The sequence below is a fragment of the Lygodium microphyllum genome, chromosome 9 (genome assembly GCF_053477565.2).
Source record: "Lygodium microphyllum isolate KBCC chromosome 9, Lygodium_microphyllum_v1.1.10, whole genome shotgun sequence".
NCBI classification, from domain to species: Eukaryota; Viridiplantae; Streptophyta; class Polypodiopsida; order Schizaeales; family Lygodiaceae; genus Lygodium; species Lygodium microphyllum.
In genome coordinates this window covers 98,484,201-98,628,379 of record NC_141143.1, presented here as the reverse complement: position 1 = coordinate 98,628,379, position 144,179 = coordinate 98,484,201, and the positions used below count along the sequence as shown (strand labels likewise).

At 40.3% G+C, this 144,179-nt stretch overlaps 2 protein-coding genes across 12 annotated transcripts; both read left to right on the top strand.

Moving 5' to 3' along the window:
* Positions 1-7,765: 7,765 nt before the first annotated feature.
* Positions 7,766-12,692, top strand: LOC148031346 (DEAD-box ATP-dependent RNA helicase 14-like). Of its 2 annotated transcripts, none has more exons than XM_087684873.1 (8): positions 7,766-7,929; positions 8,055-8,914; positions 9,113-9,352; positions 9,458-9,526; positions 10,235-10,504; positions 10,588-10,938; positions 11,017-11,294; positions 11,373-12,692. In XM_087684873.1, exons 2-8 carry the CDS (start codon positions 8,192-8,194, stop codon positions 12,337-12,339), a joined length of 2,898 nt encoding a protein of 965 aa, XP_087540999.1. In that variant the 5' UTR covers positions 7,766-7,929; positions 8,055-8,191; the 3' UTR covers positions 12,340-12,692. The 2 variants fall into 2 exon arrangements, with proteins under 2 accessions (XP_087540999.1, XP_087540998.1); XM_087684872.1 differs by having other exon boundaries at positions 8,052-8,914.
* Positions 12,693-64,001: 51,309 nt separating this feature from the next.
* Positions 64,002-122,902, top strand: LOC148031345 (Nucleotidyltransferase family protein). Of its 10 annotated transcripts, none has more exons than XR_015691876.1 (6): positions 64,002-66,156; positions 66,251-66,625; positions 66,734-66,988; positions 79,796-79,859; positions 80,458-80,701; positions 121,566-121,702. XR_015691876.1 is itself a non-coding variant. In XM_087684869.1 (6 exons), exons 1-6 carry the CDS (start codon positions 64,237-64,239, stop codon positions 110,096-110,098), a joined length of 2,703 nt encoding a protein of 900 aa, XP_087540995.1. In that variant the 5' UTR covers positions 64,002-64,236; the 3' UTR covers positions 110,099-110,113. The 10 variants fall into 10 exon arrangements, 5 of the variants coding, with proteins under 5 accessions (XP_087540995.1, XP_087540996.1, XP_087540997.1 ...); XR_015691877.1 differs by having other exon boundaries at positions 80,458-80,697; positions 121,566-121,697; XM_087684869.1 differs by lacking the exon at positions 121,566-121,702 and adding an exon at positions 110,090-110,113 and having other exon boundaries at positions 80,458-80,537.
* Positions 122,903-144,179: the final 21,277 nt, after the last annotated feature.

The window sequence follows — 144,179 nt, the reverse complement described above, 5'->3', positions numbered from 1 at the left end:
AAAAGTGATAGTCAAGTACAATGCTTTATAGAAGTTTGGTTGTTTCAAACTCCTCACTATGCATATGGGATTTAGTAGAGCTCTTCCTAGAGCATACATCATTTGTCTATTTCTCAACAATTGGCTCCTCATTTGCATGCGTATGGACATTGATGATCTGGATCTATTCAGGTGTGTAGTATTTGTGTAGGATTTGCTTGTTGTACTTGTGAATATCTTCCTTATGTGTGCATACGATTGTTGTTTTTTGGTCAACGAAATCTAGGATGTCATTCTCGTCAATCATGCACTGACATAAGCATTCATGTATCTCTCGCTTTGTTGGGCAACGATGCTTGATCACTTGTAGAAATTGTAGGAATGGCAGGTTGCATGCGTACCGAACTAAGGTTTGAAGAGTGTGTTGCTTTCCATGTGCCCAGTACGATGAGGATGCGAGGAGACATTGTTCACAGAACTCGGCTTGATGGTTGTAGATAGGCAGTCAATATGCAAGATTGCCAAATAGTATCATGAGCTTCTTTTGCTGAATGGATTGAGCAGTGATCCTTGGCAAAGGCATACTATTTGGTGCATTATTATATCAAATGTTGTCCTTGTTAACATAGACATCTCATTGATGATGATTGCATCAACTTCTCTTATTGCAATGTAGCATTTGTCTGTCTCTTGCAATTGTACTAGATATTGCTATGCATGTACTGGTATCTTGAGCTAGTAGTGGACTGTGGTGGATAGGTTGCATAGTCTAGTTACAGCTACTCATGTGCTTGTTGTCAATAGTACGGTCTTATTCTTGGCAATGAGGTTGTAATTGTAGTAATGTATGAGGAGGCTTTTTCCATTACTTGGTGTGCCACTTACGATGTGTAGACTGTACGTCGCATCGATGAGGTGGTTGTAGACAACTTGTTGTTCTGATGCTAGAGTACTATTAGGAATTGTTTGGAACTCTTTCGTGAGCTATAACATCTTTATCCTTATTGATATGACTCTACTTTTGCAGTCAAAAGCTGCTGGAGGTACTATGAATGCCACTTGGTTGTCTTTGATGAAAGGGATCTTTTGAATGATCATGTTCGTCAAATGGTGGGTTTGGTTCGAGACGAGCACGTTTCTTTGCATATAGTCCATGATGAACATTTTGAGGTCTTCCTCATTGGCCACGGGACCACAGAGTTGGCACTCGATATAGTACGATTGTACCGAGTTCTCGGCGCTTATTAGTTTAGTCTCTAACCTGAAAGTTATTGTTGCAATAATGTGTTGAAGAAGAAACCTTCAGTGTGGTATCCTGGATGAAAATTAGGGAAATGTTCTAGTCTCGTATGCTCATCCACTGTATTGCCATAAGTGTCGTGGAGAGTGGGTTCGTGATTAGATGCAATGGTGATTTGGTGATGCTATAGTTTTTGTGATAGTGATAGAATGTTAAATGGTCCAAGCTGGATGGTCGGGCATAATAAAGCTCTACAGGGTGCATGATGATATTCCCTATCCTTGTCAGCTTCTGCTGTTGTATTTGTGTAGGGGAGCTATCGATGTACTCAATAGACTCGCTTCGTGTGACTATCGGGATCTATAAGCAATTCAATGCCGCTTCAGTGTGGGTGAAATTGGCTTGCACAATATTGTGGCAGAAATTAATTTATGCTTGTTTGAGTCCAAGTCCTATAATCCTAGTCTATTGGCATCTTCTATCTGGATATTAATATTTCTGATCGGCTTTGCCTTTATTACGTACTTGAGCAAGTAGTAAGAGATGGAAGAGTTTGTTACTCATTGAATATTCATGTGAGCTCCCAATAGGAGCAGTGGCGTTGGGTAATAAGGCAAAACATTTTGGTGCTCATTTCCAGGACGGTAATAGATGTGTCGTTGAGTTTCATGGTCTATTGTTGGTTCCAGATCATTGCGTGAGGCATATGGAAAATTGTACTTACATTTATCGTGGCCATTACTTTGGCTTATGTAGTAGGCATGACGGCCCCTTATGAATTTGCTTTGCCATGATGAGGGCTCTTATTTCTTATGAAATTGCATCGATCATCATTGGATGGAATGTAAGCACATATCTCATTTGTCATATCTGCAACGTTTGCCTCGTGTAACCATAGGATTACATGTGCATGTAAGGAGCCCCTTTGTTGGATCTCGTATCTAATAACATGGTGTTGGACTCACCCAACGCAAGCAGGTTTGCCAAGGATGTATTGGTTGAAGAAAAGATGGAACATGGTGTGGAAGAGGATGGATGGCACACTCAACGGGACAATCTTTCCATGCGAATTTAGGATTGAACTCCTTTGTGATGGATTCCAACTTGTTGGCCCACCTTGTACTGGTGACCTCATCTTTGCAATGAACGTAAGGAAGAAATGAGGCATGCCCCATGTGTTGACCATTGTGATAAGGTCCTTCAAGTTATGCCAATGCCAAGATCGGGATCCTAGTATTGAGGCAGCAACATTGTACTGAAGGATGTGCTTGACAACTTTCTCATTGGAATTATGCCTGTTTGCGCGCTTGTAGTTGTCGATGTCCCTTTTTGTAGGCAAGTCGTGCCTGTGTTGTTCGCAATCAAGATAGCCTCTTTTAGCTGGTATAGAATTGGGATGTAAGGCTTGTGTAAGGCGTACACAAAGAACAAGGTTGATGCTCACACTTGATGTATTCACTAAGATAGATGTTGCCATCACAGGTGCCATGGCCAAGTGGGAATATGAACATAAACACTGCATTTTCCAATGTGATATCTAAGCAAGGTGAGCTTCTTGCAAGCAAGCCATCCGTGTCTTGAATGTTGTCGTTCTTTCAACGAGACGGTTATTATTCCGTGATACGATACATGCAAACTCATGTTGATCGTCTCTTTGGAATGTCTGTCATCAACTTGGCTCAACTACATTGTCGAGCAACTTGTAACATGTTACATTCTTGTGTTCTGCTCGGAGCATTGAGTCGAATGTAGAGCTTTCACGATGGAGCTCTATAATCCTTTCGATAGATTGCTTGTCGAGGATGCAAAGCCCTATCCTTGGATGTGGATGTTCTGTTATAGCCATGTACTTCTGGATCACTAGATTATGTAGCATGTTGAAAGCAAACACATCCGCAATATTGAATGTAGCAAGGTCAATTCTAGTAGATGGCTACGAAAGCGATCCATCATCCCAAGAGACTAGATTGACAATCCAATGTTCCATTCACAATCGCTCTTGTCGTTTTTCAAACCAAGATGAACGTATCAATGATGCTCAATAGTTGAAGTTATAAAGGCTTTGCATTGAGAATTCGTTTTGTGTAGTCTGGTAAGCATGACACCACATATTTGTTTCTCTCTTTCTTCGCAGTACATGATCGACATTTTGTTATCATCATGTTGACTTTGTGTTGTTGGCATGCAAGGATGAGAATACTGCTTGACAAAGCCGTTGTTAATTGTATTTCTTTTGTAGATGGATCATTCTTTTGCAAGTTGACAGTATGATGTTATACCATAGGTGTGCACATTGTTAGTCTTCCAATGATGCTTTCACATTTTGTTGCCCAAGATGATTCAAATTTTTATATGTCATACCAAGTTACAACAAATGGTTTTAATGATGTTTTTCTAAAAGCCATAGTTTTCATTTTTCTAGAAGTTCGAGGATGCCTTGTGACTTTGTTTCTTCATAGCGTCCATTAATGTTGATGAGAACAATATGTTTTTATCATGAAACCGCACTACACTTGTTCTTAAAAAAATAAGATAGTTTATCCCTTTGACGTGTAAGGATAATTTTTTTTTCTTCGTAATAGTAATTCTAATAAACAAATGAAATCAATAAACAATAACAATACTTCAAAAACTTAAAACAACTAAATAAAATGAGTAAATGTGCTATATAACATGCTGAAGAGTTGGCACAAATCTCTTCATAATTAAATAATTATGGGAGAAGGTGCCATCCCCCCTGTCCATTCAAAATATCCGATTTGTTGAAGTTTTACATTTTCATTTTTTTAAAAGTACGTTTGAAAGGTCATTACACTTTTGTTTTAGCCATACGTTCAAAAGATCAATTTCTTTCATTTTCGTTTCACCACTATTTAACTATTGACTAACATAGGTCTATCTACTAATAGTGCAACTATTAATTATGTGTTAACTATTATAAATACTATTGATATTACAAAAGTGTAACTATTAACTACTACAAATACTACTTATTCTAGCTAATTAAGTACTACTAATAATACTAATAAGTGTAATTAACATAAGTCTAATTACTAATACTGCAATTATTAATTAACTATTAACTACTACTAATTCTACACAAGTCTAACCAATTAACTAGTACTAATATTACACAAGTTTAAATAATTAACTAATAATAGTACAATCTCTTTGTTTGTCTCTCTCGGGTCTTGTCGTACAAACTAAAACTTTTATTTTCTTTGCCTATAATGCAACCCTTTAGCCACTTGCTAGTTGCAAAGCCCTCCACTAGCTTTGCCTTTCTTTGCCTCAACTTGTCCTTTTACAAGTCCTACACTTTAACTTAGCTTGCCCAAGTCAATGGCCCGCCACTCTGCCTTTGCTTACTCAAGTCTTAAATTCATCCAACTTTGCCTAGCGGTGGTGCTAAACCTAGCGGTGGATTCAATGTAGTGATGATCAAGTCTAGCTATGGCGGGTCTATCGTGGCATGCTAGCTATTAAAGGCAATGCTAAGGGTGTGGTTTGCTATGACTCATCTTGGCCAAGTCATCAGTCACAATCACTAATTGTGATTCCTTATGATCAATTAATTGCTTGTGATTCCTTAGGGTTGCTATTTCATCATCACTTACATACTATAGCTTATGAACTAACTATTGCGTATGAAATAATGTAAATGTGTAGCATGATTGATTCAAACTAATTGACAAACCTTGGCACTTACTTTGTCTAACATGTTTATAACATGATTGTGTATCATGATTGACACAAACTAATCGACGAACCTTGGCACTTACTTTGACTAACATGATCGAGACAAATTAACTCATGGTCCACAATCTGCAAATATCAATGAGATGACATACATCATTCGCATGAGCTATGAAGAATTCGTATTAAGCAGGCTGACAAGATGGATGCAACACAATCGGGACTAATATAGTCACTAACTATAATAATCTAATCTAATCCGTAAAACAAATGGTTAAAATCAGATGACTAAATCTAGTCTAATTGTTTAAATTGGTCATTTAAATTGAGACAAAACTAATTTTTCGAAGGAAGGATGAAGACTAATTGATTGACACAAACTAATTGACGAACCTTGGCACTTACTTTGACTAACACAATTGAGACTAATTTTTTGAAGGAATAACGAAGACTAGCTGATTGACACAAACTGATTGATGAACCTCGGCACTTACTTTGCCTAGCATGTTTGAGACAAATTTACTCATGATCCACAATCTACAAAAGATCAATGAGGCAATGTACATGATTTGCATGAGCTATGAAGAATTTGTATCAAGCAGGCTGACAAGATGGATGCAACACAACCATGACTAATATATTTACTAACTATAATAATCTAATCTAATCGTTAAAACTAATGGTTTAAAATAAGATGACTAAATCTAGTCTAATTGTTTAAATTAGTCATTTAAAGTGAGATAAAACTAATTTTTCGAAAGAAGGACGAAGACTAACTAATCATGTTGACTAATTATAATAAACAAGTCATTAAAAATAAATTTTATGACTAATCATTGAAAGAATGAAGAATGATGAAGACGAAGGACAAGATCGTTCAAACTAATCCTTAAAAGAACGAAGGCCGAAGATTCGAAACTAACCTTTCAAACTGGAAACACGATGAATGAGAAAGTGACGTACACGTCTCTGCACACTTGTTTATGACCTTGCTCTCTCCTCGCACATAAGACACAATTTTCGCAATGAAGGGAATGGCCCATAGTACTTAACTCTCCTCCCTTCATATAGACTTAATCTTTCTCAATGTTCAAAGCTTTTCATAAGCTTTTAAGGAGTTCAAAGCTTTTCATTAAGCTTTTGAGGCTTTTCTCGTTTACAAACTTGAAAAGTGTTAAAGCTTTTTTGGAGCTGAAACTGACAAGTCATTTTTCATTAAGAGTCCTCCCTACTATGCCTTATTAATCCACGGTGCTGCTACTCGCCGTTTTTCTTACTTGAAACAATTCAAGAACAAAAAGCTTAAGAAGCTTTTTATTTTATTTGCCTGGGTAGCCCGATTGTTCGTCTAACTCTCAACTTAGCCATCTCTATCTGCTCTCACTCGAGTCGTGTTGCCCTGATGTTTCTCTTCCACAGTTAGACCATCCGTCTAAGAAGCTTCTTATTTTCTTTGCACGAGCAATTTGATTGTTCGTCTAACTCTCAACTTTGCCATCTCTTCTACTCTCACTACTATCCGCGACACATCAAATTCATGGATAGCATGTGCTGCCCCAGCATTTTTCTTCCACTTGAGTCATCCACATGACACTGTCAAACCAATCGTCGTTTTTCGCTAGTCTGTCTACTCTCACTACTATCCACGGCACATCAAATTCATGACAACACATGTTGCCCCGACCCTTCTCTTCAACTTGAGTTGTCGAAACATTCAGACCAATTGTTGTTTTTCACTAGTTGTTATTTTTCATCGTTGCATCTAAGCTTTAAAAATCTTGCCTAAAAGTATCATAACACCATCACGAATCTCGTTGGTGGAAATCACAACACCGTTGCGGATCTTGCCAATGGAAAAGTAACTGCTTATTTTGGATGCTTTATTGATGTGGGTTCGTAGCACCGTTGTGGGTGCTATATTTATTTATTTATCAAGTTTAACAAAAAAAGATAAAAAATAACGTATAGTTGCATATGTAAAAAAAAGAAAAAAAATAAAAGAGAGAATGAAGAGAGAGAGAAGAAGGAAAAAAAAGGGAAAGAGAGAGAGAGAGAGAGAGAGAGAGAGAGAGAGAGAGAGAGAGAGAGAGAGAGAGAGAGAGAGAGAGAGAATAAGAAGAAGAAAAAAAAAGAAAGAGGAAAAGAGAGAGATGGGAAAAAAGATGAAAGAGAAAAGTGTTTTTAAAATTTAAACAGTTTTTGAGAGAGAAGGGGAGAAGAGAGAGAAGAAGTAAAAGAAGAGAGAATATGAACATAAAGAGAGAATTATATATAGGAAAAATATAAAATTTACATACTTTAAGAGAGATTGAGGGGGAGAAAAGAAGAGAGAGAGAGAGAGAGGAAACATGAAGAGAAAATTATAGAGAAAATATAAAATTTAAGAGAGAGAGAGAGAGAGAGAGAGAGAAGGAAAAGAGAGGAAAGAGGGTGAGAAAGAGAGAGAACAAGAGAGGAGAGAAAATGAACTAAAATAGAAGACAGAGAGAGAAAGAGAAAAAGAGAGAAAAAATTAAACATAGGAAATTGGGGGAAAGAGAGAGAGGAGAAAAAAATTAGAAATAAAGAAAAATAATAGGAGAAAAAAAAAGGAAAAATGGATTGTCAAACGAATTTGCAGCAACTTCGCTTGCCGCTTTCCCGAAGCGACCTAGCTAGTATATTTTGCCCTTCTTGATAATATAATTTCAAATCGAAAAAAAAAAAAAAACAATTCCCTTGTCATGAGCATCGAGATCTTAGCCTTTCACGAACACTACGAAGGGTTAGCCTAAAAGAACCAGAGTTAAAGCTGTGACCACAGAAGAGTCTTCTGAGAGGCTACGTATTTTATCTGCCACTTTCTTACAAATTCCGTCTTTCTTTTTGGTTCTCCTGCTCTCGGCAGCGGGAGTTTCTTCGTTCTGGCCTGGTTCACCCTGCGTCGAAACCCTAGCCCCGCCCAGGGTCCCATCTCCTGCGCGCGCCATTGCTATCGCCATTGCCATCCCTCCGCTCTTGCAGCTTTCCTCCAGGTGACGTCCTGTTTCCCTCCGTCGTCGTTTTTCTTTCCTACATATTAATATAAACATGTCGGTCGCCTTTCCGCCAGTCATCAGGCCAATCTGACGCTTGGATCTGTCCTCTCTTCTTGCAGCAGGATATCCCCTTGTATTCCTTGTTCCCGCCACAGATTGTTTAATTTGCCGCCGCTGGCAGATTTCGGCCCTGCAGAAAACGTAGGTTTTGTCACAAAATTTATTATTTGCCCTGCAGAAAATCGAGGTTTTGTGAACGATGGTTGGCGCAGCAGTGAATTCCGGCCCTCGCTTTGCGCCTCACGATCCCACACTTCCCGCCCCATGGAGAGCATTGGTTGACACCAGCACAGGGTACATTTATTATTGGAACACTGAAACTAATGTGACACAGTATGAGAAGCCTCTCCCACCTCAGGTCCCTCCTCTACCAGCAGGCCCTCCTCCTGGGGCCCCTGTTTCGGCCACCCCGAAACAATCAGTCCAAGCGGCACAGATGCCTAGCGTGAATGTCTCAGGGGGGCAAGATGCTCAGGGTGGAAGGCCCATGGAACAACATAATGTTGTCAATGGCAGCGCTCCTACCAGTCAAGTTGTCAGCACCCATGGTGGGGCTAACAGTAGTTATCAAATTAGTAATCCCAGCATGCCTGGGAGTTCTAATGTGCACAGCAACACAGCTGGTAATCTACCCGAGAACATGTATGCCAACAGTAATAGCAATCCTTCTGGGCATTCTGGCATGCATATTCAAAATAGCAGTCAGAGACTTTCCTCTGGGATGTCTGGTGGACCTCACATGAGTTCAAGTGATCCCTATGGAGGGAGTGGCCGGCATATACATAGTTCTGTAGGAGCAGTAAGAGGAGCACCAGCTAGTAGTGTGCACGGTCCAGCAGCCAGAAGCTCACACGCTGCTCCGGCTGGGAATATGCAACCTCAGCCAAAGTTAGCTACGCTCCCTGTGTCTCAAAGGCAACAGGTAGTCCCCTTTATATTTTTTTTGTGAACTTCGAATAAGTTGGGGTTTATGGCTTCTGTTTTGGTCTGTTGGGGTTTATTTGTCTTCAGTTATAGCCTTTTTTGCGTCTGCTACCCACTTCACAGTTTTAGGTATGGCAGCATTGTTTTGGTTTTGATGCTTTCACTTGAGACTAATGATGCTCCATTGTATTTGCAGGGTATGGGAGGAGTGCACATGGCCGTGCAATCCAGACAAATGGGGCATGCTAACACTTCAGGTCATGTGCCATCATCTTCTCATGGAACAGGGACTACACCTTCATATAAACGAAATGTAGGTGATTATGGTAATAATGATCAGGATCCTCATAAGAGGCCTCGAGTGCAGGGGTTCTCTGAGCCACCACCGACATTGGATGTCCATTCATATTTGAGGCAACATGAAATCACTGTTGTGGTACTGGCTTCGTATATTTTTCCTATAGAATTTATCATTTCTTCGCTTGAAAATTTCAAGATAGGTTTTTAATCATGTAATTGCCTTCCATTGCTACTTCTCTAGGGCGATAATGTGCCTCCACCATACATGACATTTGATGCAGCCAATTTTCCACCAGAGATTGCAAGAGAGGTATGATATCAATGTAATGTGCATGTTATTCTCATATTTTCTTGGAAGTATGGGGTGTTGGATTGTGTGACCATTAGTTCTCCTTTACATAGCTGCTGCTGGGTCTAATACCCCTTTCACAATCTTCTTTTCTTTGATTGTATGGATTGGGTGAATTACATAAATATTAGAGTCATTGCTTTGCATCACATTTAATGGATGTTCAAACTTACACACAGATTATATTTTGGAACTTGTCGCAGGTGCGATATTTGCTCCGGACAGGAGCTTATGTCGTACGCTGTGCTGGCACACAACAGAACTGTAGCACACTGCTGTCGTTCTGTGGGGGCTGCATCTAAGTGGCCTGTCCGCCCGAGACAGCGTTGTCCGAAAATGGCAATCCAGTTACATCATTGTGAGCTGGGGGCTGCCATTGACTTGGTCACCTTGGCGTCTTTGGGCCTATCAGGCCCATTTTCGGCTTCATGCTACAGCCAGCAGGCAACCATGTACCACCCTACCTCTTTGGGGATGATTCATGGGTTTGCTTTGTTTGGCCTTGCAAGGCTTTTGAATTTGAGATATAGGTTCAACTGTCGTAGAGCTCTACTTTGCCAGAACTTAAGATTAGGCTGCTTTCAATCTTATAATTTTGCAAAAAGGGTTCCAGGGTTCTAAATCTGGATTTGTGGTCAAGTTACTGAGTCACTCTTTTTCTTTTTGTAGCTTCATGCTGCTGGTTTTTCAGCACCTACACCGATTCAAGCTCAATCTTGGCCTGTTGCCCTTCAAAGTCGAGATATTGTGGCAATTGCCAAAACTGGTTCTGGAAAGACATTGGGATATCTACTTCCTGCCTTTTTACATTTAGGTAGGACTCGAGCTCAACCTCACATGGGGCCTGCAGTTCTTGTACTAGCACCCACACGAGAACTTGCTACTCAAATACAAGACGAAGCCATCAAGTTTGGCAGGTCTTCTAGGATATCTTGCACTGTAAGATCTCTTAACCAAATTGCTAGTTTATGAATTAATTCTTTGGCCATTTTCTAACTGCTTTTGTTTGTTCTGTTTAACAGTGTGTTTATGGAGGAGCCCCAAAAGGTCAACAGTTACGAGAACTTGAACGTGGAGCTGACATTGTCATTGCCACACCAGGACGCCTGAATGATTTTTTAGAAATGAAGCGAGTGAGCCTGCGGCAGGTTTCATATCTTGTTCTTGATGAAGCTGATCGTATGCTTGACATGGGTTTTGAGCCACAAATTCGCAAAATTGTGAAAGAAATTCCTCCTCGACGACAGACTTTGATGTATACTGCTACTTGGCCCAAGGAAGTCAGAAAAATTGCTGCTGATCTTTTAGTTAATGCTGTGCAAGTGAACATTGGAAATACGGACCAATTGGCTGCTAACAAAGCTATCACTCAGGTGAGTTTGTATGTGCTCTTCTTCATTATTTTCTAGCTCTAGTCTTTTTCTTTTATTGACTGTGAAGCCATTGTACAGCACGTGGAGTTTGTACCTTCTTATGAAAAGCAGCGTAGGCTGGAACAAATCCTTCGGAGTCAAGAACCAGGGTCGAAAATAATAATATTCTGTTCTACAAAGAAGATGTGCGATCAGCTTGCTCGTAGCTTGGGACGGGCCTTTGGGGCTGCTGCAATTCATGGGGACAAGTCACAGTCTGAGAGGGATCATGTCCTTGCACAGTTCAAGGCTGGAAGGTCTCCTGTGTTAGTGGCAACAGATGTTGCTGCTCGGGGTCTTGATATCAAAGATATAAGGTATGTCTATATTCTTCATTCTCTTTGCCAAACTGTTTTTACTCGTATTGTCAGCTGATGAACCATATGTTATTGTAGGGTGGTTATTAACTTTGACTTTCCAACTGGAGTGGAGGATTATGTTCACCGGATTGGTCGTACTGGAAGGGCTGGAGCAACTGGCGTGGCTTTCACTTTCTTTTCAGACCAGGATTCGAAATATGCCAAGGAGCTCATAGGGGTACTGGAAGGTGCAAACCAGAAAGTCCCATCAGAGCTGCGTGATTTAGCAGCCAAGTCATTTCATCCAAAGGGACGTGGCAACCGGTGGGATGCTAGTGGCATGGGTGGTAGAGATTCTGGTTTTGGAGGTGGACGTGGACGTGGGGATGGGCGTAGTGATGGTTTTGGTAGGGGTAATTGGAGTTCTCATGGCAGTCAGTTTGACAGGCGTGATAGGAATTTTGATAGGTTTAATGATAGAGAGAGGATTCCAGATAGGGCTGGAGGACGAGACAGGTATTCTGATGATAAAATTCGAGGTTGGGATGGATCAAAGAAATATTCATCAAAAGATAGGGGCCGCAGCTACAGTCGTAGTTACAGTCGCAGCCCTGCAAGGAGCAGAGGAAGAACTCCAAGCCGTAGCTTGAGCCGCAGTAGAAGTCGCAGCTATGATAGATATAGTGATGATCATTACAGACGGTCACCTCACAAAGGAAGAGGATCCTTCAGGAGTCGTTCTCCATATGGAAGCAGGTCTCCGAGGTCACCACATAGAAGTTCACCTTCTGCACGAGGGAAGGCTGCTGTGTCTAGTCATGTGGTTTCTTCACGTGTTGATACCAAGTTTTCAGGGCCGCTGAGGGAGCACCATAATTCAGATTCTAATAATGATCACAAGTCTGTGTCAGCAGGTAACCTCCATCCCTCTGAGCAATTGATTGCTCCTGGAACTACGGATGCAGCTGAAGACGTAAATCAACCTTTTGATCGAGAAGATGGTTTGTTACCTGAGCAAGAAAAGCATGGTGGTGCTCAAGGTGAGAAAATCCCAGTTGCATAAAGAGGGCTCCAGGTTAGGTGAATGGAGGTAGTTATCGAAACTCAAGTTGTCTCAATCAGCCTGTGCAAACTCAAGTATTGCTTAGAACTTGTTGTATGACGGGCTGTTGCGAGTATGCACGTGGAGTATCATGCTCTTGTTTATTGGCGTTGATATTTTGAGATGCTTCTCAGCCTTGTAGACGTCATTGCATACTCCTCTCATCTTATTATTCTTTCTGTATTTTGCTCAGCGTGGATGAATGCTCTATTCAGCTGAAGCAACACAAGATTTTACTACCTTGATTAATGGTCAAGGAAACAGATTTGATCCTGTGGATGTGATTAGCATTGCTATCTTCCAGCTTTTAAACATTATCTTCCAGTCTTAAACATATAAGGGATAGGATATTTTTGTTTGCTGTATAGGCTGTTAGTTAATCAGCGAATGTTGGCCAAGAATTTTGGTGTCAAATGTTGGCAAAAGTTAATTCTTAGCTGTTGTATGTGGAGGTGATAGTACTTCTTTGGCTTGAGGCAATAGCAGTTCTTTTGGGCTTTTGATGTAATACGTTTTAAGTTATGCTTATTAAAGGTTTGATTTGATAAGAATAGGGCGCCCTTAGTTTGTGGGCATACAAGGTTTTCTTAAGTGTGCAAAGTCAACAACCCTTGTAGTGATTGAATGCCATAAGATCCTGGTATACCTGAGTAATTGTCCTCTCTGCACTTATCAGTGCACTTACTGAAATATGTTGGTCAACTCTCTGAAGAAGGAATACTTTTTACCTCCCTCCCAAAATTTGTTGAAGTCCTGCCTCTCACAGCATATTTGATAAGAAAAAAGGCATGTTATTCTAGCTTTTGATTTTATCTACTTAAAAATTAGAGTTTGTTAAAGAGCTTACAATGAACATTTGTGTGTTTCTCAAGCACTTATAAGGAAACCGTATCGGCCCAGGGTATCGCTATTGCACAATATACTATTATTATTTTTGCAAACACCAAATGTAGGCCTCATGAGCATCTCTCTTTTGAACATCATTCACTCAACTAACAAACATGTGCAGGTACTGAGTACTCACAATGAAAGTGTTTAGTTTTTGTCGTTGATTGCCCCTCAGGCCTATGAAGGACTTAGTCTTGGACTTTATTTGATGATGTAATTATCCTACGTATAATGGCTGCGCATTATTAAAACAAAAGTTCTGGATATTTGTTGGAATTACTAGTGTCCACATTTGAGACTAAAATCTACATTTGTGACTCAAATTTGAATATGAAAACTTATCAGGGTCCAAATCCTTTCATGTTTCTCTAGGATGATTGACAAAGATCTTGTATTGATCAAGGCTTTGAGCTTTATTGGAATGTTTCTCCCTGCAAAGTAGGAAAACAATGGCTATTTAATCGTACCACATTACCTCATCAAATTGCTTTGCTCTTTCTTTAACACGATCTCCCACATGAGCATTGCTGAAATAGAATATTGGGTATGATTGTGGGCAATATGAGGCACACAATCTTTTCGTGCATGTGGATTTAGCCTCTTTTACGACTATCTTTATTGTATAGCATGTGTAGAGATTCTGAATGCATTCTTTAAGCTTGCAAGGGGATGGAATAAGGAAAATGATTGGCAATCGTCAACGCTCACACGAGCATAAATGAAAAAGAATATTGGGATCTAATTATGATACAATAGATGTGGAGTCTTGTTTGCTTGTGGCCTTGGCTTTGTCTACTTTGAGTGATTTGGGTGAAGTGAGGACATCTTAGCATTAGTGCTTGCTTGGGAAACAAGCCCTCAAAACAAAGCTCAAGACTAGTATCTAACTTTGTGGAGCAATAGGTAAATTGAATTGCATGCGCCTCACGTGTCTCTTTCTTTTCTTATGAAATCTCTTGCATTGAGTGAAGTAAGCTAATGTTGTGAATTCCTCCAAGCCTTGTTTGTTTCTCCTTATCACATCTCTTGCACTTGTTCTCTTGGTATTACCTTTTTCTCAACAAAAAATGTGCTTATGCTCGTGCTCATCATGCCAAAACATGCATGTGCTTTTACTTGGTCTACAAAAAACGTAACAAAGTTGTGGGTCAATTAAGTAATGCTCTAGACTTTAAAAGTGTTATTGTTGACACTTGATGAATTTGATTTTAACAAGAACTAATGATTTATTAACTTCATTGTTGTTGGATTTGATAACGTGTGTGATGCTTTGTATGGTTTTCTATAAGATAATAAGCATTTCCTTGGATGCATGGTTCTAGAGTCTACATGAGTGTCACAATCATATTTGGGTAGGTTAGGTTAAACACATCGATAGATGGACGTGGTACCCCTTGAGGGAGGAGGAGATGATTGAGCAATGATTTACATTTCATTACGTTAGTGGTTTAGATATGCTTTGGTCTGTTACAATAGCAAACAGATGATGTAGCAGTCTTAGAAAGGAGCACCACTTAGTTGTTGCCATCCATTCTCAAAAGATGGGGCAGTGTCTTAGAAAAAAGATAATAAAAAAAGCTCAACTTGAGCATAAAAATATATTGGTACTCTTCAATAAGAGTTATTTCAAGTTTGAAGCTAATAGAAAAAAGTACAAGAAGGCCCAAGTAAAATAAGCCCAAGTAATAAGAGTCATTTCAAGTTTGAAGCTAATAGAAAGAAGTATGAGAAGGCCTAAGTAAAACAAGCCTTGTAGGCATGTGATAGTCACCCTAAGGAAGAGCAAGTTAAGGACAAAAATCAATTTAGACAAGATTATGAGGGGCTTTAGATATATGTTGAGTTACATGTTTTCTTGATTACTTTGCAACCTCTTGCAATGACTAGGGAGGGTACAATTACCCACAATTTCGAAACAAAGCTTGCAAGATTAAGCTTTGCATGAAGAGTAAAAGTTTAGTTTACCATACCAACTTATGTTTTATAAACTTCCTCAAATGATCCCTAAAGAGTAAAAGTTTTTTGGACAACATCATAATTACAACCATTGTATTTTATAAGGTTTACATGTCAATCAAACACATGGATAGACACATGGTAGAGAAGGCAACATATCATTTCTAAATAGAGGAAAAAATCTAGAGATGATATGTGAAGTATATATGTTGTTATAAGACATGCTACTTCTTTACTTGCTTCATTGTAATTCATGATTTTCTCAATGATCACAGTCTACTAGATGTTCCATTGATTTGCTTTACATGGTGGGAAGGTTGACATGGGATGTGTAAGGAGGACATTCTATAGCATGATCATGGCATGGATTTTGCAAATCTCGTTTGAAACTAGACTAATAGCCTCTTGTATGTGGTGACTAGTGCAATGAGTGTGGACAATGAGATAGAGAAGTACAAGAATGATAGGACTTATATTGTATTGAGCGGATATATATATGTAAATACAAGTAGCATTGAGGAAGGGTAATTGGATAGTTTTGGTCCTAGTGGATACTCATATAAATATCTCAACTAATACCTAGGAATACCTTACCTCATATAAATATCTCAACTAATACCTAGGAATACCTTACCTAATATGTGCTTGTGTTCACAAGTATATTGCTTTGGATGGTGGGAAGGTTGGTGTAGGGTGTGTAAATAGGACTTTAGAGCATGGTTGGGTCATTATAGTAATCATGGCATGGATTTGTCAAATCCCATTTGCAACTAAGCCTCTTGTAGGTGGTGAATAGGACAATGAGACTGGAGAATGAGATAGAGAAGTACATGAAAGATAAGATTAGAGTATACTTCATAGAAAGGATACTCAAGTATATCCACATGTAGCATCGAAGAAGGATAGGTGAATAGTTGTGGTCCTAGTGGATGCTCATATAAACACACCTAGAAATACCTCACCTAACATATGCTTGTGTTCACATGTATAATGCTTTGATTCTAGGTACAATATATCACAACATTTTGTTTTATTAGATTTTCTATTGATTTGCTTTGGATGGTGGGAAGGTTGATATAGGGTAAGTAAAGAGGGCATTTTGAAGGATGGTAGAGTTCTTATAGTAATCATGGCATGAATTTGTCAAATCTATGATTTGAAAGCAGACTAAGAGCCTCCTAGATGTGGTGGATAAGTGGATAATGCAATCAGAGTGGACAATGAGATGAGAAGTACAAGAATGATAAAGGCAAGAGTATATTGTATAGCAAGAACGAGCACGCACGCACACGCACAGGTAGCATTGAAGAAGGGTATGTGGATAGTTGTGGTCCTAGTGGATGCTCACCCAAATATCTTAACTAAGATGTAGGAATATCTCGTGTAACATATGCTCATGTTTACACATACAACGCTTTGATCCTAGATACAATGTGTCACTAACACCCCTAGGCACTCCCTGTTTCATTGTATTTTGTGGATAGTTTCTTAGAAATTTATAACATTCTATTGGAACACATCTTGTCTTTTAACCTTTGAGGTTCTATGCATAATTCACACACACACACACACACACACACACACACACACACACACGCACACGCACACGCACACGCACACGCACACGCACCCGGACCCACACGCACACGCACACGCACGAGCATGCACACACACAAAGATAGGAAACAGGTTATGTTGAGATATATCCATACATTCCCCTCTCTAGAAAAAGAGAGTATATATTTTGTTTTGCAATACAATCATTTTCTACTAATGACTTTTGTGATAAGTAGACTGATAGTACATCAAAGGTTTTTGGAGAAGAGACCCTCAATTCATCGATTAAAGTTGATGTAGAGCACATGGTCATTTTCCAAAGGTTTTTGGAGAAGAGAGCCTCGATTCATCGATTAAAGTTGATGTAGAACACATGGTCATTTTCCAAAGGTAGATCTTTCTATTTTGTTTAGATGATGCATCCTTGATGACGTTTTTGATTAATAATATATACTATGACCCTTAAGAGTAATATATGTAAAGGAGAGATTGGATGATGGGAGAATCTTGACAAGGATTAGTGAATCAATGAGAAATATTGTTATTAATTGTTGTTAGGCAACATGTGGGTAAACAAAGGATTTTAGGTGATCAAGGACGGAAGCTCTTGCGGTAAAGGAATCCACAAGTGATGAATCCAATGTAAAATAGTGCATCAAGATAAGGACTCAAGAGTTTAGTATAATGCTACAACAATGGTGTGTGATGTTTGAGAATCAAAAGGGAGAGTATAATCAAGTAGGAGTCTCATACATTTGTAGAGTGAATGGGGTTGAGGCACTTGTGACAACTTTGAGGCATGAATGGATTTGAAAGTGATGAGAGAGATGCATGAAATATGGTTCCTTGAGGTAAGATAGGATCATGCAGCTAGTTGAGTTAAGAGATAATGGTGACCAACATGATAATAGGAAGGAGAGAAAAATTTCATTTCATCACCATCTTCTAGGACACAATTTCAATCTTTGGAGGAGCTACTTTTCACATCCGTATGAATCTCCTCCTCCATGTTTAAAACCTTGAGTTGGGGGACCACTTCTTCCAAAACACCTCAGCTTTTTGAATAATACGAACATATGACCACCTCGTTTATATGCCATTTTGAGTTATAGTTTTTTGTAGAAATTTGTAGCCCCTTTTTAAAAGAAAATAAAACTTTGTGTGCTCATGTGCCATATCATGTAAGGGTTATTGCCTTTTGCATGGGTTACTTTTGACATGTGGATGACAAGTACATGCCTTCAAAAAGCACATGTGATTTTAGAGCCACTGATCCCATCACATTGGGGATCTCTCATTGTGTGAAGTAGTGAAGAGGAGCATCACTCGAGTTTAGGAGCTAAAAGACTTGGTGATATTATGAACAAAGATTAGTTTCAATCCTTGGGAACAAATCTTCCTTGCTAGCCATGGGTTCTCCTTGAGCGACTTGAAAGGGGGATCATATGCCTATTTGAAGGTTTAGATAGATTGAAGCAAAGGGTATATCTCCTCTTCTATGCTTGAGGATGCTTGTCCAAAAGATTTCTAATGCTTGTGCCAACATAGGTTCTAGAATCTTGATTTCTCGATTGGATCGTAGGATGCCATACCATTTCAAGCCTTACAACAAGGTTCCTTTCTTCATCTTCACCTTAGAAAGCCACTCTTTTATTAGTAGAGTCCAATGTTGCTAGCCTCAATTCTTTGAAAGCAAGTAAATATAAGGCTTTATGATCTATATTTTAGCCTTTCGATGCCTATACCTCCTTCCATTTTTTGTGCTATAACCATACGCTAGGAAAATGGGCACTAGCCCCTTTTTAGCTTCCAAATTTTGCAAAAGGAGACCTAATTCCTTCTCAATTTTGTGCCACATTGTAGTACTAAAGATGGAGACAACTGACATGTACACTAGGATTGACATCAAAATTGTTTTCATTGTCAACAATTAGCTTGAAAAGCTTAAATGGTAATTCTTCCATTTCTTGATTCATCCAATCAACCAACCATTTCATCATGGTTCATATGCCGAAGGAACAACCCAAGTATTATGCTTAATTCAATTTAAGACCAACTGCTTTAGTGAATCCTATTTTTCACTCTAGCTCAAGTAACATAATTTAGTTTTGTGCCAGATGATCATTGATCCAGAAAAATCAAGAAATTGCTTGTACACTTCCAGTAGCTTGTTCATTGATTTCTTGTTTTCATGTTAGAGTTATAATCAATGAAGAAAAATGCTACAGACCTACTCTCTTGTGATAGGGGAAGTCCTTTGATTGTCCTTTGTTTCACATTTACATCCAAATTCTTGAGAAGGGGTTGAAACCTACTCTCCTGCAATAGGGGAAGCCCTTTGATTGTCCCTTCTTTCACCTTTCTATCCAAATTCTTGAGAAGGGGTTAAAACCTACCCTCTTGTGATAAGGGAAGTCATTTGATTGTCCCTTGTTTCACCTTTCTATCCAAATTCTTGAGAAGGGGTTCAATGATAATTGCAAATAATAGGGGGACTAGGGACTCAAAAGCATCCTTGTTGCACTAACCTATCCAAAAGAAAAGGGGAGGAAGTTACTCCACTCAAGTAAACCATACATGAAGCATTTAAGGATAGGATTCGTACCATGCCAATTAAATCATTTCCAAAGCCGATAGCCTTAATAACCATTACCATCAATTTCTAGTAATTCTACCGTAAGCCTCTCCATATTAATGAGAGGACAAAGTTGTTTCTCATAATAAGAACATGTTCTATGGAGAAGGTGAGATTGAGCATTGTAATCAACATGGTCCCATAAGAATATGATCCATGGGAAAGATGAGATTCTCTTTCCATACACAAATCCATGCTACAATGGGTGAGCTACTCTATTGGGCAAGAACTTTATTCTGAATATCATTGCTTTAGCCATTAGCTTCTTGTAGGCCATATTCAACATTATTAATGACTTCCACTGTGACAAATTTCTTATATCCATTGACTTGAGAATTAACTTGATTAGTCTTGTGTCGAATCTCTTTCATAACAACCAAGGCACAAACCTTAGGATACTTGGCAATAAGGCTACAAAGGCTTTGTTGGCACTATTGGCTTTGCTAAAGAATCAACCATTTGCTTGAAAGAAAAACTTCTCGGGAGGTAACCCATCTTGATACTATCATCACCTAAGCATGCTTAATTGCAATGTAATTACCATTGTAAGCCCTATTATTGATCCATACCATTAAAAAAGATTCCAAAATATAGTTTTGGAGGAGATAAAGAGCTTTTTCAACACCCCCATCTACAAAGTAGCATACAATGCCTTTAGAGTTCTTCCACATTGCCTCTAAAGATCTATGAATTGTTTCATTGTGAAGACATCTTGGGTAAGTAGCAATCTCTAGGGACTACGGATACATCTAGATGAACTATTAGCTTTTTGTTGAGATAGAGACCCTAGGGTAGATCTTGGAAATACCAAGGTTATGATATTCAACACCTCAATTGCTTTGGTGATGAGATTCAAATATTATTTTACTTTGATGAAGAGCCATTGGAGTTTGTTAGACAGTATATATACTTGGGAGTTGCTTTCAAAGGGGGCCACAATTTTCTTAGAGAGAGATATCAAATACTCGACTATTGTGAGCATGGTCTTTGATACACTCATTACACCCACACTCCTCTAGGCCCAAGCATATATCATACGAGGAGACAACCATGAATAGATAATGCTAGACTAGAGAGGGGGTTTTATGACAAATGGAATCATATGGAGTGTCCCTAATCATGATGACATCATGTATGTATGAGACAAGAGCCAATCCCACATGAGATCGTTAGAATGAAGATGGGAACAACACCTATGGTGGTTGAGGCCCTACTCTAGGGGGTGTCTTATTTTACATAGATTATGAGACCTCTCTAAAATTAGATACTTGTGGCTAGCATTGGCTTTGTCTAGACAATTAGTAGTGGAGGGTGATGGACATTGTTGGTATGCTCAAATGGGTACATGGATGAGTTTGCATGGTCTACAAATTGACAAATTACCATGGTATGATTATAGTCTAGACACCCCTACACTCAAGCTTAGCTAGTAAGAACCAAGTAATCAAAGTAGATATACTCAAACTAGATATAGAGAGGACTTGGACTAGACCCCTTTCCCCACAGAAACACAAGGATGTCACACTACCAATGTCATTTTCTTTAGCTCTCTAAGGATGGTTTCATTACTGGATTGAGATATATGGGTCAGATACAGTTATTGGGCAGATTTTTACCTCAATACATCATCTAAGGATTGAGACAAGTAGATGGGAAGATATGGAGATAGAGGATTGCATGTGTCTACTTTTTGATAGAGAGACAGAGAAGGAGAAGCATTACATCTATTGGTGTACAACATAATATGATATTCGAATACCTTTAGAGAGGGTTTAGCCTTTTATGACAAGCGATGCAATTTGAGGATCAAAGGTGTTTGGGATCCTTGCTCTTGGAGCTTTAGAGGTGTAAAGCTATATTTTGTGGGATAGGAGCCATCGATAGCCAGGTCTACCCAAATAGAGGATTGCTCCTGTATTTAGGGGGTATCTCCTTGGATAGAGCATTGGCACTGAGTCACCCTTGTCCACTTGGGAGAAGACTAGACACCCTTATCATAGACAGATTAGAGCTATCATTGAGCACCATAGAAGACAAATGTCAAAGCAAATCAATAATATATAACTACATTTCCACCTAAGGGACATATTTGGTTAAGAGAAAGATATTTTCTATTATCCTCTCTTCTATTTTTTTAGCAGTATCATTTACATTTATATCATAGATGTATTTTTATAATTTATATCACCTAACATCTACTCTCATAAGCATGTGCTTTATATTTTCTAGTGTGCGTCTGTGCATATGCTGCCATATACTTACTACACGCATCGTCACTACACACGTGCATAATAGGTGGTGGGGGTCCATCATTGTCACTTTATTCTTTATTCATTCAGTGACTATTGAATAGGGAAGACTGGTCACACATTGTGATTGTTAGAGTTTCCACATATGCTCTCTCTCTCTCCATTCACCATAGCTCTTGCTTCTGCTTGTATGTGGGCTCTACCTTTCAACTAGTACTAGAGTGAGAATTTGGGGAGCTTCTTCATACTTTCCTTCAACCCAGATTCAAAGTTTCAGCTCAAGCTTTCACGGTAGCCATGGTTTCATTTCTATCGCAGCATAACATGGTTTTTGAGATTGGAAAAATGACTTGGCATTGGATATTATTGGCATTGAGGATGTACAACTCCACTTACCCTCAGGTAGCTCTTTTAGTTTGTATAATGTACGTCATGTATCGGCTTTGACCAAAAGCCTTCTATCTACTGCACAGTTGGATAATGCATGTTGTTGTGTATCTTTTGGTGATTTCACATGGAAGATTACCCATGGGAATCTTGTCTTTGCTTGAGGTGCTAAGGGTGGTAGCCTTTATCCTTTATTGTTACCATACAATCAGTTTGACAATGTGCAGTTGATGTTCTAATGGCCCATGATCATGATGTTGGAAAGGATGTACATACCCCATAGCCCGTCTACTAGAGATAGACATCAACTTGATCCCTTTTCTCTTCCATGGCCTATGTTATGGTGACAAATTCTAGTGAGCCCCTTACTTATGAGAAGGCCATGTGCAAAGGTGATAGTTACTCTTGAGAGAGGGCCATGCACTTTGAGTTTGATTCACTACAAAAAACCATATATGGAAATTGGTTCCTTTGCCCAGTGGAAAATATGCATTGCCATACAAGTGAGTGTACACGTTGAAGAGTATCCATGGTCACCCTAAGCTAGCATACAAGGCTAGATTGGTTTGCTAAGGGTATTAAGTAAGAGCATGGTGTTGACTTTGATGAAGACTTTTCTTCTGTAGTCAAGATGACTACCCTATGATTGGTTTTGGCCTTGGTAGCATAGTTAAATCTAGACCTTTATTAGATGGATGTAAAGTAAATTTTTTGCATGGGGACTTGTAGTAGGATATCTATATACAACAAGTTACGGGCTTTATGGAGAAGGGCATGGAATATTTAGTATGCAAGTTGAGAAAGAACCTTTATGGCCTAAAAAAACACCTAGGGAATGGAACCATAAGTTTGATACTTTCATGTATTTGTAGGGGTATACCCGCAATGATATGGAAATGTGTCTTTACACGAAGAAGGCTCACGATGACATCCTTATTATCTTGGTTATTTATATTGATGACATGTTGATTGCCAGGAGAGCTCATGATGAGTAGGATGCTTTGAAGTCTCAAATCAATAAGAGCTTTGAGACGAAGGATACGGGGCAAGCCTCATATATTATTGGTATGCACATCATGCTTGATCACTCTAAGGGGCTCCTTTACTTGTCATAATAGGTATACATACAAAAGGTGCTTGAGTGATTCCATATATAGGGTGTTATGACTATTGGCTATCCTTTACCTTCCCATATGAAGGATAGTTAGGTTGATTGTCCCTAGTCACTCACAAGTGGAAGGTTGAGATGGCTAAGATCCCCTTATGCATCCATAGTGGGACTAGTTTGATGTATGCCATGATAGCCACTCGCTTGACATAGATTTGCAATGGGAGTTGTAGCATGCTATATGGCTACACCTCATTGGTGCCATTGGGACACTATGAAGGGAAATCTGTATAATGTAGGTGGTGAAAACCCATCATTATCACTTTATTCTTTATTCTTTCAATGACTATTAAATAAGGGAAGGCTAGTCACACATTGTGATATTGGAATCTCCACCATAGCTCTTGCTTCCGCTTGTGTGCTTCCACTCGGGCTCTATCTTTCATCTAGATAAGAGATAGACTTCATTGAATATACTGATACATTATCATAGGCCACATTTTATTGTAGACATTAATATAATCCCTCTCTCTCTCTCTCAAGCATCACAACATGTCTTCACTGTCGCATACATGGAATGATGAGCCTGCATATGAGCATGAGGATGTAATTATGAATGATATAGATGATTTAGGCACGCACGAACTAGTTGACATGAGGAAACTTGGGTTTCTAGTGACTCGTGTGAAAACTTTTGTGACTTTTAATAAAAGTATCGTAAAGATCTTGAATCTTTTAAAGTAGCTTTTATGATAATAAGCTTTGTGTTGGGGGTAAAGATGCCTATGCCTAGGTGCTCATGTATTACTACAATGACAGTATCTGCACACCTGTACACTGCAGGTTGTAGGCGCCTATCACTATCACTTCATTCTTTATTCTTTCAATGACATTTGAATAAAGGGAAGGTGGGTCACACATTGTGATTGTTGGAGTTCCCACATCCTCTCTCTCTCTCTCTCTCTCTCTCTCTCTCCACCATAGCTCTTGCTTTTGCTCATGTGTTTCCACTCCAGGCTCACTCCCTTTAACTAGTATTAGAGCCAACCATTCGAGGAGTTTCTTCATCATTTGCTTCAGCTCAGATTCAAAGCTTCAACTCAAGGTTTCATGGTAGGCATTGTTCCTTTCTCTTGAGGTATGCATTGAGTCTTTCCTTCTTCTGGCTTGTTCTAGCTTGCTCCCTACTTGTTGAGGAGCTTCCCAAGGTTTAGTTGAGCCTTCTTGAGTACTTATTGAGCTGAGGAATATCCATTTTATCCATTTTGAGTGGATACAGAGCATGCTGTAGAAGTCATGGACATCTACGGCAACTTGATAGCATTGTCATATTTTGGCCATAAATTTTGCATACGATATTGGATTTAGACACTCTATAGCTAGAAGCGAAGAGCGTGATGAGAATTACAAATTTGGATAATCATAGAGTTGATTCTATGTAATGTTTTGTTCTTTGTCTCACACAAAACATAAAAGTTCTGGTTTGAACATCAAACAATAAATTCCATTATGCATGTTTAATGCTACGAGGATGCTATTTTGGTGCTCGGATGGTATGGTTATCATTTTGGGCTGATTTGAGTATACATTTAGCTCAATTTTCTCAAAGATTTCATTGTTGTAATAACACGACTAAATGTCATTTATTTGGAAAAAGCATATGTCTCTTGTCACTTGATGCTTCTAAGGCTTGGTATTGATGCCAAAATGTTCGCTTAATACTTAGGATGCTTGACATATGTCTTAGAATGATTTTTGGGCTTCAATTGAGCTCACATTCAATCAATTTTGATTGCCATATCCTTGCTATTCATAGTGGACAACAAGCAATTTTCTGATAAAGATTATGGTCATTATGCTTTGAAGCTACTCGAGTACCAAATATTGGATGTACCGACACTTTGGTTGTCATGTATACCTATGGATATATTTATGACATGCTCCTAAGCTAAGATTGGAGCTTAGATGCTTTGACATTGGTTGTCATTCTTGTCCTTGGATGCTACAGTTAGAGTCTTGCAGATTACTTGGGCTCAATGCTTTTGGATGTATGCTCTATGGATCTTGGATACTCAGATGTCATTCACATGATGTTTTGAGCCTTGCTTGCTCATTTGGCATTTCACTTTTGCTTCAGTGGGAGCTACTCAGCTTTATGTACTGAGCCACATTGGCAATTGGATGTATTGTAGAGAATTTGGTTTATGTAGTTGAGCTTAAGCTTATTATGCCTCTCTTGATATTTATTAGATGTTGTTACCCTATCATGCACTGATTTTATCTCTTGGCTCAAACCTGGTACTTATGTTTTTTAGGGTGTTGTTAATGGTATTTATATGCTTCTGGGTTATGTATTGAACTTTTGCTTAGTGGGTTATGCATGTGGCAATTCTCTTCATTTTTCTTGAGACCTATCTTGTGCATGACATTTATGCCTATTGCATGTATGGTTTCAGACACATTGCAATTGTGATAGTCTTTAGTGCTGGGTTGTTCTTGGATTCTTCCTTCTTAGTTGCTTACAATTGGTTGCTGGCATATTGTTGCAGTTTATAACAGCTGATGTCTAGCTGCGTTTTAGTTTAGAAAGTATGTTCACTCTTCATGATGAATGTCATGTACCAGCTCTCACGTAGAGCATTATCTCTACTGGTACCTTATATGATGCAGGTTATGTTGTCTCTTTTGGTGATTCCTCATGTAAGATTTCCCATGGGAATCTTGTTATTGCACATGGTGCTAAGTCTAGTACCCTCTATCCTTTGCTTGTATCTAGGTCAGTTGACCATATCTTGGCTATGGCTACAGTTCCACATGTATCTCTTTGGCATTGTCTCCTTGGGCACATGTCTTTGAAAGGAATGAAAATGATTACTAGTTTGCAGTATCTTCCGCCCCTAGACTATAAATGTTTTGAGTCTTGTAATCATTGTTTATATGGCAGACAAACATACAGCATGCATAAGAAGTTTGGCATGAAACACATAGGTGAGCCTTTGGCTCTTGTTCATTCGAATGTATGTGGTCCCATGTGCTGTCAGTTGTGCTAGGTGGTGTGAAGTACTTTGTCACATTCATTGGTGATTGCTCACATAAGGTCTGGGCCTTTCCTATTAATTATAAATTGGATGTCTTGTCTACCTTTTAGCATTGGCTTGCTCTTGTTGAGAACCAAAGTCTGGATATAGGCTGAAATACCTAAGGTCAGATAATGGAGGTGAGTATGTCTCAAAAGCTTTTGAGAAGTTTTAGGATGAGCGGGGTATTAAGCATCAGTCGATCACCCCCCACACCCCTCCCCAAAATAGTATTGCCAAACGCATGAACATGATAATTTAGCAGCATTCCACAATATGCTTAGCAAGGTAGGCTTACCACATCACTTTTGGGCTAAGGTAGTTACTACTGCCGTACACTTGATTAATGGTCCCCTTGCATTGCTATTGATTGCCAAGTTACAGTAGTGGAGGTCTGGATCGGGAAACCTCCATCATTGCTCATTTGCATGTTTTTGGTTGTGAGGCATTCCTAAGTGTTCTAGCCAACTTGTATCACAATCCATCTTGAGTACTCCATCAATAAGCAACTTTGCATTTTATTAAGTTTGTGAAAAATGAGAGTGAAGCAACATCGAGATGTGCACAAGAGGGAGAGAAGAGCTCAAAAGTACAAGAACAAGTCTTGCTTATTAAGTTGCTCATGAAAGTACAACTTGGGTCACTCTCACTCACCAATTGATGTAGACCCATGGGTTGTTTAAATAGCCCCAACTGGCTAGGGTTAGGGTTTCCCCTTCCCCTCAGGACCATTCACACTTAGCTACCCTTATCCCCTATAGCATAAGGAGAGTTCACATGCTTACACTCTCAACACCCCCCCAATGCAAAGTGGCATTGGATAAAGCATGACAGGATGGCCCCCCCTTAATCCATTGAGATGTCTTTATGAATCAGACTACAAAAGATGGTTATAGGTAGAGATTTTACAAGACTCAAAAGAGTTGATCTTCAGTTGATTGGGAAGCAAAGTTAGCCTCCAATAATTCCTTAGGTGGTTCTAGAACACTGGGACACTTATTGGTAATATGCCTAATCTTTTTGCATTTATTGCATTTCATTTTTTCTAGGTACTTCTAGCAATTATTACAATATGCCATTTTTTAATGACAGAAAGAGCACTTTGTAGAAACTGTATGGACTAACACTTGCTCATGGGAAGTATATGCTGAAGTGCCCTCCTTATGGTTCCTCTTCTCTTCATCTAGGCATGATTGGATGGTACCTTCCAAGATGGGATTTGGGACTGGTGCTTATATGAAAGCTAGTTGGGCCATAAGCCCCTTCATATGGGAGATAAATTTTCCAAGATTCTCCCCTGCATTATATTTTAGGCTGAAAATTTCAATTTTAAGAAAAGTATGTGAAATTTTTCCATGGACACCATAGATTTTTTCCAACTCATCCCATTTGGCCTTGGCAGTAGAGTGCTGATCTACATGGTGTATTAAGGATTCATCAAGGTGGAGCATGATAATAGCTTGAGCTCATTGATCATCTTCCACATCATTTAGGCTAGAAGGATTAATAGGTTAGCTTCTCCCAACCTTGTGGTTTAGCGAATGAATATTTGGTTGAGCAAGGTCGATTAATAACTTCGACACTTGGTGAAGAGCCTGAGGAGATTTCAATTACATCCATGTTCATGTTTCATCATAAGGCAGCATCCATAATGTCACTAAATGCCTTTTCAATGCTTAGAAGCACTCACCTCAAGATTAAGACCACTTGAGATGTTTAGGTATTTACCTTGTCAAGCTTAGTGAGATACTTGATTGATTACCGGTGTTGAGAATTAGCTTCTAAGTGAGCTTATGATGTCCCCCGAGTGATGGAGTTGTTCATAGATCAGAAACACACTTCATAGCACATGCTTTAGTGATTAGAATCATTGTTAATGATTCCCAGATTGAAAAGAGTGAGAGTAGGAAAGCTTGAAACTTCTTGGCCATAGCTGCCAGGAAACCCACAGTTAGGGTTTTGGTCACATTCATCAGTAGGAGTGGAATGAGATCAAACCCTCTTAGAGAGAGATGGCCCACTAGGGGGGGCTAAGAAAGCCCTATCGTAGCTAGAGTGATTGCACCACTTGTTGATTGCACCAGGCTCAAAAACGTCACACTGTTCGGACTACGCCATTTTTTGAGAACTTAGCAATGCTTCCCTCTTTGTCACCCAATGTTCACTTTTGATGTGCCATCCTGGAGCACCCTAAGCTAGGCGTGAAGTCTCTAGAAGAAATCAGGAGGTAATATTTCCTCCTTTGCCCACACAAGCTCCTCCAAGGTCAGGGGGTCAAGCTGTGGCTATGGAGGTCAAGAGATAAGATGAAGAAGATGAAGGCTCATGTGCACTTAGTGATGGATGATGCTAAAAGAAGCTAAAGAGATCAAAAATGACTCTGGTACCATGTGGAAAATTAGAGTGAAGCAACATTGAGATGTGCACAAGAGGGAGAGAAGAGCTCAAAAGTACAAGAATAAGTCTTGCTTATTAAGTTGCTCATGAAAGTACAACTTGGGTCATTCTCACTCATCAATTGATGTAGACCCATGGGCTATTTAGATAGCCCTAGCTAGCTAGGGTTAGGGTTTTCCCTTTCCCTCAAGACCATTCACACTTAGCTACCCTTATCCCCTCCAGCATAAGGAGAGTTCACATGCTTACACTCTTGACAAGGTTTAGGGTTGACAATGATATATTAAATTGTGTGCCCATTAGCATCATAGTTGATTGTTTTGAGTCCTATAGTTTAGGCTTCTTCTCATGATTCACAATTAGTTTATGCACATTCACTATCTTCTACATCAGAAAACTCATCATCCATCATTGTCTCTTCTTCTAACTCAGTGTTCTTTTCGAGAAGGGCCTAGCTATAGAGGAGGTTTAGATCATGTACTTTGGTCCACTTTCATCGTTCACTTCTAATAGCTCTTTGAGTGGTTTAGGTTTGCATTAGGATTTTCATGTTGTCCTTTTTTTCAAAAAGATTAGGATCTTAATTAGCTCTAACTTATTTTCAAACACATGATAGATCATGCTAGGAGTTGTTTTAGCACATCTCACCATCATACATATTCAAATTGATAGTAGGTATTGGTCTATGGAATTCATTGTTTTTCTTTGCTCTTTGATATGATTAATTGTGGTAGCCACTCATTTATAATCATCCTTATCATCTAGGAAAGGCAAGTCAATGGTAGCAAGGATATGCATACAATCTCACTCGTCGTCAGGACAAGGGATATATTTCATGAGTGAGCCATAGTTTGATGTGGTCTTAGTGTCACCTTTAGCAAGGTAGAGATGACATTGGGATTGACAATTAAAGTCTTCCAAGTAACCATCTCAATCCTAACATTTATATGCAATTTTTAGAGAAAAAGCTATTATCCTAATCCTTCTCATCTAGTGTCAACCAAGTAGGATTTTGTAGGTGACTCCCTTCACAACAATAAATTTTATTCAGAATCTAATGCTTGCAAGTACCATCTTAGCTAAAGGAATACACAAATGTGTTTCCAAAGAGATGGCATAACTTCCTCCACCAAGAGAAGTTGATCATGAGATTAAACTAACACTAGGAGGAGATGCTCCAATACAAAGCGACCCTATCATATGTCTATTCCAGAAGCCATTGAGTTGAAAAAAAACTCAAGAAACTCTTGGATCAAGGATATATCAGGCCAAGTAATTCACCTTAGGAAGCCTCGATGCTATTCCAAAAGAAGAAGGATGGGACCCTTTGTCTTTACAATGACTACCATGGACTAAACCATGTGACAATCAAGAACAAGTATCTAATGCCAAGGATAGACAAACTACTTGACCATCTTTGAGGTGCAAAGATACTCTCAAAAATTGACTTAAGATCAAATTATTACTAGATAAGGATCAAAGAAGTAGACATTCCAAAAACTTCCTTTAACACAAGGTATGGTCATTACAAATTCATCATGATGTCTTTTGGATTAACCAATGTACCTTCAACCTATAGGCCAATCCTTCAATATGCCAAAAGGTTGGACCTTTGTTGTGTTGGACAACATGCTGTGAAATTGCGTAGTCTCTATAGGTGGATTGCACCAAGCTTGCAAAACTGCATTACTAAGGACAATAATCCCTACTCTTGTGACCACAATCCCTTTTCTAGTGGAATTCCCTGATGCAATGACAAGAAAGACTACATGCATCTCTATTTCTACCTAGAAGGCATTTACTTGCATGTTCCTAATTGTGGAGTTTAGGGTTAGATTATGTATGTGTGTGTCAACATGATGGTCTTGTGGGATTGGTATATTCGATTGCATGGGTCCTTTGATCCACTTCTTAGTGCAACCTAGAGTGAAGGGCTCTATTTTAATAATTGTCCTAATGGTAGGAAAACTGATGTTGAGGTCAAAGTAGCTAGCAAGATAGCACTTGGTTCTCCTACATGTATCCATTGATATTCAATTTCCAATGGTCTTACGATGATTGATGTTTAGCCATATCTCCACTTGCCTATAGAGGAGATGCATTGGGCATGTGGTTTTCCTCTAGCCCCATGTAGGTAGGAGAAGTAGGTGGAGTCACTGTCAACAAGTTATGCAACTCCTCTTCCACTATGGGTTTAGCATCTTGGAGATACGTGAGCCTCATTCACCAAACTTCTCACATTATTAATTATATCCTATTGTTACTCGAGATTGGGATATTCTCAAACCTTGGCACTCCCCTTCTCATTCGTTTTTGGAGTATACATTTTTACTTATGCATCACGAACTTTTTTTTCTTTTGTTAACATTGTGGTGCTATGATTATTAAGCATTAAATTTTCTTTGGTTCTCTTCTTTCTTTTTGTCTAGTTCTTTTTGCCTATGGATGAGGCATCCAAGTTACTAGGTCCAGGCATTGAAATATCAACATGCTTTTCTTGGGCCATGATCATTAGATGTAAAGGGATAGGAATGGCATCGTTATCAAGTGTTATGGCATTGAAGAGTTCAAGTGGTACTAATGGTATATCACTAGCTAGTGGAGGGTTTTCACTTAGAGCAATCAATATATAGGTATGTGATGCCACATTCCAAACATCTTAAATCAGTCGTGACTTTATTTACTTGCTTTTTTTTTTGGCCTTCTAGAAACTCATTATGTTCCCAAAGCCATGACTAGAACCGGTTAGAAATCCATCACAACAAAGTATCCCTCTTTGTCATAAGTGATATAAGGATTCACGTACAATTCTTCTTTGAGTGGTTCTTCCATGAAGTATATGGGATCATCACTTGGTGGATGGGTGACTATGGGCCCATGTGCTCTAGATATTCCTATTGCATTGATATCTACTTGAGGACATATAGGCCATTGTTTGTTGGGCACTGATAGAGCGAGCAGAGCTCCTCATCCATAATTGAACTATCTATTCATGGGATAGCATGGTTATGGGTAACACTGAGGATATAACAAGCTTCTTGATAATCGACAATGTACAGCCTCATGGCCCACTCTTCCCTAACTTGTACATGTGTGTGGTTGTGAATCTAGCCATTTGGATGGAAGACGGTTTGCCACCATAGTGGATAGAACGTGTGGTCTTATGGGTCATTGTAGTGCATCCTAAATTCTTGCAAGCTCTAACTTAAGCCCTACCATTTATTGCATTGTCAAACTATAGTGCTGAAGAAAAGAGTTGTTATGAATACTAAAGTATATGTTTCATAGGATGATGAAGAGTCTAGCTATTACTACTACATGTATTATAACCATTATGCCATTCTTTTCACCATATCGATACTTTTTCCCTTGTCCTAGATGCCTATGATAGGTTGTTCATTGCAGATTATAGCTCTCTCACTATGGATGGTAAAGTTACCAGTGGGCTAAATAGCTTTAATATTTCTCTCCTATAACAAATATTCCACATGGATTGCTTTTGTAAAGACCCTAACTAGCCTGTCTCTTTGCAAAATTGAATTGCTAGCTAGCTCTTTATAGATTTCCTTGTTCTTAATCCATTAAACACAATGAAGATTTTCTTTTGACTGGGTCATTTAGCTATTGGAATCCTTTGTAGAGACTCCAAATGTGGGGAATGTAATCAGGGATCTCCTCTTTGTCCTTTGGACCGATATTCATTAGTTTGACAATTAGATTATCCATGTATCCCACTTTTGAGAATTTATTAATAAAGAGGTCCTTCAGTGTATCAAAATCATTACACTCATTGGCATTGTCAAGACCAATAAACCAAGTGTACACCTTTTCCCTTAAGTGTAGGTAGAAGGCTTGTGCATGTTTGGGCCACATCCTAGAGGTTGTTAGTCTCATAGACTTACTCAAATTTCTCTACAAAGCTAAAAAGATAATCTTTTGTCTTACATTTCTTAACTTGTTTTGTGAATTAGAATTTTGTTTGGTTTTTGGTGTTAGGAAAAATTCCTAATCTAGCTAGGATTGAGGTAACTAATGCCATGCTACTCGCTCATTGGTTGAATTGTCTAGCAATCACTTAGTCTAGAATTTGGCTGTGCAATGTGATCAACTTTGAGTACTCTTTCTATGTCTATATTTGCTCCTCATCTACTATGCCTAATGAATGCCAAAATGAATTGAACTTGGTTAAGTTCCACCTCTTTGCTCTATCTATCAACCCTTTGTGCTTATGTAAACCTAGCAACTTACTATAGTAGGTCTTGTCCTCCCAACCTTCTCTCTTCTTCCAATTTAGTTATTATTTCATACAGTGGTTTCTCTACATGCATAAATTGTACTTTTTGCTTGTATAGCACTAGAGATAGCTAGATTTCAACAAGAAATTTTCTAGGATCAATCTCTAGGTCATTAGCATTCGAGTTTGAGGGGCTAACATGGTCACTTTATCTTCTTTTGTGACTCAGGCTTCAATGATGCTAATGAGATCAAGTAGGATGACATGTGCCCCTATTGAAGACACACTGTTCCTTGCTTCTAAGATTAAAGAGGGAAGAAGAAGAACAAAACCTAAGAGCATAGGTTTTCCCTTGAATGCCTACATATTTCCACTTAGAAAAGAGTTTCAAGATATTCTGTAGAGTTTCTTTCTTTCACAAAATTTACTTTATGGCTCCAACATTCTTTATCGGTGTGTTGAAATTTGTTGCAATTCTTGCACTTGGGATTTCCTTTATAATCCTAAAAGATCCTTTGCTATATAGAGTGCAAAGATTATAGGGTTCGATGTAGTCTCTTGGGCCTTCTCTTTGATTTTATTCTCTTGCTCATACAACAACTTCCACTAAGTTGAGTTTTCTATTTGGCACATTCCTTATGGTTGCTACCACTTGCTCATAACCTTTATTAGGTTTATCCACACTATTGAATAGCATGGCAATGACTTCATCCTCTTCAATATCTTTACCAATGGAAGCATAGATATAATCTTCCATGGATTTATCTTCAATTAAACATCACATAGTCTTAATAGTTAGTAGAAAAAGAGAAAAATAACTCATATAAACCATTATATGAATGGAATTAATCACATAAATGTCATATTATGGCTTTCTCACAATATCTCTTATATACAACATATTAGCCTATGAAATGACTATCTTTCACTCAATGTCTCTTTCTCATATACTCTCAATCATTGATATATGAGAATAAAATAGAATGGATATCCAAAATCCTCTCTTGATCATGGAGATAGTCTCCAAAGGGTATGGGTGATTCAGAGAGTCACCAAAGGCACTACAATGTCGCTTTCGAGCTCATCACTAACACTGCCACTCCAAGTCTTCATATAAGTCTTCAACTGCTACTTCTTTTTTCAAACAAGCTAGTTTGAGCTTGTATTCTTCTCTTTCCAAAGTGAGAAAAATTTTCCAAGCTTGAGATGCATCCAATAGAACATATACATAAGCATATAGATAATTTATTGAGACATATAGAAGCTCAACAAAACACCACAAAAGGTTAACAGAGAATAAAAAACTACTTAGATTCAACCAAAACCATTCCAATTCATCTAAAAAACCTTTTATCAATCATGCTCAAACTCAATCTTTCACATTCTCAACCTTTCAATAGAACCAAAAACAAACCCAAACAAACATAATTAAAACATATAAGAGCCAATTAAACCATCAACAAAACCTATCAACACATCTCGAAACTCAACCAAAAGTCATCATAAACTAATAAAACAAACTTATTCAACCATAATAAGAAATGTCTAAAACACTTCTCAAACCAACCAAATCCAATAAATCATGCACCAAAATAGCCATTCAACGTAAAAAAAGCAAAAAATACACTCTTTTCAAATCTCAACATTTCCTTGAGGGCTTCTACTAGAAGTAATGCATGGTGCTCTGTCCCTTCCTAGAGGTATTAACCCCCAAGGCTCCTAGGGTAGACACGATTGAATAGCTGGGTTATGGATTATGGTTTAGCAAAGCAGAGTCTATACAATCCATCCAACTTTTAATTGCTTACCATATGGTAGTAGGGCTTCCTTTCATCAAGGATTCGAGTGGAATTGAGATGTTGGTGGATGCAAGGGCTAAGATTACATTGGGATCTATTCTTGATAAGTTAAATTAGCATTATTCTATATTGTTGAAAAATTTTGTCTCTCGCTCATGCATTTATTAGCCAATATAGAGTTTTGTCTCTCGCTCATGCATTTAGTCGTGGAGTTTCCACGATTTCGGGGTTGAGTAGGCAAAGAGTTATGTGAAGATTCAGGATCAAGATATTCTCCCACCTTTGATGTAGCTGCCTTCTTTCTTTGAGATGTTGTCATTTTAGCACTAGACACAAGAGCTATGCCTTGTTGGATGGTCAATTCTTCACTTTTTAACTTGAGTTCTATGGTGCTTTGTCCCTTCATAGAGGTATTAATCCCCAAGGCTCCTAGGGTAGACATGGTTGAATAGTTGGGTTATGGATTATGGTTTGTGAAGCAAAGTCTATACGATCCATCCAAACTTTGATTGCTTACCATATCGTAGCAGGGCTTCCTTTCATCAAGATTTTGAGTGGAATTGAGACATTGGTGGATGCATGGGTTGAGATTACATTGGGATCTATTCTTGATAAGTGAAATTAGTATTATTCTATATTTTTGAAAAGTTTTATCTCTCTCGGTCATGCATTTACTAGCCAATATAGAGTTTTGTCTCTCGCTCTTGCATTTAGTAGTGGAGTTCCCAAGGTTTTGGGGTTGAGTAGGCAAAGAGTTATGTGAAGAGTTAAAGAAGGTGGGAAGACTAATGGTCTCCAAAATGGCCTCAAATGATGGTACCTCTTTTTTCCCTACTTCAATTGTGGCCAATTCCTACTTAGGGTCAAGATATTCTCCCACCTTTGTTGTAGTTGTCTTCTTTGTTTGAGATGTTGTCATTTTAGCACTAGACACAAGAGCTATGCCTTGTTGGATGGTCAATCCTTCACTTTTTAACTTGAGTTCTATATGCTTTCACCTCTTCTTCATGTTCTTCTTGTCTATCAATCAACCCATTTACCATGGTCAATGGTTATTTTTATTTTTTACTTTGCAGTCAAGTGATAACCTTGACTGGAATGGGAAGGACATCTTTGTCCTTGATCATTTCAATAGCAAAGAGACTCAATGGCACCAAGGGTATGATTACCTTGTTACTACTAGCTTTCCATCTTCGGAAATCCTAATACATGTATATGATTCCACATTTAGAGCAACATTGGTCTGCTTTGTTTTCTTTAGGTTGTTCTTACCTCTATGGGTGTAGCATGAGGACATGTGTCCTGGTTGTTCATAATTCCATCAAGCTATTGTTTCCTTAGTTTAGATCATTCCTCATCCTAATATCATAATAAGCACGAGCCTCATCCATCAGGATAGGGTGAACCTCTTCATTTTTTGGTTCCTTAATTGCCTTTTATCTTTGCTCCAAGCAAGTTGGTAGGGCTAGAGGCTGCAACTATCTTGGATACTTGAAACCTTAGTTATATTGGGGATAGCCAAAGTTGGGGTTAGGTCCTATAAGTCTTTGTGGAGCTCTATAGTAGGTGGCTTCATGCCCAAGACATCCATAATTAGTGCATGTTCATGCTAGACTTGAGCACTCTAAGGGAAGGTAGTCTCCACTATAATTAATGCACTATATATTATGACAATAAGATTAGGATAGCTTCACATTTTCTATCATTTTTGAGAGCTCTTACTTATATTTTTCACATCAGCCATAAGGTCTTGGGTCATTCATTTCGACCTAGTTGTAACTTAACTAAGGGTATTGATATTATCTATGACTCTCTTATGTCTACTTCTCTCTCAATACACATGATCGATACGAATTGCCTCATGAAGCACATCATTGAAGGTGGAGTAGTTGAGAGCTAAGTTACCTGCCATAGTTTTGTAAATCATTTCATAGAAAATTCCCTTAAGTAATGCTTTGGTCACATCCTTAGTAGTGGGTCTATGAGCCCAATTAATATGTGTTTAAAGAGTTCCATTCCCATTAAGAGTTTTTGAGCTATGTGTATGCCTACTTGTAGCATATCAATGCAGGTAAGCAAGTGTCATTGTACTAGATCTAATAGCAAATCTTGTGAGGATCCTATGGCTCTAGCATTCAACAATATTCTTTGAATGTTACCCATTTTTGCTCATATGGTTGTGCATTGTTGTCTTGTGTCATTGTTGATGTCAAGCAACTAGTTTAGAGTTCCTTGCCTTTGGAGTTCCATAAGTTTCTATCCCATATCTTTGAGGGTCATGGTCAAAATATCAAAGTGAGCAGTTGTTGTTTTTGGTGGTGACCTAGAAGTCATTTGAGGCTCTACCCAATATTTTAGCTCTCTCCATTGTACTTAGTATGATCCCCATGGTCTCTCAATTGACTAGTTGAATCACATGGTTCATCAAATCAAGGATAGAGATTTTTTCTATACCAAGAGAGAGGCTAGGACTAGGATCTTGATTGGTTATGGGAGTTGGGAGATTGCATCCACTTCACAAGCACATGCACCCATGTTGTGGTTGCAAGACCTAGGATTCCTACCATTGGTGCAATCTTCTAAGTTTGTGATATTCTACTATCCTACCCATTTCATCACTTTGTTGAACATGTTTTGACTATTCAGAAAGCAACAACTTCTTATTTGAGATGGTGTACTATGTGCAAACATGATTTTCAAATAATATGTGCTAGTGCTCTTAACTCACAGTGCTACTTGATTAATTCATTCCTAAAAATTCAATCTATCTACAATCACAAAGAAAATACAACACACAAGAAATAAATAAATTTCCTCTCAAGTTGCTCATCCTAGGCTAATTTGTGTGATGCTTCGAAGTGTAAGCTCATATTCCATTGCTCGACATAGAGAGCATATGCCTAGTTACTTGATTCTATTAATCTCAAAATGGAACCAAAATATCATCACTTTCACAAGCCACACATGCTGTACTTAACAGAACTCTTGTCGTATCAAGCACTTCAAGCAACATGACTATGACTAATCTATCACATAATCATCGCAAGCTCTCCAAACAAATGTAGTGAACTCACTAATTTACTTTATTGTTGTGGTATCTTTGCAAAATGGGTGGTCGATGGCTCCATGATCCAAGCAATGCACCTTAAGAAAGCTCCACATGTATAACTTTAATTATACCATGCAACCTCCGCATATAGAAGATGAAGATGAAGAAAAGGCAAGAACTTCTCTTGCACCAATCCTTCACTCTACCTCACACCCCCCCCTCTCTTTCAATATCTCCCTCTCCCTCACAACCAAGATATGTGTAAGAAGTAAGAAGAATGCTCACAAGATTTTATACCACAAGAATGAGCTTATCCAGTCACTTTCTAGCTTTTATACATGGCCTTGGTTTTCTTGGGTACCCTCCCATTGCACTAGCTTAGATCGATCTTCTCTTATGTTGCATACACTCTTTTATTGTTTACAATTTTTTAAAAAAGTAGGCCAATATCTATTGTGCTCATGCCTCATTCAATTTTTAGAATTTTCTCAAGAGTGAGAAAATTCTCTTTTATGAAACAATTTCAAGCTAATTTTCTTGTCCAAAAATTAAATGTGCTAGATAGTCACTCTAATTTCTACTTCTGTTGTCCTTCAAAAGTCTTAACTCTTTGTCATTCTTTTGTGTGCTTTCTTTGTCATGCCTCCCTCATGCCTTCCTAGAAGGTGTTAATAGTGGAATAGTCTCTAGGGTTAGGTAGTGGCTAGGCACTTGAGCCAAGATTCAATATTGGCACTAGCACAAAGAGTATTTCTTGATGAGATGCAATCATACACACGTTGTTTTCTTGAATGCCCTTCTAGCTCACATGCTTATGAGCTTCTTGATATTCCCCTTCCACGATGAATGACAATTCTTTGTGGACAGTACATGCATCCAATCTGTTTGTCCTCAAGGCATGGTATGCACACCAATTTAAAGGTTGTTGGGTAGAAGAATTTGTGTCTGTGTAATATGCACTTGAGATAATGTCCAAGTCCATCAAAGTAGTTTTTAAGCATTCCATATTGATTCTCATTCCTTAGGCTCATGGAATACGTGTAGAATGACATGAAAAGAGAGTTGTGGATAGTTATTGTGTGTAAACATGCGTGCACTAGATAGTGTACATATGCTCAACAAATTAAGTGGTTTTGTGCAATATTCTACATGCAATTATATCCTAAAGATTTCCTAGGTTGATCTAAGGTGGGATGTATTAGGTGTGTGAATCTAGGTGTAATATGCTATTGTGCGGTGCATGGTGCACCATGAACCAATTCGTGTGCACTATGTACTATGCACTGAGGTGACAGATTAGTGCACGAGGATGTAATGTGTGTGGATGGGTGTCAGAATGTGGGTGTGCACTAGGTAGGTTGGATATGAGGTGTTTATGCACTCATGTGCAGGTGTTTAGTATGCATCATGTCCCATGCAATGTGCACTATGTAGTGATTCATATACTAGAGCACTATGATTGCGGATATCCTAAGGGTCGTGTATATAGAACTATACAGTATAATTGAATAAATGTAGCTACTATATAGATGGGAGCTTGTGCACCGTGCATCATATGCCATGTGTTATGCAATGTGCACATATGCACTACATAGTATGTGGGGTGCTACAAGCTTCAATGTGAGGTTTGGTGTACAATGTGTATACTAGGTGAGGGTGATGGGTGTGATTGGGAGTGCCTAATGGGAGTTTGCACTATCCATTTGTGTAAAATGTGCATCATGTGTCGTGCATTATGCATTAGTCCATATACTAGTGCACTATGTAGTGTGCTAGTGGGAGACTAAGGTGGGATAATAGTGGACGTAAGTTAATCAAGGGTAATGCTCCATAGTAGGTGCAAAAAATTACTATAGTGGGTTACCTACATTTGTAAGGGCATGCGGTAGTGCAGTCAAGGTGCCTGTTCTTCCTTCCTTCATTCCCCTTCACTCCCCCTTGTGAACAAGATGAGCGCATTGATCAAGTGAGAGAGAAAAAAGAGACAATTGCTACATATTTAAGCACATGTTTGTTTTCCGTGTACTAGGGTGTTGTGTGCTCGCATGCATACATGTGCATTTGTGCACTATGCATCATGCATCATGTACTATGCACTAAGCGGGGGATCATAAACAAGGATTCTATATAAGAAACTAATGTCCTAATAGGCTAGATAATGGGTGCACTCTATCCTGGATAATCTAAGTGCATGTAGGTAGGTGCATTAATGGTTGCTTGTGTATGGGTGCACTACTATATGTGTGCACTAATGTATGTGCATTGTTCATTGTGCACCAAGCAGTGATGGGTTGTGAGGATATTGTGCACTAAGGAGGTGCACACCATGGCAAATTTGGTGCACAGGGTGTGTGCATTGGGATGGAATCCTTACTAATGTAGGATTTTAGGATGAGATACAATACACTATGGGATGCCTTGTTCTCTTGTTCTCCCACTTATCCAACCCTCCCTTGTGAATAGGGTAGATGCCATGCAAGAGAAAAGGAAAAGAGGAGACATGCTATGAGTACATAGGGGTACATGTGTAGGGTCGTGCATATATGTGAATTTGTACTTAGGTGAATCTATACAACGCAAGACAAGACTTAATATGCTTAATGAGTTTGGTATATCCAAGTGTAGGGTTGCGCATATACATGAGTATGTGCTGAAGTAAATCAATGCAATGCAAGACAAGACTTAGTGTGCTTAGTAAGTTTGATGCTATGTTTGAGTGTGGGGTGCCACACACGTGTACTATACACCAGTGCACTAGTTTGGATATTGTCCAAGAGACATAATGAGAACATAAATTTTATATTATGCTAAGTGCAGGTGTTACGTATAATTGTGTGTAGGGATGTAGTATAGGTGCGCACCATGCACTGCGCATGTGTGCATATGCATTGTACTCTATGCATGAATGTGGTGCACATGGTTGAACACTTATATACATTGCTTTCCTTTCTACTTCTTCCTCTCATGTCCCCCCTTGTGAATAGTACAGTGTCAAGTGATCAAAGAGAAGAGAAAAGAAGATCTCCTATACACTTATATGTGTCTACGTGTGTGCGCACTAGTGGTGTGCATTGTGCATTGAGCACAAAAGTGGATTCATAGAAAACCAATGAATTTAATGCACCATCCTCATTCCAATAGCCTTAATCATTTTAGCTAGGAATTTAAATTAATGTGATAGCTAATCACGAATGTGGCTTACTACCTATCTCCCATTAAATCTTCTCTCTCCACCCCTCCTTGTAAACATGTGAGGCAGCCTCCCCCCACTCTCTTTCTCTTCAATGCATAGTTAAACCCTCTATCATATGTAGATGCAACAAATTCAAATTAAATTCTCTTTCTTACCCGTTATCCAACATATGATTGAATCTTCTTCTCTATCTCCACTTGTGGTGGCTCCACTCCTCCTAGTGGCTCCACTCCTTCTCTTTGTAGCCTTCTGCCTTTCTCACAAACATTCCTCCTCTATGAAGTGGTGCTATGGGGATGGTATATGTGACACACAAGATGTCAAAGAGGAGGGGAAATAAAAGTGCATAGATGGCTACATAGAAGATTTTGGGGTAGCAAAGGAGATGGAAAGCCAAAGTGCTCCATTTGTAGTCTATTGGTCTATTTTGAGCTTGTAGTTGGGTGTATCTTGTTGTTTTGGTGTGTAGATATGACTTTTATCATTATAACTTCTTCATCAACTTAAGAGAATGCATTGTTCAATATCAAACAATTTGATGGAATAAACTTTTCATACTAGAAATAGAAAATATACAATGCATTGGTCGAAAAGAAGTAGGTGGAGCCAATGAAATATAGTGGAATTAAGCTTGAGAACATGGGTGTAGATATATGGGAGGAACTGGATTTATTGGCACATTCCACTGCTATGGCGAGCCAATATCTAAAAGTGACGTCCAAACTAGAACAATTCTATTCTATATAAAACAAAGAATTGTAAAGTAGAATTAATACAAGTGAGAGAGACTAGGACAATTGATGAGGAGCCCTAAGAGAGGAGGGATGGTGTGTTGATGATGCTGAAGGATGAGGGAATAGGCTTGGAATGGCAATGTTGAAAGACCATGCTTTGACAAGTAGTTTTGAAGAGAGATGGAGCGATGGTTGGCTAATGCTTGATGGATGATGATTGTTATCGGCCACCAATGTTGACAGGTCTAGTATACATGCTTATGCTCTCTCTATGGGGTGTGTCTACCTTACTTGTGGAGTGCTTGGTGTGTGTACATGTGCAACTAGATATTGGGTCGAATTCCAAGTAAACTTGGAATATTATCCCACACTTGAAGACATAGTCCGTGCAAAGTTATAGTGTTGTGTTGATCTTAGGGTAGCAGGTTGTCTAAGCATACTCGCGATGTCCCATCTGCCCTTAATGTGCCTTGAGATTGTGATGTGAGGGAGTGGGCTAAGGGGTCACCCTACATGCCATCAATCTATAATGTGCTTCTCTATTTCTTTTTCTTTTCTTTTATTTTCTCTTTTTTTAAATGTAATATTTGGACTAAATACAAATGACTACATGAAAGAAGATAGATCACTCAAGAAGTGGCCTAAGTGTTCTTGAAGGCATCCTTTGCTAAGAAGATATTCCTTGACCAATTCATGTAGTTGCAATGGGGACTCTGGCCCAAGAAGGGTGTCTAAATGGAAAATCTATTGTACACCATGTCTTCCAACAATTATATATAGAATATGAGTAGTAATGTAGCTCAAAGGTGAAGTTAGACCATTGCTACCCGATCGATTCCTGCATTTATGTTGAAGAATATGGTAGGAACTTGTTGTCATGTGGCTACATGTTTACTAGAGGAAAACCGTAAGAAAGACCATTTACAAGGAATTTGACTATATACATATGGGATAATATTTGTCATAACTTCATGAAGTATGTGATATGGACACATGACAATAAGTCTTTATAAGGTTTTCTAGGAATAGAAATGGTCTCTAGAATACTCTAAGTATCAATTATTAAGTTCTAATGACTTAATGAGAACTTTGGGTGGATCTAAACATGTGCAATGGATTATCTTTAGTGGTACAAGTTGCCCAAGACTAAAAATATCAAAAAGTAAAAGTAGGACTACTAACAAATTTGCATGTGAATGACTTCCAGGTCAATGTGTCCTCAATTTTGGCAACAAAACCAAAATTTCATACCCTACGAGCTTGACATTGGGAGCATTTAACGCATCCTTATTATTGATTCAAGAATCTCAATCTACAATGTACATAGCTATCTCTTACCTTGCCTACTCATGCCACGTAGATCTACGATCAAATGCAATGAGAGAATGCCCTTACCTATACTTATCATCTTGTAGTCATTGTATTAGCAAGCCATGTCCTTGATCCATACACATGATTCCTCGCCCTTGATTTTGCTTTCATTGTTGCCACGAATGAGAGGAGATACCAACAATTAGCTCAAGGAGACAAAGACAATATCAAGGTTTCACGATCCACGTCCCTCACTCTCTCAACTCACACACTCTTGCTCTCATTTGCATTCACCAAAGAGATGGATGGAGAAGAAGGGGAAAGGATACAAGAAACTTCTCATAACCATGTCCCTCACCATGCATGCATGCACACACGCACACACACACACACACACACACTCTCTCTCTCTCTCTCTCTCTCACTCAATCTCTCTCTCTCTCTCTCTCTCTCTCTCTCTCTCTCTCTCTCTCTCTCTCTCTCTCTCTCTCTCTCTCTCTCTCTCTCTACAAGATCAATAATGCTTATTTTTTGATATTTCTATGTCTGTAGGTGGGCAAGCAAGGCAACAATAGAATCAATAAGGGAAATAGGGGTTGGATGGCATGGAGATAACAAGTAGAAGTAAGGAGGCATGCAAGCAATAGGTGAAGTTAGCAAGCAAGTAGCAAAGGAGGCAAGACAAAAGAAGTACCACATGGCTACGGAGAGGCGGGGTTGAGCAACAAAAGAGGCAAGGCTTGGCGAGGGTAATGCCACTGGGCAGCATTGGGACAACACAAGAGGAAGCAAAAAGCATGCAACATGGATGATGATGATGTTGTTGAGAGAGAGAGAGAGACCAAAGAAAAGAAAAGAAGCAAGGAGACAGAGGAAAAAGATGAGAGAGAAAATGGAAGAAAAAAGAGGGAGAGAAAATTTAAAAAGAGAGAAAAATAAAAGAAAGAGAGAGGAGTAAAAAGAAGAGAGGAGAAAATAGAAAATAGAGGAGAGAGAAGACATGGGAAGATACGAGAGAAGTGAAGTGGCCTAGTGAACACTAGTCTAAGTCTAATTAGATTATCTAAGCAAAGGAGGAAAATTGTAAAACCATTTTTTCTTGATTTATTGAGCCAAGTTCACCAACTATCTAAACAACTTATTTCAACTCATTAATAGTGACCACTTCAAGTGGACCACTTCGCGTTTAAATGAAAAGAATAAAAAGTTAGACAAGCTAGAATTGTAATGTGCATAGAGAAACTTTTAAAAATAAACATGTTGAATATTGCTCACATCCTCGTTTGAAGCATAATGATAATCTCATTATGGTGGCAACATTCATAAATATCATTTGAATTTTGGTAATGTTGCTTGTTGTGAAGGCTTTCACATTCATCAATTGGATTAGGTTGGATGTGCATAATCGAATCCTCTTTTTTTTGAAATACTTTCCATGATTAGTCCTTTCATTGCTTTCATATGAAGTCTTTAGTACCCATCACTTGTTCAAAATTTGAAAGGTGAGAAGGATCGAAGCTTGCACGCGAGCTATGGCGGGAGAGCAAGAGCAAGAAAGAGAGAGACAAGAAATGGGAACTCCAACAGTCACAATGTGTGACCGGGCCTTCCTTTATTCAAACTGTCACTAAAAGAATAAAGAATAAAGTGACGTGACGGGCGCCCGCCACCTGCAGTGTGCAGTGGCGGGTACTGTCAGTGTAGTAATACACGGGGCGGCACGGCGGAGGCGCCTTTACCCCCAACAACCTCCCACTTAAAGGCGAATCTGCCCTAGTGAGAGAGAAAAGAAAAAGAAAAGACAGTACAAATGTACATAGGTGAGGAAAGGTGACATCTCATCCAACGCCCATCAACCTCCTGAGGAAGGCAAAGCGCTCAGTAGTGAGGCTCTTCGTGAGCAAATCTGCAGGATTCTCGTCAGTGGAGATCTTGACAAGGTCAACAGACATGTCCTCCACAACACCACGTATGAAGTGATACCTCACCTCAATGTGTTTCGTCTTCGCATGGAAGACCGGATTCTTAGCCAACTGAATGGCACTCATAGAATCCGAATGCAGTGTAGGGGTAGCATCAATCCCAAGGTCAGCAACTAGACGGCCTAACCATATGGCCTCCTTGCAAGCCTCAGTGGCTGCAACATACTCGGCCTCAGTGGTAGACAAAGCCGTACACTTCTGAACCCTGGACATCCAAGAGATAGCCCCTCCAGCATAGGTGAATACATAGCCAGAAGTGGACTTCCTACTATCTGCATGTCCTGCATAATCGGAGTCAGTGTACCCCACGACCCCTGTATCCTGGCTGCCATAGCAAATACACATATCTGCTGTGCCCTTCAGGTACCTCATGATACCCTTCACGGCATCCCAATGTCTGCTGCCAGGTGTAGCCATATAGCGTGCCACAACACCAACTGCATGTGCAATATCTGGACGAGTGGCTATCATGGCATACATCAAACTGCCCACGGGTGATGCATAAGGGATCTTAGCCATCTCGGCCCTCTGCTCATCTGTTTGCGGACAATCGGCCTGTGATACCTTCACATAAGAAGGTAATGGACAGCCAATAGGCTTTACGTCCAGCATGCGGAAGCGCTCAAGGACTTTATGAATGTACTCCCGCTGTGAGAGATACAAAAGTCCCTGATGCCTATCGCGCTTAATGCGCATCCCAAGTATATGTAAGGCATGTCCCAAATCCTTCATCTCAAAGCTCTTCTTTAGCTGAGATTTAAGAGCATCTAGCTCATCATGAGCTTTCCCTACTATCAGCATATCATCAACATAGAGTACCAAGATAAGCAAACTGCCATCACGGGCTTTCTTCGTGTAAAGACACGGATCCATAGCACTCCTGCTGTAGCCCTGTGACTGCATAAAGGCATCAAACTTATGATACCATTCCCTAGGTGCCTGCTTCAAGCCATACAAGCTCTTCTTCAACTTGCACACTAGGTGCTCCCTGCCAGGTTCTGCAAAGCCCTTAGGCTGATCCATATAGATCTCATCATGCAAGTCCCCATGTAGAAAAGCCGTCTTGACATCCATCTGATATAGATCTAAGTCAAGTTGTGCAACCAAAGCCAAGACTAAGCGCAGGGTGGTCATCTTAACCACAGGAGAGAAGACCTCATCAAAGTCCACACCATGTTCCTGCTTAAAACCCTTTGCTACCAATCTAGCCTTGTATGCCGGCTTGGGGTGTCCAGGGGTACTTTTCAGCTTGTACACCCACTTGCATGGCAAAGCCTTCTTGCCCTTAGGCAAGGCAACCAAATCCCAAGTCTCATTCTTATGCAGGGAGTCTATCTCAGACTGCATAGCCCTCTCCCAGGAGTGACTGTCACCCCTGCGCATAGCCTCATCATAAGTGAAAGGCTCTCCTGCATCTGTAACCAAAACATAATGCATAGAGGGCTGAAATCTGTCAGGTGGACGTCTATCTCTAGCAGACCGTCTCACCGCACGCTCTGCTGCCTGTCTAACTACCTGTCCAACATCCTGGCCCTGTGGAGGAACTGCTGCAGGCTGTACTACTGGCTGTGCTGGAGCTTTAGGCTCCTCCTGAAAGATCACTCTGCGGATCTCAACCACCTTCTCAGGCTGCCTGTGCATCTTGTCTTCATGGAAGACGACATCATGGCTGCGTACTATTTTCCGCGCCTGCGGATCCCATAGGCGATAGCCCATCTCTCCTAACTCACCATAGCCAAGGAATATGCATTTAATGCCCTTTGGATCCAATTTACTCCTCTTGTCCTTGGGCACATGGCAGAATGCCTCACATCCAAAGACACGGAGATGCGCATAAGAGGGTGGCTTACCAGCCCAAACTTCCTCTGCAACCTGGAAATCCAATCCACTGGAAGGCGATCGGTTTATGACATGCACTGACGTACTAACTGCCTCAGCCCAAAAACTCGGGGGTAGGCCTGCATGGCTAAGCATAGAGCGCACACGCTCCTGAATAGTCCTATTCATGCGCTCAGCCAAACCATTCTGGGGTGGGGTGTAAGGGGCGGTCAACTGACGCTTAATACCCCTGTCATCACAAAACTGCTCAAAAGCATGCGAGACATATTCTCCCCCATTATCTGTCCTAAGGCATTTCAGCCTATACCCAGTCTGGTTCTCAACAAGAGCAAGCCATCTCTGAAAAACTGCCAAGACATCGGACTTCTGCTTTATGGGATAAGCCCACACTTTCCTAGAAAAATCATCAATGAAGGTAACGAAGTACTTCGCGCCACCCATAGACATGCAAGGCATAGGCCCACAAACATCGGAATGCACCAATGCCAAGGGCTCACTCATGCGTGGCCTACCCGATTTCTTATGCGTAGACCTATTCTGCTTACCATAAAGACAATGATCACACGAGTCAAAACATGCATAATCCAAAGGCGGAAGATACTGCAAACCAGATAACATTTTCATTCCTTTCAAAGACATATGCCCCAAACGGGCATGCCAAAGTGATACATGTGGGATAGAGCCCACTGCCAAAACATGGTCTACAGAAGACCCAGATACAACAAGAGGATAGAGGCTGCCAGCCTTGGCGCCTCTAGCAAGCACAAGTCTGCCTTTGGTAATCTTCCAGGTAGAATCCCCAAAACAGACATGAAATCCTGCATCATCCAACTGTCCTGCAGACATAAGACTACGCGTAAGCGCAGGTACATGACGTACATCCCTGAGCAAAAAGGAACTGCCAGTGGAAAACTGCAACTGAATATCTCCACAGCCCACAATATCAAGAGACCTGTGATCTCCAAGTTTGACTGATCCAGATACAGTACGGTAAGAGTGAAACCACTCACGGTAAGGCGTCACATGGAAGGACGCACCTGAATCCAATAACCAGCACTGTGCATACATACTAGGTGTCTCAGTCAAGTGTGAAGCATCAGAAGAACTAGCTGCAAGTATAAACTCATCACCACCATCGGACTCTTCAGTCTGCGTGACATTAATTTCCTCAATCTTGACGTTGGACTTCGCAGGTACTATGCTGCGATCAGAGGACTTCTCCTGCACTTTATCTTTCCCCTTATCCTTGCGCTTCTCATTGCGCAACTCATGACACTGTGGTCTAATATGGCCCTTTTTCCCACAATGATGACAAGTGACATTTGCATTGCGTCCACGCGACTTACTACGCGACTTGCCACCACGAGATTTAGACCGACCCTTCTGCGAGTCACGGCCTCGGCCATTACCACGGTCATACCTGTCATTCCTGCCTCTAACTGTCAAAGCATGACTACCACGAGAGGCATCCAAGTTTTTGCGATTCACCTCTTCCTGAAGAAGAGCACTCTCAACATCTGCCAATTTTAGAGTAGCACTAGAGGCACAAAGAGCAGTGCGGAATACATCCCATGACTCATTCAGAGTTCCAAGCAAGAAAAGAGGAGTTACTTCCTCTCCAAAGGTGATATCCTGCGAAGTCAGGTTCTTCAGTATAGCATGGAACTGGCTCAAGTGAGCAGACATAGTCGCATTATCCTTCATGCGCAGATCCATAAGCTGCTTCAACCAGTACATCTGACTCGCCGGACTTTTCTTATCATAAAGATTCTTGATCTTATTCCATAGATCCCATGCACTCTGTGCTTCCTCAAATACATTATAATGTACCTGTTCAGTGAGAGACAATACAATCGTGGACTTGCATAGCTCATCAAGTTCAAGCCAGTCGTCAATGTCCATAGTTTCAGGCTGCTCCCCACTCAACCGAAGTGGCTTAATCTGAGATTTCTGCACCAAAACCTGCCATATTTGACTCTTCCAGTAAGAGTAGTTGGTACCATCCAACTTTGTAATGTTAAAGATGGCACTATCATGCGAAGATGAAGCCATTATGCAGGCTGGAAATGCCCAAACAGTCCAAAACTGCTTGTTGTTTTACTACAGAAACTGCCCAAAAATGACCAAAACGGGGTCCAAAGGGTGAGCAAAGTGTGCCAAAAGTTGCTGCCCACTTAGTACTAGGTGCGGTACACCAAATCAGGATATTTCAGCATGAAAAGTACACCTCAGTCCACCAATAACTGCTTGCTGTAATAAATTGCAGGTATGCAGTCTAGAGAGCAAACTGTCCCAAAATAGGATCCAATGTCAAGCAAACAATGCTAGGTCCAAAGCCGGCATGAAACGGACATAAGCAAGGCCAATGACAGTGAAAAGAACATGAGCTCAACACCAAGCATGTCAAAATAACATCTGCCAGTGAAAGGCACACCCCCAGACACTCTAGGCAAAGTGTTCCTGTAACTGCCAAAACCTGACACAAATAGGTATCTGCTCAAAGAGAAAGATCCAAATATGAGACTCAGCTCATAAGCATCCTGTGAACCAAGAGTACATCAATGCATATCCATAAAGATCGGAGTATGATCCCAAAGTCTCAATGTGTATGTAGCTGCTCAAGACATAAACTGCTTCAAATACATGTAAGTGCTCCAATAGCATGCAACTGTCAAAGGTCAAGAAAGCATGTAAAATGCTCCCACTAGCACAAAAGGCGTACAAAGCGAGCTCAGAAGCTCAAACAACCCAAGAGAAAGCACCAGTGATAAGTGACCCTATCAATGCATCAAGCGCATCCGAGAGAGCATGACATACATGAAGCACCGGTCGTATTAACCATGAAGCAATACATAAGCCCAAATAAGCTCTCGGTCAACTCAATGACATCCAAATAGCAACCAAGATCAGTGATCAAGTAAGCCGGGAATGCTCAAATACATCCAAATCCAAGCTCCAAATGTCGGTATGGCATACACGAACCAAATAGCATATGTCACGAACCAAAGCATGTAATGCAAAAGCCTAACTGTCAAGCAGAGACATGAGGCATAGGCAGTCCACGAGCATGCCGAGTCGGTCCAAATGCCAGTGAAGACGGAGCTAATGCGAAGCTCAAAAGCATCCCATAATCTCATACATATGCTCCAAGTCGTCCCCAAATGTCAGAGATATCATGCCAAAGCTCAAAGCATACATCCGGTATCGGTAGGTAAGTGCCAAAGCATGTAAAGTACCTTCAGCCCACTGTTATTCCAGCATGTATTTACTGTTCTAAACAGTAGATTTCAGCCCCAAATTCAAGCCAAAATCATGGTCAAACCAAATGCATACATCCCCAATACATCCGGGTAGGAAGTAGACCGCATACGGGCATCAAACAAGGTAACCGGAGTAGAGTATAAGCATTAAATGCCAATGCCAAGTGTGGCTGCCCTGTTTCCAGCACTGTATAACAGTAAATAACAGTCCCAAATCAGCCAATATTTCAAGCCAAAATCATGGCATAATCATGTGCATACATTCCCAAGGCACTAGGCATCATGTAGACCGCATACGGGCATCAAATAGCACAACCGGAATGGAGTATAAGCAACAAACGCTAATGCCAATGGTGCTGCCCTGTTTTCAGCCTGTTATGACAGTTTATGACATTCCCAAATCTGAAGAAATCAGCCCCGAAAGATCAAGACCAATACCCAAAGCTTGAATGACATCAAACATGAAGTCTATAGCCCTCTTGATCAAGGTAGAGAGCAAGAAGCAATGGCCAAGTGTGGAGCTGAAGTAGATGAGTGCTCACAGCCTGGAAAAAATGATGCAATCTGCCCTGTTGGTGCTGAACTTGCTGTTGCTCCACATGGGCTGAAAAGGGGGTAATGGGGGGCTCAATGATGGCCCAAGGTAGGCACATACCAAGCCATGAAGGCCCAATGCAAAGGGGAGGGAAGATATGAGCTATGGAGCTCAAGAAGAGTGGCTGCCCTTTGTTCCTGCCCTGTTTCAATCTGAGAATACACTCAAATGCCTGCAAATGCTGAAGCAATACCTCAAGCGCAAGGCCCTGATGAAGCTCAAGAAGGCCAGGATGGAGCTCGGGAAGCCGGGGAGAGTCGGGAGCTCAAGAGGTCGGCTATGGCTGCCGAGATGGAGACCCAATGCGTGAAGCGAGTCGATGAGAAGGTCGGGAAGCACCGAGTCGAGCTCGAGCAAGAGAATGCCAAGCTCTGATACCAGTTGAAAGGTGAGAAGGATCGAAGCTTGCACGCGAGCTATGGCGGGAGAGGAAGAGCAAGAAAGAGAGAGACAAGAAATGGGAACTCCAACAGTCACAATGTGTGACCGGGCCTTCCTTTATTCAAACTGTCACTAAAAGAATAAAGAATAAAGTGACGTGACGGGCGCCCGCCACCTGCAGTGTGCAGTGGCGGGTACTGTCAGTGTAGTAATACACGGGGCGGCACGGCGGAGGCGCCTTTACCCCCAACAAAATTTTGATACCTTTGTCCCTTTGATTGTTAGTCCACTGTTTTCATGTGGGATTTTGAATTACACTTCCTTAGCTCTACAAGTTTTTGTGAAAACTAATAGGAGCATCAATGTAAAGGGGTCTCACATGCATGGAAATATCCTCCAAATTTTAAATATCTATCACTCTATAAAGTGATCTCGTGTGTGAACTATTGCTAATGCAATCTCCTTTGTAAGTATGAACAACCATTATGGGATATTGTAAAAGTGGATGCCCTCAAGTGTGACACATTTTAGGACAACTAGGATTGATCTTTGTGAGGCGGCATGTGTGATGGTGACACATGTATACACCTTGCAGAGGAAGTCTTGCTTGTATATAAGGAGAGATGCATATTTGATCGAATATAAGGCTTATCAAGATGTATCCCTTTAGCTTGCTACTCTCAATAGATTAGGTGTATTATGCTCAAATTTGGCATATTTATTTCTTAACATCTTTTCTTATCAATAACCACCCCTTTTCCCAATCCCAATTACACCAACAATCAATATTAGAGCCTACCACTCTTAGTCCCTCTTTGCTCCCTAGCATCTACTCATTAACTCTTCTTGCTTGGCTTTAACAATTTCTCAATTTGAGATTAGGGATTCTTCATTGTCAACAGCCTCCAAATTTGTAGGAATGGCATGTTAGAGGCCTAGTGATGGAAGCAACACAAAATTTGAAAGACAAGGTGTAACATGTGATGAAGGTTGTCAAGGACAAGGATGTTTTGTTCAAAGAGGACATTGAGAGAGAGGCCCCAAAGATTAGCCTCGAGGTTAATGAGCAAGCTAGCAACATCAAGAATGTAGCTAATTAGGAGTTGAGAGCCAAAAGGGAAAGGCTAAGAATGCTAGTGGTGAAGCTAGCCATTTTGGCTATAACTTGAAAGGTAAGGCAAAGGGGAATATATGCCTTTTACCCATGGGAAGGCACAACAAATTAGAGAGGAGGCTGAAAGCTTTACCATACATGTGGCGTCAATTGCCAAGGGCAACCTAGAGGATGCTAATGGCCATGGACAATCAAGGACTCATGAGGCCTCCCGATTTACCAAGAGCAACCTTGATGACACTCTCCACCAAGCTGAGGTTCTCACGGTTGAGTTTGCCAACCTCTCTTCCTCAACTATTGCCTAGAAAAGCATGGTGTTAAATCCAAAGAGAAAAAGGCCCATAATTTTTGGAAAATAAATTATGTATGATTTAGTTAGATTGAGAGCCAAACTCCCTCATGTGCATGTTGTGTCTAATCTAGTAGCACCATATAGTTGCAACTTGTATCAATTAATTTTTTTGGGATCAAGACTAAGGTCTAGATGTGTGAAACAAGAGGTATGTTAAAAAGAGATGAAAACTAATGAAACAAGCTATTCATGTATTGGGAAACTTTACCTTCTTGCTTCTTCCTATTTGTGATTTCTCTTCTAGGAAAGACCACCCCCAAAATACAAACAAAATAGGTTTATGTATAATTGTTCCAATTATAGGATACATTTTGTAGCATGTGAATTATCTACTCAATCCTCACTTCTTAGCACAATGAATGAGTTACTAGTATATGGCTATTGCAAATCACATTTATACAAATATATGTTACAATTAGAGTTTCTTAATCATTCCAATGCCACAAGCCATCAAGTAGTTTGTCTAAACTGTGAGTATTGAATAACCAACCCTTTTTTAGTGTCAAAGCACTACTAGTGTTACATATATGCAAGGGTGAGATTGCTTTCAAATAAGGACATCATGAGATGATTGTACAAAATCTTATATATAAGGTTCCATCCACTTAAAACCAATGGTATTCATTTTGCTTCCTTCAAGTTAATCTTAAGAAAGGCTTGTGTATATACAATTTGTTGTTGGCTTTTTAGATGCTTGGAGTTTTATATATATATATATATATATATAAACAAGGGCTATAATCTAGCACATTCAAATTTGTCAAATTAGAATAGAAACATGTAGAAGACATGCTTGAAACAAAAGATGGATATAATTGACCCCATAATAGATTACAATTAAGTAGCAAGTACTTGGTGACCATCAAGCAACCCTTGTAGTCATATGAGAATGATGCAATACATAATGCAATGATACAAACTCCATCTCAATAAAGTATTTGAACTACAATAATGGAAGCATCTAGTACATAAACAAAAATAGTCTCCATTAAAATTTGCATACTAGTAAAAGCATATGCAATAATTGCTATCAATAATCATGTGTCTAGAATAAAGGCAATCCAAAAATAAATCATACTAAACAATCCAACATTGTTCTCAAATTTACAGGTAAAAGACACCAAATCCTCAAAGTCTTGTAAATTCAATGAATAAACAAGTGGTGAATACGATACATCACGTTCCCCTAAGAATTGGTAATGTGAATTCCCATTTTAAAGTTCAATAGGTTGTATTCATAATGACGGTCCAAGATGTATTGGAACCGCAAACCATGGCTTAATCTTCATACACAACAAATTGATAAGAAAGAAAGAAAGCATGAACATCATAAAAAGCAAGAGAGAGCACACAATACTAATATTGGGTACAATCTCCCCATGCATTGAGAGGGCTCTGTCAATATGCGTATTTAATGATCTGATTATTATTATGCCCAAAAATAGCCATGTTTACTGAAATACTGCAAGATTTTTGCTTGCTTTTTTGCACTACATTTCTTAAGCCTTTTCACAATAAATAATACAACTCTATGTCTAAATAATTATTCAATGCTAATGGCATTATGTGTTACAATGAATAATCAACAAGCAATGTAGGCGATGCTATAAAAATAAAAACCCATCCATCAACATGTATTTTACAAATAAATAAATTCGATGACATCCATAAATAAATGCGAATAATTGGGGTAGGGATTGGTCCCAAAATCTCCATCCTATCCCAATATTATGATTTTCTCTTTTTCGTCTCATGTGTTGAATAATCTACCTCTTGTGGATATGAATAATACACCTCTTATGGACGTATGCCTCTTAGGCTTAATGTGGACATGTGCCTCTTAAGCTAAATGCCTCTCACGATCATACACCTCTCAAGCTCAACACCTCTTATATAAATATGGCTCTTAGGCTAAATAAATGCCTACTCACAAAATATGCCTCGCACACTCAACACCTCTCATGAACATATGCATCTATGCCTCTCAAGATCAACACCTCTTATGAACATATGCCTCTTAGGCTAAATAAATGCCGCCTAGCAACATACCCTAAGGTGGGTATAACAATTGTCCTCAATTGCCCGTGACCTGATGTGTAGAAAACAAAGTAGGATAAGTGCTCAACATGTGGGTTGTCATCCATTAGAATTCCTCAATAAGGTGGTTCATGCATTTACTAAAGATCTAAAATAAGTATTACCAACCCTAATGCGCTTGGTCAATATATATAATGGTTAAGTTCCAAAATCTCAATGTCCTCTTCTAATAAAGGGTTGGTCATAAATATGGTGCATATATAAAGTGCCTCTAAATGATCAAAGAAGACTAATGTGTAAAGTTATGCATAACATATAGGTTGATAAAAGTTTAAGTTTAAAAAGACTACTAGCACAAGGAAACTCTGTGCTAGTCTCTAGCAACGCAGGAACAGCGAGTAGATTGGAAAATCATTAAAGAATTGTCTTTGCACACCACATGGCTGATTTTTAATCATAAAATGGTTTCACATAATGTTCATACACTTTTGCATTTTACATGCCACATGGTACAAAACTTGGATGCATAGCACTTGATTGACTAAATATATGACAAGCGTGGAGTGTGTGAGGATTCCTAGGCTCTAGGATAGACGAGCGGTTCCTCAGGGTGAGTCTAGTGAGGAAATATCAACTCCTAGATCGTTCAATATACAAAAGAGTGGAGCTTGCACATTTTTTCTTTATGTTGGAGCAACATATCAAGGGGGCAATCCCCGTGATGTAGGAGAGCTACAATGGAGCCGCAATGCCTCCCTTTGTATGTGATACATGGTATATTATACCAATGTGTATGGGATCTCCCACTGAGGAGTATGGGAAGACAAACGTTCGACTATGTCCCATTACAAATGCAAGATCAATATTAGACCAATCATGTCTTGAACTCAAACTAGAATAGATAAATGGTTTTGCATAATGAAATCATCTAGTGTGGAGGATTCCAATGAGACTTCAAGTTATGAATTTGGGAAAATGTAGGTGTAGATTGACATAAGGTAAATATTATCTAAAGAAATTACTACATAGAGATGGTAAAATAAAATCAAAAGACATGAAAGAAATAGTATTTATTTAAATACGAAATATATTGTAAATACTAGTACATTTTGCATTATAAACTCTAATATGCACACTTTACTAAATATTTGTATGATCAAAGCATATGTAGGTCAAACATGAATCTTATTATTTTTTTACCAACAAAAAGCTTTATTTGGAATTTTTAGGTTCTCTATTCATGCAAAATTCCTTAGAATTTCTATACTAGAATTTATACTTCATGGTTATAGGACATTGTTGCATATTAATGAGTTATTTTTTCTAAATCAAAGTTTAACTTGTAGCATATCTTAACTTAATTTCATATGATCGTTGCACCAATCACCAAAGCTTGAATACCACTATTGGAACCTCAAACCATAGCTTAATCTTCATACATGAAATTCACAAGAAACCAAGAAAGTATGAACATGAAAAAAAGAAAGAGAGAGTGCATGTCACCAACTATGGGTACAATCCTTGCCCTTGAATTAAGAGGGCTCTCCTCAATGTATGTATTTAATGATTTTATTATTTTGCCCAAAAATAACTTTGCTTACACAAATAGTGCAAGTTTTTTGCTTGCTTATTCACACTAAGGTTCTTGACCCTTTTCACAATAAATAATATAGTTCTATGCCTAAATGCTTTAGTTAAATCAATTCATAGTGTCTATATGCTCTTGGGCTATTTAGGTGAGTTTAGAAGGCTCAAATCTAGAGCTCTAAATCCAGGTATTGGGCTTATTTTTTGTCTCGATCTATGGTGCATTTTCCAAGAGCTGCTAAGAAGTGGCGGTTTATGAATCTTGGTTGATTAGGGACTAGTCTGTTAGTTTATGCCAAAGAGCACCAAGATTGATCGATTATTTATCAGTAAACACCATCAAATCAAGATCTAAAAACAAGAATGAGCCAAAAGGGCTAGATGGCAGGCTGAAATAATTAGGAGCACCAAAACAAATACTCAAACCTGACTAGTAAATGTCCCCCAACCAATAGGTACACCTCATTTGGGCATTTGCCTCTCTCATGGGTTGAATAAAAACACCACTCATGGGCTAAACAAATATGTCTCTCATGGTTGGAATAAATACACCTCTCATGGGCTAATAAATACACCTCTTATGGGCACGAACAATACACCTCTCACAAAGCATATGCCTTGTAGGCTGATGACTCTCATGGGCATACATCTCTCCTCTCCATTAAATAGAGGCAAGATTCACTTATGCATTGAAAATTCCTTGAAATGTTTTGTGATCTCAAATCCCTGTAAGAAGTGGTACTATTTTATGGATTTTGTGGTGAATTTAGGGGTGGTGCCTTACTCTACAGTAACAATACTCATATTGATTTGAAATCAAAGTGCCCTACATCTCGACATCAATAATACATCAATGTTTTGCCCATGTAAACTCCTTAATAGTTGGATTCTTATCATATCATACTCCTTGCTTCCTATATATGGATCGAAGAGATCATCGTGTCAACTTTTAGAGCATTTTTTGGGGACTACTCCTTGGTTAGCCCTTCACACCTATCTAGCTTCCTTATTGTAGATGTTGATGTCATGCTTGTAAGTTAGGTATAGATTTCTATTGTAGATGTTGAAAACAAAGAAAACCATTAAACTCCAAAGACATCACCTCTTACATCATGATTACTATAGAGGCCAATAAAGTATAAATAAATCACCCCCAAATTGTAGATGTGGATGTCATGCTTGTAAGTTGGGTATACATTTCTATTGCAGATGTTGAAAACAAACAAAACCATTAAACTCCAAAGACATCACCTCTTACATCACGATTACTATAGAGGCCAATAAAGTATAAATAAATCGCCCCCAATTTGTGTGCCAAATAAGAGCAGAAAATCAAATATGGAGGACCTGTACTTGTAAAAAAGAAGGATGCCTAAATCAAGCATGTTTTTGTAGTATAAGTGACCAACAAAGCCAAGTAGAACATATCTTGTGATCTCCAAATAGGTTAGCTTGTCAATGAGCTACCCGATGAAGCCAAATAGAGCTATGATTACAAACTTGTGAATTATTTTTTAAATTTAAAATGTTTGAGAGTTGTGAGCACTTTGCTCGGCTTTTATATGATTGGCAACTATGAATGTAGGTTGAAGTGATCCACCAATAAGGAAAAAATAGCACTTAAATATTTGCCATTAGAAAACTCTCAGACTATAATGGCTATCCAAATACCTCATTGGTTTCTTGTAGATTAATTTGTTGAGACTCATGAGTGGAAGCACAACATATGGACAACACCATGTTCAGCACTTGTTGTTGTAGCATACTCCCATATCCTCCTCCTCCAAGCTTGAACATACTCTATACAAGTGTGAGAAAACAATACATAGATGGGCTCCCCATTCAATTGCAATCTCATGTAGATCCAAGCCCACTAAAATTTGAATTAATCTAGTTTTGTAGGCATTCATCCACCCATCACTAGCATTAATTGTCTAGGCACCCACGATTCCCTTCAACTTGCTCATGTTTGGACTAAATATTCATCCAATGTACTAATCAGCCACTTATACAAGCAATCCTATATTGCATACCATTGTGCTCATGATGCATAGACGCATAAATGTTACTTTTATGACATTAGAATCACCAGTAATAGTGCATCCATAAAAATCCTCTACTTTTGAAAGTTATGTTGTTTTGATAATAAAGGACCCCCTTTCATATTGATTCTTTACATGATGATATGATAAAGAGAGTAACCTGTGACATTCTAAACCCAGTATAGGTTATATAATATTGGATGCCATCGTCCTTGGGAACACTTCGTGGATTGTGTGAATTGAAAAGAATACATATGTCTATCAAGTATGCTTGTCCATGTGTATTACTAAATAGTGAAATAGGAGAAGGAATGAAAAATTTAGCCAAGACTACTATTCTAGGACATTGCCTAGGACACGATTGATGTGTAAGACGGGGGCAACATATGCTCATAGAATAGCAATCGACTAGCATGAGAGCCAAGTGTAGCAGTGATTTGTAAATGTGTTGAGAGTTGAATATTTCCTTTTAGTAACCTTTGTATTAAACATTCACGAATAAGGTGTGATCACATTCCATGTCAAACCTTCCACACATATAAGGGCCTCTTGGTTTCTTTTATATTGAGTTAAACTTCCACTTTCCTAAGAGAGATGGGAAATTGGATAATGGAAATAAATTTTCTCCATTAAAATAAAATGGATTTTAGTAACTAGAGATAACTTGAAATTTTGGACAACAATTTTGAATGCTAATTATGATGCATTTTCACTTTAACATTGAATATTTACTTTGGACTCTAGATTATGTTGAATGAGGCATGTCATAGTTCACAAGTAATAGGATGTCAAGTTCCTATATCTTAAACCAAGCCCAATGGAAAGTTGATAATTGAGCATGTGAGAGCTCAAACAATAATCTAACACAAATTAAAATCAATGGGTGAAGAATCAATTCTAGGGGAAGTTAATCAAGGCAAACATAAGATAAAACAAACCAAGCGTAATGGTAAGTTGGAAACCTAAGCAAGGTAGATATTAATTAATAATCCACATCAAATCAATACTCCATGTCAAAACAATGTCAAAATGGATGCAAAACATGAAGTGTTTCTTGTTATTGCCACAAGAACCCTTGGTAGTATGCCCCTATCCTTGGGTAGTTCCAGGTCTCCCTTGAGCACATGCAAAACATCTAAGGTGGGCATACTAATTAAAGCATTTATGACTATATGCTTTATAAGGTGTCATATTCGCTCAAAGCTTCAAGGTTAGTTGTTTGACACTCATGTCTGGTCCAAGAAAATGTGTCTAAGTTACCATTGGCATTGCCATATGCACTACTTATCATGCCAACCATTGGTTGTTGCCATATGCAATCCTTACCACACTCACTATCATTGATAAGATGCACAATGTTTTCATGCAATAAAGAGTAGCAATTGTTGCTCATATAAAATTTGACAAAGCTAAAAGTTTCGTCTAACGTGTATTGAACAAATTTATTTGAAATACCACCTTGATATGGTTTGTAAGGCCATGCTCTCTTAGTTTGTACCATCACCATTCATAGAAACACTATTACCATGTTGGTTTGTTAAAATAGCTACAACATTTGACACACATCGGTCTTAAATTGCATTTTATGGCCCAAACGTTACTTTTAGTATTGCCTTGGCAAAAAAGTTGCGTACAACATTCCAAACACATTAGCCTTGAAAGTGTGAAATATGGCTGATCTAGTTTTAGAGAACCTATGGATAGTTACAATATCTAGTTAAAAAAGGAATGAAGGAAGTAGAACTTTTGTCCATAGTTTGCATGCCATATCTTTTACAAAATAACTTCTTATTCTTTAGTAATTTTCAAAATGCCATTTACATAGTAGTTCAATTGTCATTTGAGAGCTAGTCCACAAGTATAGATGGCTACAAGAGTGGTGAATTTCAAGTGAGCAACATAATGAAGAGGTTTTAATAGCATCCATTGATTCAATTGCAAACTCGTATACAAAAAATAAAGGTTGGATCAAAAGTTGAGTGAAAGTAATGGTCACACCATTTGTTGAACTTTACAATGGTTGTTAAAATCACATTGTCATCCACAACTTCACAAACTTAAAGTTCATTCAAATCACATGTTGTTGGTTGGCTCACGCATGTAGCATGCTTGAGATTACATATATACTCAAGTTGATAAAGCGTAGGGTTTTGTTTAAACTTCATGTACTTGCATAACTATCCACATATATCCAAAACTACAACTCATGTTGCTTCACGAGCTTGGAATAATCCATTCGTGCCTTACAATATGCATGGCCCCATGATCAATGAGGCAAAACTTATTTTCATGCATCCATGTCATCTTGGGACACATGACTCATTACACATATCCTTCTTGCCCTATTGCCAGTCCTCATACCTAAACATGCACCCTCGGCTCTCCATTATATCTGATATGTCTTTGTTTTATGGAGTCACTTGTAATATAATACATGGCATGCCTCCATTAATGTGGGTCACTCATGTTGGTTGATGTTAACCCATGTTAGATATTGTAGGATAGTGTTGGTGCATGCACCATTCCATGCCAATTGTGAACCTTACGCAAGTAACCTTTTTGAGGAATAATGACAAGGTGGTAAGTTGAGACTTGTCCATGCGATAACTACAAGCCACTCTTTATCAACAATTGCCATGCCATTAATTTGACTTCTTGAGCTTGAAGTAGGCCTCAAAACAACATGTTCTCTAAGCTAGTGCAATTGCCCTATGTTAGATTCATTATTGCACTATAGCTCCACATTGTTGATGCCATCAACGCCATGATTTTAAGATATCATGGGAGATAGTAGTGAGGTCCCATCATTGCAATGTGTAAGAGCATTGCATTGTGAATAAGAGATGGAATATGAGAAGTAGCTAGGCACAACATGGTAATTAATAACTAATGTGCATATCTATGACAATGGCTCATTTGATGAAATCAATAGTTTGAAGAAAATGAAGAGAGGCTTCAACCGGTTGAAACATGCGTATTTTTGTTCCAGTTGCACCACAAATCATGATTGTTTTATGTAGAATGAGACAAACCAATAAGGTGCTCAACTTTTCTTCATTCCTCTTTTACAATCACGTGTTCAATAACTCAAGCAAGTATTAAGTAACACATAGACAAAGAGCTTCCATGATAGTGTGGTTTTTTTGAATATCCTTGTCTCATAATAGAATAAATTGTGAAAAACACACATATCTTAGATTCAATAAAAACAAAAAATTTGCTCCAGGATGACCTTTTGAAAAGGGCATTTTTTAGAATGCAAAGAAAAGTAATTGCGTTCTAAGCCTTATAAGGATGTTTAAGATAGGGTTATTGTGAACAAACAAGCCTCGTAAAGGCTTTTGACTTGAGACAAGGCCATTGTCAACATGATGGAGGTGATTAAAGATGATTGAATGTTAATGGTTGCAAAGAGAATGCTTTGGTTAGATTAGAGCAATAAGCTCTTTAAGGCCATTGACAAACATGCCAAGGTGATTAACTAGATTAGACATTAAAGATTTCAAAGAGTATGTATTAGGTTAGATCAAATCAATAAGCTCTTTAAGGCTATTTTGAACATGCTAGAGGTGATTAAATAGGATTTAACATTAATGGCTCTGAAGGCTTGTATTACATTATACTAACCATTAGGCCAATAAAGTGATTAATCGTAATAAGTTTAAAAACATTAAGATATTAAGTGGCATGATGATTCTTTGTTGACCAAAACAATATTAAGATGAGATTAGAGCAATAAGCTCATTAAGGCTATTGTTGAACATGCTAGTGGTAGAGGAGCCTACCTTTCGTGGTGAGGAGGGATTTAGTGATGGGTCCTCTGGTAGAGACACATGCAATAGGCCAATTCTCGTTTCTACTTGCCATGAGTTGACTTAGCCCAACATATTCTACTTGGTTTAGGCAAACTCATTGCCTTCCATGATCTAGCCTCGGGATGGAGCCAAATGTCATGCTAGTGCCACAGACCCTTCTAGTCAAGGGCTTGGCAAAGCTTAAGGCAATTCTTTGCCAGGGCCTTGTTGTTACCATAAGCAAAGGGTGATAGCTACATACACTAGTTCAAGGAGGAATCCCCACATCTCTGTGTGTTCTTGTTCCATTTCATTGATTTAATAGAGTTTTCTCAAGATTTAAGGATAGAGATGACTTTGAGAGTCTCCCTCATCTTGAACTCCGTGTATGCCATGAGGACGTCTTCCCACTTGCCCTTGACCTGTACAACTCCTTGCATCCAATGGGTCATGAGGTGAACCCAAGGGAGGTCATATAGCCATGAGTTTAAAGAGGGTCTTGGTTGCCTTGGTAGACATGGTCTTCAGCCCTAGACTATTGTTTGCTCGGGGCTCACAAAGATCACAAGCATTAGAATGCTAGTTCGTGGTATTGGCATAGCCCCACACAAAATCCATGGCTAGCCTTTCCAATGATCCCCAACATATCTTAGAGAACAAGCAAGTTGTAGCGACAAAGCTTACTACTTGGATTAATTATCGCATTGAGAAGGGTAATTCTACCACTTAGATCCCTCAGTTGGCCTCCATTTTGTCTTTAAGCCATTCAAACTTCTGCCTTTCAATGAGGGGAATCCCCATGGGGAAATCAAGGTATCTATAACATTTAGTCTTGAGCCTTTGAGATTGTGAGGGAAAGCATATCTGTCTTGCACACACTAATCTTGGCACTGGAGGCATCGACGATATAGAATTATATAGGCAAAGTGTCTTCTTGCACATACCTCCTAAGTAAAAGCTTACCATTGATGTTGCATACAAAATTTGAGTCCAAAAATAATGTTAAGATATAGGAAGCATGGAAGGCTACCTTCCTTAGAGACCATTGTCCCACATTAGGAGGGTATGGAGAAATACCCCATCTAACAAGCTTAACACTTTGCTTTGGAAAATCTGCACCAAGAAGTTGGGCGCAAAATTTTGGTTTGGGTATGTTTACCAAGGTTTCACCTTGTTGCCCTATGTTCTGCTATTCAAATGGTATGAAAGAGGGTCAGATATTGGGTGTAGAAAGCATGCCTCAACTCCAACATTAGAATGAAAAACAACTCTCTTTGATGACAGGGGCAAACTTGATGAGGAGTCTCTCAAACTTTGGAATATTCTTAGGGCAGTTTCCATTCATCCCATTTGGAATATTAGAAATAAAGTAGGAATGGGCAAGGAAGTGAGAGTCAAGCATGACTCCCTCTATCCAACTATTGTAAGGGATGCGTTAGCTTTAGAAGAATTAAGAAAAAAGCACATATCTTCAATGTTGGTTTCAAACTATTGAAGAGGGCTAGTGTATGAATTTGTTTTTGGGGTGTTAGCTAAAAGTTTTTGGACTTGCCGATGGCACCTTTAAGGTGCATTGCAAATACCTCTCTAAGAGCAAAATCAGATTATTGCACATTAGAAAAAAACATGCTAGATTTGATAAATTGGATTAAACATTAATGGTTCCAAAGAAGATGTTCTAGGTTAGATGAGAGGAATTAAGGCCATTCTGAACATGCTAGAGTTGATGATTAAACACGACTAAGCATTAATGGCTCCAAAGAGTATGTAGTAGATTAGATGAATCATTACATTAATCAAAGGAACCAAGTTTCGAAAACATCAGCACCATTTTGAACATGCTAAAGGTTTTTATTTATAAGGCGGTTATATTATTTATATGGTGAAAGTAGATATACTGCTGTAAACAGGATTAAGCATCAAAGGCTCCAAAGAGCATGCATTAGATCAGATTAATCATTAATCATTACATTAATCAAAGTGACCAACTTTCAAAAACAGTAAGACGTTAAGGGGGGTGATGATTCCTTTGTTGACCAAAACAGTATTAAGGCTATCTAACCATTGATGAATCTTAAGAGGGCTGTTTCATGATTGTCGTCTGCTGTAGTTTTATTCCCCGAATATTAATTTCCGGCAGGGGCTTCTTTTAATCACAGCCTCTTGCGCCTGCTGGCTATGGCGTCCGATCCTGTCCGTGCCCCCTCCTGCTCCTCTTCCTTTGCCCCCTCCTCTCGTCCCTCACAAGCTCCTAGAAAGTCTGCCTTATCTCCTCACCGCTAGCCCTAAAATCCCTGATGCATGGCTTCGCATAATTTTCAGCCCCCTGCTGACGCCCCTCCTGGTGCCCCACGCAGGGGCGAGTTCCTTCTTCAATTGATTCAGCAAGGATCCAATCCTGACAACCGTAGCGGTGGCGGTAGTAGCGGCAGCGCTAGCGATGACCGAACCGGTGGCTGGAGCAGCGGCAGCGCCCACAGCAGTGGGAGCTTCAGCAGAGGCTCCTCCTTGGACGCAGGCGCGAGCTTTGGGAGCATCAGCAGCGTCGACCCTGCCGATGCAGCCCTCCCGTTCCTCGACCCTGCGGTTGCAGCCTTGGGACCCAGCCACCCCCTTTCCGCCAATCCTATGGAGGCCATGCGAAACCATCACCAGCAGCATCATCAGTATCGTGCCGAGTGGTCATTGCCCCTGTCCCCTACGTTTGGCCCAGCATTCAACCCCTCCGTGCGACATCATGATGCTCCCGTGGTCGATCGTGGTTTGCCTTCCCCCTTGGATCCTTTGTTCTGTCCAGCAGGTAATCAACCCTTCAGAGGTATCAATGATACCGTTCCACACCCGTATACACAGTTTCGTTGCCCTGTGTACGGGGATCACACTCTGTATAGTCGCCCACCACCACCTCCCAGTTATACGCATCCTGGATTCATGGGACAGGATATGCCATGGTCATTACAGGCTCAGGGGATAGCACCGGCTGATAATCCTTTCACTGAGAAGGAGAGAATGTCCGTGCAGAATGCCATGCAGCTTCCGAGTTTAAGATCCGTTAGAACGCAGTCTCTTGAGCAGTCTAAGAAGAATGGCTTGAATGTATCGTCAGCAAATGTATCACACCATGAAAAGTTTCATTTAGGAGGGGAAGAATTTTTGAATTCTAGTATAAGCCTTCCCTCTAAGGGGAGCGTTGTGAAGCATGGCCCAATTGGACCTCTAAAGCGAAGAGAGGAGGCTGTCTCTTGGAATCTTGCTGGAGATGTCTGGAATACTCCAAATCAGGGATTTCCGTTTTATCATCCAAATGCTACTGAGGTGTGTAGTATTTTTGGTGAACCATCGGACACAATCAAAAGCTATACTGTACAAGTTTTGGATGAGACAGGTGTGAAGCAGTTTCACAATGAGGCTCTAAAAGTAGGTGACTGGAAGGGCTGGACCAATACAACAAATAGGAACAAAGTGGAGACTCTTGGTAAACAGGAAGAGCACCTTGGTGTCAGCATTTTGAATGCAACCATAAACATGGTCAAGACTGAAGAACAGGCAAATGCCAGCATCACTCAACTCAGGTCAAGCTCAGAGCTATCAAATGGTCCAGTCATAGTTAACAGCCCAAGGAGCGCTGCAGATAAGACCACCTTGGAACATATTGCAGGTGCAGATGAAGAAAAGGATGCCAAACATGGTCTGAATGAACCTGTAAGTGAATTGGATCTTGGCCTTTCTGAACGCACAAGGAAGGTCAAAGTTTCCAACCCTGATATTGCCACACCGGGCAGGTCTCAGGAGGTTCAGAAATCTCGAGATGATATCAAGAAACGAAGAGGACAAGCTCAAGAATGGCGGCTGAAACAGCCAAGTTCTGTAAATGTGTCACAAAAGCAAAGCATAGATATGATTGTGCCAAATGATCTTGGGAACAAAAGTAGTTTGAAGATGCCTCTCCAAGAAGATCATTCTAGTCTTCCATCTGGTACTAGGCTAGATTCTGCACCAAGTTCTGCCATTGAAGAATCAAAACAAGCTTTGCAAATACTGCCATCAGCTGAGAATGCCGAGATGACAAAAGTGGAGCCTGCTCTTAATTCCTTGAAGGAGGATGGATCTAGTGGACTTGATGATGAAACAATTCTGGGCTGTGTTGGGTTCTTGGAACTCGATGATGATAAAGAAAAAGAGGAGCAAAATAGCGCTGTAAATCGAGTCAGGGTTTCTCAGGTAAGAGTATGAGTGTGTACACAGGGTACAAATATGTTGTCAAAGGCAACCCTGGCTTGATGGCGTGCTTATGTTGTTGATTTGTTATCTGTAGGACGTGAAAACTGATATTACACTGGGACGTGGCCTTAGAGTCATTCGATCAATTAGGCAATATAGAAGGGAACTTTCACACCGTAATGATATGGAAAAATTCACCAGCGAGTTGCTCTCTATCTTTAAGACATTGATACCTTGCAAAGATGAGGAAATGAGAAGAAAGCAACTTCTTTCTTCTCTGGATGAACTTGTGTCTGGAATCTGGCCTGATGCTCGACTTTACTTGTTTGGGTCATGTGCCAATGCCTTTGGAGTGCGCAATAGTGACATCGATATTTGCCTTTCAATTAGCAGTGAAATTTCAAGCAAATCAGATCTGGTGCTCAGGCTAGCAAATGCTTTACGAACCAACAAAATGCAGAATGTCCAGGTATTGCTTTGGATGCTCCTCAATGAATTCCTCTAAAATTACGTGAACTTGAGCAAAGTTTGTGCTGACTGTTAGAAATCAGGCCTTATTTGCATTTTGATAATGCAGGCATTAACTCATGCAAGGGTCCCCATCGTAAAATTTTCAGATCCGACAACTGGTATATCATGTGATGTCTGCATCAACAACATGCTTGCTGTTGTGAATACAAAGCTTTTACATGATTACGCTCAGATTGATGCCCGATTGCGGCAACTAGCTTTTATGGTGAAGCATTGGGCCAAATGTCGTCAAGTGAATGAAACATATCGTGGAACTCTCTCCAGCTATGCGTACGGTGGTTTATATTTTGAAATGCCTATTGTTAGTGCATAATTATTTTCCCTTATACAGATTATTGAAACCAGTCTTTGAAACCCAATGAGTAATTTCCTTCCCTTTTTGGATCAAAGAAATGGGTGTTGAGTTGTTTATAGGCTTGAACTTACGTTTGCTATTAGATGACGTGTGCAAACCTCCATTACCCTGAACTGCTACCAGAGTGTCACTTATGGGAATGGGTCCTAGCTCTTACTCAGGTGCTAGTGTCATATGCATGAACTGAGTCGATATCACTGTTATGTGTAAGTGCACAACCCATACCAGTAACTAAACAGTAAACCTTAGTTTGAGGAATGTCTCACACTGCTATAGGCATAAGATCGAGGTTAGTAAGTTTGTCCTTTTAACTGACCTTGTGTTGATAAGGACTGAGCAGAATGAAGCAAAAACGTTTCATTTACTTGCAGCTTAGTCTTAAAACATACACACAATGGCCTTTGAATGGACCTCTTATCAAGGGTAAATGAAAAGACTGAGCAGAAAGTGGAACAAAAACATGGAGTACATTTGGAATCTTTCATTTATTTGCAAATTAGGATTGGACACATCAGATCTGTCATCGAGTTTGTTTAAGAACTTTATATAACCTTGTGCTATCTCTTTCGTCCCATTGAACACTGATGATGTGACACAGTTTCCTACATTTTAGGGGTCTTGTTGTATTTTTCAGGCATTTGTTGTCTATATTAGGTCTGATGAGTATTCATTTCACTGCCTGATTAGCATTTATGGGCGTCAGATCAGAAAGCCTTCTTTTATGCATTTACACTTTCAGTTGGGGCTCTCTAACCTCACTGTGCTCGGATTCTCAGTTCCCCCAGTCTTGTATTTGGATCAACTCACTCTGTCTTTGCCTTGTTGTTTGTGCATGACAAGACAATGACGTGGCAGGTGGGCATGCAGCCAGCTGACTGCCCCATTTGGACTGGTTGGATAGGTTTGAGATTGTAGTCTGTGACTGGAGGCTTCAAAGGTTCAGGGCATTGGATTGCCGTAGGCTGGGGGCCTGTGGGGCGGTAAACTTAGTGTGCTAGCAGGTGTATTCCAAGGATACAGTGTGGAGCATGCAGGATTGCATACAGTTTATGCAGTGAAGGTTCACTGTTGGCTGCTGTTATTCTTGTAGACATTATGAGAGCTGTTATAATTTATTAATTGGTGGATCATCTCTGCCTTTGGATTTTCTTGTCTATTTTGAGTATCATGAAATGCTAGCTGTTCTTGTTTTGGGATCGAGGAACTCAGATTTATGTTTTGGGTGACTCAACAATGTGGCTGGAATGATAGGTTTCCTGCCCACTGGAGTTGAGTCCAAATTAATACAAAACTTATCGAGGACGGGGCAATATGTTAAAGAAAACCAAGGTGGGTGATTATAAATCTAACAAGAGGTGCCATTACCAAGTGTTACATCCTTGCATGTCTTCGATGGGTTGTTGTAGCATTGGCCATAGGATCACTTGCTACAAACAAGTCCCAAGGTTAGGGCAGTTAGGGAGACATTAGTCAATATATCATAAGACTGTGGCTTGCCAAGATGACATCAACGTGGTTCAACTCATCAGCCAAATGTTGAAAGCTTCTTAGTGCTGTTAGATTGCGAGACTTTGCTGTCGTACCAATCAATCCCACTGTATAATAGTGGGGATTAGTGCATTATGGACCTGATAATAGGAGCCATATGGAGTCTGCACCATTTTGACAAGAACTGTTGTTGCTTAAAACCCTAATGGTTTGGCTATTAATAATTCTTGTGATCCTTTAAGAGGTCATGTATGGCTATTAATAATTCTTGTGATCCTTTAAGAGGTCATGTAGGCCAAACGTGGTCTTATCTATGTGATAGCTGAACTGCTATGTGCATTAACAAAGCATTCTTTTGCTGAAAATAAAAGAGAAGTACTTGGTACTTTGATGTTGTTTACAAAGGTTTTCCAGTTTGAGGTCCTCATCTTCTTATTGCATGGACAAATCTTATCCCCATGGAAGTAGCTGGTTGCTTTTGCTGGTTGTCGCTAGACTGATTATTGGCTGCTGTGGGGGTTTTCTTTGGCTTGAAGTGATTGGAGACTTGGTGAGAAGAAGCTCCCATTTTCTCCTTTGCTGACTGCAAAATATTGTTGCCAAGCTCAAACTTCTTTGCGAAGCTTTTAATTTTGATTGTTGGTCACAAATCATAACCGAAACATGGCAAATTCTAGGCTTGGGATGCAGCCCGAGTCACTTATGAGTTCCTGTAACGTCGTTTTTGAATCTTCCTTGCATGTGTGCCACCCTAGTAAACATGGAACACATTTCCTTAATGAAATGTTTTAGTGTGCAAGGTTTCACATACCATTTCACTCCAAGGGAAAAAAACAAATTTTATTAAACACTTTTTTTGGCCTAGAGAAAAGTAAAAATTCTATTAACACATGAGAATAAAGTGTCCCAAGGCAAAAAACCACGTACAAAGCAGCCTTGTAAGGGACTTCCACGTCAAGAATTATATAACAAGCGGAAGTCTATTACAAAGCTTGAGTGAATAGCCAGTGTAGAGGTCTATAATGCCAAAGCATGTAGGTTTGGAATAGGAAAAAGGTGCCAAGATCCCATGTCTTGAGAAAAGCAACTTTCCTCTTCCTCATAGTCTTTGAGCTGCCGTGCATTCTTTCCATCTCCCATGAAGAGTATGCATAGTCTTTGTCCAGATCTGAGAGAGAGTCTTTGTAGTAGATACGTCCAAAAATTCAAGCAATAGCTACATTTGGCTGTCCATATGTACCAGCCAATAGTAGCTAGCTATGAGCTTCCATCTGTGACAATGATCGTGAGTCCATATTGTCTATGAGAAATCTGGCATGAAAGTCTTGCTCTCACAAGCTACCATGAGATGAGATAAGCTTGACAACCTTGTACATCCTCATACCCACAAGGTTGGGCCTTTGTTAGTGACTCCTGCAATTGTCCCCCGCATAGCAATCATAGAATTTGTTGTGCTATGAAACACCATCCTAAGAGCTCTCCTCCAAATGAGCCCATGGACAATCCCATAAGCAATGCCTTTGAATCTCCTCATGCTCCCCATATCTAGCATAAGGAATAGGGTCTCTACCATAGCCAAGCCATGTGCCAATTGCTAAACTCCTGTGTGCTAGCAACCAAAGAAAGACCAAAATCTTTCTTTGTCTAAAGCTGTCCTCCAATCTCCTCTAGAAGTCTGCTAGGAAAGGCCATGATATACCATGGAAACTCCAGTGTTTAGTTGGTGCAATTGGTACCACTTTGGTCCTGCCCATCTGTATTCTCCTCCCCAACGTAGTTGTATAGCCAAAGAAGGGGACATCTTGAGGTGCCTTTGCAATTGGATCTCTCCCTACCCACTCCCCAGGATCCCACTAAAGCCTCTATAGTGGCTGCCTCCTACATGCCCAATGTCTTCATCCATCTTCCATATAAGTTTGAGGATCCGGGTCTAAGCACAAGTCCTATTACAATGAGTCACAACTCTAATCCTTTGTCGAGAGCATCCTATGAACTCTAATTGATCCAGATCCTCTTGCCTAAGTCTGCTGTCCATCTCTATTGAAAAAGTAAACACAATCTCCTCTCGCCCAAGTCTGCCGTCCATCTCTATGAAAAAGTAAACACACACTCCATTGCAAGAAGGATCTCTCCTCTAGAAAGAGCCGTATCCATGTTTGAGTTGTCACAGTGTCATTCCTCCATTCAAGGGGTACCACCTCACTAATGCTCTCCATTATGACTCTGGCCCTCTTGATACCTCGAAATATGTCTATATATATGGGCCTTTGGGTCTAGAAAGGCAAACCCTCCCTCATTGTAGAAGCTACCTGTGTTGAGAACCTTCCCCAAGATAGAAGGGTCCTCTCTCCAATGGTGTGGCCTCTCTGTGTCTTGAGTAGCTGATTAAAAAGAAGTGGATGCCTTAACTTCTCTTCAACACTCGTTGGGTCAATTTGATGAAGTCCTATAGATACTAATGTCCATGCTCGTATAATAGATGCAGCAAATTTGACCTCAAAACTGTTTGCAAGCCTTGTAGGTTGGATATGCTGAAATAGCTAGTGTGTGCTAGGCTGCTACGGCCCTCCATGACCGGTAATGACGGTCTCTAATCTCCATAATAGTAGCTCCTTCCATGGCTCCTCACTTGGGAGAAGGCCCCTCACAACGAGCTTTACCATCAATGCTCTGCTCTGAATATTTGGGTCAATTACCCTCCAAACCACCCTTGGATCTAGGTTGGATGATAACATTCCAAGCTACCTTAGCCCTTGCAAGACTACCATTTCCACTTGACCAAATGAAATTCCCAATGAGTTGCTTCACTTTTCCAATGCTTGACCTAGAGAAGGCCCAACAAGAAGTTATGTATCGCATGGTAGCTAATGGAACGTGATTTGCAACTACTAGCGTGCCTGCTAGTAAGTCTTGTTTGCTCCAATATAGTAGCTTTTGTCTTATGCTAGTGAAACTCTCATGTAGTTTCTAGTCTATTTGTCGAGTATCGCAAACCCAAAATCCATAGGATTTGTACGAGTTATTAAGAGCTCTCGAGGCTCTGCAAAAGACCTCCATCATAGCTACAAGGGCCCTAAAATTCTCCTCCTCCCCATCTAGGTAAACAGATGTGTCATATGCAAACTCTACATCTAGCAACTCCTCAAACTTTGGAATGGGAAGATTGATGCCTCGAATACTTGTATTCCTATACCTCAGGAAGGATCTTATAGCCTTTGCAACAAATAAGAAAAGGAGAGGTGTAGTGGGGCATCCTTGCCTTATTGACCTCTAAATATTGAATTTGGCACCTTTGGTCCTGCCAATGAGGACTTGGCTGTGAGCTGATGAATATAGAGCCGATACACCTATGATCCACTGCTTTGGGAAACCCATCCTCAACATGGTGCCCTCTAGAAACTCCCAATTAACTCCGTCATAGGCCTTCTCAAAATCGAGAAGCAAAACAATGAGATACTGTCCCTTGGATCGTGCAAGAGCTATGGATTCCCAAAAGGTGAAAATATTGTCAAGGATATTGCGCTCGTGAGCAAAACCAGTTTGGGTAGGGTGAATGAGGTTTGGCATCAAGAGAGAGAGTTTGAGGCTGATCATTTTGGCTAGGATTTTATATGTTGTTCCAAGTAAAGTGATTGGTCTCCACTAGGTGATCTCTAGTTTGTCTCCATGGCCCTTTGGGATGAGGTGAATCAATCCCTCTAACATCCTTTTTGACATACCTTCTAATGCCAGGATCTCTTGAAATGCTCCTAAAAGTCATGTGTTGATCATGTCCCAATAGCTCAGGAAGAAAGCCTTGTCCAATCCATCATCCCCTAGACACTTCCCCAATGGCAATGCTAGCAAGACCTCTGCAATCTCCTTTGTATCCTCATGCTCTTTGTGACCACTCTCTTGGTACTATACCACAATCTCTCTATCGCTCTCCAATCCTGGAGGCGTTGTCGTCGTGCCCAACAAAGTAATGTAAAAACCCATGGCTGCTTGACCGATCTCGTGTGGCCCTTAGGCAAGGGATCCATCCGCTCTTCTAAGATGCCTAACACCCTATCTAGAGTGTGTATGACTTGTGGTGCAAAAGAATTCTTTGTTCACCCTATCCTGTCCCCATGTCGAGAAAGACGTCCTCGCATGGTACTTAAACTTTGATCTAGCCTTCTTCATAGCATCTATTTCTGCTTTGGCTGCATACATCCCTCTATGCCATCCACCTATATCCTAGTTCTCTTTTCTCCTCCCTTTGTAGTGCTGCCAATGAGACTCTAGCAGCCCTCTCTTTCTCTAAGAGACCTCTCCTCTTGCTCCTAGCCTTCTCTTTAAGAAAGGAGCTCAGCTCTTGCAACTCTCACCAAGTCCCTAGCTGCCTTGTCCATTGAAAATGACTTGGACCTTCAAATCTTGTTAATATCCTCCCTTAATTGTTCCTCAGGCTCCCTCCATAAGAACCAACTGTATTGATATGTTGATAAAGTGGTTCCTGGAACAATACCGATTAGACCCTTCATGTCACAAGCCTAGTCATCTATATAAAATTTGTCCAACTCGGAGAAGATTCTGGCACCAGTTGTCCTATCTCTTTTGGAGAATTGCAAGGAATCTCTAGATTTGCCAACTTTGCCATGAACCAAGGGTCTTCTCTTCTGATATGGAAGATAAAATTCTCCCAAGGTGCCTGCTCTCCTCCTCTAATAGTGTTTATGCTTTTGCCCCTTTTATCTCAAAGGCTTTGACCATACTAAAATCCCCACCTACAATCTAGTGGTCAACACGAGGTAGAGACCAAGTTAATGTAGTCCAAACAAGTCCTCTCTCCCTCTGGCTATTAGGGGGGTATACATAGTTGCATTCCGTCCACAAATGGTCCGTCTAGTTCGGTTGGATTTGTTTGATTTGTCCCGGTCAGGACTGTATCCTGTGCAGGTGACGGTTTTTTTGACCGTTGTCCAAGGTTAAATCTAACCATTTTTACCCGATTTTTTACCGTTTTTCTTGCTCATTTTTTTGATCTTTTTTATTTTTTTTGGGAACTTTTTTTCATTTTCAAATTGTTTTGGGCCTTTATAAATGGCCCCTTTCCACTTCAATCTTCACCCTCAACTTTCAAGCCTGTTGCCTTCTCCACTCAAGCCTCATTGCTTAAGCCCCTATCTCAAGCTTATGAGTGATCTCCACGTCTTTCTCTTCCTTATTTTTCTTCTTCCTCTTCCTCTTCCTCTCTATCAAGTTACTACCTTCTCTTCCTCTTCCTATCTTCCCACCTCTTTCTCTACCTTCCAACTTCCAAGCTGCATCTCCCTCTTCCTCCTTCTCTTCCTTTCAACTTCCAAGTTCCATCTCTCTCTTCCTTCTCCTCTTCCTCTATTACCATTTCCAAGTTACTCCATACCACCTTCTCTTACCACATCCTCTTCCACCTCTCTTATCCCCTCTGTCTACACCTTGACCTCTCTTACCGCCTCCATCTCCACCTCTATTTCTTCACCATTTCTAAAGCCCTTCATAAAGCCTTTTCTCTTCACACTCCATACCACCTTCTCTTACCGCATCCTCTTCCACCTCTCTTATCACCTCCTCTGTTCACACCTTGACCTCTCTTACCGCCTCCATCTCCACCTCTATTTTTTCACAATTCCTAAAGCCCTTCATAAAGCCTTTTCTCTTCACACCTTATATCTTGAGAAAGCCATGAATTGCAGCAAGGTCCAAACAAATAGTGTGACATGGCTTTTTATCCACTTATCCAAGATAGGTGGAGAATGTGGTGAGTGATTTGGACCATTGGTGTTGTGCCATGGGAGAAGAGGGTAGGTGAGGAACCATGAAAACACGTGTAGATAGATACAAGAAGAACACTATTTTAAAAAAGTTGACATTACAAACTTTGGGTATCTGTGAGAGTGGAGGAGGTATTAATAGGCTCGTTGATCATATATACCTGGGGTAGGTAGGTACAATCCGTCCAATCCATGGACTTAGTACAGTACCGAATGTACACAAAAAGATGTTAAATAAAATATAGGGTTTTGTATGGACATTTAAAAATGCATAGAAAATTGAGGAATAGTTTAGTAAATATCACTTGTTCTTACATGAGAGTCTTAGTTTTAATCTTCAAAAATCACAAATGCTCATGAGAGTCAAGTTTTAATAATACTTCACGAATATAACAAGTGGTTGAGATAAAATGTGTACTCCAATTTCATTTATAAGTCTGAAGACATGTATAATAGTTCAAAAAAGAGTATTGGGCAAGTTATAAGTGACGAGTATCATCTACAAGACTTAAGTATTAAAAAAGTAGGAGATACAAATGTCAAGACTCAAAAAGTATCTAGATAGTAAAGACTGCCAAGGCTACTACTCAGATGAGCACTCAGACCCTTACTCAAATGAGACTCATGCTCATTACTAGATGAGTCTGACGTGTGTGGAATAAAATCTCCATCACTAAGGAGATTGCCATGCTCATCATACTCGGGCTCTCGAACACGAGTATCCTTTGAAACACGAGCAATTGGAGTAGAAGAGCTTTCAAACCATGCCTCACATAGGTTTTGACTGCTACTTGTGTGCTGCTACCAAATGCAATGCCTTGAGGAGTGGTTCGCCTTTCCCAACGAGTACGTGACACTCCATGGTCAATCTTCTCCAGCTTCATGTAGAGCCCTTTGTCACGAGGATGTGAAATTTTATTGCTTTGCTTAGTATTTGATTAAAAGTTAGTCAAATGTGCTAATGTCACTTGCACAAGTGAGGTGCAAGTTAATTATTTCACAATGTGGGATCCAAGACCTTGAGATATTAGTAGATGTCAAAGGCAAAAGTTGTAATAAGTTATGCTTGATAGGTACCGGGTGGTAGTCGAGGTTAGATTTGGGCATAGACCAATTTATTGGCCACTTATGTTGGTAGTGAAATTAGAGATTAGATAGAAATTAATTAATGCCAATAATTGCTCACAAATACTTGTAAGATAAATTAGCCTAGCCAATTAAATTATTGATTGGTAAAATTAATTTTTCGAGTATTATAATAATTGTAAAATCAATTTTCAAAATCAATGATATTAATTTAATAAGCTGGGTAATGCTAAAAAATGGGATTAGAAGGTTGCCACTTGGCAAAACTTGCCCATGCAAGTGGAAAAAACGTTTTTAGGGGTTGGTGGGAGTCTATCCCAGCCATTGTGAGAGAGAATAAGGCTATTAGAGAGCAAGGAGAGGTTGCTGATGTGATTTGTAGCCACCAAGGATCAGTCTTACAGCATGTGACAATAGTTTGGAGCCCTCTAGGAGCAAGTGACAGCAGCCCAAGGTCCTTCTGGTGCAGATGACAACGTACAAGAGGGGATGACAGTCTTTTTGGTGGTCTTACCTGTAGGCGACAGCTTCCATGACTGTTTGAGCATAGTAGCAATAGCTTTTTAGTGTTTCTTGCGATGAAACTCTAAAATTTCTCTCTCTACAACATTCTCTCTCATCCCCCAAACATTTCTAAAGTTATCTTAGCATTTTCTAGCAGTTTTAGCCATCAGAGGAAGAGATTTCAGCTAATCTTTGCTGTAAATCCTAATTTATTGTAGAAAATTGGGTTTGACAGCGACTTGAAGGAGGAAATACTGCACTGACTGATGAATGCTGAATACAAAGCTGTGGACTGATCAGTCCCTGCATGCAGCCCGGAGCGTCAATGAGAGCACCAAATCAGGCTGGAAAAGATGGCAGCACCAATGTCGGAGAGGAGAGGGAGCAGTGTGTGCTGAATCTGCAAGAAGAAGTGAAAGAGAATGATTGGGGGGGTGCTATATATAGCCCCCCACCTCTAGATCTGGCTGACCTATTGGTGGCAGCCCCAAATTGGCGGATTGCCCAAGAAATGGGCTGATTGCATAGGAAATGCCCTAATTGGGCAGACTGCCACCCAAAAAAGAAATGCACACTAAAACAACAACACACTAGACTGACACAGCTCCTTTGTCTCCTATCAGAATTTGATAGGAGCTCACAACCAGGAGATGACAGACTGACATACAAAATAGGGCAGGCTAACAGTAGCAAACGTGGCTTAGATGGCACTACCTCCGATATAGTAGGTGGAGGAATTAGCTCAGATTTCGGTTTAGTGGGCTGCACAATATCCCTCTCATCAAAATGACCTCTCTCAGAATAATCACTTTCTTCATTTGAGGATCGAACATGTGATAGGCTTTTCCCTTAGAGGAGTATTTAACAAAAATCAGGAGATTAGTTTTGGGGAGTGAGCTAATCTATCTTATTATCGGGAGTGCACATATAAGCACGATATGCGAAGACTTTGAAGTGGAAAATGAGAGGCCGAGTGCCAAAAAAAGCATGGAAGGGGGTCTTTTGAGGGGCCACTATAGTTGTCCACTAGTTGAGAATGTACATTGAAGTGTTAACAACCTCAACCCGAAGGATTGTTGGCTAAGGCACAATGGAACAACTAGAGGGTCCATTAGGAATAGCCATGCTAGCAAACTATGGAATCAAGTAGTTCACACTTGGAAAAGATTAGGCAGTAATCCATGTCGTGAATGTTCTGAAGATGGAGGAACCTCTCCATAAGTGCAAGTGCACCACTCGGATGCGTGTGTGTAGCAGTTCTAAAGGTAGTGTCTATGTTTGAAGAGTCCTGCGAAGTGGCGTGTGACATGGCATGCGGTGTCTAAAAGAAAACAGTGAAAGGTGTGAATGGCAAGGGAGATGCAACGAAAGAATTGGGTGGGTTTTAGAATTGAGGTGTAAATGATGTAGATGTGGTTGCATTGAATCAATTTTGTTGATTTAATGATGGAAATAGAAATGAAGATGTAGATACGGAATGCAATGAAGATGAAACACCAAAATCATGTTGACTATGAGAAGAAAAATTTAAAGAAGAAAAAATGGAAGAAGAGTTAAATGAATTTTTAAATAATCCTCTCTATGTGTGCGCACATACAAAAACCAATCCTCTAGAGAACCTTTTCCATGGTCAATAAATTGAGCTCAATCTTCCTCATCATTTTACCAAAATGTTGCAAAGGGGTATATTTCGCATCTCTTTCTCCAACAGGGGGCCCCATCCTTGATGGAGGTCTCGACGGCCCTGCAACATCATTAGATTTATGCGCAACATTTGAAGAGAGAGAATCATAAATACCTTCATTGAATAGCCATTCTCGAAGTGCAACTCTCTTCTCAAGCTTCTCAATTTTCTTTGCTCTGCGAGCAATAATCAGCTCAAGCTCCTCATCGATAATCGAATATGGTCTAGTTTCTCTAGGATAGTTAGAAGTATATCCACCTGTGTTAGAACATTGCAGGGCAGGTTGTTCAACCCACTTTTACTGAGTTCTTGGCATAGGATTGTGTTTCTTTTAATGAAAGTTTGGTAATTTGATTATTTAAGCATGTTTTGGGTTGCTTTAAATGGCTAATTAGCAAATAATGAATTTTTGGCTCAACAAAGCAAGGCATTAATTATTAAATGCCAGGTTAGGGGCTAATAAATGCTCAAGATTGCTTAGATGACAAATTGATCAAGCCAATTTAATTGCTGGCTGGTATAGTTAATTTTTTGTATTAATGATCAAAGTAATTTTCAGAATTATTATTCTGAAAATTAAGTTATTTGGGCTGAAAATTGCTGAAAAATGTAATTAGAAGCTTGCTACTTGGCAAAACTTGCCCATGCGAGGGAAAGCCTATCAATGGTTGGTGGAGCCTCATTCCAGCACTGGGGAGGTTGGGAGAGGAGGAAAGAGCTGTTGGTGCAATTTTCCAGATAATGGTGATCTGCCCAGCCATTGGAGGTTGTCAAAGAGCTGCCTCTAATTGATCAAGTGGCCACTAGAGGCAAGTGATAGCCACTACAGGATGTCTATAGGCAGGCAACTGCATATGGGGCTCTTATTGATAAGTCAAACAGCCTTTCACAGTAGGGCAGCATTAAATTTTAGCCAATTTTGGTGATGAAACTCTAAAGCTTTCTCTCTGTTCTCTCAGCAAATTCACAGCTTCTCTCAAGATATCTTAGCCAAATTCAGTCCCAAGTGGGTGCAATTGAAGAATTTTGTTGCTAAATCCCACCCCGGTAAGTGTGCGCAGAATTCAAGGCCTAGTATTTGAAATTCAGCAGCTGAAACTTGGGGATTTCAGAGAATTTCAAGAGCCAGCTAGGTAACATTAAGTTCGGGGCAGGATTTGTCTTCCAAGGAGCAAATTGAAGGCCAATCTTTGAGCAAACCAAGGGGCAAATTGTTTGAAGGCTCCGTGGTTGCTATGGACAACAAAATGTATCGAAGATTGAAGGAGATCAGGCTAGGTCTCAATTTACTTTGACCTTTAGCCATACAAGTTAAAGAAATGTCGTAAAGGGTGCGAGTTTTGGGGCCACCCAAGTATCCAATGTCCAAGATTGATTAGTAACATTTGTATTTCAGTTTATGTGAATCTTATTACTTGTTGTAATTAGTATTACATCAAGTCATCTGGCAGGCTGGTTTCAATGACCTTGGCCATCTTGGTGCTATGGTAGTTTCAATTGAGAAGGCCTTTGCAACCCTAAGAAACAAATGTCTGTTTAGAACTTTTAATATCTGTTTCTTTCAAGGTTGTTGATATCATATTGTAACTTATGATGGGGTGTGAGGGACTCTGAAATTTTAAACAATTGGCACGTTAACCTCAAAAGTTGTTGGTCAAGTACTAGGCTTTACATTTTACTTTTTGATAAAGTTTAGCTCCACTGATGCAACATATTGAAGGGGTGAAGAAAGGTTGTAATTGCAAGTCCAGTGGTTCAGTCAAGTAAGTTTGTTGATGGGAGTTTGTCACTACTCTTTACTGATTAATGTGGACCTTCTTTGATAAAAATCGATCACAGTCACAGTTACAATATAAGCAGCTATATATGAAGCCTGAAGAAAAATAATAGGCCAACTTCTGACTGACAAATACAGACTGTTATGTGTATACAAATAGGTTGATCATGGCCGTTTAAACATCTGTGCATCTAACCAAGATTGAACTCCAGTGTAACATTTTTCCCTTTAGTCTTTTGGACTCTTAGTTTTTCTGGGAGATGGATTCTCTTTGTTAAGAAGGCTAAAGGACATTTATTCAAAGTAGTCAAGCCCTTATCAAAATATACATTTGTCTTATTGAATGGTGACTTTTTGCTGCTCTGCTTTCATCATCCTGTACTGAAAAGTCTGCTCTCTACAAGGTGAAACACGGTACTGACATTTTGTCCTGCCTGCAGGTATGTGCTAATGTGCATACATTTTCTACAGCAACGAAAGCCTCCTGTACTTCCATGTCTTCAGGTAGACTTCAAGATATAGCACATTTTCACTTATATGTGTTGCATGAACATTAAAAGGTACTTGGTTTTTGTTTGTCTTGCTTTTCAACACTACTACTGAGCTTTACAAAGACCCTGGTTTGCATTAAAAACTTTTTCCTTTCGTTTGTTTTCCAAATGACTGGTATGCTTAAGGGTACCTTACAGAGGAATGGGAGAATTTTGTCATGAATAAGGCTTTACTCTCTTTGAAACTGGTGGCTGCTTTGCTGCTGTTCCTTGCTTTGTTTCTTCATTCTCATCCTTATTTCAATGGTTTTGAGGTTGGCACAGCAAAACTTGAAGAGAGCCCTTTTGGGGACCTTTGGAAAAGCTAAGTTTTAGGAAAGGTGAATGTTGTTGCTTGATGTAATCATCGTGAGACCGATCCATTATTTGTTTGAGAATCTATCTTGATCTCTCTTTGAAATATATGTGAAGTAATTGAGCCCTGACACCTCAATTATCTTGGGTCAAAAAGATTGCATATCTGCTGCTCATTAATTTCTCGCAGAAGCTTTAAGCACAAGCCAAGTCGTTAGCGGCATGATCTAAGCAAGATCCTCTCGTATTTTGATCAGATGCAAGAAATTTGAAGAAATGTGAAAGAACACTTAATGGGAACAGAAAGACAAGTGCACAGGCAGTGCTTCAGTCAAGTGTAAGGGACCCAGCCGATCAGCTCAAGTTTTGGTGTGAAAAATAACCATGTTTCTGCTTACCTATAGTAGGTTATACAAAGGAAGCTTGGCTCGGATTTTGAGAACCAAAATATTTTCCAGATACCATTTTAAGAATTGAGGGTTGAAAGCTATGAACATGTAGGTGAGACCCAATGCTCCTATGTTCATTTTAGTCAGTCTCATGATCATGTCGTCAAACCTGTTGCCAGGCTCCAAATCCAACACCATTTAGAAATATGTTTTTGGACTGCTCTTTTCTTTTTATTAGAATTCCGTTTTATTGTTGTTTTTTTTTGGGTTTTTTTTTGTTGGGGGGGATGTGTTTGTGTGGAGACGCAGGGATGTAAGTGTATGCATGTTTTCATTTCTGTCCATGTATCCCTTTTTCATATTTTGCAAAATAATGTGTGGTGAGTTTTATTACTTAGAAGCCATAGGGTTGTAATAGCCAGTTTTCACATAGCGGATTATGAACAAAACCCAGTGGTGTTACACTCCTCCAAAGTGGCTTCTTTCTCCCATTCCCCTAGATTCACATGATAGGCCTCGTATATGTATGCTTTCATTGGCATTTAGCTCCAATTAGACTGTCAGGCAGGTGCACCTCATTGCATTTTGTGAAGAAACTGTTCTTGAAGGCCCTCAATTAGCTTTCACCCTCCGATTAGAAACCATCCACTTCCAGTACCTATTTAACTGGGTAGAGCCTCCAAGCCCACCATTGTACACAAACCAGCCTCAATAACAAAGATTGTGCCAAACATCTCTACATCACAGAGTAGATGGTGTCCTTGGCTGATTGACTGCTAGTAGAAAGTTCTTTAGATAATGCACTTGAGGCTTAGCTCAACTCAAAAGGATCCTACAAACTCCTCTCCAAACTAGTTGTGCAGCTTCACATTACCTTAAATAGTGCTTTGATGTCTCTAGGTATTGTTGTGCTCGAAGCTGGAAAACCCCATTTTGCTCATTTGAGCCAACCAATTGCCTCCTGCTAGACCCCATGGGCCACTAGCCATAGGGAATACAAGACCCTCAGCTGCTAGCTATGGCACATGTGTCTTTAGAATGTGAATCTAAAGGGGTTTGTGATGTGCTCTCCCCTGTGTAGGCTATGTATGAAAGCCTAGTCCATGTCAACTTGCACGAAAAAATGGCATCGATCCATGTTGTATAGGTAAAGAAACTTAGTGCTTTCTGCAAAACTGAAGCAGCTTGCTACTGTCCTAGGTCTTAACTCAACTCATCCAAGGCTCAACCCTTCCAATTCCACAATCATTGCTCTTGGATGTTTGATCAAGCGAGGTATGGGTCTAGCTTCCACGATTTCCCTTGGAGTCCTATGACTTGGATCTTCTGGGAACTTGATGGAACACTTATTGATTCAAGGACTTCAAACAACACTCCTATGGCTGCCTCTCACATTTTTGTTATGCACTCTCACAATACCATAGTGAACTCACTGATTTACCTCTTTGTTGTAGTCTATCCCAAAAGGCTTCTCGATGGCTCCACGACTTGAGCAATGCATCTCACGTGAGCTCCATCTCCATAGCTTCGATTGCCACACTTGCTTTGCAAAGAAGAAGCAATAAAGAGCTTTGCCTGTGTTAGTTTTTCACTCTACCTCTCTCTCCCTCCCTCTCTCTCACAGACACAAGCAAGATGGAGTAGCAAGAAGCAAGGAGAGAGCTCCATAAGTTTGTACATCACAAGAATGAGGATATCCATTCAACTTTTGGTTTCATACATGGGCTTGATTTTTAGGTACCCTACTCTCTCTAGCCTAAAATCGAGCTTCTCTTACTGTATGCTTACCCTATTGCCCCTTGTCCAGTGCTAACTTGCCATCCTCATGTACGTTGGAAAAAGGGGTGTCTTCGACTGAACTTGCTACCTATGTAGGGATGCTCGGTGGTGAAAAATGGGCTCTCCAATTGAGATCCATAGGTTGTTAGTTTGGGATGGTTCTTTTAGCCAGTTTGTGTTGGAGCAGTTGGTTAGCGATCGCTCTGGATTTCTATTAGAGTATACTGGGCCTATCCCTTGTGGATTTTCATGCCTTGGTTTTGTCAGGGGATAGGATGAGAGCTATTCTTGTGCTTTGTTGAGTGTATTTTTTGTGGCAGCTTGATACTTTCTATGGTTGCTGTTTGTATAGATTAGTTCATGGGATTCGATGGGTTGAGTCGCCCTATTCCATTGTCGCCAACGAGAGCGGATTTTAAAGGTAATTTTTGAAGTGGAAAAAAGCACAGGAGGTCATGTGGGGTGGTGTTAGGCAAGCTACTCTTAAGAGATCACTATGTTGATCTCTAGTTGTCTAGCCTCTGCCCCTTTTTACTTCCCATGGTCTATTGAAGAATCCCCAAGTTTGCATACTTGTAGATGTTTCCAAGCTTTGAGGGAACGGGCAGGTCTAGCGTCCCACATAGCTCATTGATATGCATGGGCTTCCCATGTAGCAACTTGTAAGTTGTCTCTGCCCCTGATCTATGTATTCCAAATGACTAGGTGTGTGTCAATCGTGACAACATTGGGGCCTCCGCTCTAGCATCTTATGTAGATGCTGCTTAACTTGTAACAAACTACATATAAGACAAGACCTCAAGAGGGTGGTTGGCATTGCAGTGAAGATCCACCTTAGACGGTCTCTAATGTTGGGAATAAAGGGCCATCGTGCCTTTTATATGTGCACGGGTGTGAACACACCTTAGCACATTGTACTTTCATACATATATCTATCTAAAAACCTAAAGTGGTACACTCGTCATTGTACCGAAAAACGTGTTCACTCTCTACTCTGCTCTTTTGCACTCTCTTTGACTATCGCATAGCGTGCAACGACTGTCTACCTCGATCTCCTTGCCTAACCTCGCCCTACAAATTGGTATTAGAGCCATAATGGTTCGCTCAGGCCACAAGCATTAGTCGCTAGTTGCAAGCCCGACAGATGAGAAGCTGTTGACCAGAGGCTATAGTCGCAAGAAGAAGTCGCATGCAGAAGACCAATGAACAAGTCGTGCAAATAGCCAACGAACAGGTCGTGAAGAAGACCAATGCGGGTGCTCACGATTGGGCGGCAAGTCCAGTGGGGACCAGGCGACAGGAAACGGCAGTGGGAGTACAAGGAAGCTCAGGAGGCTCGCGTGACGAGCAAGCAGTCTAGCGGGGGTGACATGGGCTTCAGGTCAACGAATGATAGGGTCTAGTGGGGGACCAACATGGAGGCGCATGTGGCGGATGGGTAGGTGAGCTAACGCATATTGCATGGCCCGACTGTATGCGTAAAGGCGAACAGGTGCATGACTGACGGGTCCGTTGACCCGTCAGATTTTTTCCAAAATTCAATCTTTTTTTGAAATTTCTTTCACCCATTGACGGGGTTTCGCGCGCGTAAGCACAAGATCTCAGATCTGTGCAAAATCAGCTCAGAAATTTGGGGCTTTTCCCAAATTTGGGAAATTTGATGCAGGACAAGCAAATTTGTCTCAGAAATTGCAAGAATTTGTGACATTTTGTCCCCGACATTTGGGGCTTTTCATGTACATGCACAAATTGGGCTGAAATTGACCCAATTTCTCGACATTGAGGCACATTGGACGTATAATTTGGGGCTTTTGTGATTTGGGCAAAATTTGTGTAGCATTTGGTCATTTCATGTACATGCAGGTTGAATTCCACACAATTTGGGCATCAACACTTGGTAAAATTTGGGGTTTTGCTGAAATTGCTTTATTTTGGCAAAATTGGACAGTCCTATGCATGACAAAGGAAATGCAGATGTGTGTTTGACGCTTTGAGCACAAAATTTTGGGGCTTTTGACCGTTCGTGTCGAATTTTATGCCCTTGGGTACATGTACAACAGAAATTGCAGCTGAAATTTTGGGATTTCTCATGTAATGTGATGCACATGCCCTTTGGAACAGCTGTAATCAGTTGGATAGTGCTGTAGCACTTGGTTTGGTGCTTCTGAAAACTTAATTACAGATCTGAAATCTGTACTTCTGCGTGGTCATTTATTGCTGATTGGTACTTGTTTGTACCTTGGTCACTTGGGTGTTTTGGGCCTGCATTTACTAGTTTTTTGGTCACATTTGGGCTGAAAACCATGGCTGGCAGCAATGACAGCAGTAATTTGATGCATATAAAGAAGCTTGAAGGCACACATAATTTTGCAGTGTGGCAAAAACAGTGCTACAATATCCTATTACAAAAGAAGCATGCAAAGCCGATCAAAACTAAAGGGGCAAAGCCCGCAGACATGGATCAGGATGATTGGGATGAGTTGAATGAGCTTGCACGCTCAACCATAGAGCTATCGATTTCTGATGCCTTGCTCTTCAACATTGAAGGTTTGGATTCTACATATGCTATATAGACTAGACTGGAAGAATTATATGCATAGAAGAGTGCTGCAAGTAAAGTGTATTGGCTGAAAAAGCTTATGGATTTGCGTATGAAAGAAGGTACAGCAATGTCTACTCACTTGAGTGAGTTTAACTCAATTTTCAGCCAGCTGGTTGCCTTGAAGTTCGAGTGCTGCAAGTAAAGTGTATTGGCTGAAAAAGCTTATGGATTTGCGTATGAAAGAAGGTACAACAATGTCTACTCACTTGAGTGAGTTTAACTCCATTTTCAGCCAGCTGGTTGCCTTGAAGTTCATGATTGATGAGGAATTTAAGGCTACTTTCTTGCTTTGCACTCTACCAGAGAGTTGGGATACATTTAGGACTGCTATGAGCAATTCTAATGTAATCCTTTTGTATGTTGATGTAGAGAGTGCTCTACTTATGGAAGAGATGAATCGGCAGAACAATGCATCCAGTAAGTCTTCTAGTGCTTTGCATACTAGGGGCAGATCACAGCAAATGGGCAAATATGATGGTAAGGGACGCAGTAAATCACGTGGCAAAGATGTTGAATGCCATCATTGTGGCAAGGAGGGTAACTTTAAACGTGACTGCTACAAATGGAAGAAAGAGAAAGGAAAAGGCAAGAAGATAGATGATTGCAAGGAAGAGAAGAAGGACAGTCAGCCTAAGAAGAGCAGTGTAAAAATTAAAGAGGTGAATGTAGCCACTCATGACAATGACAGTGGGAGTGATGTACTCTTTGTCTCTTCACATTTTGGTGCACTTGCTCTACTTGTAGATACTGATGATGACATGCATACATGGATTCTTGATTCAGGTGCTTCCTTTCATGTCACCCCTCATCGTGAGTGGTTTTCCGCCTATACAGGGGGTCGACATGGTGTTGTCCATCTTGGGGACAACTATGCATGTGAGATTGCAGGTATTGGCAGTGTGCAGTTACAGTTTCAGCATGGCTCTGTCTTTACACTTCAGCATGTACGGCATGTACCTCAGCTCAAGAAGAGCTTGATTAGCACAGGGCAGCTAGATGATGATGGTTTTCATATCACCTTTGGTGATGGAAAATGGAAGATCTGTAAGGGATCTAGGGTCATTGCCAGAGGTTGCAAGAGTGATACGTTGTATCCACTTCATGTATCTAGTGTGCGTGACCATGTTGTTGCCATGACCGAGCAACCAAGTGTTTCTTTGTGGCATGGCCGGTTGAGACACACGAGTCAAATAGGAACGAAAGTGCTTTCTCGTTTGGGTTACTTGCCTTGTTTTCGTTATGGTGATTTTGAGCACTGTGATCATTGTATTTATGGCAAACATGTACAGACTTCTCACAAAAAGGCTCTTTCTTTGAAATCTTCTCCTCTAGAGTTAGTACATTCGGATGTATGTCAAATGCCAGGATTATCTTTAGGGGAAAAGAAATATTTTGTCACCTTTGTCGATGATGCTACATAGAAAGTATGGGTTTACCCTATTCGTAGCAAGGATGAAGTGCTTGACATGTTTCAAAAATTCTTGGCATTGGTTGAAAATCAGACAGATAAGACACTTAAGTGTCTTCGCTTTGACAATGGTGGGGAATATGTGTCCAAAGCCTTTCAGGCATTTGGTGACAGGAAAGGGATAAAGAGGGAGCTCACTGCCCCTCATAATACACCCTAAAATGGAGTTGTAGAGCGTATGGATCGGACCATACAGGATAAGGTCTGTACGATGCTGTCTCATGCTGCATTACCCCATGGTTTTTGGGCAGAGGCTGTTATGATAGCCGTTCACTTGATTAATCGGTCACCAAACAGGTCTTTGGGAGGGGGGGGGGGGGGAGTTTCCCAAGAAGCATGGTCGGGCAAGCCACCTTCATATGCTTATCTGAAAGTGTTTGGCTGCGAGGCTTTTGTGCACATTCGTAAAGAAAAACGCAGCAAACTTGAGCCAAAGTCTTGTAAATGCATTTTCCTAGGATATGGTGACGAGGGTGAAATGGGTTATAAATTATGGGGTCCCGAGAAAAGGAAAATAGTACGCAGCAATGACGTTATCTTCTGGGAAGATCTAATGCACAAACAGCCCGAAAAGACTGAGGAGGTCCGTAGGGTTGTATTCTGGGAAGAAATACCTTTTGGACAGCAAAATGTGCCGCTGTACAACAGCAAATACTTACTGTAAATGAACTTGTAAATGCAGGAAATGGTGCTGGAAATGATCAGCCAGCTATTGCCCATGAAAATGAGCCACTACATGTGCAGGAACAGCCAGGACAGCAAGCTGTTAATGCTGATTTGCAGGCTGAAATGCCAGGACAGCATGCTGAAAATGGAAATTTGCAGGAACAGCCAGCAAACAATGACCATTGGGTTAGGAGACCGTCTAGGGCTACTAGACAACTTGATAGATTTGTTCCTGGTGCAATTAATGTGGCTGAGTATGTCATGTTGACAGACTGTGGTGAACCGTCTTGCTTCAAGGAAGCAATGGACAGACAGGACAACAGGAAATGGTATAAAGCCATGCTGTTAGAGATGGGATCTCTTGAAAAAAATGGCGCTTGGGACTTGGTGCAGTTGCCTAAAGGGCAGAAAACCCTTCCATGCAAATGGGTTTATAAAATGAAGGTCACTTCTGGTTTCTCACCCAAGTACAAAGCAAGATTGGTTGCAAAGGGGTACAAGCAGGAGCATGGAATTGACTTTGATGAGATTTTCTCTCCTGTAGTCAAGATGACTATATTGAGAACCATTTTGGGCTTGGTTGCAGTTGAGGATATGGAGCTCATACAGATGGATGTAAAGACTGCGTTTTTACATGGTGATCTGCATGAAGACATTTATATGCAGCAGCCTGAAGGGTTTGTTGAACAAGGGAAGGAAAAAATGGTATGTAAAATCAAAAGGAGTTTGTATGGGCTGAAACAAGCACCAAGAGAATGGTATCATAAGTTTGATACATTCATGGAGTCCCAAGGCTTTCATAGAAGTCAAAGTGGATCACTGCTGTACACCAAGAAGATAGCACATGGCAGCCTGATTATCTTGGTCTTGTATGTTGATGACACGTTGATTGTTGGCAGGGATACTCATGCCTTGGATTCATTGAAGCAAAGTCTTCATGGTAGCTTTGATATGAAGGATCTGGGTGATGCAAATCACATTCTTGGTATGTGAATACTCAGAGATAGATCTAAAGGCTTACTCTATCTATCTCAGCAGGAGTATATCTCCAAAGTTTTGCAGCGTTTCAATATGGAGGGGGGAAAACAATTGGGGTTCCATTGCCTCTATATGTGAAACTTAGTGCAGAGGATAGCCCTTCATCTGATGATGAGAAGGCTGAAATGGCCAAGATACCATATGCTTCAGCTGTTGGCAGTTTGATGTATGCTATGGTTGCTACACGTCCTGACATTGCTTTTGCAGTGGAGTGATTAGCTGATACATGGCAACCCCTGGCAAAAAGCATTGGGATGCAGTGAAAGGTATTATGAGATACCTCAAAGGCACAAAGGAGTTGTGTATTTGCTTTGGAAAGCAGAAGGCATCTGTTGTTGGCTTTACGAATGCAGACTATGTTGGTCATGCGAACTGCAGGAAGTCCACTTCTGGGTATGTGTTTACTTTCATAGTAGGAGTAGCCTCTTGGATCTCCAGGCTACAAAAGTGTGTTGCATTGTTTACTACAGAGGCAGAGTATGTGGCTACCACTGAGGCATGCAAGGAGGCTTTATGGCTTTCACGTCTGGTGGGAGAGCTTGGTATCACAGAGTTACCTGTTCTCCATTGTGATAGTCAGAGTGCTATCATGCTAGTACGGAATCCTGTCTTTCATGCAAAGACAAAGCGCATACAGGTGAAGTACCACTTCATTAGAGATATACTTGACAACAAGAGCATTGAGCTTGTCAAAGTGCATACAGAGGATAACCCTGCAGACCTTCTCACGAAAGGTCTTCCAGCAAAGCGGTTTGCTCATTGCCGACAGATGATGGAAGCTGGATAGATATATTTATTTCAGCTTTGTACATACCTAGACTTAGCTGATTCTTTTCTCCTCTTAAGGCACATTGCCTTTAGGTAGGAGGTTGTTGGGAATAAAGGGCGATCATGCCTTTTATATGTGCATGGGTGTGAACACACCCTTAGCACATTGTACTTTTATACATATATCTATTTAAAAACCTAAAGTGGTACACTCGTCATTGTACCGAAAAACGTGTTTACTCTCTACTCTGCTCTCTTGCACTCTCTCTGACTCTCTCACAGTGTGCAATGATTGTCTACCTCGATCTCCGTGTCTAACCGCACCCTACATCTAGTACTCCGAACATGGACAACACGCTTGGAAACCCTCTTGAAGTAGAAGCTTTGAAGTATGCCCCCTTGGCGTGAGCCCTTAGATGACTAGCTTGCCAAGTAGAGCTTGATTTTGGTACTTTGGATTGATGATTCCCAATCATCAATGTTTGATGCTCTTGAAAAAGAAGCTTTGGAGTATACCCCCTTGGCGTGAGCCATTGGACCATTAGCTTGCCTAGTAGAGCTTGACTTTGGTACTTTGGATTGATAATACCCAATCGTCGATGTTTGATGATGGTCTGCTAGGCCACTTTGGCTTGGGTATTCTTGGACTTCTCTCAATCGTCTATAGAAAGTTTTGAATTTAAGTGACATAAGTGAGAGATGTAGGCTGAAGAGAAGTTCTAGCATGAGGCTATATACCAGATGGTTGCCAGTAGGACTTGGTTGATTAGAAGGCTCAAAATTGCTAGTGTAAGGCGAATTGTGATCTAGTAGGTCAGCTTCCGCCAAATGCAATTTAAGATAGGGATAGATTGTTGGGTGGTTGTGATGTCGACTCAAATCCCACCCAGAACCTAATGTATTTGATTGTGTGCCTTGTACTCACCTACCTAAAGCCGAGCTGCCCAAGTCAATGCTAGAGTCAAGGACCGAGGTCTATTGCGACTTCTGTGATGAAATTGTTAGCAGATTAGTCAGCTCAAGGTTGAGTCTGGACTTGTGGTTTAGTAGGCTGGCATCAAAGATTATTTAGGCATTTTATTTGCCATTGTTTATTGTGGATTGACATTATTTGCAGCCAGTCAGCCAACATTTAATACTGCCCGACCCGTCATATTTTAGGCATTTATTTTGGCCTATTTATTGTCAGCCTCCCTCCTCCACATTCATTAATCACTTGACAGTTTCTGGGGAGAGGGAGCAGGTGCCAATGCCTCCACAGTCGATGACTCACATTGTATCTGTACTGTTTCATGTCTTGGTATATGGATTCCATTTCTCGAGCATACATCTGAGTTCTCATCTGTATTGTGTGTTCTCTTTCTTTTCTTTTGTCTTGTGTTTAACATTTTATTTCAGCACATGTTTATACTTCCATTGCTGCACCACTTCTGGCAGAAATGCCTTAAATGCAGAAAATAAAAAAGCAATTGTATGACAAAGTACAGATTGATAAACACAGAACATAGTTAGGGTTAGGGTAACTCAAAGACAGTGAACACAATGAATAATGAAGTGAATGAATACTGAATATACAATACTCATGGAACAAACACACTATGTAGTGAATATTGAATCTCAAACTCTCGTATCTCTGGGATCAAGGCAGAGGTTATGTGTTGGAGAGTGTGTCGTACTCCTAATAGTACCTAAGTTTACTGGTGGTGCTTCACTTCCCTTATGACTCTCCCACCATTGTCTATTGGGACAACCAAAGTGCCATTGCCCTTCTGGAAAATCCGATCATCACACCAATGCGGCATGTGGTAGTCCACTTCCATCAGACAATTTTGCAGACATTTTGACCAAAGCGGTCAACTGGCCAGTTCTTCAATACCTTTTATCCAGGATCGGCTTGGGTACACTCTCTCCTACTTCTTGAGATTGACGGGGAGAGGGTGCTTCCCTCTTGCTTTCCCTTCCCGTTTGAGAGGCAGAAATGCAGCAAGGTAGCCTCCGCGTGGTGAACACTAGCAAATGCAACTAGGAAAGGTTGGATTTGATGTAGACGACAGTGCAGGTGAGAGAAAGACTAAAAACGCAGGTACCTGAGGAGAGAGAAAACTGGTGACTGTGCAGGACAAGTAAATGCAAGTCGATTGTGGTGGGTGATAAGTGGAAGCTGATGGCGACAACTAGAGGAGAGAGATTGACTACAAACGCAAGAAGGATGATGATAGTGACAGTTTCTATTGATAGCGACTGGATGTAGATGATGGCGATTGGCCCTCAGTAGCAAACGCAAATTCCATGATATTGGCGATAGCTCCAAGAGGTAGGCGAGAGGTATAGAGGTTGGAAACATGCCGAAGATAATAGTGGGCTGTGCTAGAAGGCTCTGACTGTGATGTCCTTCGCGAACGGGGTGTGGGAAGCATAGATATAGCTCGTGAAACGCGGAAAAATGAGATTGAGGGAGATTGGTGGGCTACATTCCTATTTATAGAAAGTTTGGGACACCCAAATTAGGGTTGTGCATGTGGGACACAGTAACTCTCTAGGATCATGTTTCTTTTAAAAATAAGATGGTTTTTTCATTGATTAAGTGTGTTTTGAGGTTTTTTAAGTCAGGCTAATGCATTTTAGCTCAACAACTTCCATCTTTATAGCTTTTGCAATGCAAAACACCTCTAAGACCAATGTGAAGCCCAAGTCAACTCAATCTATGTTGGGGTTTGAATACGTAAGAAGGCCAATTGATTTGCATGAGTTTATCTTCACACCTGTTGCAATGCAAAACACCTCCAAGGACTATCTCACCCTCTCAAATATTGGTTTACTCCTCAAATTGCCGACATTCGTGGGGAGAAGTATGATATTGCTTGTGCGAAGGGCAAAAAAAGGGTTATCTAGTTGCAACTGCTCCATTTCTTCCTCCTACGATTACCTTGCTGCTGGCTATTGTGCAAAATGCTGAAATCCCATTGATCCATTGTTGTGGAAGGCCTAGCCAAACCATGATGCCCTCCAAGAAGTCTCGGTCAACCCTCTCATAGTGTCATGGAACGTAGGTTATCTTTGAACTCTCTTTTGCCAAGTCCAAACCTTGCATGACTGTGTTGGACATGGGTAGGTCCATTAGTTGCTAAGGTTTTATGAATTGACAATGAATTAATTAATGTGTGAGGTTATGCCTACATTTAATTAATTCAAACTAAAAGAATCTTAATGAGAAAGATTTGCCTAATGCATTAAAGTTAGACATGGGCCAAAGTTTTGAGTTGGGACACCTAAATTTAATAAACTAACCGTTGAATGGTTAACAAATAATGACGAGTTTAATTATCCCATGGAGAAGCTAACAATGTTGGGAATGGAGCTTGCAAAGACGGACCATAAGGCTATGGCGGATGGAACTTTATTATAGAGAGAGAGAGAGAGAGAGAGAGAGAGAGAGAGAGAGTAATAATAAGTGAGATGCAAGTAAAAGTGATGAATATATAGATTGAGGTATCGACCCACACCTATGACCCTTATTTAATGCTAAGTGGTGTAAGCACCTAAGCATGCACTTTTTCACACAATAATGTGTGTTCACATTGGAAGATAAATAATAACTAACGATTCCCTCCTTTGGGTCATGGGTGAGTGAACTCATGACCTAGTGACTAAACTCATGACATGAAACATATGAAAAAGGAAGTGGGGATGTCTTGCCTCAAAGAGGCAGTGCCTAATCTTGCACAATGATTTTGGAAAGGAGATATGTAAGTGTGAGAGATGCAGCATGAGCTAGGTCATGATGTTGTCTATTGAGAAGCCCAGAGACCCAAAGTAGGACATAGTTCAAAGGTGTGTGTGCATAGCTCAGAGACTGATCAAAAGCCAACATGGCTTAGAGGCACCGGACACATGATCAAAGGCCAAATATGTATGTATAGCTTTTGAGCTCAACTCAAAGGTCATGCATAAAGTGGTTATAAATCCTCTTGACACATAACTCCTTCATGAATTGGAAGGAAAGGAAGCAAAAAGATAAACAACTCATTTTGGATTAAAATTCGGCCAAAGAACCCCACACAAGTCTTCAATAAGTGACGGAAGGGTCTTAGCATATGCATGTGATTGGCTATTGCCTAATTTAAATCACCTAATTTTGAATTTTTAGAGCTCTTATTCAAAATTTTCAATATTATTTTTAATTTAAAAAAAATTGTATGGATAAAAAACCCCTCTTGATTTTGATGTCGAGGAAATCATGATTGGTGTTAGATGCTTGCGATGGCAATGCCAAGTATTGGATACTTGGTGAGTCATGTTTCACCCGATGTCTAAGATGAAAAACCTAGGTGGTCTTCAATGTGTTGTCGGAGGCCTCGATTTGATGTTAGAGGGCTCTGTGAGAGTGCGCAATGGAAGAAGAACACGAACACAGAGGAGGGGAGAGAGAAAGCAGGGAATGAAGGAAGAAAATCTGCACTGACTGAAATGAATGCTGAATACACTGAAATGGACTGATTAGTCCCTCCACGCAGCTCGGAGCGTCAGTGAGGGCACCAGAACAGACTGAAAGCAATGGCAGCACCAATGCCGGAGTGGGAGAGGACGGAGAATGTGCTGAACCTGCAGAAGAATGTGCTGCGAATGACTGGGGGGCTGCTATATATAGCCCCAGGCCAGAAAAACTGGCCGACCTGCCAAAACTGGCCGACCTGGCCAGATCTGGCCGACTTGGCCAAATCTGGCCGACCTGCCCAAAATCTGGGCCGACTGCACACCAAAAGGCCCAGTGTGACTCCCGGAAAAGAAATGCAGACACAAACAGCAGATACAAAGCTGACAGAGCTCCTATGTCTCCTGCCAGACTCTGACAAGAGCTCACAACCAGGAGATGACAGACTGAGAATGAAAATAGAGCAGGCTAACACCCCCTCTAAGATCCTGGGAGGGTCTGAAGACCTAATAACCGCATGTGATGAAGCAAAGAAGCCTGAGGCAAAGGCTTCGTGAAGAGATCAGCCGCATTGGCCGCCGTGGGACAATAGGCCACCACCAGCTCCAAATCCACGATCTGCTCTCGAACATAGTGATACTGAACCTCAATGTGCTTCGTGCGAGCATGAAACACCGGGTTCTTCGCCAGAGCAAGAGCACTCTGGTTGTCCACGCGTAGCTCCGTAGGTCCGGTTTGGGAAAAGCCAATCTCCGCCAGTAAGCGACGGAGCCAAATTGCCTCCATAGCGGTCGAACATAGGGCCCGATACTCGGCCTTTGTAGAAGAAAGTGCCACAGTAGGCTGCTTCTTACTGCTCCAAGAGACAGCACCGGATCCAAGGGTGAAAGCATAACCTGTAGTGGATCGTCTCGAATCCACATCACCTGCCCAATCAGAATCACTCCATCCAGAAAGGGTGATCCCATCTCCATACATGATCCCGAAGGATTGAGTCCCCTGTAAATATCAAAGAACACGCAAGGTTGCCTTCCAGTGATCCTGTGTAGGAGTCTTCATAAAAGAAGACAACAAAGCCACCACAAAAGAGATATTTGGCCGAGTGTGAAGCAACCAGATGAGAGAGTCTACAAGGCACCTGTAACGAGTGGCATCTGTAAGGGGGACTCCATCTGCCAAAAGCTTGGACTTAGGGTCCATGGGGCAAGAAAGAGGCCGACACGCGACCATACCAAACTCCGAAAGAAGCTCGGAGATGTACCGGTGCTGCGAGATAAAGATGCCCTGTGCCATCTGATAGATCTTCAGTCCTAGAAAGAAGTGAAGGATCCCTAGATCCATCATGTCAAATTCTTGCTGAAGAATGGACCGAGTATGCTCCACCTGCTGAGTGTCGCTCCCTGTAATGATAAGATCATCGACATACAAAATAAGGAAAACACAAAGAGAATCCACAACCCATAAGTAGAGGTTGGGATCATGAGCGGAGCGCTGAAAGCCACTTTGTAGAAAGAAGCAGTCAATCCTCTGGTACCAAGCACGAGGAGCCTGCTTCAGGCCATAAAAAGCCTTCCGCAGCCTGTAGACATGATCCTCCTTCCCCTGCACAAGAAAACCAGGAGGCTAGGAATATAAATCTCCTCCTCAAGGACGCCATTCAGAAAGGCTGACTTGACGTCCATCTGATAAACACGCCAACGGTGGTGAGCTGCAAGAGCCAAAATAACTCGAATGGTAGACATCCGAGCTGTAGGAGCAAAAGTCTCAAAGTAGTCCAATCCTGCGCGTTGTGCAAAACCCTTGGCAACAAGCCTAGCCTTATGCTTGTCCAAGGAGCCATCTGCAAGATACTTGGTCTTAAAGACCCATTTCACACCTATCACCTTCCGTTTCGTGGGACACGGTACAAGCTCCCAAGTATGGTTTCGCTCGATGGAATCGAGCTCGGCCTGCATAGCCTGTCTCCAAATATCCTGTGCAGGAGCCTCCTCCACAGTGGAAGGCTCGGAATCCTGAAGAATCTGAGACATAAGAGCATAGTTCACACACAGTGAACTATCCCGCTGGGCCTGTAATCGGGCTGATCTACGTGGACCTGTAGAAGAAGCAGGAAAGTGAGTAACACCTGAATCTTGCATGAGCCGGCGATACCATAGGGGAATATTAAGAGACTCTTGCTGCGAGGGAGACCGAGTAGTCTCCGGAACCTGCAAAGCACCCATATCGAAGAGGGACTCCCCCTCACCAAATGAAGATAGATCCTCCTCACCTGAAGAAGGTTGGGTATCCCGAGAAGACTCCTGAGGAGAGGTTGAAGGGGTGGAAGAACTCGTAGAAGAAGGAGTCACATCTGCCAAAGGGGAAAGGGAAGCCGTAGTAGGAGGAATGGGTGGGGTGCTAAGGGGTATCCTGGAAGGAAGAGAAGGTGGGGGGGGGGGGGGGGTCCGGCGATGTCGAAGAAGCACCTGTAATAGAACCATCAATCGGATCCTCAGAGGCCGAAGCCTCATCAAAGATCACATCTCTGCTCACCTCAACCTTTCGTGTTGTTGGGTCGTAGAGCCGATATCCCTTCGTGGTCGTGCTATAGCCCACAAAGATAAGCTTTCTCGACTTAGAGTCGAACTTCGTCTTCCTCTTCTTCTTGTCCACATGGACAAAAGCATTGCACCCAAAGATGCGAAAGTGGGACATGGAAGGCTTCTTCCCAAAGAAAGCCTCATAAAGAGTCATGTCTTGTAAAGCCGAAGTCGGAGAGCGGTTGCGAATATGCACTGTTGTAGCCACTGCCTCACCCCAAAGGAAATGAGGAAGACTCCTATGCTCCAGCATAGATCAAGCCATCTCCACCATGGTCCGATTCGCACCCTCCACCACACCATTCTCGGATGGTGTGTGCGGATGGGAATACTCCACCCGAATACCATGATCCCTGCAAAACTGAGAGAAAAGGTGAGAAGTGAACTCGCCACCGTGATCAGCTCGAATGCCACGAACTGTGGAAGTTGTTTGGGTCTCCACAAACACCTGCCACTCGCAGAAACGGGAGTACGCCTCGCTCTTGTACTCCAAGAAATAAGGCCACACATTACGACTAAAGTCGTCCACAATCAGCATCAAATACCTGGCCTTCCCAAGGGAGGCCATGCCCATAGTTCCGCAAAGGTCGGTGTGAACCAACTCAAGCGGAGAAGTAGCCCTTCTAGAGGCAACTTGAGGGTGAGGCTGCCTATGCTGCTTGCCCCTCAAGCAGCTAGGGCACAAAGTGTGAAGAGGAGGGAAATTTGGAAGTCCCTCCACCATCTTCCTCCGAGAAGCCCGCCGAATAGAATCGAGGTTCAAATGACCATACCGAGCATGCCAAAGCAGCCCAAGCTCATGGCAAGTCCTCGCAGCCAAGGCTGTGAGCGTATAAAACCCACCCTCGTGCGTACCCGTCCAAAGAGCATTACCTGTAGAAGCATCCTCCACTGTGACTGCATCCTGAGTAAAAATGACTCGGGTACCTAGCTGAGTAAGGCCATGCACAGACAATAGGTTAAAACCCAAATCAGGTACATAGAGAACTTCGGCGGAAGAAGACCGCCTGTCAGAAAACATAGGTAGAGTCCCCACGCCGCGAACAGGAACTGTAGAATTGTCACCAATGGTGACAGTGCCCCCTCTGGAACAAAGATCCTGAAGCCAATCCTGTCGGAAGGTCATATGTGAAGATGCTCCACTATCCACGAGCCAAGGCTTCTCCTGAGTGGTAGAAGCTAGGGTTGTATCCTCCTCAACAAAGACATGCACAAACGCAGACTCTGTCGTGGCTGGGGCCGCCTTCGAGTCCTCCTTGGGCTTCAAATGGGGGTACTTCTGCCAACACTTCTCCTTGGGACGAGTACCCTTCCCACAGTGGGGACATTTGGGCTTCTTCTCCTTCGCATCCTTCTTGTCCTCCTTCTTGTCCTTGGCCTTCTCCTTCTGTTGTTTCTTCTTCTTGCCGCCACTTGTACCTGCCGTAAAAGCCTTGGTGGAGCCACTGGTACCCACCTCTTTGAGTCGCTCGTCATGCTCCAAGACAAGCGGGGAAAGTTCCTCCCATAGGAGTTTCTCACGGGTCCTCGAGGTGATGAGGCTAGTGTACAAGACATCATAGCGGGGTGATGGCAGCTGAGTCAACAGAATCATCGCCATATCCTCGGACGATATCACACGACCAAGAGAGGCTAGCTCGCCTCGCATGTCCTCCATCTTCGTGATGTGCTCCTTCATAGAAGAAGAATCATCAAGACTAAGCATCCGCAACTTCTTCTCCAAGGAAATCTTGTGGGCAAACGTCTTGTGCTGATACAAAGACGCAAGCTTCTTCCACACTTCCGCCGCGGTCTGTAACCTGTGAACATGTACAAGAACGGAATCATGTAGACTCATAAAAAGAAAGGAACGGGCTCGAGAGTTGAGCCTATCCCACAAGGCTGCACGGTCCATAGAGGTGCCATCTGACGAATCCAGGGGGGGACGGTCGATGGACGAAGAAACGAGCTCCCAAAGGTCGAATGTATCGAGGATACACTCCACCTTGCACGACCAAAGGGAGTAGTTGGAACCATCCAACTTATCTTCCTTCGGAAAGGAAGGGAGAATCGGCACCTGAATAGAGGGAATCAAGGAAGGCATCCGCACATCTGAAGCAGTCTTCACGGAAGACACCTTCACAGTAGATGGAACCCTCTGAGATGCATGGACTGAAGAGGGACGAGTGCAAGGAGGCTCCTCCCGATGTCGAAACTCCTGATAATCCCGCTTCCGCTCAGAGGAATGATGAGAAAGGAGCTCATCCTCTGAGTCGTCAAAGCCTCAAAACTGGTAAGACATCTTTCAATTTGCAAAATACCAAACACCAAAGAAAACTGTGCCGAAGCCGAAGTATGACCAGCAGTATGGTCACCAACCACCAAGACGCAGGCTGTGATAGCCTATAAACACCTGGATCTGCAAAACGCAAAGATAGTTGATGAAGATCACCAGAAAAGAAGCCGCCAGCACCAAAACGCAGCCTGAAAGTGGGTCGCCAGCAGGAGAGGAGCTGCCAGGAGTGGAAATGGCCATCAGATCTGCAAAACGCAGCCTGATGATGTGTCACCCAGCTGAAGGAGGGGCCGCCTGATGGAAAACGCAAGCAGGAGGGGTCGATGGATGATGTGGCAGCCTTGGGAGGAGTCGTCTGCGGCAAACGCAGGAAGAATGGCCACCTGGAGGGGCCGCCTTGGGCAGTTGGAGATGAGGGGACAGCAGCAGAAGATGGGTGAGGTCTCTCTCCACAAGGTTAGGTCCTCCGTGCTCTCAGTCAGGCGATGATACCATGTGAGAGTGCGTAACGGAAGAAGAACACAAACACAGAGGAGGGGAGAGAGAAAGCAGGGAATGAAGGAAGAAAATCTGCACTGACTGAAATGAATGCTGAATACACTGAAATGGACTGATCAGTCCCTGCACGCAGCCCGGAGTGTCAGTGAGGGCACCAGAACAGACTGAAAGCAATGGCAGCACCAATGCCGGAGTGGGAGAGGACGGAGAATGTGCTGAACCTGCAGAAGAATGTGCTGCAAATGACTGGGGGGCTGCTATATATAGCCCCAGGCCAGAAAAAACTGGCCGACCTGGCCAGATCTGGCCGACTTGGCCAAATCTGGCTGACCTGCCCAAAATCTGGGCCGACTGCACACCAAAAGGCCCAGTTTGGGCTGTGTGACTCCCGGAAAAGAAATGCAGACACAAACAGCAGATACAAAGCTGACAGAGCTCCTATGTCTCCTACCAGACTCTGACAGGAGCTCACAACCAGGAGATGACAGACTGAGAATGAAAATAGAGCAGGCTAACAGGCTCTAGTGCGAAAGACTGCAAATTTTGTCATGTAATTATAAGAGACTTCGATAGAAATTGAGGTGCCCAAAATTGCATGTGAAATGCTCCCCTTTTTTCCCTTAAACTTTAATAAACTAAGCTCTTAATGAAACTTATCTTTGGCAGGTAGAGTGTATGGTTGAGACAAGTCGAGGAGGATGATGTGGTGTGCAAGCATGTGCAGTTGAGGTTGACACCTGGAAGGGACAATACAATAGGTCAACATGGTGGCACGTAGAGGCTGTTTGCAAGTGTGACGGGTAAGAATTGAAAGCTCTAGTGGTGCAAATAGAGCGTGACCAATGGATAGGAACTGATTGCTCAAGTGGTGCAAATGGAGCGTGACCAATGGATAGAAAGTGGTTCATCTATGTCACTCAAGTGTAGGTGGCAACTACGCATAGGACTGGCTGAGTGGTGAGCTGCTGCTTCTTTTGTTGTTGAAGCATGCAGGCTGGACATGTCAACTGGTAACGGTTCGGCTCTATGCAGTAGTTGGCTTCTTTTTCTTCTTCTTCTTCTTCTTCTTCTTCAGTAATAGCGGGTGAACATAGTGGGGCTTCTTTGATACCACTATTGGATACGGAGCTTGCGAAGATATACCAGTAGGCTATGGTGGATGGAACTCACAGAGAGAGAGAGAGAGAGAGAGAGAGAGAGAGAGAGAGAGAGAGAGAGAATGTACACAAACTGAATAGATAGATTGATAATAATAAGAATGAGAGGCATGTACAAGTGATAGTGCCTGAATATATAGGCTCGAGTATCCACTTATACCTTTGACCCTTATTTAATGCCAAGCGGTGTTAAACATATTCACAACTAAACATGCATTTTTACACACAATAACGTGTGTTCACATGAGGATAATAAATAACTAGTCAACAAAACATAAGAAAAGAAAGAGACATTTGAAAGGCATTAGAATGTAGCTTTCTCCACACATGAAGGCTATATTCGGGCAGATCATGGCTGCCACCTACACATCCATGGCCTTTGATTTTTGTTTGTGGCTGCTTAGTTGTGAATTGTGTTGTCTACCAAGTTGATGATGCTGTCTACCATGTTGGCGATGTTGTCTATCATGATGGTGAAGTTGTTTTGGTGTTGGAGATTTTGTTTTTCAACCTTGTGAAGCTGTTCTGGAGCATGTGATGTCAATTGCATTGTAGATGATGGCTGTTTAGGTGCAGATGCTATAGTCCTAGCTATAGGCAATGGAGGTTTGGAGTTGTCTGAGTGGTTTTGGGATGTCATGTGCTTTTCTACAAGGATGTTGTGATGGATTTTGTTAGGGAGCGAGTATCTAGCAAAATCAAGTGTCGGACGTACCTATGCGGAATCATAGCCATTATTCTTAGTTCTTGTGTTCTTGGTCTTGGCTTGTGAGGGTAGTTGGAGACGAGTACTAGAGCATTGTAGATCAGTGAGTAGTTGTATTGGATTGGCTTGTTGAGGGTTGAGTTTGGAAAGCTTGTGATCACAGCTTTTTGAGTAGTAATAGTTGTGCTAGCAATTCCGTAATGATATAGAAATACCACAAGGGTGCTAGACTTTGGGGCCAATGTTTCTTTGTGTCTAGGTCCAAAAGCATTCAAGCTCCAAGTTTTTTAAAACTTTTTTAAAACTAATTGGGTTGCTAAATATTTCTTAAGGTTAAATTTTGCTACTCTTTGGTTTGTCGATAGTTAGTTTAACATAGGCATTCTTGAAATCTAGCAGAAGTGCTACAAAATTTGCCTAATGTACTAGGCCCACTTTGTGGCCTTAAAGAAGGTGAAGATATTGTCTAAGAAACGGTGATCAATCTATTTGAGTGTCACTGTTATGAATGATGTCTAGCAAGAGGGAGCAAAGTTTGCTACTACTCATCATCTATTAGAAAACCAACCTTCCTCCTTGAAGAGGGTGGTAATAACTTGATTTAACAATAATTACAGCAACCAAATAAATCACATAAATTGAAATGCACACTTTTTCACTTTAATCTTGGACAATGGGTAGCGTGTTGGTCCCAAAATTGGCATCTCTTTTGCGTTATTTCTTTATCTTCAATTGCCATCTGGATGGAATACAATGAGATTTCCCAAGTCTCCTTTGCTCTCCAATTGCTCCAATTTCGGTGATTGAAATTCAAGTCTCTAAGCCTTGATTTTTGAGCACGCTTCATGAGGTGGCTATCAAACCCTAATTTTTGCCATAAATTAGGGTTTACAGTAGAGATTGACCAAAGTCTCCACCTTTGATGACTCAAATGGTTGGATTTTATCGAGATAACTTGAGAGATGGTTGGAGGATGTCGGGGAAGATACAAATACACTTCCCCACTGAACTAGTTTACAAACATGATAAGTTGAAGTGCATGCATAGATTTCCTTTAAATGGCTTTTGCCTCCATCTCTCTCATCAATTGTAATTAGAGAGCATGCACCTCAATATGGATCAACATATATGAGCATTTACTAAAGCACTTGTATAGGCAAAGAGTTGTTGTAATTAGAGAGCATGCACCTCAATATGGATTAGCATATACGCATTTATAAAATACATGTTGTGCTTATACTAAGGTCTGCATATCATAAGCTAGCTAAGGATACAGATAGGGAGATATGAGGGTATCACAACAAAGAAACATATTTGCCAGCTTTTGGGGACAGAGGCATACTGAGGGGCACTACATTTGCTATTGTATAGTATACTATGAGATTAGAGGACATTTCTTTCTCTCTTCTAAGATGGGTTTGGGCCACCACACCACAGTGGCTCGTGGAATATGAGGATCTTGAATACCTAGGACTATTTTTTGCCAGAGCTCAAAAGGCATAGAGAAACCCTCTTGGGATGCATAGATGTGGCACATTCAGGCCCTTTTGGACAGAGAGTAATCAGAACCGAAAAGAGAAAATTCAAACTTCCATTGTAAGAAAATGGAAGAAATTAGTAGCTGTCTAGAGCTGTCTCCATTGATGGAACACCGCGAATATGATGTTACTTGGTTGATATAGCCCTCGAATTGCTGTCATCTATTGCTGTAGACTCTTTTGGGCACATCACTAGCTCTTTTAGGGTCACTTGCTAGCTGAAATTGGCCTGTCGATTGTTGCAACAACAATGACAGCCTTCTCTCTCTCTCTCTCTCTCTCTCTCTCTCTCTCTCTCTCTCTATGTGCCGCTCCAAAGCCTCAAAAACGTTTTTTCCACTTGCATGGGCAAGTTTTGTCAAGTGGCAGCCTTCTGAAACAATTTCCAGCATTATCTAGTGTTATTAAATTTATTTTCAGTATATTAATTCTGAAAGTTAATTCAATTCTTATTTATGGCCCAGGAAAATAAATTGTTTGGCCAACAATTAAATTGTCTAGGCCAATTTATCACCGAAGTGGTTCAAAATAATTTCCAGCATTGTCCAACTTTATTAAGTTATTTTTTAGAATATTAATTTTGAAAATCAATCCAATAATTATTTATGGCTCAAAAAACTATTAAATTGACCTAGGCAATTTATCACCCAAGCGAGCTTGAGCACTCATTACTCGAAATTGGCATTAGTTAATTAATTAATTAATGCCGATTCCCTAGTGTCACCACTGACGCTAATGGCTAATTAAATGTTCTAGGCCAAGTTCTAACACCATGTACAACTTAGTACTTGCCAATTCCCTAGTGTCACCATTGACACTAATGGCTAATTAAATGTTCTAGGCCAAGTTCTAACACCATGTACAACGTAGTACTTGTCATGTATAACTTATTACAACGTTTGCCTTTGGCACCAAATGATATATTGGGGTCTTGGGTTTCACATTGCAAAATTATTAACTTGCACCTCACATGTGCAAATCAACTTTGCACATTTGTTTAATTTTTAATCAAATTCTAAGCAAAGCATTAAAATACCATGTCTTTGTGATAGACCTCCTCCTTGAAATCCTTGCAATCTTCCTCGATTGCAGTGTAATGTGCCAAGCAAAAACAGATTGCATTGAAATTTTCTAGAAGGCATTATAGTGTAAACAACATTGGCCATTGTTGCTTAGCCATGCGAATGTCAAACACTTGCTGAAAATTTCCAGCCAGCATAAATATAACCAAAATTGCTGCAAGAAATTCATTAAATGCATTTTCCATTAGCATATCTCAATTGTTCTAGCCAAACAACCATATCAAAGCATAAATTGAGCATAAAGTATGGCTCAACTATCAATGGTATTCATAATACATGCTTCTGTCCACAAAACCGGCTATATACCATTGAGAGTTGATGATCATCCATTGAAAACTAGCAATTGATAATCAATCTTTGATGATCATACACTGATGCAAATTGATGCATGCTGATGTAAATGTATAGTTTTAGAGTTGTAGGTGAAAAATCATACCATAAGTATACCAATTGTAGTGACTAGTACACTGAATAGTGACCTCATGGTAGACATATTATCAGAGCACAATACCTTAGATGCATGATGAATACATCCGAGATCCACTACACAAAATAATTGTCCATCATTGGAGGAGTGGAAGTGCTACCTTCCCCTTGAGTATTAGGCAATGCCCTGAACCCCTGCTTTGTTGAACTTGATTGAGCCCAATCCAAAGTCGGCTCTAACTAAAAAGCCTCGAGATAAGCTACAACAATTGAGAGTGGTTTGTGAAGTCACTCTTTTTCATCCACTTAGCATCCATCAATACGTGAAACAATACTAAAACTTCACTAAGAAGCACATGGATACTTTACCTCTAACTCTTCATACCCCAAAACCTGCACTAGGTTCTAGCCCTTTTCTCCTCTTGAGCATTGCGATGCTTTATACTTTTAAATTTTTGCAATTGAAACTTAACTAATACACAACATTGCATCCAAATGACTAGCCCCTCGTGTGTATCTGATATGCTAGGAGCGCTGGATGCATTAGGAAACAATTTTTTTTGCATACTTTGGACCATTGCAATGTGATTGTGCATGGGAATTTGTATACTAGCAGCCATACCAAGATACATTTTTGCATACATTGCATGTATTACTAGCTGCATTTTTCCTCATGACCAGCACTATATGGAGGATTTGCGTAACCAACATTAATACCATGAGTCCTAGACACAGTGGGCTGCACATGTGCATTGCCAAACTTGCTGGTTTGTGCCGTGATATCATGCCAACGTTGTTATACATTGGGTTTTTTCATTCCACTTGCCATACCAAGATACATTGGGCTTTGCCTACCATGCATAGGTGGTTGCATACCAAATACATTTGGTCCTTGCATCCCCATGGCTGAAGCATTACCATCCATTGCTTGGAAAACCAAACCACCACCAAAGTACCTTGGTTGACCTACATTAGCATGCATGGCTTGCTATCCAAAAAGCATTGGATTGGCACTTCCAAGTTGGCTTTGCATGTACATCAATTACCCCATTGGTATCATTTGACATTTGGAACATCATGTTGCTGTATTGGCTCTTCCTTCAGTGCATCTTGCTATCCTAAAGCTCTTTGAAGATGATTTCCTCTTCTTGCCTTTGCTTGCCCTTGTTCCAAAAGTGCATAAATAGGGGATCTTTTGCCGATTGCACAAGCGTTTCAGCTGCTATCCTAAGCTTATCTTTAAACTGGTAATCAAATTTCTCTCTCTTGTAGGTCATCAGCTACTAAAGGCCTAGAAGGATCTACATTTTGGCTAAATCAACATTTTCACCTTGTTGCCTATGCTACGTGCCTTGTTCAAGATTAGGCATTGCATTTCTCCCAACACTTTGTGAATTTTTTGTATTGAGAAGCATCATCTTTGCTTGATTCCATCTCACTATTTGAAGACAGGTTTGTTGTAATGCTTAACTGAATATACTTTCAGCACTAGAGCAAAGTTTCTGACTTCCAATCAGGTACCATGAGCCCACCAATTCAACGGAGTTGATGGTATCTTTGCAATGGAACCATGAAATCAACCTTTCTTCTCGGATAGGGTAAATAACCTGATTGACAATACTTACAGTAAATATATAAATCACATAAACTCAAATGCGCACTTTACTACTTTATTCTTGACAATGGATAGCCTTTTGGCCCCAAAACTGGTGTCCTTTCCAATTGCCTCTTGCTACCATAAATGACCAATAAGCTTTCAAACCAATTTGCCCCTTGGTTTGCTTGGGGATTGACCTTCAATTGTGCTCCTTGGGTGACAAATTCAGCCCCAAATGTTTGCTGGCTGAATGGCCACTTGAATCTCTTGAAATTGCCTCAATTCAGTGACTAGAATTCAAGTCTATAGGCCTTTAATTTTTGAGCATGCTTCTTGAGGTGGTTGTTAAACCCTAATTTTTGCTGTAAATTAGGATTTACAGCAGAGATTGACCAAAATCTTTACCTTTGATGACTCAAATGGCTAGATTTTGTTGAGATAACTTGAGAGATGGTTGGTGGGTGAGAGAGAATGCTGAAGAGAGAGAAAATTCAGACTTCCATTACAAGAAAATAGAAGAAATCAGCTGTTGCCCTGTCTAGACAACCATGAAAGATGTCTCCATTGATGCAACACCTCGAATATGATGTTGCTTGGCTGAAACAGCTCTCAAACTGCTGTCACCTATTGTTATAGTCTCTTTTGGGCATGTCACTAGCTCTTGAAGGGTCTCTTGCTCACTCAAACTGGCTTGTCAACTGTTGCAGCAGCAATGGCAACCTTCTCTCTCTCTACTTGCTCAAGGTTGAAATGACGATCCTTCCCCCTTCCCGCGCCCCCCCCCCCCCCCCCCCCCCCACCCACCCAAAAAAAAAAAGCCAATTCGGTAGTGTCACTAGTGACACTAATGGCTAATTAAATGTACTAGGCCAAGTTTTGACACTGGATATCACCTAGTATTTGTTAGACATAACTTATTACAACTTTTGCCTTTAGCATGTACTGATATATCGAGGTTCTAGATTTGACTTTGCAAAATGATTAACTTGCACCTCACATGTGCAAGTCACCTTTGCACATTTGATCAACTTTTAATCAAATGTTAAGCAAAGCATTGAAATTTTATGTCCTTGTGACACTGGCCATTGATAATAGAGTGATGGAGCACCATTGAGTAAGCTCAAGTCAAGCTTTCTCTTTGGGGAGAAGATAGACTAGGCCAACTGACATCCTACAAGCCATTGAGTAAGATTAACTTTAGGGAGAAGATAGACTAGACTAGTAGACATCCTACACAACATTTGCTTAAACTTGAAATTTTTTGGAAAGGCCATTATCAGAGGCCCTTGGTATCCTTCTAGAATGTGAGAAAGAAGTACTTAGAAAGCTCTCTTGTAAGTACTTTTGCTCTTTTTGTTTTCTAAATGCTCAATATTATGTATCCAATATCCTTGGAAGAATACCAAAGCCATGGCCTTAATCATAATTGAAGATCACCAAGATTATGAAGTAGACAAAATCCTAGATTTCAAAATTTTAAGAGGCAGATTACAGTATCTTGTCCATTGGAAGGGCTATGATACAAGTGAATGAATGTGGGAATCAGCTTTACATCTTTAAAGAGCTCCTGTTAAGGTTAGTGAATTTCATCTTCAATACCGAACCAAGCATCATTTTCAACACCCAACCAAGCGAAGGCCTATTCAAAAGTACACATCGTCCCTCATAGAACTTCGTGCTAAAGGGGGGAAGTAATGTAATGGGCACTCAAACAGTGTAATGAATGCTCAAGCAAGGACATTCCTTGGTTTTTATGCAAGTTGGTATAGCCCTTGGTTTCATTGAAGTTTTTAGAATATTCCAAAATATTCTAGAATATTTTAGAAGATTCAAGAACGTACTAGATGATTCTAGGAAGGTTGTGCTAGATAAGTCTTTGGAAAGTTTTAGAAGAGGTTTGCATCAATGCTTACACCGACATTGCTTGTGTTATCACTTATGTCAATGATGCTTATATCATCAATGATGTCATTATTGGAAGCTTTCCCTTAACCTCCTCAATTCTAGCAGAAATAGGGGTCTTGGGCTACAAGCCCTTTAGTCTTGCCAACACTAGTTGTGAGGCTTTTGCAAGGTTAGTCCTCTTCTAGTTCTAGTCTTGTTCTAGTCTTGTCTTGTAATCAAGTCACACTCTTGCGAGCATTTTCTTGTAATCATGTTATCTCACAGTCAAGTTCTAGTTCAATTTCTCTTACAAGTTTTTCTCTTGTAAGTTGTGAGAGCAATCTCCTTGCTCTAGAAGAGCACTTGATGCTTATAACGCCAAGAAGCTACTCTCTAATTGCTTTTAGGCCCAAGAAAAGTCCTCAATCAGTCCTTACTTTGGAAGGTCAGGTCTCTTCAAACTTTTCTCACATCCATCACGAAAATAAAGGCTCCCAAGTGTCTTCTTTCCCTCTGCAATGTTTTGAAACTCTAATCTTTGTCTTGTTAATCTAGTGTCTCGAGATTGTTTAAGTATTCTTCATTTCAAGAGTCCTCCTTAGGCAATCTTGAGACTACTTGGAACCAAAAAGTAGCATAGGCTTGAACCTTAGTGGGTGCATAAATTTGAGGATTCCAATGCATGAACCCCCAACATCTAGTGTGACCCATATGGCCTATCCTATGATGATGGTTCTATAATCTCTTATACAGGATAGCAAATGTGAGCTAATCGGAGTACACACTCCCTCACACAAGTATCGATTGAACGTTGAAGTGAAGACTGTTCACATTCAAGGATGCAAGGTGTATGCTCATGAAAACTAAGGATTTGTTTGGTACTTGCCTCTTGAACCATGTTATGTGCGTCCATCAGCCAAGTTGCTAGCTGTGACTATAAGCAAGAAGTATTTGGTTGGTTGGTGAAGTAGCCACTTCATTATGTCTGGGAAAGTGCTATTGTTGCGTGTTGCAAAGAACAATATTGAGATGGGAAACTTTGCTTCAAACCTCTAAGTAATATACATAGTGCATCTAGGCCACTACTTAGACAACTTCACCCCCACCTTCCCACCACTCAAACGCGTGCCTTGTCACCCATTTGGAGGAGCCAACAAAGTGTGCCTTATTGTTTCGAGATTTTTGAATCACGAAGATTCCCATCTTTAATAGAAGTGAGAACTCCTCATGTACGACCTTGGTTGACAATGCTGAAACTCTTGCTGCAGAAATCGGGCATGGTGGGGGAAGGTTCAAGTTGCCAATGTGGAACTTCTCATTGGATGGGAGAGGTCACTATGTTGTTGTCGAGGAAAGGTCATAAGGGCTTGAAACTCATTGCCTTCGATTGGGGGAGTGATGGGGGTGGGTGTTACATTCTTGGACATCTAGATGGACACTAGTATCGTTGGCCATATTGTTCATAAAGTGATCTAGTGCGAATGCACTAGGGGCACTTTGGGGATAGGGTAGTTGAGTCCTATTTATAGGACTTGAGGCCCTATTGTGTATATCATTGTGTGATCACCATGCTTGGACTCTTGACCCATGTGCTAATGCATGATGTGGGTTGGTGGTATGGGACACCAACTGTTGGGATGTGGTTGTGACCTGATTTGTTGCTAGCTCCCGGCCTTTGAGGGTGAGTTTGTTTGGCTCTATGGCTGGGAGGTGAGTCTAATGTCCATTCCTCTTATGTTCTTTCCCATGGGTATGGCTTTTTTTGTCTCTAATCTCTCTTCTCTTGCTCTCTTTATTCTTTATAACTTTCTTAATCGCTCTTTACACCATCTTGTACATTCACGTGGCTTCTTGGGATGCCTCACTTTCAATGCATCAGTTGTGAGTAAGCCTCAATACATTGATGGTGTTTGATCGGCTTCTCTTGATCCTAAACACACATGGGTATCATCTTGAAGATTCTTCCTTGATATCTAACACGGATTTGTCAATTGTGGCGGCTCTCTATAGCCGAAGTTGAAGAAAATGCAACAAGTCACCAAGCTGTGCACTCTGCAGTTCTCTTTGTACTTGTAAGTGTGAGGATTTTGCCTCTTTATTTTCAGCATAATTCCTTTAATGGGGCGAAGAAGGAATGTGGTGAGATAAGCATCTTGGCCAAATGGATGGCCTATTTGGATTTGTATTAGTTCGATGATGCTTAACACATCGAACAAATATAGATCATGTTACAGGGGAAGGTGTATGCTTGGTAGATGGGGTTATGTCCCAAGCTTGAAACATGGGCGAATTTTCAATTTTTTTTGTAGAAGTGGTTTGTGATTGATGACTAGATCAAAAATTTCTGTGAACTCTTTAAATTGGCCATTGGAAAAAAGACATTGGATGCGTATTTCAAGGATTTCATGGTTCTTCTTTGAAAAACGAAAGCCTTGGACGACTTCTAGGCACTGCTCTACATGTTATCTCTTTGGGTGGTTATCAGACTACCAGAATGAGGTACTGCGCAACCCTTTGTATTCTTTAGAGAACGTCTACATGTATGCAAAGGATTTTGATAACACTTTGGTTGCGTATAGGAATAGCAAGTGAGTGGGAAAATCCCATCGAGTTGAGTTTACTTGCAAGTCAAAGAAAACCCCCTACTTTAGCAGCTTCTCATGAGTCACTTTCAAAGATATGGGAGAAGGAAGGAAGCTACGCATAGTGAAGTTTGCTCAAAGAGACATTGCTTTGCTTGTGACTAGATACGACACTTTTGTGGATACAAAGAGTCTGTAGAATGGAAAGGCAAAGATGACTTCCAAAAGCATCGCTAAATATTTTGGAAGCTCCAAGTATATCTTTTGAATTTTTAGCGTGCGTAGTTGTCCGAGTTGTTTGGTAAACACATTGTGTTTGACTTGCGTAATCTTTTGGTCATTGGTAGTATCAATGACCAATCAATTATGGTGTTATTTGACAACAGCTCTACTCACAATTTTCTTCTTTGTTGATTGGTGCAGAGACTTTGATTCCACGTGATATCCTTTGAATGAGAGTATTATGTTCAATATATGGAGGGCCATGCTATGGATCATCAGGATCAAATGATATAGAGATTGGATCTTTCAATCTAGTAGTGCCATGAGCCTTTAGGCTTTCAGACTTAGAAGTCGAGACTATGTGGATGTCATTCTTGGTATGCTATGGAGTTTTTTTCATAGATCTTTCTTTTTTTTGTAGACTAAAAATCTCATGTAGTCTCTTTTGAATTTGATGGCGAGTTTTATGTGATCAAGGGTTGTCCACTCTTTGAGATCACTTCAACAAGTGTTCCATGATTTGGATGTTGTTACTTATGCTTGTTTTATTGAAAAAGTTCAATTATTAACATATCATTGTAATTCTCTTGCTTTTAATAATAATGTTGGTAATAATTATAGTCAATAAGTATTTGGATTAATTGTTGCATGAATTTGCTAATGTCTTTTTATTTGAATTACCTAACAGATTTTTGTTCTCTCTCGTAGTACATTGGATCATAGGATAGAGACGTTGCATGGTAGCTTTATATCTCTTAGTAACCATATAGGTTTAGCTTGAAAGAGAATAATTAGATAACTAGGTAACTTCAAAACTCTTGCAAAAGGCTTTATTGAATCTACCAAGTCTATGTGGAGCACATTGGTTTTTTTCGCTTAAAAAAAGGATGGCATGATATGCTTCTATATGAATGATAAAGGTGATTTTTTCGAAAAGTGTGTTTTGTATGTGGTATGAATACTATTAATTTTTGGTTTGCTTTTTGGATTAATAAATGCTTCCACTACTTTCCATCAGATAATGGATAATTTATTTCGTCCATATCTAGGAAAGTGAATAGTCATTTTTCTCGATGATACTCATTTAGAGTAAGTCGTTGGAGGAATATACAAACCATTTGTGTATCATCTTACGTCTACACTTGTTTGCAAAACTATTGAAGTGTAAGTTTTTTCACATAGAGCTTTTGTATCTCAATCTTGTTATCTAAGTCGATGATATTTGAATTGATCTTGAAAAGGTTTGAATAGTGCTTGATTGGTTTTGCCAAGTGGCAGTCTTCTAATCCCATTTTCAAGCATTATTTAGTTTATTAAATTGATTTTCAGAATACTAATTCTCAAAATTGATTTAATAATCATTCTAGTACTCAAAAAAATAATTTCACCAGTCAATAATTTAATTGGCCAGGCCAATTTATCTTCCCAGTATCGTTGAGCAATTATTTACCCTTAGATTTGCATTACTTAGTTAATAAATGCCTAGTCTCTCATGTCACCTTTGACATTATTGGCCAATAAATTGGTCTAGACCCAAATCTGACATTGGATACCACCTAGTACTTGTCAGGCATAACTTATTATAACATTTGTCTTTAGCACCCAACTGATATCTCGGGGTCTTGGGTTCCACACCATGAAATAATTAACTTGCATCTCACATGTGCAAGCGACATTACACATTTGATTAACTTTCAATCAAATTCTAAGCAAAGCAATAAAATTGCATGTCCTCGTGACAATGACCCTAAGTTCACAGGCTTTTCTTGGCAAATGATCTTCCAAAAATTGGAGATGCAATTGTCCATATCGTCCTTAGAACATCTTGAGATCAATGACAGACCAAGAGGACAAATCAAAGCATGAAGGATATGCTACATGTGTATGTCTTCCATAGAGAATCTAATTGGGAGCGTTATCTTCCTTAGATTGAGTTCGTTTATAATAGTGCTAAGCATTCGGCTCTATTGGTCATAGTCTTTTTTTGTTGATGTACGGTCATGAGGCTAAACCACTGATTGCCGTCGAGAACAAGGGGGTGAAAATGCAATCCATGGTTGATTTCCGGCACAATATGCAAGAGATGTTGATGATTGCTAGGAAAATAATTTAAATGGCCTAGGATCGTGCTCAATGCTAAGTAGAATTGTATCCCTTGAGAGCTCCAAGAGGGTATGCAGGCTTACCTTAAAGTTCCAAAGGACTCAAATTCAATAAGTATTGACAATTGCCTTAAGTTATTTTTGAGGTATTGTGGTCCTTATCTAGATTACTAAGGAGATAAATAGCGTGTCTTATGAGTTAGATTTGCCTCCCGATATCCATGTTCATTGGGCGTTTCACATGAGTTGTTTGAATGAATGATTGGGGGAAGGTGAGCTGATTGCCTGATTGAGGATGTTGGGTGTAAAGTCCCTTTGTCTCCGTGTAAATAGACTTACGAGTGTGAACACACCCTTAATGTACCCAAACATATAAATACATTCTTTTATTCTTTGTGTACCATCACCATGGTACACTTGCGTTCACTTCCTCTAACTCTCAGCTTAGCTCAGCTCTTCAACTAACGCTTTGATCTCACACTCTATTGTGCACTCACCCCTTCAAATTGTTATCAAAGCGCGACGGTCCAAGCTTGCAGACGAGACAGGTGCGAGCAATAGCCAACACTCACAGTCGATAGGTGTAGATGATAGCTACAGCTACAAGAGAGGGGGAAACAGTTGCAAGGTCAACGACAGTCAGACAGGACCACGGCAAGTCGAGGGTGGACCAGCGACAGTCGAGCAGCAGCGGGCGTGACAGCAGGAAGGCAGTGGAGTTTGCGTCCAGTCGCGACACGCCAACGACCAGCCAGGTGCCAATGCGACCAGCACGGGTGGCGGTTTGGTAAGTGCCACGTCGCCTGACAGGTCACGGACTTGGACGACGGGTCAACGGACCCATTTTCGTTTTTTTTGTTAAGAAATATTTGGGTTATTTTTATCTCCTCTCTTCCAGTTGTTCGCATGCGCAAGCACAGTGCGCAGATTTGTGCAGATTTAGGCCCAAAAAATTGGGGCTTTTTCAGATTGAGTGCTATTCATGCAAAATTGAGGCATTTTTGTCAGAAATTGTAGACATTGTGCGCGTTTGAATTGGGGATTTTGCCAAATTTACTGAAATTTTACTCATTTGAGTGAAATTTCTCAACATTGGACCCATAAAATTTGGGGCTTTTGCTGTATTGGTGAAATTTTGTTCAACTGAGGCAGATTGGCGACATTGGTGCACAATTGGACCCGAGAAAATTTTGTGAAATTTTACTAATTTTGCCTGTTTTATGCTTTCGGGAACATGTATTAATGCAATCGGGGCAGATTGGTCAGTGAAATTTTGGGGCTTTTGTTGAAATCTGTGGATTTTGGCAAAGTTAGTGCGTGAAATGCACTTTAGGAATATTGTTGGAGCAATCTTGTGGTTATAAGCAGAGTGATTTGAGCATTTTTATCTCCTACTTGTGCGATTTTGGAGAAATTGCAAAGATTTCTTGGTGTTTTGGGTATCAGAAGATGATACGAGCACATATGTATGCAGTACACATGTTGGATAGCTCCCATTGAGTTGATGTATTGCTGATTATTCATGTTGCAGCAGTCTTAGTGGTCATTCGCAGATTTGGGATTGGTGTAGATGTATTTTTGGTGATATTGCTGAAGTGGGAGTTATCTGGTAGTGATGTATGCATTTAATGTATGCTGAAATTGCAGTCATATTACTGAAAGTCATTCGTTCTACTGCTGTTTGCTGAAAAATTGGGCTGCAATCAGCTGAATATTAAGCTCATTTTTGCTGTCATAAATTGCATCATTGAATTTCTGGTTTATTGCTGAAAAATGGCCGCAAATGCTTCCAGTAGCAGCGACACTAAATCCCTCTTTGAAATCAAGAGGTTTGATGGCACTTACTTTTACTTGTGGAAGGATAGGATGCAAGGCATTTTGTTTCTCAAGGACTGTGAAGATACTCTTTTGGAGACTAAGCTTGTAGCTATGACAGATGTGGATTGGGCTAGACTTCATAAGAAGGCCATTGCATACTTTAAGATGGTAGTGTCTGATGATGTACTTACAGACATCAAGTATCTTGATACGGATTATGCTCTATGGAAAAAGCTTAGGGATACTTATGAAAATACAACTCCTGTGAATCAAGTGCATCTTATGCGTAAAATTGTGAACATGGAGTTGGATGAGTCTAAGCCAGCATCTGAGCATTTGAGTGCTTTCATAGGGGTTTTGAGTCAATTGCAGGACTCTGGTTTGGCGGCTTTCGATGATAAATTGAAAGCTATTTTCTCATTGATGACTTTGCCTGACAGCTGGGAATCTTTGGTTGTGTCACTTAGCAACAACCCCGCTTTGACTTTTTATGGTGTTAGAGGTTCAATACTTAATGAAGAAATCAGAAGAAAGTTTAGTGGTGAAAGCAGTGGCTTAGCTAACCATGTAAGAGGCATGTCTGAAAAGAGGGGTAATGCAACCAGTAAAGGGAAAAGTAGAAGCAAAAGCAAGGGTAAACAATAGGATGTCACATGCTATCAGTATGGGCGCAAAGGGCATAAAAAGCCCGATTGCCGGTACTTCAAGAAAGAGCAAGAAAGAAAGAAACAACAGGGTAAGAAAAAGAAGGATGATAAGAAAGATGATGACAGCTCCTCCTCAAAAGAAGTTGCAAAGGTAAATGTCGTATATAGTGTGGTCATTGAAGAGCTTTCTAATACTGAAGAGATACTTGTTGTAGCCTCATGTAATGATGCAGATATCATGGCAGCAACAGGTGATATACACATCACTAAAAAATGAGGTAATTAATGCCTTACTTTCAGCTCATGATGGACTGACAGAATCATGGATAGTGGATAGCGGTGCCTCTTTTCATGTTACCCCCTCTCTGGAGTCATTTTTTGAATACATTGTAGGTTGTCTAGGCAAGGTTTACTTGGGTAATAACTATGCGTGTGAGATAGAGGGTGTTGGCACCATTCACTTGGCTCTTAAAAATGGCTAAAAGCTGATTTTGCAGGATGTTAGATTTGTACCTGGCATAAAGAAAAGTCTACTATCAATTGGCCAACTTGATGCTAAAGGGTATTTTATCACCTTCGGTGGTGGATATTGGAAGGTCCATAAGGGCTCTATGCTGATTGTTAAAGGCATCAAAAGGGGGACTTGTATATTACTTGCATTGTAAAGCATTACCTAGCAAGTTCTTGGCTATGGTTGAAGTCCATTCACAGATGGAGCTTTGGTACAAAAGACTTGGTCATGTGAACCAGAAAGGCCTTCAGGTTCTCTCCTCTTTAGGGAGATTTGATGTAAAAGGCTATGGTCTCGAATTTTGTAATGATTGCTTATATGGAAAACAAGTGAAGTCTCCTTATTACTTTGGTGTCGTTAAGAAGTCAAATGCTCTTGACTTAGTACACTCTAATGTGTGCACTATGCCTGTTGATTCGTATGGGGGTGCACGCTACTTTGTTACTTTCATTGATGATTTTAGTAGAAAGTCATGGGTGTATGTACTGAAAAGCAAAAAGGAAGTGTTGGATGCTTTTTAAAAGTTTCATGCTTTTGTTACCACACAAAAATGGCTTAAGTTGAAAGCCATAAGAACAGATAATGGGGATGAGTATGTCTCAAATGAATTTAATAAGTTTTGTGAGATGCATGGCATTAAGAGGGAGTTAACAACCCCTTATAATCATGCATCAAATGGCGTGGTTGAAAGAATTAATTGCACACTTTGTGAGAGAGTCAGATGCATGCTGTCCACAGCTAATCTCCCGCAACAGTTTTGGGGAGAGGCTCTTAAAACTGCAATTCATGTATGCAATGGCTCTCTGAATTGTGTATTGGAAAATGGTATTCCTGAAGACGTTTGGTCTAGCAAACCTGCTTCATATGACCATTTATGTGTCTTTGGTTGTGATGCCTTTGTGCATGTACTTGTAGAACAGAGGACCAAACTAGACATGAAATCCATCAAAGGCATCTTCCTGGGATATGGAGATGAAGGAGAGATGGGTTATAGAGTTTGGCTTCCTTAGGGTAAGAAGATAGTACGCAGCCAAGACGTAGTATTTAATGAGGCAAAGTTGCTGAAAAATGCTACACATTGTGATTTTGACAAAAAGAAGGTCAAATTTCAGCATGAATAGCCAGCTATTCAGCAGCCATTAGCTGAAAATTTTGTCCCTTTTAATGCTGAAAATGAGCAGCAACCTATTGTGCTACAGCCAGAAGATCATGGACAGAAAATAGATGCACAGGATGAAATAGGACAGAAAGAAGAACATGCTGAAAACAGATTACAGCAGCTAGAAAATGCTGAAAATCAGCCAGCTGGTGATGGCGTGCATATTCCTCAGGATGTAGGCCCACTGCCTGATAATACAGATCATTGGGTAAGAAGGTCTACACGTGCCAGAAGGCAGCCATAGAGGTTTCAGCCATCTTAGGATTGCATTTTGTTGATTGATGAGGGTGAGCCTCTGACATTTAAAGAAGCACAATCATGTGAAAACAAGAGAAAGTGGTAGCTTGCTATGCAGGAAGAGATGAAGTCTCTATATGCAAATAACACATGGGAGCTTGTACCTTTTCCCAAGGATAGGAAAGCTATTCCTAATAAATGGGTTTACAAAGTGAAATGTATTGATGGGAATCCCAAGTACAAGGCACGGCTGGTTGCTAAGGGCTATACACAGAAGGAAGGGATAAACTTGCAGGAGGTCTTTTCACTAGTGGTGAAGATGACTATGCTCCGTGTTTTGTTTGCTCTCATTGCATCCTTGGATTTAGAGTTGGATTAGATGGATGTGAAGGTTACTTTTCTTCATGGTGACTTGGATGAAGAGCTTTACATGAAGTAGCCATAAGGATTTGCTATTCCAGGAAAAGAGCATTTGGTTTGTAAGCTGAAACACAGCTTATATGGGCTGAAACAAGCCCCTAGACAATGGTACAAAAAGTTTGATACCTTTATGCTTAGCCATGGATTTAAATGCAGTCATGCAGATCACTGCTTATACACTAAAAAGGCTGATGATGGCAGCCTTATTGTGTTAGTTTTATATGTGGATGACATGCTAATTGCAGGACGACATAAGAGTACTTTGAATGCTCTTAAAAGGTAGCTAAGTTCAGCTTTCTTTCATGAAAGATTTGGGGGCAGCTGAACACATTTTGGGCATGTGTATTAAAAGAGACAGAGGGCAGCGTTTGTTGTTTCTCTCACAGGACAAATATATTAGCAAAGTACTCGACAGGTTTAATATGGTTGATGCTAAACCTCTTGGTGTCCCTTTACCGCCACATACAAAGCTTAGCAAATTTGATTGCCCTAAGAATGATGTAGCTGCTAGTACCATACCTTATGCATCAGCTTGTGGATCTTTGTTGTATGCTATGGTTGCAACTCGCCTTGACATTGCTCATGCAGTGGGAGGAGTTAGCAGATTTATGTCTAACCCTGGCAAGCCACATTGGGAAGCAGTGAAATGTATCTTCCGATACTTGAAAGGTACACAAGAAAAGTGTATATGCTATGGAAAGGGTACACTCGAATTGCAGGGATTTTGTGATTCAGACATGGTAGGAGATCTTGACACTAGGAAATCTACCAGTGGGGATGTTTTTACTTTGGCTGGTGGGGCTATTTCTTGGTGTTCAAGATTACGGAAAATTGTGGCACTGAGTACTATAGAAGCTGAATATATTTCAGCCACCAAAGCTTCCAAGGAAGCTATTTGGCTCGGCCGTTTGGTCAAGGATTTTGGTCTTTCTTCACGTATTCTAGTGGTTGGTTGTGATAGCCAGAGTGTAGTATGTCTAGCTAAGAATGCCATGTTCCATGCACGTACCAAACACATAGATGTTCGGTATCACTTTATTCGACATGTCTTGGATGATGGTCTTGTCACATTGACTAAGGTCAAAACCCAAGACAACCCTGCAGATGTTCTCACTAAGTCTCTTGCAAAGGCTCAGCATGAGCATTGCATTCGTTTAGTGGGAGTTAGTTAGCTTAAAGGTACCAGTTCGGGCCTTTAAGTGGGAGGTTGTTGGGTGTAAAGACTCTTCGTCTCCGTGTAAATAGACTTACGGGTGTGAACACACCCTTAATGTACCCTAACATATAAATACATTCTTTTTATTCTTTGTGTACCATCACAATGGTACACCTATCTTTGCGTTCACTTCCTCTAACTCTTAGCTTAGCTCTGTTGCTCTTCTGCCAACGCCTTGATCTCGCACTCCATTGGGCACTCACTCCTTCAGAGGATGTCTTGAGATTTGAGGACCCTAATGGTTATATTCCACTTGAACCCGAATTAGACTGTTTATCCCGCATATAGTGTATTTAGTGGAGTGGGAGAATTCCTCGGAGGCTACAAAGGGCAATCGGTACATTTATTGAAGAGTCATTTTTCCCACTTAGAGTTGGCAAGTAGCGGGCCAAAGCTATCATGGAGGTGGGGGGAAGAGTGGGGAGGGGAGAAAAGGCAATGGATATTGTGTACAAGCTAGAGGAGAAAAGGGGCGGTGAGGACTATGTGGAGTTGGCATCAACATGTTCAGGTGAAGGGGAAGGAGAGGGGAAGAGGCCAGGTAAGAGTGGAAAGGGGCGGTTGAGCTGAGGACAACAATTTCACAGTCTTGGGACCAGCCGTGGCAATGTCCTATGCAAAGATGGGGAGAGGCAGGCGAAGGTTGGGAGGGAAGGGCGTAGGAAAAGGAGGATGGTGGCATCCAGCTTGAGGGCAGGGGTGGGTACACATTAGGAAGGTAGCTTGTCAAATGGGAAATCCTAATTGCAAGACATTTCCCAATTTCTTGTCTATTCCATAAGCTTGTTGCATATGCATCTTTGGGCTTCAATGTCTAGTTTGTTATTGCATGTGTTTCTACTTTTGTGTTCTAGCCTATGCCTGCTCTCTCCACTGTTGCTTTATCTGTGTTCACAGTCTTCGTTTACAACCCATTTTCCACCATTATAGTTGGCCATGGTTAGAGAGAACCCATGGGGTCACACAAAGATTGTGAGTCAACTTGAAGATGGCAGTAAGTCTTGACTCTTGCTGGCAGCTAGTAGTTTCTAAATATCGAATGCCTTTGACTATTTTTGGAGATTTTAGCACCTTCTCATTGAAAAGCTAATGTAGCAACTTGAATGTACAATTCATATGTTTGTGCTCTATCAATGGAACACAAAAGCTGAGGTGACAAAAATCAGCCATTGCCGGCTAGAACCTGTGACTAACAACTCAATAAGATGAGATGTCAACCTCATTTCAACCATCGAACTGTGTTGATTTCTGTAGCTTAATTGTAGGCTTTAAGTCATGTTCAAATGTTGATGCTCAATATGGGGAGTCTTTTTGAACGAAAATCTCAATGCAAGCTTCAAGGTGTTCTTATGTTCAGCACAACAGAAATTAGGTGCTGGATTGTGGATGTGCTGTTGGCGACACATGGTGAGCCTTGGAGTTGCATGCTTGCTTGTCATTGCAGCCCATCCATGCAATACGTTGACGATGCCTCGGAGCCCGAAAGATCTGGCCACTGCTACTCACCTAGGTTCCGATCACACACCACCCGTCCCAAACTTGACGCATCATTATGCATTGTTCCTCCTCCAAGGTAAGTGGGCAAAGGCTGCTCCTATTGCTTCTTGTCCAAAACCAGCTTGTCATCCTTTTAAATCTTTACTCTTAAAGAGATGTTAGTAGGAAACTCAATAAAAAGATGAGTAACTAGGAGTGGCATTTGCAACATGGTGATCCAATGATCCAATGTGCTTTTGTTGCTTTAGAAACTTGTGTAGAGATATGAGGTCATCTTTGCAATTAGGTTGTGGTGGCTAGTCTATTAACTACTAGAAGCCCTATGAAACAAAAAACGATTTTACTAAGACCAAACAATGGAATAGGCCATTTGGGCACTAATCTCACCTCTTGAAGGATGAATCCAATATCTCAACCTAGATGATGTGCTGAGAAAGCAAGTGTCAAAAGACGATGTACCAGCGAGACAGTAGGGTTTGCGGGGAAGAACACACAGTGAACTCGGCAAACACTGAGAAGAGAAGATAGAATAAACTCTAATGATTGGAATGATGAAGATCTGAATCATGGAGTGAATGTGGTACAAGGGAACAAGGGTGCCATAGCACAAGGAAGATGATGAAGACAGCCACGGACCACTAACAACAATGTCCTCCTAAAGGGGTGTGAGGGCAGTGGAGAGGTTGGAGAGAAAAGGTGATAGACTAAATGAACTAGCTGTGAAGAATGAGTGATAGAGGCAGCCTATAAATAAGCAAGCTAGCTACAAGGAGGAGCTGCCAGCTGCAAACACAGCTTGCAGTAGACTAGGAGGAGCTGCTAGTAGTCATTGAGGAGCCGCTAGTAGTTAGGGAGGAGCACCTAGCTATCAAAAGACTGTTGGTTAGAGAGGGAGAAGGTTGCTGCCAGATGTCGCCCGGCTGAAATGCAGGCTGAAAAGGCATGTGGAGGTGCTGTCGGTGGTTGCGTGGCTGAAATGCAAGCTAAGAAGGCAGGGGGAAGTGTTGTTGATGGTTGCGTGGCTGAAATGCAGCAGGGGGTAGGTGCTGGAATACCGCCTGGTGCAGCAGAAGAGCTGCCAGCAGTAAACGTAGCAAAGGAGAGGTGGAGGCGGCAGGAGAAGCCCTGAATGCAGGCTGGAAAATAGCAAATGCAGGAGGGAGCAGCTGCGAGTTAGGGTGTAAGCTACCTCCAATATCCTGTATCCTGTCTTGCCACTCCAATCTTTTTCCAAGAGTATAATGTTGAGAGGGTACTATTCTTCAGTGATGTAAGTATTTTAATGTCTACTAAATGTCATTGGCCCTTGGCATGCAATCTGTTATTCTCAAATTCATACCTTATCAAGCAACCTGTCTAGCTGAGTGTTCTTGATTTCCATGAATAGAACCAAAGCATTGGGCTATAGCTATGAAGTGCAAAGACAATATTGTATCATCTTCAATTTGAGCTGCTCTACTCAACCATGTTTTGGCCAAGGAAATGATATGGTGCCCACTTGTAAATTATAATTTATTCAATTCTCTTATTTTACCAGTGGTGAAACTCTGAGCTAGGTGGATGCTTGTGGGCAATGGCAAACATGGCTTCAAGTTCTACAAGTTTTGTCCCTAGTAAGTGGTCACCCAATTGGCCACCCATCCATCTGTTGGTCATGAATGCCGGTAGAAGTGGAGGTGTGAGGACCTGCAACATGGCTGTATGGATTCTGTCAATTCAGAAAGAATTCTCCAAAGTTTATTCTTCCTAGTCTTTGTTGATTTGGACACTTTAATTTGAATTTTGATGTTATGGAACATTTCAAAGAATGCAAAAGAAAATCAAAGGCTTATATATTTTGTTCTTAGCTTCAGTCTGAAGAGTGATCAAAAGTATTCCTCCCATGTTTTTTAGAGTAGAAGTGGTTTCACTCACGTGTTCTCCTTTATGCTGAGAATGTTATGCCTTTGCAAGCTTGTAAGTTTCATGAAATTTCTAGCTTTTCCAGCGCTGAGACAGACTATTGCAGGTCTGTCTTTACTTTGAAATCTAAAGTGAAATGCCATTATAACAGCTGCAACTGTCTGCCAGGAAATGGAACCAACATACCAGGTCACGGTCGGAGATATTAAATGCTCATACTATGACCAGGTTGAAAGACTGAAGAATTTTGGCTCAAGAAACAAGGAGTCCCTTGGAGAGTTATTGATGTCCTTTTTTGATTATTGGGCTTACAGGCATGATTACAGCCACACTGTGATCTCCATCAGGACCGGAAGTTTCTTAAGGTGAACTTCTTTTTTAATTTCAGCTGTATTAAAACCCATTTGTGTGCAATAACCAATGTTGATGCATTATCCTGCAGTAAGGTGGAAAAGGACTGGACTAGACGCATTGGGAATGAACGGCATCTGATCTGCATTGAAGATCCATTTGAGATATCTCATGATTTAGGTCGTGTGGTTGACAAACATAGTATACGTGTTTTACGAGATGAGTTCCAACGGGCTGCAAAGATCTTGCGGCATCATGATAACCCGTGTGTTGCACTCTTTGATCAAGAGGAATAGGCTTCACATTGTATCACACTGACCTCAGTTTTCTAAGGAGGCATCAGAAGGTGATTGGACCAGTTCCTTGATTGAAGCTGGATGACAAAATGCAATTTTTCTGTTAAGACAAGAAGCTTATGATCTACTAACGGCATAAAATGATCAGCCACATTTGCTTCACGGTGATACTGAACTGGTAGGCTATGAGCTTTGTCTACCAAAGGCTGGCTCTTTTGTGAGAAAGACATATTCAAGATATTTGAGTCAGAAAGTACGCATCATAAGGTGACATAGTGGACTTCTGCTCTCCACATTGTGGTGCTATAAGAACATGCATCTTGTAAAGCTGGGGATCGACTTGAATCCGAGTCCGTGCATGTGCACGTTTGTATACTAGCTTGGCATAGATTGTTGAGTACCACTCACATTCACGTCTTCCTGTTGAGATGCTGAAGTGTACAATGTTATCCTGCTTCTCATTGGCTTTTCACATTTATGTATCAGGCCACAAGTTCGCACATCATTGGTCTTTGTTTCAAGCAGCCACTACTTTTCTGACTGGCAAGCAGATGAGCACTTTGTAAGCAGTAATGTCTTGTAACGACCTTCATGAAATGCCACTGGTAGGTGTGGGTTTGAGAATTTGCTTTAACCGACTTATAGTTTGAGAATTCACTTCAATTCAGTGTGGTACATGTTGTAAGCTACATATTGCTCTTCCTGCCCGTTGCGGTGCGTCTTTGAATCAACAGAATGAGCTGCAAAAAAGGAAGATTTTGAACTGCAAATTTGCAGGAAAGATTGCCTCTTTATTCATCAAGGCTGGATCATCTTCTAGAAAAATGATGTCTAAAGCCTCACTTTCCTTCTCCAATTGTTTATATGTCCCAATATTGCCAACAAAATCAAAATTTATTGTCAAAGAGCATGAAACCTCAATACCGGTGTCAACAAACACTAATCTTAATGTCCTAGGGTCACATTTTTAAAAATCATGCATTGCAGTCTCTTGTGAAATAGGGCATCTTTATTAAGATTAAGGTCAAGTAACTTCGTTGGTTCGCAACACAAGTACTTGTTACTTGTGACGTATTAATTGATGAATTGAGGGCCAGGCAGGTGCCTATACATGTAGGGTTGTCTAATCCTAACAATGCACTTCTTTTCCCTCTGGCTATTGTGCATCCTCATCTAGTAAAGCTCTTTCTAAACTAGGCGATACACTAGAAAGGGCTTGTCTTCATTAAAACATAGGAATAATGACAAATTAGGGAAATTTTTACCACAAACAATGAAATTTGTTAATTGAGAGAGTTTAAAAGAATTGATTAGGTTGCCACATAATCCATTCTTTTAGCAGGCTTCTAAACCTTGATAAAGCAATGTATAAATGGTAGAGGGGCCAATGATAGGCATGTGAACAACCCATTTTGATCACAAGCAATGTGGCAATAGAGATTGGTCATGTTATGCATCACCACCTTCAACTTAAAACACATGTAAATAAGAAAAAGGAGCACTAAACAGGCAAACAAGTAGAGTTACTAAGATCAGCCTATATGAAGTAGTGAAGGGGTGGGTGTGAAAGAGAATGAGAAGGTGAAGGCATGTAAGGATCATACCAAGGTCAAGAGCATGTAGTTAAAGCAAGTTGATAGGATCATTAGTCCAAAGGTGGTTTAGGCATGATGCATGAATAGTAGTTCCAGTTGTTGGTGACCTTTAAACTCTTGGAATGTAGTTATAAAGACATGGGCTAGAAAGATCGATGCCGTTCTCGTCCTTGTGGTGGCTTGTGCTAGGATTTCTAAGCCTCTCGAACAATCTCCTTTATGTTATATATATGAATGTAGAGAGAGAGAGAGAGAGAGAGAGAGAGAGAGAGAGAGAGAGAGAGAGAGAGTTAATTGAAGCATAAGTGCAACGCAGACGGTATGCAAGTTTTGAAAGGGGGTCCCATCTACCTCACCCTATACATGTCAAATCTTTTGACAAGTGATTAGAGTGGCTAACACACTTCACTTGGATGAAGATGAATACTATTGACAATGATGATTATCAACTAATTGTTCATGCTGGCATGGCCAATAGGGGATTTTAGTGCACATTGCACATGTTTTGGCCAATTGATTGATGGCCATTATGAGCATTGGCATTGGTTTAGTGATGTTCTTGTAATTCACTATGCTAATTCTTGTTGTGGTAGTGACATAGTGATGTTAAACATGGAACATGTATATAGATTTCTCTAGTTCAAGGTGATAATATTGTAGATTCCACCATTCGCTATCATATTGTCATGATATATAATCATTTTGATATTCAATCACATTACTTAGCTTACATATGTAATTAAACTAGGATATGTCATAATTGATGGGCATTAGGAGAGATATGGACTCAAGTTTGGGCCTTGTAAAAAATTTCACCTCAGCAGAGAGGTAATTTAAACATTATTAAAAATGATTAAATTTTTAAAATAAATTTTAATAATTGATTAATTTTTTCATTTAAAAAAATACAAATTATCCCATAGCCTTTAAGTTGTGAATCAGCCCAAATTAAGAGTCTAGAGGTCAGTTCTTGGAATTAAGTGACCGATACTCAAAACTTGATGATTTGCATCTAGATTGATTGGGATTAACGACATAGTCTCTTTTTATCAAAAGATGAGCCAAAGACAATGTGAAGCCTTGAGTTGTGCCCATCACATTACGTTTTGAAACATTCCATGTATTCTCTCTTATTTTTTGGAAGCAATTTCACAAACATCACAAACATGGATGGCTAGGGCTAAATCAACATCACAAATGGAGATGGATGAGGTGGAATCAACATCACAAATAGAGATGGAGGTGCTCCAACCATCATCAAAGAGACGAGAGAGGCATATCACCTCCATGTTGAGCTTGATTATGAGTATGAGTCATTGAGTACTAAAAACAAACCCTATCTCATGTCTTTTACATCCAAAGAATTGCGTAAGTTACAAGGAAAGAGGAATATAGATCTATGGACTGATGAAAAATTGTATCCAAAAGATCATTTGCATAACTCCACGCATCTGTTCAGGGATATTACATCCTTAGTAAGCTTTGTTGGAAATGGTTATAAAGACCTCTTAGGATACACATAACATTTGGATGCCATTAGCAATGTACATAAGTTAGAAATAGATTTGTTAGCGAAGGACAGTGCCTCTTTGAGACTAACGTTAAAGAAGTGTAAGCACGAACTACTGTAGAATATGATGACTATTTTAGAGCTAGAGAAACAAAGAGATCAGTTGAGTCTTAAAGGAACAATATTGGGGGTTGGCAAATGATGCATGAAACTTCAAATTATTCAAGATATGAAGTTAGAAAGTGGCAACATTAAGAAAAGGATACACGCATTGAAGTAAGCTCGCTTTTTGTTACTTATTCCTCCATCTCATATAATATTTATAACGTACCATATGATAACTAAACATTTTGATTTTAAATACAAATATATCCTATAGCCTAATGAAGAAAAGGCTTCAAGTATGGAGGGATTAATTGAACACATTAAAATACTTCTTAATAAGAAAGCTATCAAAGTGATCCTAAAGGATCCAAAGTATTCAAAGCTTACACAACAAGAGATTGAGGCCTTCTTGAGAGGGAACTGACTTAGCTCAGGCGATATGCAAGCTCTTTGATGAGGCATGTATATCTAGCACGGAATACACAACTATTTACAAATCTCTTCAATTGAAGATGAAGGAATTTAAGCTAAATGGATTAATGTTGCCAAACCCAACATCACTCAAAAGAATGTGAAAACAAGTGAATGATCAAGTTCTACAGCTCTTAAGAGTTCCATTTCCTATCAAAGATATGTACTATGGAGCAACACGAGAGGTAATGTTTTATAACAAATACAACAATATATTTTACAGCTTGGAGGCTTTACAATCATACTCTATTCAAATATTTGAGGTGACTCCAGATGAATGTGATGGTGTCATGAAATTTGTACTCAAGCTTGATGAGAGCTACATTATGAAGGATACAAAGCTAGAACATGTCACCATCACCCTAATGAACAAGGCACTTGATCCAACAATTTCAAAGCACAATCCAAAATGGTTTAGTATCTAGTTACATAACAATATATTCTCTCTAGGGTCCTTTGAGGTGAGTAATATATTTATATTGAAAGTTTACTTGTGCTAATAGTGTGTTTGTGTGACATGCTTATAATATGAGTGTATTTTAGGTTATATATGAGAATTTTGAAAACTTGCATTGGATTTTCCATAAGATAAGTATACCCTAGATCATTAGTGAGCAAAGGAATGGGAGAATCTTGGATGTGGAAGGGTTTGGAAGATTCAAAGTAGAGTGGCATCTAGTACGTGATTTGAAGACCCTAAAGTGCGTGTATAGTGTCTAAAAAGGGGCCAATTCAAAGATCCCTTGAATATGTTGCATGTGTGTCACAAAGGAACTCGACAAAAAGAATTCGAAAAAGGCACATGAGAAGCACCTTAGAGATCCAAATTTTAGAGCAATTTTAGATGTTCCCTTGTCTCGAGTCCATATTCACACAATGCATGGTCAATGCATAATAATTGAGAAATTAATTTTCTTGTATATATATTTTGCTTAGACAATGCGACCTAGGTCTGTGCAAGTCAAGGTAATTGCAGCACTTGAGAAGGCATTATTTGACGTTGGTTTGCATAGTAGAAATATAAAGATTGAAAAGGATGAGAAAAGGTCAAAGGATGGCAGAGACATGACAAAGAAACTTTTCATAGGTGTGAAATCAGGAAGATTTTTATTAGTACTACCCTTAGATAATCCTTGTCAAGTAATATAGTCCACTCAAAGAATTCAATTCAACGGGTGGAAGTGCATTTATAATGTGGTTGTGAACCATGCTAATAGTGATGAAGCATGATCACGCAAGGCTAATGTTTGGAAATCTTTGGATATAATCTTTAAGTTTTGTGACATGCGGGTATGGAACTTACATGACTATCAGGGCTTTGAAACAACATTGGATGAGTTTAAAAAGTCAATGGTTAGTGCATGGATAGATCAACACATTACCTACTACATGGTACGTTGTTTTCATAATGATTGATAAAGTATAATGGCTTAATTGAAAGTGCGGAACTAATCTGGCATCCCTTCTTATGCTTTGACAATACATTATATATAATCACACTCCTTGGTTTGCTAAGAAATATGGTAGTCTATTGATATAGTCAACTCAAGGTATGGAAAAAACCCATTATCAAGCTCATATTGGCTATTTCAACCATACGAGACATGGTGGATGAGTAGAGAAAGCTAACAATTTATAAGAATTACACCAATGGACCTTTAAAAAGGTTGTCCATAGAGTGAATAGAAAAGAAGCACTAAGAACATCTGAAATTAACAAAGCAATGCAACATTTGGAGATACAAAGAAGAAATGAATTGTGGGAGAATTCTAATGTAGCAATGAGGCATACTATGTGGTGACAAACTAAACAAAGTCAAGGAAAGGCTTGGATACCTATAAACAATAGTTTCTCATAAGCCCATACATAATGAAATAAATATAAGAGGAGTTTTAGAGAAATCTTGACACAAAGGAATACTTATCAATTTTTGTAATGATCTTTTTACACAATGAAAAATGCATTTCAAATTTTTTTGGAAAACCATTGTTTCTAAGTAAAGTGACAATACAATCAATGCTCAAAGCTTACTCCTCTACTTGTAGTCTCTTTGAAGATGGCCTAGCTTCATCTTGTAATTGTTGCTCTAGTTCTTTTAAAGATTGTTGATTAATTTTTGAAATTGATCTAGTTCTAAGTAGGCGTCTTTTTCCATAGTCTGCAAGCACATTTGGATCCTTGATCCTACTCATCAGGCCAAATAATGCATACACTAAGTGGTATCTACCACGTCATATGCACATATACAAAGCCCTTGACAAAAAATTCATAGAGCTTCCTGTTTCTCCAAAAATATCATCTCCTTTGCATTCCACATCGTAGGATACCCTTCAAGATATCTTGACAGGGTCTTGAATGTGAAAAGATGAAACTTTGCATTGACCCTCAAGAACTTGTGATAGAAAACAACAAACTTTGGAAAGGTGAGGTCTTTAATATAATAGGCCAAGGCAGAGTCATTGCATAAACCTTTCTTCCATTTGCCACTTGCATGACCAATGAACCCATCCTCATATACGACAACTGAAAAATAGCAAACATACCTAGTGAATTATTGCAAAATTCTTATGGAAATCAACATACTATCCAAATGAACATAGCCCATGAAACTAACCTTCTGATTTTCATATGAAACTAACAACTTCTCATTGTATATCTGAATGCTTGATTGGCCGATTTGGAAATACTTAGGAGTCCAAGTGAGATACATTCAAAATTTTTTTGTTTGTGAGTCTTTGTTTAATGTGTCCAAGTGAGATACATTCAAAATTTTTGGTGTTGCTTTGAACTCTTCCTCAAAAGGAAGGGATGACTTATATTGGAGTGTATTCTTGTATATCATGGTAAAAGTCTTAACTGCGGAGTAATATTCTATTTTCTCGACATTTGAATCCACAAGTAGATACTTATCCCAATCTGAAACAATAAAGTCACAATATGTTCCAAGATTTTGTGTAATAATGGACAGGCAATAGTAGTCCTCCCCAATGTTTAAAAGGGCTTGGATGTCAATCATGAGAACATATTTCATTTTTCCAATAGGGAAGGTGGGGAGTAAAGTTGCAATAATATTACCATCCTCCTCCTCAGTCTCTTGCTCATCAATAGAACCCAATTATGTGTTCCCTCTTCTCAAAGCTTCAACATCAAGTTGAGCACCTTACTCCCGCTCACTGGCCCCATCTACTAGCTGAGAGACCTCTTGCACCTCATCAGCCTAAGTTTCAACAGGGTGTTGTGTATCTTGTGGGTCTTGGACATGTTTTTCTCTTCATCCACTAGCAACACATTTAGAAAGCAAACAGGCCCATAAAAGTACTCAATGACATGGCACCTGATTGTGTGTAGGAAATTGTAGTTCTACCTTCTTCATGCCCTTAAGAAACCTTAGCATTGCCCTATTAAACCTTTTCCTTAAGGGGTTTTTGGCAAAGACATCAGTTAGATGAACATACTGAAGGCCCTCAATATAAAACTCTCTAGTGGATGTTCGCTCCATAAAAGTGGCATCTTGTTCCTCGAGGTAGACTCGTGAGGCCATGATCCATTCCTCCACAGTGTGGTAGTGATATAAAACACATGCAATACTTGTGGTAACATATGCTCTTGTCCCACTCGAGAAAGGAAATCTAGAAGCATATCCTCAATATCGCCTCCACTACTCCTAGGCTATTGTGCAAGAGTGTTAGGAGTGCCTTAACTCCTTGAAAGCTCTTGAGCTTTCTCCACATGCCACACCTTGGCAGCATCCATATGTAAACACAACTATATGAGAAACTCCAATCGGCAGAGGGGGTCCAAGAGGGTGGACCTGCACAAAGCGAGGGGGGGGATCTCCACACAATGTGAGGGGCATTCGACAAATGCACCTCCCATTGTGGGGGTTCCTTGTGCGGGGTGGGGGGGGGGGGGGGGGAAGACACACACAATGCAAGGGGGTGGAGGTGAAAAATTTTGAGACCCTCCCATCGCATTGTGTGGGTCCTCCACATCCCCCTCCCCATGTTGTCTGGGTTGTCCCTAGTAGGGGGGAGATGAATAGCCCAAAAGACAACCAAAAAAATGATGCTAAAATAATAATAATAGTCCGTGGAGGGCCTCGCCTAAGGAGATAAAGAGGATGGGCCTTTGATAGCAAGAGGAAGAGAAAAGAGCAAGTGCACAACATGAGCCGAGGGGCACACACACACACACAGAGAGAGAGAGAGAGAGAGAGAGAGAGAGAGAGAGAGAGAGAGAGAGAGAGAGAGAGAGAGAGAGAGAGAGAGAGAGAGAGAGAGAGAGAGAGAGAGAGAGAGAGAGAGAGAGAATGGGGGGAGGTAGATGTACCCCTTTCTCGGGCCTTTTTAGCCTTGGGTATTACACATGTGCAAAGAGACCTTGATGGTGAACACATGGCACGTATGTGTGCCATTAATATTCATACGTGTGAGCAAATATTTCTTACTGATCTGCACTGATTGATGTTAGCACATGTAATTACCTTATATAGTTGAATTTGAAAGTCTTTCATTTCACATGTTGTATGCCTCTGGGACCTCCATAGTAGCATCATCTCGAATGTTCTCAATGCTAATCTATATCGAGTCTCTCCCACTAACAAAGCCCTACATAATGCAAGGGGGGAATTTCTACATTTTGGATCCCTCCACACCCCCCCCCCCACCCCCCCACATTGTGCAGGTCATTTGAGGGAACCATTGAGATCCGCACAATGTAAGAAGGGGGTCCTAAACCCTTGAGGTCCCTCCCTTGTGTTGTGCGGTCCTTTCTCCCTTGGTGGAAACTGCACAACGTGAGGGCGGTGCCTTGAGATTTTGATAGTGGGGGACTGGACACAACACGAGGGGGGAGGGGCCCTCATGTTGTGTGGTAGCCTCCCCCCCCTCCCCCCCCCCCCCCCCCCCACGTTGTGGGGTCTCCCCTTCCCCAAGGCCAAAGCTGCACAATGTGGCGGGGGGGGGGGGGGATTTCTAATTTTGGAACCTCCCCCTCGCTTTTGTTGGTTTAGCCTTTTTTATTCCATTTTTCTAGTTTTTTGCCATTTTCTCCATTTGGAGTTCTTATACTATCTTTGTACATTTTTATAGACATGGCTAACACAAAGTAGACCGCAAGGAGTGTATCTTCCACAGACTTGCAGATTGTGTAGTAGGAATCGATGAGCTTGCAACAAGAACCTAGTACTGGGAAGAGCATGCTTACATTGTAGTAGACCAGAGCTTAGCGGAAGTGATACCAACAGCACGCCTCCGTCCTTAAGGAGCTAAGGAGGATTATGAATGTCCATGAGCCTGCTATTGCCAAGCTTCCATTCACTAGGGTTGTAAAAGATATATTAGAAAGGAGCATTCTGGACTTCTGCTAGCATTTCTCAGCACTCGATTGTTTGCATGAAGCTACTGAAGACTTTCTAATGGAATTCTTCTTGGAGGACGCATACATTTTGGCAACTCCTGCACATAGGGTCACAGTTATGCCAAGAGACTTGACATCTCTTAGGCTTTTAAGGTTTAGATATGATAAATTGTTGAGTCGGGAATTTTGGAGATCCCTTCTCTGAAAAAGAGTAGAAAGGTGAAGGTGATTGATGTCACAGGACCCTCACATCCCCACAATACAAGGCTAAATTCTCAAAGGGTAACCCAAGACCAAAGGTAGATGGGTGAGATAGAGGCAAGAGAGATGGAGGCGGGGGAGACAAAGCCCCAGGAGAGAGAGGCTCAAGAAATCAGAGAAAGGTACATTAGCATGCACGAGGTGAAGTATGAGGCTCTGGCCTATGCTTTGATGTTGTGTTGCCTCTTAGAAGGCCGCACTAGCAATAGGAGCACTTCAATGCCTTTTGGTTTAGTGAGGAGGATACTCTTGTCCTTGCAAACCTTCACAAGGAGATCAACAATTGTGATGAATGCCATTTTTAAGTATATTGTGAAATCATAAACATTGAAAATTTTACAATGCTTTTCTTATAATAAGCAGATGGGCTTGAAACTTACTATTTATTTGCTTTTGTAGCTTAATTCTTGTAAACCTTCCTTTTCATGTACAAGAGAAGGTTTTCATAATAGATTCTCTCCTATCTATGATGTTGATCCATGAGAGAGCATCCCTTGTGGATGTGTACCCATGGTATAGATATTATAATTTGGATCTCATACAATATCTTATGATGGCATACAATGAGAGGTAAGAAACTCTTTGATGTGTTTCTTCTAAGTTATATCAAATATCCCCCCCCCCCCCCCCCCCCCCCATAACTTTGCTCTCCTCCTTGCCTTGTAGATCTCACTAGAGCCTAATAGTGTATGACATTCAGAGAAGGAGATGTTTTCTTGCAATTAAACATACATGTACCTTGATAACGTGAAGAAGTAAGTTCCTTAAGCCCATGAAAGGAAGAGGCAGAGGCAGAGGCAGAGGGAGAGGGAGAGGGAGAGGGGGAGGGAGAGGGGGAGAAAGAGAGGCATCATCATCATATTTCTTGGAGTCTTGCATTTAAAAATGCTCAAGAAGCTACCCAATGTACTTAGAATGCTGCAAAATAATGCTCCCCTCAATTGCAGTAAACTATATGTTAAGATAGTAGTGTAAGTGGCTAAGATCTATCACATCAAAAGCATGCTTCAATTCAACTTTCAAAGCTGAAATATGTGCCTCATAAGGTTGATTCAACATCATATCATCCACATAAATAATGCAAATCAAGAGGCTATCCCCATCTTTGCGAACATAGATTGTGCTCTTAGTGTGTGAATTATTGAAGCCAAGCAAAAGGATCGATGGTAGCAGTGGCAACAACAATGGTTGAGAAGAGGTATACTCTAATACTACTGTTAGATTAGGGTTCATCAATGTGTGCATTTTTTGAAAAATTGATGGCATGGATGATTTTTTTTTTTTAAAGGGCTCCAATGTGTGCAAATGTCAATGTAGAAGGTATGATTGGCCTCGATGTTGATGAATTTGGGAAAATTTTGCAAAAGCCCCAAATTTAGTTGGTGAAATTGGAGCTCAAATGTGAAAAGCCCCAAATTTTGGTGCAAGTCCTCGAGAAATTTCTAAGCACCAAGTGCCAAATCCCCAAAATTTTTGTGAGATTTGGGGTGGTTAGCAGAAGCCCCAAAATTCTAGAAGTTGGGGGAAATTTGGATTTGATGCTGCAAAATATCCAAATTTTGTGCTTTATAAGGGCACTGGGTGCGAACAAAAGAAATTTAAAGTGTCTTAATGTTGGTTAAGATTTGGGGCTTGAATATTTTAATGAGAAATAGTGTCACATAGAGGGGACTACATGTGCATGTGAAAAATGACTATTGATTGAGTGTAAGGCATTGGTGCCTGCTGTTGGCACAAGCACGTGGCATGACAGGTTTGTTGATTGAGTATCAGCAAGTGTGTGGTGAGTGGTCAAGGTAGAGAGGCGTGGTGGCAGGCTGGTTGGGATAGACAAGCATGTGGCGATTGGTCAAGGTAGATAGACGAGATGAGGCGCATGTTAGAGAATGCAACTATTGGGCATCAGACTAAACATGTCATTGGTCAAGATTTGATCGGAGGGCTACAGTGTGGCAAATAGAAGCAAGTCTAGAGAGGATACAGCAAATTGATGGGCCAGGTCTAGAAAGAATGCAACAAACTGATGGACTAGCTTTGGAGGCAAGCACATTACTTAGATATCAAAGTTTGTGAAGAATAAGGATCATCTCCTACTACACTAGCATGGATCTTCAAGGACACCTTGATCCCAATGCAACTATATTAGTGAGATAGGCTACTACTTATGCACGATACATTATGGCTTAGGTACTATGCAATCCTACCATTCAATCCACCTGATATTCTAGGCAGGCTACAAATCTAATGGTTAACTCTTTCCAAGTTATAGATGATTAATTGAATGGTGAAATTGGAAATCTTGCTATAACATAAAGTGTTAATTAAATTTCCACTTGAAAGTACCAAATTTTCATAAGAGTTATAATACATATGCACTAAGTTTTACACCTACACTCACCCTTGCATTAAACTTAGCACACACGTATGTATTCACCACTTCTTCATGGTTGTATATAGATAATCTTGAATGTGGCAACTAGCCACTGAAAAAAATAAAGGTCTATGACAAGCTTATGGACATAACCATAGCCAAGTCTTTGGGCAAGAAGACCCATTCAAGACTTAGTGAATGCATGCTCTCCCATATGTAGTAAACCTTAACCTTACCCTTGCTAGGCTTAGAGCCCTTACCCTAACCTTATAAGCTAACTCTAAATCAATTAGAACCTCCCCTTGCTCATAGTCTCTCTTTGGTGGCTCTAACTGTAACCCTACACCATTCATGGGTCTATTCATCACTGCCGGCCTTAATGCTAAAATTTTATGGTAGTTGATAATTGATGTAATTTTTTATTTTCTAGTTTAATTAATGTTTTCTTACCTAGTTGTGTGGGAAGTATATGCTATATTTTAACCACGGTAGGTTGTAAAGCTTATTTGAGGATGACATAACATTGATATGTTTTCACGTTAAGTGTTTTTTTATGAATGATTAATTACTAGGATGTAAGCTAATAATGTATGCATATTGCACCATATGGACTATAACATGATAATGTTTGGACAATGACCAATGCTGTTACATTTCCTATTCCTAGGGAAATACCTTTTGGCTCAAAGTCCATTCTTCTTCTTCTCCTTAAATGAATACCTCTTGATTTGAACTATCGGGCAATAATGGTTCTCCTAAAAGGGTAATTGTGCATTACCTTAATAACCAAAGCCTTAAACATTATCTTTTAGGTTTCAACACCAACTGCTAATTGTTGAATTTGTCTTTCCCTCATTTAAGTACTTACCATCTATGAATGGTGTATCCTTCACCTCTCTCTATCTCTATTTGCCCCCTCTGTCCTCTTCCCCTAACCCATTAAAAATGGACAGGGGGAAACCTAAGGCTGGAAAATCTGCCGTTCCCACAGGGATTGCGATAGGTTGTACCATGGCAATGATCGGATTTGCTAATGGAATCGAGACAGGCAAAGCTGTCACACCACTTGAAGTGGGTAGATTAATTGGGAGGGGGAAGTACTAGAACTTCCACCTCTTGACAGTCATGCTAATGTTACTAAGACCCCACCCTTGAATAGGTTTATGACTACTCCTTTTAGGAGAATAATGCCAAAGATTTTGGCCCTCCTTCTAGCCCTCTTGGGTCTCTCTTGTTTTTGGAGTTCGGCTTGACAGAGTTCTTCAAAGAACATCAACTAACAAGTAGGTCCCAAGAGACCATAGATTCAGAAACCACCACTTTGAGGTGGCTAATGGCAGATGCACCAGTGATGGACAAAAAATGGGCCAGCACTGGCTACGGCACTAGCTGGACCTCATGCACGCAACATGCAACTCCACCACCACACGACCTCATGGGCTAGAAGTGTCTATAATAACTGAATGCACACTAGATACTTCTGCGCACTCCAGTAGCTCCACGATCCAAGTGCAAGCTTCAAGCAAGCACCATCCTCAAGCTCCAAGCTCCAAGCTCCATTGCCGCGAGCAAGACAAGAGAAGAGAATAGAAGAGAAGAAGAGAGGAGAAGGTAGAGAGCTTCTCCTCCCCTCACCCTCACCCTCACACACAAACTCTCTCACACTCTCCCACTCCCTCTCTTAAGCACAAGCTCAAGCTAGCAAGAACAAGAAGAAGAAGAAGAAGAAGAAGAGAGCCACTTTTTGCCACACATAAGAATGAGCTTCTCATTCACTTTTCAACTTTATATACAAAACCCTAAATCCCTTTTGGGCGGTCATCCCCTTATCCTCTTTTTTACATGGCCGGCCATGGCCTAGGCCCTTTTTCCCATTGTCCTCCTATCTTCCTAGCTTCCTTCCTACCACCTATCTACCTTTACAAATTGCAGGGGTGAGAGACCGGCGCTCTTTAAATTAAATCATGATGCACTTGCGCTGTTTTACAAAAGTATTGACTTGCGCTTTTTCTTGTGCGCCTTTTTCTTTTATTTAGGATTTTTTTGCACTTCTTGTGTTTCCATATTTTTATTGGTGCGCCTTCGTCTTCCATTTCGCTTTTGCCTTGGCCTTTGTCTCCTACTTTAGATTTTCTAGATTTGCCTTGGCCTTTGTCTTCTGCTTTAGATTTTCCAGATTTTCCACCTTGTTCGTTTGAGGGTTAACATCTAGGTAGGGGCTGGGATTTATCTTTAGCTCTTGCAAAATCTAGAGAAAAGCTTGAAATACCTAAGACTATTGGTTTATTGGCATTCATAGCTTAAAAATGTTTCCTTGTTGAAATTACTTAAGGTAGAAGTAGGTTATTGCTACATAACGTTTCAACCTCAAGACCCAACATATTTGGCTTGTACACCTTCCACAACCTTCCACATGACCTAGACATTATACATGGATACATAGGTTGAAGTAACTTGAGATTGCCTTGACCAAACACATAGAAATCTTATCCTTGACTTAAAGATCCAACTTTTTATGCATGATTATTCCCTCAGATCACTCTAGTTGACTCAAACCTTTGGACTTGTACACATCGACCATGAGCTAGGCCTTGCATGTACTTAAAATCTTACATAGAATTGTGATTACATTCCTCTCAAATCTAATCAAGAACCATACAAAGGGGAAAGAAAGAAGATTCTTACTTCCAGATTTGTTCTTGAATACCTAAAGAGCAAATGGCCTTACTTAGACTTATGTGAGGATCTAGCCTATCTTGGATGTAGTTGCATGCATTTTGTCCATGGTGGCACCCACTCTTGTTGCCTCTTGATGGAGTTTTGAAGGAAGATGTGGGCCCACACAGTTGGTTGGGGGCTTGAGTAGTGTTGATGTAGGCCTTCATCGTAATAAAGGGTTTCCATGAAGAAGTGATAGTACTCTTGTAGGACTTCCACACAATAGATGCTCAACTAAAATTCTTATAGGGAGTAGGGACCAAAATCATCCTCTATCTTGGCATTGTTGTCCTTTGGTTTCCACGAGTGATTGATGTGATGCATCAAGGTTGAGAGTGTAAGACTTATATACCAAGTAATGTGCCCATTTCCCCCTCTAATGTAAGACTTATGCAACAAGTGGCCTAGGGCTCAAATAATTATTTGTACCAAGAGGCAATATGAGATGATGGAGAAGATTGTTATTCCTCCAACTATTTTACATCTTGTAGGTGGATCATATGTGATTAACTTATGGCCACATAGTTGGACACATCTAGGAATCTATGCATGTCGAACTAATAACCTCTAGTATGACCTATGGATAGTCCATTAAACAAAAAATTTGAATGTCTCTATTATGTATATCCTTCATATGAGGATTGGTTGCTTTGCATCAATAATGAACTGCACCCAAGGCCTTGTGGATCTATTTTGGAATGGTAGCATTTGTCGACCTATGATGCTCACCAAAAATCATCCAAATTTGAGAAAATCAAGCGAAGGGTGTTGATGGCTCTACCCAAGAAGTCAAAGCCCACTTTGATATTGTTTGTTGGATTTAGGGTTGTAAGAATGCAAGTACACCACCTAGAGAAGCAAAAGATTGAGAGAGCATAACTCAAAGTGTATGTGAAGGCATCAATAGAGAAGATTTACAAGGATAAGTATGCCCTAAAAGTGAATAGGAATATATATGAGGCTGGGGGGAAAACCTCCTAAAGAGGAAAAAAGTGCCCTAACAATCCTAAGTGTGTTCACACGCATCACTACCAAAATATGACAACAAAAAGTAGGTGAAATGGCTTTAACATCTAAGAATGGATACCAATTTAGAAGATCAATATATTTAGAGAGTCGGTAATTCTTAAACTCGATTTTTCCTATGAAAGTGACTCTATCTAAAGGGATACTACTGGTGTATTGGCCATAGATCCATTTATTTCTTAGGACAGATTTTCCATTCACATAATTTTCATTGTACTTTTGAGGGATACTATAATTATAAAGCTAGATTAGCATTTAAAGAGTTGTTAATGCTTAAACTTGATTTTTCCTATGAAAGCAACTCTATTTGGAGGGATACTAGTAGTGTATAGGTCATAAATCCATTTATTCCTTGGCACAAATTTTCTATTCACATACTTTGTCTTGTAAATTTGAAGGTTATTTATTGATAAAGTTAGATTAGCTTAAGTTTCTCAAGCCACTTAAGCAACTTAAGATGGGTCATCAAGTCCTCAAGAAGACTTGTGTCCAAATAGAAATAAGGGCAAACTCTCTCTCCCCCCCACCCCCCAACACCCCAGTCACACTCCAATCATAGCCTCTCCTTAGATTGAGGCAGGTCCAATGCTATCTTTAATTAGGATACCATCCCCCCCCCAACCCCATTCACACTCCAATTATAGCCTCTCCTTAGATTGAGGCAGGTCCAATGCTATCTTTAATTAGGATACTCATGATGTTGTCTCAAAATTGTAGCATAGGTGATTGACAAGTTGTCACATATATGATTTTGAAAATTAATCGTATACAATGGAATTAATCACATACCTACCAAAATAACTTAATTATTTAGCACACTTTTTACCAATCACTCTCGTCTTACATATTACTCATAAAAATACCATTTATATATCTACTTCTATAACCAGTTTTATCAAATTATTTACTCAAAGGTCAATCTTCAAGTCAACACAAAGTATCAACTCGTAAATATTCTCCATATTAAAAAAAATCTTTGGGGTTCATATCCTCATAGGTTAGAGATTTCTCTAAGTGATGGGAAACAATATATCATTGAGGTGCTTTTAGGTATCCCCAGGCTCTAGTTCCGAAAAGAGGATTCCTTTAAATAGTACTTTTAGGTATCCCCAAGCTCTAGTTCCGAAAAGAGGATTCCTTTAAATAGTACCTACTCTTTCATTTCATACCATCTAGTGAGGGCTTACCCTTGTCAAATTTTCGATTTAGGTTCATTTTGGCCTTCGTTTGCAATACTATCCAATACTAAGGCTATTTTTTCCTTTTGTACACATTTTTTGACATTAGTCATTTTTGCATGTAAGAGCCCTTATAGTCTACTTTATACAAAGCTGCATAATACAAGTTGGTTTTGTACATATTTTCCTATATACATGACAACTTTTGCATCAAGTACAATCAATAGAGCCATGGTTGGAAACAATGACGCATTCCATATGTTGACTATTGAGGACAAATTGGATGGAACCAACTATTTGTTGTCGGCTAATATAATGTCTCATGTGTCAATTGTAAAGGGGTTTTGGAACATTGTACATGGAATTGAAAGATAGCCTGGTGATGTTTTAGAAGCTGCAAGTGTAGCAAAAGCAACAAAAATAGGTGTTGTTGAAGATGCTATGTGTTATAGTTTTGCTCCAATTGATGCTATAGCGCCACCACCAATGACTTTTGAGTGGTTTCATCGGAAGGTTAGAGATGCTGAGGCTTACGCATTGATAGACAACTAAGGATGCTTGGGATACTCTTGCATGTTTGTATCAAGGAACACATGAGGCTAGTGATGCTTACCTATTAAGTAGTTAGAGAGTAAATATATGTATATTGATGTAGGTGACTTCATTAATAGTTTCTTGACAAATATTAAAAATCGTAAGGAGTACTTGATTGTTGCAGATGAGATTTTGCTAGACAGTTCACTTGTACATATTGTTCTCAATGTAATTCTTATTAGAGTTTTGTATCTACTTGTCATTTGATTATGAAAGGCAATGTGAATGCTTTGTCATTTGATGACTTGGTTTCTATTTTGCTACAGGAAAAATAATCCAAGCAAAATAGGTCCATTATGTGTGTTGCACCTAGTCTCAAAAAGGTAAAGGTAAAGCTTCCTTATTCTATTAGCAAGCAAAGATCTACAAATGCTGCTTATATAAAGAAGGTTGGCAAGGATGAGAAGAAAAAAGAGAGTTAGGTGTTTTGTAGGTATTTTAAGACAAAAGATCGTGTCATTAAGGAATGTTCTAAATTGATGCGAAAGAGGTTAAGAGTAAAGAGAGCTAGATGTTTTGTTGTTGGTATTGTAAAACAAAATATTGTATAATTAAAGACTATCTTAAATTGGCTATGGAAGAGGCTAAGAAGAAAGAGACTAGTACAACTTTTGCAGTCACCTCTCCTTATAAGTTAGAATATGCAAAAGTTGTGTGGGATATAGAATCAACATTTAGTGTGCAATGTAGTTATGACCCTTGTTTACATGATTCTTCCATGTATGTTGTGGATTCAAGTGTATGGTACTCTAATAGTGATGCCACAAAGCATTTACTTCTCTACACAATCAATTCACTTCTCTTGAGCCTATCCCTAAAGGAAGTACTGTGGAATGTATCCTATCAAAGGAGTTGGAAAAGTTATGTTGACTATTGTTAATCACAATACTTTCATCCTTATGAGTGGTTTGTAAAAAGAATTTGTTGTTTGTATTAGCACTTGCCAAGATTAGCTAGATTGTGAAGTTTGTTGATGATAATTCATGGTCTCTCTTGTGGTGATATGATTATTGCATTTGATTCACTATGTCATGGTTTATATAAGGTCAACAGTTATATGAAAAATGTATAAAAGACATGGCATGTGCTATTGCAGATTTGTAGAGGCAGTTTGAGATGCAAAACTTTGGCATGCGTGTTTTGATCATGTGAATCTTTCTGGTTGGTTGTGTTTGCATATTGATTTTGATGAGATCTTTGCTCCCACTTGCCATATGTCATCTATTCATAGCAGTTGTGTATTAACGGCTCATAATTGTTGGAATGTACATTAGTTGGACATCAAAACTACATTTTTGAATGGTGGTTTATACGAGGAAGTGTATGTTTTTCAACCTCATGCTTTTGTGGAAAAGGGATAAGAAAACAAAGTGTGTAGATTGAAAAAGGCTTTATATGGTTTGAAGTAAGCACTTGGGCTTTGTATGACAAGATATATAAATACTTGATTGGACATGGTTTTTAAAATAGCCCAATTGAAAGAACCTTATATGTTAGACTTGAGGGTAAGTGCCTCCTACGGATACACATTTGAAGTTGAGCCTTCATGGTGTCAATGACAACTTTGATGTCTTTCTTTATCATCATGTTGTTGGATGCTTGATTTATGTATGCATTATGAGGCTTGACATTTAGTTTGCAATCTCACAAATGAGCAGGCTTATGCATAGCCTAGGAACTAAGCATTGGCATGTAGTGATGCAAATCTTTCACTACTTGAGTGATACTTGACACCTTGGGCTAATTTTATCCCAAGGGCAGACATTTACCACTAGATTTATATGCTTTTTTGGATCCTGAATCCCCAAGTGGTTTTTTCTTTATGTTTGGTAGCTCATGCATATTCTGGTTGAGCAAGAAGCAACTCACTATGGCCACATCTAGTTGTGAAGCTGAGTACAAGGTAGCTCTCACAAATTCGATTGAGTGTATTTGGCTCAGATACCTCTTGGTTGATTTGGGTGTTGGACAGTCATCTACCATCACCATATACTAATAATTAGTGTGCATTGGTAGCTGCACAGAATCCAATGCTCCATGCACATGCTAAGCACATTGAGGTGCACTATTGTCATGTTAAGGAGAGACTCTTTGCAAGAGAGATCGATTTGGCCTATGTGTGCCAACATAAGAAAACCTTGCAAATTCATTCAGAAAGGCTTTTTCTTGTGAGAAGTTTGAAGCCTTTTGCAAAGCTTTGGGCTTATCCCTTTTGTGGATTGATCTAGTCCACTAGTCACGGTAGTTCCCTATACATGATTGGCAACTCTTGTTTATTGCATCACTCAATGGAGGGGATTTGCTGCCATATTTTGGTAGTGATGTGTGTGAATATATATAGGGCCCATGGGGAACTTTTTTCCCTCTTTAGGAGGTTTTCTTCCCTAGCCTTCTATATATGCCTATTCATTTTTAAGTGTGAATCTTCTATATTGATACATCCATACACACTTTGAGTTGTACTCTCTCAAGCTTCTTCTTCTCCAAGCTATGTAGTTGTATTATTATAATCCTAAATCCAACACTTTTTTATACAAAGAGTTTGAAGAGATACACTATTGAACTTTTGTACCCATTCTTAATGAATTGAGATATCTTTACCTTTTTTTATTTCTCATTTGTGCATTATGAACTTTATAAGATATCGAGCATGCTTACTCTCAATTTTTGGTATTCATGATAATGTATCAAATAGCTTGCTAGTTCTTAGACATCAAAATTTGGGAAGTTTTAACTTTTTAGGATACCAAAGGACCAACCTTAAGCTAGCTAGAGCCCATCTAACCCCTTCTTGCATGCCCTCAAGCTTTTGGTGTGAGAACACTTAGAGGGTTGGTTTTGGCTTATGCAACATCAAATTGGAGAATTAAATCTTTGTGGTAGTACCATGCATGACTAAGAAAATTACTCTAGACTTGACCTTGGTTGAAAAGAGACACATCAAAGATTGAGTCTAGTGCTCTCTAGGCATTACTCCAATAGGATACCTTGAGGGCACAACCTAAGGCCATTGGCACACCCTTCTACTTCCTTTTTTCACATAGCTTCAAATTTGCATTACTTTTCATATTCACCCTCATTAAATTTGAGCCATAGAAGCTAACTCTACACTTTAGAACCCGACTCTACACTTTTCCTAGCAAAAGAGGCTCATACTCTTTAAAGAGATCACCTTAAGGTATTGCTTACACAAACACCTTGAGGACTTACAATATAGCTTTGATGTAGCCACATTCCAAGACCTAATTCAAGTAATGGATAGTGGACTTAGATAGCCTACCCACCACCATGTCTAGAGGGATCTAACTTGTCTAACCTATTGGGACTATATGTCTAATACTCAAGTACAGAGACCACCAACTCAAACTTGACCTAGAAATCCACTAAAACACATTTAGAGAAACTAGATGCAAGTGGAAAGTAAGGATTGATCCCGAATCAGCTAGTTGAGTAGTTGCATGCTTTCAGACGACTTGTTTAAGCATGATGAGGATAACTCACAAGAGTGCTATGGCTTGATAAGGATATTTGAACACCTATTTAAGCATTGAAACACATTTTTTAACATTTGTAAAAGGCAAAAAGAGTAATGATTGCACACAAGGGCACTTGCACTACCACTTTCATTAGCACAAGGAAGCAAAGGATTACTTGTGCACAATTGTTAAAATAACAATTAAAGTTGATAAGGTCAAATAACTAATCACTAAAAAATAATAGTCAAAGGAGCTTTTGAGAATTACAAAGGGCTTAGGAAGAAGTGTGCATAAAAGTCTAGAAATGCAAATTGAAAGCCCTAGCATATCTCGTAACACATAGGAATCGAAGAGAGGCTAGATTCATCAAGAAGAGGAGAAGGAAACACTGAAAAAGTCAAACATGAAAGAGCTCTCAAGAATGACAAGATCATCTACAAGAACAAATGAAAAACCTATAGTGTAGAAGACCATTTGGAAGAGCAAAACAAAAACCCTATAATGCACAAAGAGACCTAATGTAGGAAGAATCAAAGCAACTTATTTAGTTAATCAGAGTCTAACTTATTAGTTGATGTATTTATAGAACATGCTAGAGGTTCCAACTCTGAGGTCTCTTAGTCCCAAACATGTTTAAGATCAATTGAGAATAAAAAAACATCCCATCCTACAATTCATCCAAAAGGATAGCATAGTTAGTAGACCTATAAGCAAACCAAATAATAGTTAGTAGGATGATGATCGAAATATTCAATGAGGACATCCCACTAGACCTATAGGAGTCCATTCAAAACTTTGAAAAGTTTGTCAAGTTTTGACATTAGCCAATTGATAGAAGAGTTGTGCTCAAGAGGTTACACTCTTCAAACCCCCAAGGCAAAGACAACCTTGATTAGTTGTTAGAACTAAACATAGCCACTCAAAAAGAAAAAGCAAGAATGCAAAGGAAAATCAACAATATCAAGATATTAATCCTAAATATTAGTAGGATCATTCAAAGACTCCCTATTGAACCTAATGTAACATGGACTTTTTGACAATTTTAGCTTGCTTCAAGTAGTAAAGCACATAGTTGATACTTTGTTGAGGACTAGCTGTGCTAGACTTGGGACCAACGAGCTAACCAAAATCACCTTTATTTTCAAAAAAGTGGTGGAGAAGCACACAATGAGAGACAATCCCTTTAGCTTTATACAGTAGTTTGGGAAAGTATGCGAGGCCAACAACCTTATCTTTGACTTGGAAAAACCATAAGCCTTTAGATTTTTCTTAGGTGGGAAGGGTCAAACATGGTTTATGGGCTTGCACTTTGTGGACAAATCACAATTCTCAATGTTTGAACACCTATTCACAATATGTTTTATTGAATCCAGATATGGAGATAACCCATTGCACAACTGATGAATGTAGAATAGTAAGACAAAGAGAGTATAAAGGATTTTGCGGCCAAGATGTGGAATTTATACAAGATA

Coding starts and splice junctions, on each gene's coding strand:
- LOC148031346 (XM_087684873.1), top strand. CDS start 8,192: ATGGTTGGCGCAGCAGTGAATTCCGGCCCTCGCTTTGCGCCTCACGAT. Junction 8,915..9,112: donor CTGTGTCTCAAAGGCAACAG/GTAGTCCCCTTT, acceptor TTGTATTTGCAG/GGTATGGGAGGAGTGCACAT. Junction 9,527..10,234: donor CACCAGAGATTGCAAGAGAG/GTATGATATCAA, acceptor TTCTTTTTGTAG/CTTCATGCTGCTGGTTTTTC.
- LOC148031345 (XM_087684867.1), top strand. CDS start 64,237: ATGGCTTCGCATAATTTTCAGCCCCCTGCTGACGCCCCTCCTGGTGCC. Junction 66,626..66,733: donor ACAAAATGCAGAATGTCCAG/GTATTGCTTTGG, acceptor TTGATAATGCAG/GCATTAACTCATGCAAGGGT. Junction 66,989..79,795: donor TATATTTTGAAATGCCTATT/GTTAGTGCATAA, acceptor TCCTGCCTGCAG/GTATGTGCTAATGTGCATAC.